The sequence below is a fragment of the Onychostoma macrolepis genome, chromosome 03 (genome assembly GCF_012432095.1).
Source record: "Onychostoma macrolepis isolate SWU-2019 chromosome 03, ASM1243209v1, whole genome shotgun sequence".
NCBI classification, from domain to species: Eukaryota; Metazoa; Chordata; class Actinopteri; order Cypriniformes; family Cyprinidae; genus Onychostoma; species Onychostoma macrolepis.
In genome coordinates, this window is record NC_081157.1 from 4,216,075 (window position 1) to 4,360,253 (window position 144,179).

At 38.6% G+C, this 144,179-nt stretch overlaps 4 protein-coding genes, 6 long non-coding RNA genes and 1 pseudogene across 17 annotated transcripts; 1 reads left to right on the forward strand and 10 right to left on the reverse strand.

The window, feature by feature from the left end:
* Window positions 1-3,190: 3,190 nt before the first annotated feature.
* LOC131536408 (uncharacterized) lies at window positions 3,191-4,685 on the reverse strand. Its single transcript, XR_009269947.1, has 3 exons — window positions 4,538-4,685; window positions 3,523-4,448; window positions 3,191-3,226 (listed from the first exon to the last, which is right to left on the reverse strand). It is a non-coding gene; the product is annotated as an uncharacterized LOC131536408 (long non-coding RNA).
* Window positions 4,686-14,043: 9,358 nt separating this feature from the next.
* On the reverse strand, window positions 14,044-15,114 carry LOC131536410 (uncharacterized). Its single transcript, XR_009269949.1, has 3 exons — window positions 14,923-15,114; window positions 14,222-14,287; window positions 14,044-14,122 (listed from the first exon to the last, which is right to left on the reverse strand). It is a non-coding gene; the product is annotated as an uncharacterized LOC131536410 (long non-coding RNA).
* A 2,528-nt stretch (window positions 15,115-17,642) lies between these two features.
* LOC131536409 (uncharacterized) lies at window positions 17,643-18,892 on the forward strand. The gene is made up of 3 exons (XR_009269948.1): window positions 17,643-17,990; window positions 18,086-18,205; window positions 18,418-18,892. It is a non-coding gene; the product is annotated as an uncharacterized LOC131536409 (long non-coding RNA).
* Window positions 18,893-31,554: 12,662 nt separating this feature from the next.
* On the reverse strand, window positions 31,555-52,468 carry LOC131536403 (uncharacterized). Its single transcript, XM_058769289.1, is given in 26 exon segments — window positions 31,555-32,401; window positions 32,558-32,642; window positions 32,765-32,898; window positions 33,208-33,316; window positions 33,897-34,020; window positions 35,061-35,224; window positions 35,300-35,467; window positions 35,558-35,694; window positions 35,789-35,882; window positions 38,047-38,130; window positions 38,488-38,524; window positions 38,675-38,853; window positions 38,968-39,101; window positions 39,104-39,161; window positions 39,297-39,497; window positions 39,658-39,889; window positions 39,976-40,084; window positions 42,251-42,310; window positions 42,400-42,432; window positions 45,585-45,652; window positions 47,982-48,036; window positions 48,190-48,392; window positions 49,655-49,712; window positions 49,799-50,007; window positions 50,196-51,844; window positions 52,431-52,468. Coding segments are annotated over 25 exon segments (4,431 nt in total). The 5' UTR covers window positions 51,836-51,844; window positions 52,431-52,468; the 3' UTR covers window positions 31,555-32,345.
* Window positions 52,469-54,410: 1,942 nt separating this feature from the next.
* Window positions 54,411-57,915, reverse strand: LOC131537774 (uncharacterized). 2 transcript variants are annotated; one of them, XR_009270384.1, is made up of 4 exons: window positions 56,475-57,915; window positions 55,907-56,390; window positions 55,753-55,808; window positions 54,411-54,888 (listed from the first exon to the last, which is right to left on the reverse strand). It is a non-coding gene; the product is annotated as an uncharacterized LOC131537774 (long non-coding RNA). The 2 variants fall into 2 exon arrangements; XR_009270383.1 differs by having other exon boundaries at window positions 55,907-57,915.
* Window positions 57,916-60,250: 2,335 nt separating this feature from the next.
* Window positions 60,251-65,182, reverse strand: LOC131537453 (uncharacterized). The gene is made up of 2 exons (XM_058770891.1): window positions 60,662-65,182; window positions 60,251-60,390 (listed from the first exon to the last, which is right to left on the reverse strand). The coding sequence occupies exons 1-2, from the start codon at window positions 64,053-64,055 to the stop codon at window positions 60,377-60,379; spliced, it is 3,408 nt and encodes a 1,135-aa protein (XP_058626874.1). The 5' UTR covers window positions 64,056-65,182; the 3' UTR covers window positions 60,251-60,376.
* Window positions 65,183-77,546: 12,364 nt separating this feature from the next.
* LOC131535889 (uncharacterized) lies at window positions 77,547-91,752 on the reverse strand. Of its 5 annotated transcripts, XM_058768415.1 has the most exons (9): window positions 89,968-90,001; window positions 86,469-86,522; window positions 86,132-86,204; window positions 85,768-85,822; window positions 84,221-84,344; window positions 81,630-83,334; window positions 78,938-79,074; window positions 78,721-78,835; window positions 77,547-78,544 (listed from the first exon to the last, which is right to left on the reverse strand). In XM_058768415.1, the coding sequence occupies exons 6-9, from the start codon at window positions 81,928-81,930 to the stop codon at window positions 78,405-78,407; spliced, it is 693 nt and encodes a 230-aa protein (XP_058624398.1). In that variant the 5' UTR covers window positions 81,931-83,334; window positions 84,221-84,344; window positions 85,768-85,822; window positions 86,132-86,204; window positions 86,469-86,522; window positions 89,968-90,001; the 3' UTR covers window positions 77,547-78,404. The 5 variants fall into 5 exon arrangements, 4 of the variants coding, with proteins under 4 accessions (XP_058624398.1, XP_058624397.1, XP_058624396.1 ...); XM_058768414.1 differs by lacking the exon at window positions 89,968-90,001 and having other exon boundaries at window positions 86,132-86,269; window positions 86,469-88,047; XM_058768413.1 differs by lacking the exon at window positions 89,968-90,001 and having other exon boundaries at window positions 86,132-86,290; window positions 86,469-88,047.
* A 2,076-nt stretch (window positions 91,753-93,828) lies between these two features.
* On the reverse strand, window positions 93,829-96,624 carry LOC131537365 (uncharacterized). Its single transcript, XR_009270262.1, has 3 exons — window positions 96,515-96,624; window positions 96,207-96,371; window positions 93,829-95,236 (listed from the first exon to the last, which is right to left on the reverse strand). It is a non-coding gene; the product is annotated as an uncharacterized LOC131537365 (long non-coding RNA).
* Window positions 96,625-96,960: 336 nt separating this feature from the next.
* LOC131537366 (uncharacterized) lies at window positions 96,961-100,432 on the reverse strand. Of its 2 annotated transcripts, XR_009270265.1 has the most exons (4): window positions 97,932-100,432; window positions 97,616-97,820; window positions 97,084-97,121; window positions 96,961-97,002 (listed from the first exon to the last, which is right to left on the reverse strand). It is a non-coding gene; the product is annotated as an uncharacterized LOC131537366 (long non-coding RNA). The 2 variants fall into 2 exon arrangements; XR_009270264.1 differs by having other exon boundaries at window positions 97,616-100,432.
* Window positions 100,433-108,192: 7,760 nt separating this feature from the next.
* Window positions 108,193-110,464, reverse strand: LOC131538007 (mas-related G-protein coupled receptor member A5-like). 2 transcript variants are annotated; one of them, XM_058771791.1, is made up of 3 exons: window positions 110,336-110,403; window positions 110,109-110,230; window positions 108,193-109,236 (listed from the first exon to the last, which is right to left on the reverse strand). In XM_058771791.1, the coding sequence occupies exon 3, from the start codon at window positions 109,207-109,209 to the stop codon at window positions 108,262-108,264; it is 948 nt and encodes a 315-aa protein (XP_058627774.1). In that variant the 5' UTR covers window positions 109,210-109,236; window positions 110,109-110,230; window positions 110,336-110,403; the 3' UTR covers window positions 108,193-108,261. The 2 variants fall into 2 exon arrangements, with proteins under 2 accessions (XP_058627774.1, XP_058627775.1); XM_058771792.1 differs by having other exon boundaries at window positions 110,109-110,464.
* A 15,032-nt stretch (window positions 110,465-125,496) lies between these two features.
* Window positions 125,497-132,048, reverse strand: LOC131534005 (uncharacterized; annotated as a pseudogene).
* Window positions 132,049-144,179: the final 12,131 nt, after the last annotated feature.

Consider the following 144,179-nt stretch of genomic DNA (forward strand, 5'->3'; position numbering starts at 1 on the left):
TGTTCTGAAGTGAAATAAACGGATTACCCTGCTCAGGGAGTAGAGAGCAATGAACACTGTGTAGGGTTTGATACATAAATATAATTTAATTTAGCTCAAAGGGAATCATTTATGATTTTATAGGGAATTTGAACAGAATCACTGTTTTGCGGCTGATCACTGAGTCGGCAGCGATTCACTGAACGAGCCGTATAACATCAACTCCAAATCAACTCCATTAAAATCCAAAATATAGTGAAAACACTATTAATAAGCACAGTAACAAGATCGGCAGATTAAGACATTAACTTGTAAGCACAAAACACAAGATACTTCTCTTTTAAATATAAATACGACTTTATTTATATAAACCTAAGACATAAACTAATCTAACACTTGAACACAAGCATTCACACATTCACACGTTGCAGAAAGAGAGAAAGGAGGAATTTAGAGAATGAGAAAGTGAAATCCCAAGTTTATAGCAATATGTGCTATTACATAGACCTGAACAACCATCAATCACTTAATTAACCCTCGCATTGAGTTTCTCAATGAGGTTAACATTTATATTAAATGCACCAGTTCAGTTAGAACCTGATTCTGGAGGTACTTGCTTGCGTTGCCTTTGGTTACAGGGATTCCCTTCTGTCGTCGTCGTTGCAGGAAAGGGGTTTTCCCGAGTTGGTGATTGGCTGGAAGTTCAGTAGTCTTTGAAGTGATGTCTTGGGAAGCCAATGGTTGGGTGTTGGCTGAGGGTGGTCTTGGAGTCCGTTGCTGGTTGAAGTTTGAAGCGGGTGCAGTCGGAGCTGGACTTTGCGGCAAACTTAACTTTTGAACACGAAACTCAACGGAAAGAAAAGAAACTACAGTGAAAGAATAAATTGAGTAACGAGACTAGGTGGGTTTTCTTCTCATCGTGGTGTTAAGTAGCAACTAGCCTGTAGGCCAGAGCACGCTCAAAGAGCGCTAAAACAGCGTCAAAACGCGGTGGCGAGAAGAAGAGGAGAAGGGAAGAAGGGACGAAAGAGAGAGGAAGATTTGATGCTGTCCTGAGGTTTTAAACTCGGCTTTTTGGACACATCCCATCTGGTGTCTTGACCAATTAGATAGGCTATTATCTTAGCTAGGGTTGTTCCTTCCATCATAAATCAGCATGTTATCAGTCACATGGTCTGAATTTTACACACTCTTGCAAAGTATAATTTTGGATGTGATTTCTATAACCAGAATATGATACATTTGACAAAGAATCAATTGGAAGAAATGTTTCAAGCTAGAATTGTCAAGCTCATACATACCAAACACGAATAAACCTTAAAGTCATTCAATAGTTATTAGAAAGACATACATAATATGTGCTTAAAACATGATAATCTAATGTGTGGTTACATACATAATATAGTGTTATGCCTAGAAATGTCCTTCTAGGATGGTTTTATGTGCATATGAAAAGAAAGTCTCTGTGTAGTTCTGTGGAGACCAAAAGACATGTTCTTTGGACAGAGGAATTTCAGTCTGGTTCTTTGTCTTCTATGTGTGGGGGAAAAGTCAATCTAAAGAAGCTTGTGATTTCTCTTGTGGAACACATGTGATGGCCATCTCTTTGACCATTAATCTTGATTATTTGTCCCAAATTTGACGATCTCCTTCCTGCGTTGGACTTATCAATAAGTGTTCTTTTGTCTTAATGTTGCGAGCTGTTCTGTGAAAGAGGCTTGTTGGTAAGGCTTGCTCCAGACTCATGGCGCTTAGGAATGTGATTTATGATGTCCTGTTTTCTTGGGCCTCTCCGGAATTTCGGCTCCTCATGTTTCGATGTTCTGGTCGATTCTTAGTTTTGTCTGACTCGTTCTGATCCTACAACTGTGTAGGGAGCATGTCAGTCGGAACACAGTTCATGCACGGGGCTCTCTTCTAACGAGCTGGTTATCTGAACCGAGTGTGTTAACTAAGAGAGACATGCAAAATATGCAGAGCGGGGGGCGCGAGGACTGGAACTGGGAACCGCGCTGGGCTACATCATGTGTCATTCACCGGTGATAAAACTTTACAGCACAGTTAGTAAAAGTACTACAATACCAGGAAGGAAGATCGGGTTGTTGATGTTTGCCTGCTATTCTGGCTCTGTCTGCACAGCGTCCGTGAACGCGCTGATGACGTATCTGTCTGTGCGAACAGGGTGCGCAGAGGTATGCAAATACATACGTTGACAGGCAGGTAGGAAAGATAATTAAAACTTAGACTTTCAACCAGAATAACAAAAACAATTCTGAAGACAATCACCTATGGCACCTTTAATCCATACTGTGAAACTCTTAAATGCTTTTTATGTGTAGTGTCGCCATTCTACCACTAGATTATCTGCGAAAGTATGCTCAGAGTTATGCTTATATTTACACACATTTCGTCGTATAAATACAAGTTGGTAGATCCCACACTTTGTGTGAAACTGTTCTTAAGCACACATCTGTGCGTACGCACCGTTGATAAATGAGGGCCCTGGAGATCTTTGCAGAAGAGTGGTCCAAAATCCCAGTGGAAATGTGCAAAATAACACCAATTCTAAAATCTGTTTGACAACTGTGATGAAAAATAAAGACTTTTACACTGTTCTTTGAGAAAGAGTGTGAATAGCTGTGAACATGGAATGTTTTGTCAATGTAAATAAATAAATTAAAAAAAAGTAATTTTGTTAGATATTATTTTTGTCACATTTGTGTGTCATTTCCAGCCAGATGAGACCTATTTGTCGGATAAAAATTCACCACAATTAAAAATTTGGCCTGTACATTAACAACTAACCTTTATATAACGGTGCATATTGTGTTATTTTAATTATAAATTATATAAATAAATGCTTGTCGTACTGATATACAAGCAGGGGAATTGCTAAGAAAAAAGTACATATAGGACAGTTGGTGAAATAAAACCACCTGTCAGTAAATTCAAGTATGGTCTGAGTGGCCGTATAAGATAAAAACAAGATTTTTTTTTTTTTGTAGATTATATAACAGCAAGTTTGAGAAAAGACAAAACAGAAAAGGTGAGAAGCAATATTTGAGAACAGCGCATATTACAGCAATTACCAGTGAATCACAACAAACATCACTCAGTGTCACATTATTTCTGATTCTTATGAAATTGACAAATTGTATATTTTGACTCACATGTCAGTATGGTGGCCCACAATCCCCCATTGCTATGGTGGGTTTCAGCATCTGGATGCAGTGGCGTGCACAGACCTCTGGAGGAGCAGGGGCAAAATGGGGGTTTGTTGAATGAACAAATATAAAAATAAAACACTATATAGATTGATTCCTATTAAAGCAACTGTATTAAAATTTTTCAGTCAAGAGTAGTGAGTGATTTTTCTCTTTGTGTTTGGTGTTTTATTAACATTAAAGGGATGATTCACCCCAAAATTAAAATAGACTAGTGTTTGATTTTTATACCTTCATTTACTCACTCAAAAGTTGTTTTAAACCTGAACGAGTTTCTTCTGCTGAAAATAAATGCTATTTTGAACATTCCATATCTCACCCTTCTCTGTCCACCTGATCGTCATGATCAAATCATTCCCCATAGATTATATGCACCAGAGCTGTCTCGGGGTAATGAAAAAGCTGCTGCTCTTGTGGACAAGAGGGAGAACAGATTTCCGGATGTTATCAGGAGATGTGACCCATGTAAGTGGCAGGCTGGAGACACTAAAGAAGTCCATTCCAGATTGCTTTGCCAGGAAGCCAGGGAGCTTGCAGGAAATAGATCGCTGGAAAGCAACAGAGTTCAGACAGTTTGCTATCTACACAGGGAAGATTGTTCTAAAGGGAATTCTCCAAGAGCAGCTCTATGAACACTTCTTGAGCTTCAGCACAGCTCTTTGCATTTTGGTGAATCCTGATCTCACAAAGTCACAAGGACCCTATGCAAACCAGCTGCTGAAGTATTTTAGAGAGAGGACGGGAGCTGTATGGAGAGACATTTTTGGTATACAATGTCCATTCCTTGCTGCACCTTGCAGAAGATGCCCAAAACTTTGGCAGCCTTGACAGCTGCAGTGCTTTCAAGTTCGAGAGCTATCTTCATCAAATGAAAAAAATGGTACGATCTGGAAAAAATGTTTTGGCACAAGTTGCAAATCGTCTTGAGGAAACATCCAAGTCCAAGATAGAAATCAAGGAAAACTTGATGTCATTCAAGTGCCCAAACAATGCCTTTGTGTTAGGCCCTGAACAATTTTACGAGGTGGCGTCAGAACAAGCAGATGACACAGTGTTGTGGAGGGTGTACACAAATCTACAGCCATATCTGACGACACCGTGTGATTCACGCCTCTATGGAACATACGTGGCTAACATCAGGCATTCTCAAATGCTTTGCTTAGAAAGAAAGTCCCTTCAGAGGAGGGCATTCATCGTGGAGGAAAACTACGGGATCAAAATTGTGGTGTCCATTCTTCATACTTTCTAGGATGTGACAAAAAATAAAATCACCAAAGATAAAAAATAAAATAATAAAATGACAAGATAATGACAATTTGGGTGAAATTACATACTTGAAGTATTCCTTTGCTCCCTGAGCCTCTACATCCTTCAGCTTCACCCCTGAGTCTCCGCCTCCTGAAGCTTTGTCCCCTGTGTGTCTAACTGCTTCGGCTTTACCCCTGAGTTTCTGAGTCCTGAAGCTTTGCCCCTGAGTCTCTGCCTCCTACAGCTTCCTTCTGTCATCCTTCTTCATGCTCTCCAGTGCCATTCGCTTTTGAAAACCTAGATGTTTCCAGTACAACAAGAACCAACATTGGAAAACATAAATTAAGTATAAGGTTAGAGAAAGTAACCAATGATTGTCTATTAATAGGTGATTGGGGTATGTTTCATTTGTGTGTTGCAAGCTGAACTTACAGATTTATCTAAACTTCACTTACAGGTTTATCTTCGCTATGTAGTCCTCAATTTCATTGAGCAAAATGAGGTTGAAGTGGCACCATCTTCGTGGCTCGAAAGGATTGATGGGGTAGGATTTAGTCCATATATGTTTTTATAAAACATAAATGATACACATTAATCAAGGTCAACTATATACATAGAAAACATTAAGCAAGCATCCTTGTCTTTGTCTGAAAGGTACTGTTCTGCTATTGGCCCAATTCAAATGTTGGGACCAAGGTCATAAAATGTGCCATTCCAGACAAACATCTCTGGACAAAATATGTCGTCAGAGTATATTCTGACACAGGTAAAGTATAATACCAGGATCTCAACTACTAGCAACCATTCCTAAAATATCAATTATTTATATAAGATTTATTAAACAAAATTTGTGATAATTTTGAGAACAGACAGTTACAAATTAGCAAGGTATCGGGCCCAAAAAGCAGTTGAAACTTCCCATGTTGAAGACTCAGATGGAAATAGTTCACGAAAAATTATACCACCAAGAAGATTTAGAGGTATAAAATCTGTGCTGACACTGTAAATAAGATAAAGTTGTTGAGAGACAATTACAGTTGTAACTTTTGTTTCTTGCAGAAGAAGAACTTTGGCCCACCAAACCTAGAAAGACACCACAGACAAACCGATACATGCAAAACAAATGAATTTGGAATGATCAAGAAAAGCCAAAATGCATATATATATGTATATGTTGTCTATATCTATATCTTCTTTAAATGCTATTTTTTTTTTACAGTTCTTGAGGACAGTGAATCATCCCAAGGTGAAATCATTATTATGTCACTGTATTCTTTATTTAATGCAAGGTTAAACAGTGGGAATAAATTATTCAGAACAGTACCCTCTAGCATATTTTTCTAACTGACAAAATACTGTTTATTGCCCTGTTGCGTTTGGCCCTGAAGATGAGATTTCCAGTTTGAGAGCAAAGAAAATAAACAAACGGCCAAGATCAACAGCAATTGCATCTAAGTGTAAGTAGAAAGTTAACAAAAGTAATCAACTGTTGATGATAATCTGAAATGGAATCGTCTTTCTATGTTGTGCAAAAATGATTCATGAAGTCCAAAACATTAAAGGTGTAGTTCACCTAAAAATGAAAATTGGTGTCATCACCCTCACCCTCAAGTTGTTCCAAACCTGTATAAATATATTTGTTCTGCTGAACACAAAGGGTTACAGACATTCTTCGAAATATCTTCCTTCGTGTTCAGCAGAACAAATATATTTAAACAGGGTTGGAACAACTCAAGAGTGAGTATGATCATTTTTGGGTGAACTACTCCTTTAAGAAATGTCAAAAAGTCTATGCTAATATTTTGTTTTATTTTGTTTTCAGCTGGGGAGCCTAATGAAGGTAAAGACACTATGATTCACTTTCATTTGTTTGCTATAGTCCGAAATTGTACTTATATATATATATATATATATATATATATATTTTTTTTTTTTGTCCGTGTTAAATGAGGAGTAACCAGTAAAAAAAAGATCTAATGTGATTTTGCCTGCAGCACCTTGCTGCGAGTACACTAAAATCTCAATGGAATTAAGTGAATTTTAAGGTTAAAGTCAGTCTATTTGTGTTATAATGTTGATTACTACAAAATTAAAAATTTTCATTAAAAACATGCAAAACTCTAATAACTATTGTTACATAAAAATATTCTTGTTTTTAAAGATATTGTGTCATTATTTAAACAACATGCTAATAATAATGTTTTTATGGTTGTACAGCTTAACACTATACAGCTCGAGTGTGACTGTTGGACTAACAATAGGTCATTAATTCTTTAATTTAATGATTTTTTTTCTTGTAATGTGATTACAGTTCCATCTCTTTCAACAACACAACAGCAGCCACATCAGTCAGTTTCTGCCAACTGACAGAATCAAGGTACACTACAACACACACACACACGTTTGTTTTTGTGAAAAGTGGGGTCTCTCCATAGGCGTAATGGTTTTTATAGTGTACTTACTGTATGTGCTATTGTCCTACACCAACCCTACCCCTTACAGGAGACTGTGCATTTCAACTTACCCCAAAAAAACCTCACTCTGTGTGATTTATAAGCGTTTTGAAAAGTGGGGACATGGGTCAATGTCCTGAGATGTCACCTTCACCTTGTAATACCTGTCATACCTTTGTCATTATACACATCTATGTCCTGACTTTTCACAAAAACGCACACACACATGCACACACACACACACACACACACACACACAGACACGTGAGAAGAAACAGGTTTTCAAACGGTTTGATGCCACGGATGATGTTATATATGATGATCTCCCTGCAAAAGACTTTCTTCCAATAAAGGCAGTTATATATTTTAAGACTCTTTTATACTGTGTGTGAAAAATATTATATTATAAAAACAATTTGAAAATTATTTAAAATTAAAAATGGTTATGGTTCCATTTTATTTTAAGGTCTAATGCTCACTATTAACTATTATTAATTTTGCCACAATAAACTCCTAATGTGTTAATTAATTAAATTAAATTATAATAATTTAATAATCAATTAAATTGTTACTCATAAATTGGTTTGGATGTTTTCTGTATTTTCTAGTTCGGGGAACAGACACAGTCTCTATAGTGTGATATCGAGGTGAAAGAGTCTCTATGTGCTGAGAATTAACTGACTTCTGTGACGTGAGGCGGCTAGCAGGCGGCTATATGTGAAGTTTTAGCTCAATATACCCCACAGATAAATTTTTATAGCTTGTTAAAATTGCCACTTTTAGGGTATGAGCCAAAACATGCTGAATGTGAGTATGTTGCTTTAAATGTGAGTGAGCTGTTGCTCCCGGAGAAGAGGGCGGAGCTCCGCATTAGCAGTGTTAGCCTTTGCAAATAAACATTCCACTATTAATACAAGCCTGTTATCTTTACAGAAAACGTCTCCAGGTTATGCATGTAACCATGGTTCCTTGAGGGAACGAAACGCTGCGTCACAACGCTTTGGGAACGCCCCTGCGTGACCGGCTCTGAATCTGCTGTGTAATCTGTCCAATGGAAGGGCGCGACGTCATAGGCGGGTGACGTCAGAGACCAGGAAGCATAAAAACACGTGCGGCAAAGCCGGCGTCAGCCTCAAGTCATGAAGAACTGCGCTGGCAGGGATGCCGGAAGTATGGCAACGTGACGCAGCGTCTCGTTCCCTCAAGGAACCATGGTTACATGCATAACCTGGAGACGTTCCTCTTCGGGAACTCGAGCTGCGTCACAACGCTTTGGGAACGAGATGCCTACGCCGCCAGACTTACAAGTCCCTGCCCTGTGTGTATGTCTCAACATAAACGACTAGGACGAGAGGACTGAAGAACCTGGGGTCGTACCGATGTCTAGGCCATAAAACCGGACAAAGGTAGAAGGGGTGGACCAACCCGCAGCGTTGCAGATGTCTGATATAGGGACACCTGCAGAGAAGGCCTTGGAGGCCGCCATACCTCTAGTGGAGTGTGCCTTAACCCCCAAAGGCGAGGGGAGGCCAGAAGACTCGTAACAGGCCGTGATTGTCTCGACAATCCACCGGCTGATAGTCTGCTTGGTAGCTGGGAGACCTCTCCTGGGCGGACCAATGCACACAAGCAGTTGGTCCGACCTTCTCCACAGGGCAGCTCTGTGGACGTATGTATCAAGTGCTCGCACGGGACACATACAATTAAGCTTGCCTGGTCTGGGTCCCGAAGGGAGGAGGATGGAAGGCCTGCAGTACTATTGGCTGTGGTGCAGTAGTGGGGACCTTAGGGGTGTAGCCCGCTCGAGGGTACAGAAATGCTTTCGCCAGTCCGGGCGCAAAGTCGAGATAAGAAGGGGCCACTGATAGGGCCTGAAGGTCACCCACTCTCTTTAGAGAAGTGATCGCTAACAAGAACGTAGTCTTGAGGGTAAGATGACGATCTGAAATTTCCTCAATGGGCTCGAAAGGTGGTCTACACAGAGCCTCTAGCACCACCGGCAGGTCCCAAGTGGGGACACGAGAACGCACTGGCGGCCTCATCCTCAGTGCACCGCGGAGGAAGCGTGTCACCAGGGGGTGTTTGCCCACTGTGTTTCCATCGAACGGTGAGTGGTAAGCCGATAATGCCGCCACATGCACCTTCAATGTGGAGTGGGATACCCCTGCAGAGAGTCTAGCCTGCAGATACTCGAGAACTGTACCAACTGGGCAGTTAACAGGGTCTTGCTGGCGAACTCTGCACCATGAAGTGAAGAATTTCCACTTCAGGGCGTACACTTTCCTCGTAGAGGGAGCTCTGGATTGGAGAATGGTCTCTACTACCTCAGCTGGGAGACCAGAAGCTATGAGCTGTGCCCCCTCAGGGGCCACACCCACAGTTTCCACAACTCCGGGCGGGGGTGCAGAATGGCGCCCCCTGCTTGTGAGAGGAGATCCCTCCTGATGGGAATCTCCCATGGAGAGCCGTCTAGGAGGGAAATCAGGTCCGAGAACCATACTCGGCCCGGCCAGAACGGGGCTACTAACAGCAGGCAAACACCGTCTCGGCGCACTCTCGTCAGAACTCCCGGGAGCAGAGCGATCGGGGGAAAGGCGTACAGACGAAGCCTCGGCCATGCCTGTACCATAGCATCCAGTCCCAGGGGAGCTGGAGGAGCTAGAGAGAACCAGAGGGGACATTGCACATTCACTCGAGTCGCGAAGAGGTCCACTTCTGCCTGATAAAATATTCTCCATATCTGCTTCACTACCTCGGGGTGAAGCATCCATTCCCCGGGCCTCGGCCCCTGTCTGGACAGTACGTCTGCTCCCACATTCAGATACCCAGGAATATACAGTGCTCTCAGTGAGAGGAACTTGTCCTGGGACCACAAGAGGATCTGGTGTGCCAGTTTGTACAATGGGCGCGAACGCAGACCCCCCTGGTGGTTGATGTAAGAGACCACCGCTGTGTTGTCGGTGCGCACCAACACATGGTGACCTCTCAGGTCTGAGAGGAAATATTTCAGTGCTCGATAGACTGCCAGCATCTCCAGACAATTGATGTGCCATAGGAGATGGCGGCCACTCCACAGACCGCGGGCTGAGCGGCCACTCATGACTGCTCCCCAACCGGTGAGAGACGCATCCGTCGCTAATGGCAACTGGCGACACGGAGCTCCCAGCACCGGGCCCTGATTTAAGAACCAAGGTTTCCTCCACATGTCTAGGGCTCGCACACATCGTCGAGACACCCTGATCGTGCGAAGTGGGTTTCCCCTCGGGGAAAATCCCTTGGTTTTGAGCCACCACTGTAGGGGTCTCATGTATAGCAGGCCAAATGGTAACACCTTGGACGCAGCTGCCATCAGACCCAGCAGTCTCTGAAACTGCTTGACAGTGAGTGACTGGCCTTCTCTCACTCTCTTGACTGACGCGAGGATCGACTCGATCCGAGCAGGAGACATTCGTGCCTGCATCGTGGTCGAATCCCACACCACGCCTAAATAAGTGGTCCTCTGTACCGGAGAAAGCACACTTTTCTTGGCGTTTAGTCTCAACCCCAACTGTTTCATGTGAGCGAGGACGACATCTCGATGTCTCGCCGCTTCCGTCTCCGACTGAACTAGAATCAGCCAGTCGTCGATATAATTTTGTATGCGGATGCCCTGAAGCCGCAATGGAGCTAGTGCTGCATCCACTACCTTTGTAAACGTGCGGGGTGAGAGTGCTAGACCGAAGGGAAGAACCCGATATTGGTATGCTTTGCCCCCAAAAGCGAACCTTAGGAACTTCCTGTGACAGGGAAGGATGGATACGTGGAAGTATGCGTCTTTTAGATCTATTGTGACAAACCAGTCCTCGGACCTGATTTGTGACACGACTTGCCTCAGCGTGAGCATCTTGAACTTCAGCTGACTGGCTGAGCGGTTCAGTTGACGCAGATCTATGATCGGACGCAACCCTCCATCCTTCTTGGGAACTATGAAATACCGGCTGTAAAACCCGGATTCCCTCTCGTGAGGAGGAACCACCTCGATGGCCTCCTTTTTTAATAGGGTTTTCACTTCTTGTTCCATAACCAGAGCCTGCTCGGGGCCCACCAACGTGGGAGTCACGCCGCTGAAGCGCGGCGGTGAAAAAGCGAACTGAATTCGATACCCCTTTTCTATAGTCTGCAGGACCCATTGAGATACATTTGGCAGTCGTTTCCATGCTGCTAAATAATCTACTAAGGGAACCAGCCTCTCGAGGCTGGCCTCTGGTGTTAGAGGCGGCAGCTCGGACTCCTGTGACGGCGCACCGCCAGGCGGGGCCCGAACTATCCGTTTTATAGACCCCCTCAGGGGTGACGCGCGTCTCAATCCCTTTGTGTCGGATTGAGCGCAGCGTCGAGGGCACTGGGGAGAGATGGGCACCATGTAATGTCTCTCTTCCCCAGAGGGGTCTGCCCTCCGAAGTCCTGCACCCCCATGTGTCAGGACTTTTTCTTCTGGGACCTCCTGGCCGAAAGTACGGACCTCAGATCCGGCTTCGACTTCGAGGCCCCAGATGAGTAGCGCTGTTTCTGGCCCCGCCGCGGGGGGGCACGAGAGGCAACGTTCTCTTTTTGAGCCTCTCTGTATGAGGAGCCGGTACTCGTTGAGGGCTGCTCCCGCCCAGTAGTCCCCTGAGCCCGAGAGCGACGAGGGAGGAACCGCTGGAACGCCGCCGCTTGCTTCCTCGCCTCCTGAAACCTGTCGACGACCGAGTTGACAGCGTCGCCGAATAGGCCAGAAGGCGAGAGCGGGGCGTCCAGTAGGCAGACCCTGTCCTTGTCCTTCATATCCGACAGGGTCAGCCACAGATGTCTCTCCGCTGCCACCATCGCAGCCATTGAGCGCCCAATGGCACGGGCGGTCTCCTTAGTGGCGCGGAGAGACAAATCAGCGGTCCTCCTGAGCTCCGCGATATCATCGGAGCTCACCTGCTCGCGCTCATCGAGCTCTCTCAGCAGATCAGCTTGGTACGCCTGTAACACAGACATTGTGTGCAGACACGCACCAGCTTGACCCGCTGCCGAGTACACCCTGCCCACGAGCGTAGATGTTGTACGCAAAGGCTTTGTGGGCAGGGCCGGAGCCTTCAAGGACGATGCCACATCTGGAGACAGATAGCTCGCGAGCGTCTGTTCTACCTTTGGCATCGCCCTATAGCCGCGCTCATTCAAACCCGCGACATTCCCATAATAGTCAGACGCGGGAATGAAGAGGCGGGCCGAGTACGGTCTTCCCCAAAATCTACACACCTCAGTATGCAGATCGGGAAAAAAAGGCAGGCTCCGATGCGGAGGTGGCGGCCGAGCGCGCAAGAAACGTTCATCAAGTCTGCTCTTGCGCGGCTCGGTCTGCTGCTCGGCTGGCCAATCGATCTTAAGTTTATCAACAGCGCGAGTCAACACCTCCAGCAGCTCCTCATACTGTAGGGATTGGGGCGGCTCATCGACGCTCTCCATCTCTCCCTCCTCGGAGGAAGACCGGTCGAGCGTCGAGCCCGCTCCGCGGGAGGAAGCCGCCCTCTTTTCTCTGCGACCTCTCCCGGAGCGGGCGCTCGATCTGGAGGCGGTGGACGGAGATAGGGACTCGCCCGTCTCCATTTCCACGTCCAGATCGAGCTGTGAGCCCCACGAGTCAAATAACAGAAAAAAACTGAACGCCCACATAATGACAGAAAACTGGGGAAAACGGGACATGAGTCAGGAAAAAAATATATATAAATAAACAAAAACAAAAAAACATTTGCTGGTCAAAAGCTTCGTATTTGAACTTGATTTTGGTGAAATGTTTATATTAATATCTAATGACACATGCAACGATGCAAATAAACAGTCTATCTGTAGGCCTAAACATCTATATGGTAACACTAAAATACATTTGTTAAAGTATTTATCTTTGTTAATGTTAGTTAATGAAAATACAGTCGTTCATTGGTAGTTCATGTTAGTTCACAGTGCATTAACAAATGTTAGCAAACAACTTTTGATTTTAATACATTAGTAAATGTTAAAATTAACATTAAGATAAATGCTGCAGAAGTATTGTTCATTCTTAGTTCATGTTAACTACACTATTTAACTAATGTTAACTACTGAACCTTATTGTGAAGTGTTACCATTTATATAAATGTATCCGTATACAATAAAGCCACAATACCAATTACCAATAGGAGGTTTCCGGTGTTACACCAAATTCTGTGACCATCGTATTCTGTGACCCTACTAGGCGCTGTTGTCACTGTTTGGCTTGAACTGTATCACACAGGAGGATTGGGCACGCAAACAGCGTACAGGTTTAAAGGGCCCGTGCACATTGTATGAGTGCGTCAACACAGTCAATTCATTCTGGTGATGTGAAACCTCCTCTATTGTATAGTCCATCCAGGAAAGATTTTTGGTCTAATATGAACAGTTCAGCTGTTACATGAAATAATTTGTATTTATTCATTAATTTTCTAATACCTTTAAATGGACCAGACTCATTTAGCAGTGCCATGGCGATCTCTCCTCTGTACTGTTCCACTGCGGAGGTATTATTGGGAAACTGTAGAGACTCTCCGGCCAGTATTTTCTCTGCATACTAAGATGACATTAGGAAAATAATTTTTAAGTGCATGTATACATAGAATATAAACCAACAAAATGTTTGATGAGAGAAAAAAAAAAAAATATTGTGTTTCATACATTAAACAAGGTTATGCACAAATTGTGTGAAATCTGCATATAAACTTTTTCAAACACAAATCATGATTCACCAAAACTTTCATATTAAAGCTTATTCTAAAAAGCCAAAAATAACTTTAAACAACAGGAAATCACACACACACACACACACACACACGTGAATGAGACCAATTGATCTGAAATACAGATCTAATACAGATATAATAAAATACAGAATGAAAGCAAACTTACTTTCAGGACAAATATGCCACATGAGGTGGCATCTTTTTGGAGGCTGTGTGTCGCTGTGCTGGCTGTCCACCTGGACACCTGGCAGCTTGGTTTTCTTATGAAGGCCCTGACACATCCAAGAAAATTATATATATATATATATATATATATAAAATTACATTTACCCACATATTTTTTTATTTCATTTTATTTTTTAAAGAGACACTTTACATTTATTAATTCAGTGTTGGCAGAATCATTTCCCAGGGGGTCCAGTACGAGGCTCCTTTTCTCAGAAGGAAAGATTACCTGTAGAATTGTAACCTTAGATTCACTTGCACTGCCATTAATAATATTGTAGTTATCCACAAAGCTTAGCAATACACAGATCAAGGTATTTGGTCTTACTGCCAATATCCAGTGCCCGGGCTCATGGACAGCTCCCAAAATAACACCGTATTTTGTTGGATCACACTAAAAAACAAGAGCAATAAACGTTTAAGAAATCACTTAATACTATACATAAAATTACTACCAACTTATAAAAGCCTGACAACTGAAATTACATAATCAAAAATAATTCTGCAAATAACTGCATTGTTTATTCTCATTTTATTTTTATTTAGTTTAATAAGCATTTCAATAGAAACATTCCACACAGTCACCTTGTATTTTTTCAATAAACAGATAAGTAATTGTACAAACAAATTTGTGGGAGAATTTTTATTTATCTGTTACGTGTTGCTCCTCTCTGCTCCTTCACTGGGCCGTAACAAAAATTAACTAAAATATAGGTGTCATCCCTGTCCCAAAACAGAAGAAAAATGTATTTCTTCAAAACAAAAATAGGCGCCCATCTCATACAAAACAATCGCGTACTTATGCATGCAATCAACACATTACCTTTTAATATCGATACAATAATAATAATAATAATGAGGAAAAAAGGAATTCTACTACAAGCATTGTCTCTCTTTACAGTTTACCTTTTAATACTGATAGAATAATAATAATAGTAACAACAGAAAAGAGAAAAGCCAACAACAAAGTGTTGTGTGTATCTCGACTAGCTTTGAAACAACAATTGAAAAGGAACGGGACACTAACACCTCTGCGTCCTCTCAACACACACAGCTGTGCTCTCTCAGTCTTGTACGGTTGCGACTTTTAAATGAGCCAGTCACTCCACTTCTCCAGTCAATTATGAGCAGGAACCTGGAGTAACGGAGAGAGAGAGCAATTGGACAGAGAGAAGAGAGACAATGCACAAAAGCCACAATTTAACACCATAATTTTTAAAATAGAAATTAAAGTACAAATGTAAAAACTAAAAGTATTAGAAAATGAATAAATAAAATAAATGCCAGTTAATATTGTAAAAGCTGTAGTGTTCATATTAAAACTTTCAAATATTTTTAGTGTATTTACTTATTTTTAAAATACACAGTACATTTGGAGAACATCAAAGTCTTTCTGTGGGAAAGAATTTCCCTTAGGCTATATATATACATATGTATGTATGTTTGTTGATGTAAAGAAATCTGTTTTGAACGGTTCATTCGGCGCACGCGACCAGACTGTGTTGACGCGCTCATACAATGTGCACGGGCCCTTTAAACCTGTACGCTGTTTGCGTGCCCAATCCTCCTGTGTGATACAGTTCAAGCCAAACAGTGACAACAGCGCCTACTAGGGTCACAGAATTTGGTGTAACACCGACTGACAGCAAAAATGTATTTTGCCTATGTCACAAGTTGAGATCAATCCAGCCCTGTATTTGATACTGATTTTGTTGCCAAATTGGTTTGGAACAGCTGTTGAATGAACAATTAAACTGAACATGCCTGTCTGTCTGCTCGACTGACAGTTTTATTGATCAGCATCAATTTTTTAATAGCTTGGATGTAGTAAACTACTTTTGCCATGTTGCTGTATCTTAGCTTGCTACATTTCCCAGGGCTGTAGCTTTAGTGTAGTTAAGCTTCATTTAAAGAAGAGTAACTGTTAGCTTAGCTCACTACATTTTCCAAGCTTGCCCAACACTGCCCATTCACAATCATTCTGTTAGCACTTGAAGGGGCACCACCAGTGAAAACACACAGAGACAATGATAGCTTTAGCAATTAGCCTTACAGAGTGCTAAGAAGCTCTTTCAGAAAGGCAATCTGGAAAACAAACGTGTGATACTTACTTTGTCTGGAGCTGACCTTCATGCACGAAGCGTTTGTATTAATTCCTAAACATTTAGGGGATGTTACCAATTTTTTCTGGGATATTTCCTTTGAAAATGAAATTTAACCAAAGTGTCCTCAGCTCAGATTAGGGAAGATTATGGCAACTCCTATATGTTCATTAGTGCATCCCAAAACACAACTCTAAAGCCTCTTTGTTTCTGACATTGTATATATCTCCAGAAATGGCGGACCGCAGCTTCTCACTCAGGGCTGTGTTTATGCTAATAGGGCAGAAAGCGTCACAAATGGGCGGGACTTTTCCCCCTCGTTGACATGAACAGAGGGAGAATCTGAAACAGCTCGTTATGGGTTTTATAAAAAAAAATTAGTTGATGGATTTTTAACAACAATCTTTTAACTGTGTTCAAACAGCTTATAAAAGTGATTTTTGCATAATAGGTCCCCTTTAAGATTTTGTTTTTAAATCTCTTAATAATTTAGCACCTAATTATCTTTCTGACTTGATCTGTATGCTCTGCTAAGAGCACTTAGGTCTGCTGACCATTTGCTTCTAGTTGTCCCTCGGGTAAAGTTGAAGATAGGGGTGTGCGATATGCCGATGTTTGATCGTGGACGATAAAAATGTCTCCACGATCTGCTTTTGAAAAAATATCGCAGTATCGTGCTACAGCGCACATTCTATCAGCTGCAGTTCTTATTCCTCCGTCTCAATATACTGTACATTATTCGGATCTGCTTTAAAGCCTTGCCAGTTAAATGTTTTATTCACGCGTCCCACATAGCAAGCACACTCGGGCCGATTCTGGCTGAAATACGGCACTGTCGGCTCAGTCACGACGTCGGTGAGAAGATAATGGGCCAGAGCCGCGCCGACTCTACTAAACACTTCTGGCTGACAGACGGCTTTTTCTCTCTGGGCCGATCTCGGCTGAAAGCTGTTGTACGTGCGGCAGGTCCACACTCGGTGTAGTTGTGTGTATGTACCTTCGGCCCGAGCTGGTTTTGTCTCCGGCGGCCGCTGCTAGAATGAAAGCCGCCTGAGAGAGAGATTTGGCGGTTAATCCTGAGGAGATTTCGGCGGGCACAGTTCTGAAGAGGAATACTTCAACTGCAAAAAGTTAAGTTAAGTTATTTAATGATCAATCTAGTGTTGTTTGATATTTAAATGCCACGAAGAGTATAGTTTTTAGATGGTTTCTGTTAGGTTTGCGAAGATAATAGCGTCAGAAAAACCGTTCGGTCCGGATATATTGAGTGTTGATGAGTAACGTTAGGCCTAACTGTCAGGCGCGGTCTCTTTAGGAAAACAATATGTAATTTTTTAATATGAAAAACCGATGAGCTGTATCCAGTGCACGATAATGTTAGGTAATTCAATTTTAATGAGTTAAATTCTATTTTGTTTGCTAGAATTCATTCGATTCGTCTTTTTCAACGAGTGATTGCTATTGAATCAAAGGAGTCGGACTGCGCTGGAGGCGCCATAAACATCTATACGAGTGACTCTCTGATTCGATTCACTTAACCATTCAAATGAGTCATTTGTTTGTGACTCAAACTGAGCACGCTGTTGTAGCGTTACACCTGCTAAGATAATTCAATATGTGCAATCTGAATTTAATAATAATATTTATTTTGTGGTAACACTGCCGTGTGGGCAGCTCTGACAGAGAAAAACACTATAGATACGTAAGAGGGAGCCGTAAAATGTAAGTGCATCATCTTTTCTTGAATGGAGGCCTAATCTGTCTGCTGCACTTCAGCAGGTTCAGTTTTTAGAGTGAATGAAAACTTTTGAAGCATAGATATGCCGTGTGATGTGATTAAAATCATACTTATTTTACTGTGGTGGGGATTATTATGAGCAAACAAACTTAAAAGTTTAATCTGAACACTATATATATATATAATCTGACATTTATTTATTTTATTTTTTTACAGAAATTCTGAGCTGCTGCATGAACATTCATCAAACATATAAGGTGCGAATTCTGGGTCTGGTCCTAATGATTGTAAAAAGCTGTAATGCTTGAGATTAAATAATTACCTTACAATATATATTTGTACATATTTCAAGGCTGCAATTTGGGAAAAAACTTTCAAGCTAATGCTGCTGAAATGGAGGTCAAGGGGACTATGAAGAGGTGGCTTCAGCTGGCAGATCAAAAGGGTGGACTTCAGGAGGCAGACACACTCTGTGAGTTTAAAAGACCCGTCTCTTTAACAGTTCATACACATGACACACTATCACATTTCTATAATTCAAATCTCTTAAAGGATTTGTATGCTGCACCAATAAGGGTAAGCAGCAACACTTCCTACAATATCTAATGTACATGTTAATTTGTAAGAAGAATGACATCATTGCTTATATTAGTTGCTTATATACTGTCTCACCCTTATCCCTAGGTTACAGTAATCAGCTGATCCAGTCGGTATCCAGACCAGACAGTGGACCTGCACCCAGGAGCGACCACAACACATCCCTGACTGTCAGCGGAGACCATGTCAGCTAGATGACAGATCCCTGTGAAGACCTCACTGATGGCCTCAGCACAGATCCTCAGCAAAGACTACGAGAACCAGACAAGCCCTCTGCGCAGACCCTTTTTACCAGCTTCACCTGCTAGCGTGATATTACTTCATGCAGAAGAAGTTGGATGAAATATTCTGAATGATATCAATCCACAATCTGACTTGTGATGCAGCCTGGAATAATCACACCACATTCATTAATTTGGCCAGACGAGACTGTTTCCTGACTGAGCCGGGTCTTGTTTGGGTTCCTTGTCACTGTTGCCTTTTGTCTTGCTTGGTTGAAGACACCTAATATTCAGCAATATTATTGACTTGACTGCACTGACACCATTTGATAAGAACTGAACTGAATTGAATTATGACACACAATGTTTTATATACGAAGAGTTTATTTGCAAAAACGGATAACTCCGTTTTTAAATATTTTAAAAAATCATGTTTTTTGTTATCATGTTTTTGTTTTATTGTCTTAGTTAGCTAGTATTTATTAGTTATTCTTTACCTAATCAAAATAACCTGAATGCAGTTTGATTGAGATTAATTGGAATGCACAATGAAAAAATTGTTAAAAACGAAGTTATCTGTTTCTGCAAATGAACTCTTCATTTATTTATTTATATATATATATATATATATATATATATATGCAGTAAATATAATTTACTTGTTACTTTGTGGTTTAAAAAGTGTGAATGTTTATACTGTAGTGCATTTGTTCATGTATATTTAAAGTATTTGGTAATTTTATAATTAAAGCCTTTTTAATGTTTTTAAATGGTTGTATTTGTGTTTTACTGCTGAATTACATTTAGCAGTTTCTGGGCCACATTCGGCCCGGGGACCAAGCCGAGTCTCAGCCAGATCTGGCTTAAAGTGTCTGGGCCAGACCTGGGCCACATAAAATAATAGAAGTCACTCTACAGTATGCGGGCCAGATCTGGGCCACGTCAATAAATAAGAGTCATTTTACAGGATGTGGGCCACATCTGGGCCGGAGGAAATTGTTTGAGTCGGTTTTCAGTGTGTGTGCCAGTTTTGGGCCGGGGACCCAGCCAGAACTGGGCCAGAAGTGAAGCAAGGTTGTGGCCCAGAGGTGGGCCAGACAAATTTTGCTATCTGGGGTTGGTCTGACGTGCGCTTTTTCTGAGCCCGTACACCCGAAGCGCGCGTGCTAAAGCCTGTCAAAAAGCGCCTGATTACTGAACTAAGTTATCTTGTGCACTAATACTGTCAAAACACACAAGGTTTGTGTATAGACTCCGTTGCTTATGTCTAAAATGAGTAAGTAAACAGCTGAGAGAAAACGGATGCGTGCCTCTGTATATTAGATGCGTGCATGTCTTAAAGGGGCAGTACTGAACATGCTGCCGACTATCATTAAAGGGATAGTTCACCTTAAAATTTAATTTCTGTCATTATTTACTAACTCGCATGTTGTCCCAAACCTGTTTTAATTTTTTTCTTGTGCTGAACACAAAAGAAGATATTTTGAAGAATGTTAATTATTCCTTCAATGTTAATAAAACACCAAAACACAAAGAGAAAAATCACTCACTACTCTTGACTGAAAAACGTTAATACAGTTGATTTAATAGGAATCAATCTATATAGTGTTTCATTTTTATATTTGTTGATTCAATTTCTCGAATGCTCCTGCTAAATACACCTATTGTACCTGAAAATAAAACACTGTTTTATTTGTATAGTATGTGTATTTGTAATGTGTATCTTTGTTCTAATTTTTTAATAACAAAGATAAAATAATGACAAAGATTTTTATCTTCGCCCACTTTGCCCTAAATATCCGCCATTCTTTTTTTATATTTTTGTTATCTTGAAAGGTTTTGTCTTTATAATAGGGAAATTAGTTTGGCTGTAATGCTCAGACAACTTGCAAAATAGTAAAACCAACATGACAAAGAATCGTGATAAAATCATGAATCGTGATTTTTCTTAAAAATATTGTGATATTATATTTTTGCCATATCGCCCACCCCTAATAATAACCAATTCTCCAAATGTTCCTCAAATTCAAGAACTTATTGGAGTACGGTGAAAGAACTAGAAAATAAACATCTGTTATTGGGACCTGTTTCACATAAGAATGAAAATATTGTTGTTACAGACAAAGCAAAAGTAGCAGATCTTTTAAATAAGCATTTTGTCAGAGCAAGTAATTTATTTAAGAATCATGTTCCTAGACAATATATTAATAAAACGAGACACATAAGAAACATTCAAACTATTTTACCTTTTAGCTTTTCTCTACAACCGGTTAATAAGTCACAGGTCTGGCATGAATTACATAAAAATAAATTACGTATTTTGATCATAACTCAAAAAAGCCTGCTGGTCTAGATACCTTAGATCCTTTCTTTTTTAAAGTAGGTGCACCAATTATATCCGAACCCTTCACATATATTTTTTTATTTATCTATAACTACAGCTGAAATACCTAAAATATGGAAAGTAGCCATTATATCTCCTGTCTATAAGAGTGGTGATAAAACTGATCCAAATTCATACCGTCCAATTTCAGTTTTGCCTTGTGTTGCAAAAGTGATGGAAAAATGTATTAATAAGCAATTGGTAGGGTTCCTTAATACAAATAACATCTTATCTCAAGTCCAATCTGGTTTTCGTTCTTCATTTAGTTTTACTACAGCAGCTGTAAAAGTTATGAATGATATTGTAACAGGGTTCAATATGATGAAGGACGAGGAAGGCAGGGGTGGCGAGTAAGACAGTTTATTTAGTCCAAAATAATTCAAAGAAACAAAACAAAAGTCTGTCGGGCTCTCTGCCTCGACAGTCAATCCGTCACACAACACGCAGGGCTCCGTCTCTCAAAGGCATTCAGACCCTCTCTCTCTCTCTCCCAGGTCTGTGAGCCGCTTTTCAGCCATCTCTCCCCCAATCACTGTAATCAAACACAGGTGTTAGTCATCATTCACTTGACCTCCTTAACACCGCTCGTCTCCACACCCGCTCTCCCGTTGCAGCCTTTCGCCTTCCCACGCCCCCCTCGCCACAGATATCTACAGTAGATACATTAGAAACACAACAATTTTGTGCAGCTATTTTTATTGAACTTGCTAAGCTTTTGATACAGTTGATCATTCTATTTTGTTATCCAGATTCAGTTCTCTCCTTGTGAAGCTCTCACAAGTGTTTGAATCGGCTTTGCTTGACTGTATTCTCAAGCTTGCGGTCATCCCTGTTGCTTGTGCACCTTTTCCTACCCAAATTCTTCCTTCCAGTCAACTTTGCATTTAATATGCTTTGATACAGCACTCTGTAAACAGCCACACCTTTCAGTAATGACCTTCTGTGACTTACCCTCTTGTGGAGGGCGTCAATGTTCGTCTTCTGGATCATTGCCAAGTCAGCAGTCTTCCCCATTATTGTGGTTTCAAAGAACAAGAGATACCCAGAATTTATACTGTAGGGATGGTCATTTATTCAAACTCAAATGTAAATATTGTAATATTTTGAAATACTGATTTTTGACTTTCATGAGCTGTAAGCTCTAATCATCAAAATTAAAAGAAATAAACATTTGAAATATATCAGTCTGTGTGTAATGAATGAATATAATATACAAGTTTCACTTTTTGAATGGAATTAGTGAAAAAAATAAACTTTTTTTTTTGTTATCAACATTGTTTTTTTTCATACATAACATCCAAAAAATAAACAAATAAATAAAAAAATACAAAATAATAATAATAAAACAACAACAACAACAACAGACACATACTCAATATCTCAAAGTCCAGTCAAAGGGAGGGAGAGAGGGAAGGACAAGACAAACATAAAAGTCACTCCTTTATATAGTCACGTATATCAAAGAGAAAGCACTGCCAAGCATCAATGGTAGAAGGCTTGGCCCCATTGATTCGTGCTGTTGTACATTCACAACTCACTATTTGCAGGAGGCTACGGATCCAATATGTTTTTCCACACATGTGCGGTGTAAACCAGTTTAATAAATCAACTTTTTGATGATATTCTAATTATATGACCAGCACCTGTATATACAACTAGATCATCTAATTATATTTCATTGGCTATTCATAGGAAGAAAACTACTTATGGTTGTTCTGCTTTTGAATTTGCTGCCCCAAATGATTGGAATGTGCTACAAAAGTTAATGAAATTACAGACAATTATTCCAGTATGTGCATTTAAAAATTTACTAGTAAGTGCTCTGACCTCAACCTGCAAGTGTTTTAAATGAGATTTTTTTCTTTTATGCATTTTATGTATTGTAATACATGTTTGTGTGTTGTTTAGGAGATATTAATTCTCCTGCCAGGCTGTTATTGAATATAATAACTTGTTCTTAATTAACTTGCCGGGTTAAATAAAGGTTAAATAAATTAATTAAATAAAAGATCTGCTCACAATGCATCAAAAATTGATTTGTGCGCGTTTTCCCAGCTTTAACAAATCACACACGTTTGTGTTAAGTGTATTGGCCATTCAGAGGTGTTTAGATTAGTCACCAGTGAGGAAAAATCCATGAAAAGCTACGGTTGTGTTCAGTTCATGCGCTCACTAAATGCATTCTGCACTCTCTCGAATACTGTCATCATAAATCAGATACGCAGCTTAGACAGCAAGATTCAGTGAGCTCGTGCTAGATTGAAATCATCCGTTTCGGTGATGGGGAATGTTTGGTGCTCGTTTTCTGTATGTTTTAATCCCAAAATACATAACCATTTTGTTTTTCATGCTACTAAAATAACCAGTGTGAAGACTGTCATGAATATTACGTGTTGTTTCCCCCACACAAAAAAGTAACTGACATTAATTGTCATTATCACATCAACTTAAAAAGACATAAAAAGACTTAAATGCCTTAAATGGTACAAGAAAAGACTTTGTTATCATTTCAAGAGGTCTAAAACTTGACAAGAATCATGATATGGCTTAATGTGACGATTAAACTTCATAAGGGTATGATTTCATTAAATAAACAAAGTCAAAATGCGTCGCGGGTGTTTTGGTATGAAAGTATCTCTGATGGAAACTGCCTGCCTTCAGAAAAGCTTTGATGGCATTTTCATTTCATCTTGCCAGTCATTTTATGGTACCAGTCATTAATATGTTACCATAGACATTGCCCTACCCCGCTCATACAGTATTCATTTTATTTGTGCAGGTCTTTGTCGTGGAGATTCTAACTTAATCAAAGTAATAAAATAATTGTGAAGACTGAGAATGAAAAACCAAACATTTACACTTAGTCATTTTGCAGACGCTTTTATCCAAAGCGACTCACAATTGGGGAATACTTAAAGCGATTCATCTTGAAGAGGCAATCAGACAGAGGAAGTGCTTGTAACACCAAGTCTCAGGCATTGTTTAAATAAGTACAAGCTAGCAAGGGCTTGAAGTCAAGTAGCGTCGAAAGTGATGAGTTTTCAGCTGTTGCTTGAAGATTGACAGGGATCCAGCGCTCCGGATAGGGGTGGGAAGATCATTTCAGCAGCCAGGAATGGTGAACGAGAATGATCTGGAGAGTGATTTTGAGCCTCTTTGTGATGGTACCACGAGGCGTTGCTCACTAGCAGATCTCAGACTTCTGGAGGGGATGTAGATTCTTAATAGAGAGTGCAAGTAAGCGGGTGCTGAGCCTGTGGTTGTTCTATAAGCAAGCATCAGTGTCTTGAACTTGATGCGAGCTGCGACTGGTAGCCAATGCAATGAGATAAAGAGGGGTTTGTCTTTGTCTTGCTTTAATTCTCTGCAGAGAATGATCAATCCATTCACAGAGGAAAAAGAGCTGGACTCTCCCAGGACCTGTTGTTTATACCATCCAAGAAGATACATTGTTGAAAACAGATAAGACCTTAGCCAATCATACTCTGTGCACATCACCCCATAACACATGCACAGCACATGTACATCATCATTATATGTTTAGTTATTAGTTAATGATTAACACACACACACACACCATATATATATATATATATAAAATGAGATTAGTACAAATAATGCAAAAAAAAAAATTAAAATTCCCATAACATCTTAAAAAGCCTCACATTTTATTTTAAAAATCCTGTAAATGATTTCTTTATAAAAATGTTGTAATTTATATTCTGTATGTTGGCTATTTATATGAGGCAATGCAATCAGAGCAGAGAGCGCCTTTCTGAAGATTCCGTTTCACTCACTCAATATGCACAGCACCGCTTGCTCAAACCAAAATGCCCTTTGGTAATTTGCTAGTTCGAGAATCTGTGGAATAGGCTAATCAATAGTTTGTCTAAGCTAATGTTTCTAAAAGCAAATTCTAAAATCTTGTAAAGATTGACAGACATTTTAATAGACCGCATTTCCCCGCAGTTTTGGTCTATAGGTGCATCTCAATAAATTAGAATGTTGTGGAAAAGTTAATTTATTTCAGTAATTCAACTCAAATTGTGAAACTCGTGTATTAAATAAATTCAATGCACACAGACTGAAGTAGTTTAAGTCTTTGGATCTTTTAATTGTGATGATTTTGACTCACATTTAACAAAAATCCACCAATTCACTATCTCAACAAATTAGAATACTTCATAAGTTAATTTTTAATTAATTTTAGTGAATTGTTGGCCTTCTGGAAAGTATGTTCATTTACTGTATATGTACTCAATACTTGGTAGGGGCTCCTTTTGCTTTAATTACTGCCTCAATTCTGCGTGGCATGGAGGTGATCAGTTTGTGGCAATGCTGAGGTGGTATGGAAGCCCAGGTTTCTTTACCAGTGGCCTTCAGCTCATCTGCATTTTTTGGTCTCTTGTTTCTCATTTTCCTCTTGACAATACTCCATAGATTCTCTATGGGGTTCAGGTCTGGTGAGTTTGCTGGCCAGTCAAGCACACCAACAACATGGTCATTTAACCAACTTTTGGCGCTTTTGGCAGTGTGGGCAGGTGCTAAATCCTGCTGGAAAATGAAAAAAGCATCTTTAAAAAGCTGGTCAGCAGAAGGAAGCATGAAGTGCTCCAAAATTTCTTGGTAAACGGGTGCAGTGACTTTGGTTTTCAAAAAACACAATGGACCAACACCAGCAGATGACATTGCTCCCAAAATCATCACAGACTGTGGAAACTTAACACTGGACTCCAAGCAACTTGGGCTATGAGCTTCTCCACCCTTCCTCCAGACTCTAGGACCTTGGTTTCCAAATGAAATACAAAACTTGCTCTCATCTGAAAAGAGGACTTTGGACCACTGGGCAACAGTCCAGTTCTTCTTCTTCTTAGCCCAGGTAAGACACCTCTGACGTTGTCTGTGGTTTAGGAGTGGCTTAACAACAGGAATACAACAACTGTAGCCAAATTCCTCGACACGTCTGTGTGTGGTGGCTCTTGATGCCTTGACCCCAGCCTCAGTCCATTCCTTGTGAAGTTCACCCAAATTCTTGAATCGATTTTGCTTGACAATCCTCATAAGGCTGCGGTTCTCTCGGTTGGTTGTGCATCTTTTTCTTCCACACTTTTTCCTTCCACTCAACTTTCTGTTAACATGCTTGGATACAGCACTCTGTGAACAGCCAGATTCTTTGGCAATGAATGTTTGTGGCTTACCCTCCTTGTGAAGGGTGTCAATGATTGTCTTCTGGACAACTGTCAGATCAGCAGTCTTCCCCATGATTGTGTAGCCTAGTGAACCAAACTGAGAGAGCATTTTGAAGGCTCAGGAAACCTTTGCAGGTGTTTTGAGTTGATTAGCTGATTGGCATGTCACCATGTTCTAATTTGTTGAGATTAGTGGGTTTTTGTTAAATGTGAGCCAAAATCATCACAATTAAAAGAACCAAAGACTTAAACTACTTCAGTCTGTGTGCATTGAATTCATTTAATACACAAGTTTCACAATTTGAGTTGAATTACTGAAATAAATTAACTTTTCCACGACATTCTAATTTATTGAGATGCACCTGTATTTTAATTTTAGAAAGTGTGTTTTTTATATTAACGCCACTAAATAATTCTTTGTTAAGTGCATTTAATCTTGTGTGTGCTTTCATGGGCCTGATAAGCAAGGTGTATTTTGTGAAATTCTATGTGCATTTCATCTTGTGTGTGTTTTCAGTGTTCTGTTGCACAATAACTGAAGCGGTTTTCATGAAAAAGTATACGAGGACTCATCTGGTTCCCGAGGTCTTGTCCCGATGGCCGTCTAGGAGACAGGGTGGTTGACCTAATTAATGCAGCCTAACAATCCTTTAACGGATATTAATATTAGAAGCGTATTAGTGTGTTATGTGTACGCCAGGCTAAAAAGATGGGTCTTTAATCTAGATTTAAACTGACAGAGTGTGTCTGCCTCCCGAACAGTGTTAGGTAGATTATTCCAGAGTTTGGGCACTAAATAGGAAAAGGATCTGCCGTCCGCAGTTGATTTTGATATTCTAGGTATTATTAAATTGCCATAGTTTTGAGAACTATAATGCGATAAGAGCTTGCTCAAGTACTGAGGTGCTAAACCATTCAGGGCTTTATATATTGTTATAAATTGAAGCAACACCTCCTCCTTTACCTTTTGGATGCGGCTCATGTTTATTATAGTAATATTGTGGGGTAGACTCGTTTAAAATAATGTATTCATCTGGTTTTAGCCAGGTTTCTGTCAAACAGAGCACATCTAGGTTATGATCAGTGATGATATAATTTACAAAAAGCACTTTCGTAGAAAGCGACCTGATATTCAATTAGCCAAATTGGTTTGGACATTTTTGGATGTTTTGGAGGGATGTCGCGAAGGAGGGAAAGACTGACCCATCCGTTCTCCAGACGGCGGTGGCCCAATCCAAAGCCTTTCCGGTAAGCAAGGAGCATGCAAATGAAATCTTACTTGAGTCTGTGGGGTACAAGGCAGGTTGTTGATTGACGAAGAGAGAACACTGCAACAGGAATCCTTTGCACGTGGTTGGGTCCCCGTTAAACTTATCCAGGAACGCCAGTCGAAGGCTCATCGTAGGTGGTAAATTGGTTGCGATGCTCACAGGTGCATTGATTTGCGCAGCAGCTGGTTCCGTTGGTATCAGACTCAGGCACCATCTGCCTGATGACCAAGAAATCTAAGGAGATGAACCAGAGGAAAAAATATACATACTGAAGAGCAATGGACACAAAATTGATCCCTGGGGTACCCCAAATTTGACTGAGCCAATTTTGGACTTGTAACCCCCCATGGAGACAAACTGCCTGCAGTCTGAGAAGTAAGACTTGAACCAATTCAATGCAGCTCCAGTAATGCCAAACAGATTCCTTCTGAGAAAGTAGAAGAGAATGATCAACTGTGTCAAAGGCCGCACTGAGATCAAGAAGAATCGATTAATTTATAGTAAATTTACTAAAGAAAATGTAGTAAAAAAATGATATAGTAAATACTATAGTGTTTTTGAACCATACTATAGTAAAGATACTACAGTAAATTGTACTAACTTATGAATGGTAATTTGCTGTGTTAATTCTACTATAGTAATATAGACAAATTACTTTAGCCATTACTGTAGTAAATTCTCTAACACTCCAGTATAGGATACTACAACACATAATAACACAACGCATACAAATTCCTTAAAATGAACAACACCAAACAACATCTTAAGAAGTAATTATTTTTTTATTATTATTATTATTGTTCTTGGCTGTATTGTTTAACTTTTGCCCGATATAGCTGTCAAGCAGAAATGGGAGTCTGGCCTTGGCACCCCCTGAAAAAACACACATAAACACACACACAAGTTAATTTATTAATGTAAATGCACTTTTTTGTGTCTTAATTACAATTGTGATTGACTCATACTTGTTATCTCCTAAGTCTTTTTTGGGATGGATGGCTTAACTGAGTGTCTTTTGATGACTGAACCCCATTCACTGAATGTGTTCAAGCCCATGTCTCTGATGCAGACAAGCATCAGGAGTTGACTTGACTGGAGGAGGGCCTAGCACAGGCAGTCCTGACTGCAGAAGACTCTCCAGCCTCTGCACATTACCTGGCAGCTCTATCTGAAAGAAAGGCAAAGATTACTGACAAATACACAAGTCCAGTCCAGTCTGAACTTGGGTTACTTAACACAAATACAGATTTGGACAAATTTGTCGGTACTCTTACAGTTAATATAAAATGCTTGATTCCTCCTGAAGAGTGATGATGACACAAATGTCTCATGTATATACCGTATGCCTCCAACGGGATAATAACCCAAAATATGCAGCTAAAAGTACACAAGAATCCAAGAAACATGCAGTCTGGAGAAGGCAACCCTTTTGTGTTGGAAGTTGCTATGAGGTGCAAAGATTTTTATATACCTATTTTTTAAAGTATACCTTTAATCTTGAACTATATCCATGCTAGTGAAGTGCTGCTGCATTTTTTTCATAATTGGGCTTGTGTGTTTCCTTCAAAAACAGAATAATAGGATAAAAGATGTAAATACTACTGATTTGAGTGATGCACCCTGGAAAGAAAAAAAGCACCACATTTCCATTTAAAAGCTATACATTTTTTTCTGCCTTCAGTGCAAAAGCTGACAAAATACTTTTGAACTTTTTATTAAATATCACATTACATCATATAATTAAAGTGGGGGAAAAAATAATAATTGACTTATACTAACTCTTATAGCTAAACATCTTCCTTTTCTATCAGTCTTAAATTCTTTAATTTGTTTTTCTTTTCCCTGCTCAGGTCTTGACATGTTTTCCCTGTCATTGTATTTGGCCATCATTTCGACCAAAACCTGTTTATCATCAGCATGCAGAGAATAGCGCTCTGAAACGTCACATACGTCACGTAGCGCAAGACAGCGTGTGCACTGATAATTGTTGTAGTTAAAATAATTGTTAAAAAGCAAAATAAATAAACGCTAAATAAATAAATAAAAGTTACATTATTGTTTGCCTTACAAAATGTCAGATGACGATACAAATGATATCTATCTGTACCGGTTTTGAAAAGTACAGTGCTAGAGAGCACCATTTACTTTACACCAGAACACACTGTATTTTCATATTATCCTATAGTAACTCATTGATTATCTCTGTAGTTAATACTACATTATGATATAATATACATTAATTAAGTGTATAAATAGGCCTACTACAGTATACTTCAGTATTACTACAGTTTACTATAGTAAAAACTTAATTTTACTACAGTTACGAACTCATTAGTTAATACTAGAGTATGCTGTAGTATAAATTAACAAACTGTAGTAAATATTATAATACACTACAGTTTACTACAGTATGCTGTAGTATAAGTTAACAAAGTAATAAATACTAAAATATACTACAGCATACTATAATTTACTACAGTACTTGCATATGTGGGCAAACAGGGAACATTAATATCCTGTACATTATATACTGCAGTTGTAAGTGTAGACGTCAGGGTTTACACAGCCATCGTTTAAGAATATTGTATACAAAGTGATCAGCTAACTAATTAATTGACTACATATGACATGCAGATGTATGTATATACCCATACACACGCATTCATATAACATACATCCAAACACCTATATATATATAGCACTCATCAGTGTCGCCCTGGGAACGAAGGAGGAACACCTGCGCACCCTCGTCACAGGCAGACCGGCCACAGGAGGGTGGTTTTTATTTAAAGATTGTGCAGGTGCTCAGCGTGGTGCTCCGTGCTGTGCTGGCAATCACTCCTTGTTTTTCTGTTGAAGTCCTCTTGTCGTGTGATCCTTCACCCTGTCACAATATATATATATATATATATATATATATATAGTTTTCTGGTGCTAAATTCCATACACCTTCTACCTTATTTTATTTATTCTCAGGTTAGGTAAAGAAAGTCTGTCCTATCTCATAAGCATCTAAGTTCATACTTATGTGATGGGATTAAAATAAGGAAGTGGTGTTGGTATATGTATTTTGATATGTGTGTAGGTATGCTTTTATTTTTATTGATTAGTGTTGACGTATTATGTTGCTCGTGCTGACGGACCCTTTGTGACAGACTAATTTGGATCCCAGTGTGATAGGCTGGAATATGAATGGGTGGAGAGTGTTGCCCTTTAAGAGCACGCCGTGGAGACTGAGACAGCGGGTTCTACGTGATGACGATCCAGCACGCGTTGGTTACAGTGTTACGGTGCATAGACGTGGCGTGTGAGAAGGTGTAAGAAGAACGCGTGGGTGAGAGAACGCAGAAAAAAACAACTCAAAGGGTGTATGGAAGGCGATACAGAGGAAACACCTCTACAACCGTGTTAGAAGTGTGAGTGGATCAGGTTGCCGCGAACAGACGGCGACGCAGAAGAATCACGTTTATACTGCTTGAATTCGTCTAGACTGGGTAGTGGAACTGCTACCCGGTCCTATTGTGAGTACGACTCCATCAACTGGGTTACTGAAGAGAGATTGGTGGATAACGACTTGTGCCTATTCCATATCAATTGACCTTTAACTAGTAGAGTCTGTGATAACTCATTGCCAGTGGACTAGCCAATAATTTTCTTTGTGTTTGGGCTGTGAACAAGGTTTTGAGTGTTTATTGTGCTGTGACTGATTATTGGGTGCACTTGTGTGATGGGTTAAATTGGACTAGGATACTGGCAGTTGCTTCTATCTGTTTTCCAGTGCACTACTGCCAAAAGCTGTGGAGGTTCCTGTGACTGTGGGACCGAATCAAGACTGTTTGCATCTGACCAGAGCAATATGATGATCTGACGTTTTTAAGACTGAATACCTTGCTGCATTTGTCTTTCCCATTCTTACTATTTTTATAGTTGAATCCTTTTATGGTAATAAAAAGATGTTGTAATTCGATATGCCTCTTGAGTGTCAATGGTCTTGATGTCCAGCCCTCAGTTGGAATAGTTCTTAAGTGAATTAGGTTAAGTCTGAGTCCTGGGTCTCAGTTGAAAAGCCAGGTGGCGTAGTCGGCTGTTAATTTGTAATTGTGTGGTTGGCTTTATATCTGCCACTTCAAGAAAAATAATTTTATTTGCGCTTTGTGACATCTGTCCTTTTGACACTTACAAAACAGGTCTCAGAAGACTTCTCCGTGGTCTGTTCTGCTCAAGTCTATAAATCAGAGTCTTCAGGAAGGCGAGCTTCTTAGTTATTATTAAGCATAGTTTTATTGTATATAGGTTAAATGCGTTACAAACAAAATACTAATATAATAAAACAGAAATAAAAACATAGGTATATAATTTGCAAGCTCGGTTGTCTAGAGGCATCTCTGGCAAGGCCGCCGGCACCGGAGAAGCTGTCACGCAGAACCAGCATCTGATTCTCTTCATCGTACTTCAGTCCTTTATAGACAGCAGGTGGATTCCTATTGACTCATCATGATGGTCTGCAGATTCCCTCAGAAGATTCCTATATAAAGTCCTCTGTTTTCTCATTTTTCTCCTCCGAGACTTTCTTCTTAGATGCCTCCTTCGCTGCGTCCGCAACACATCAATCAACGCTTACATTCCTTTCCTTAAAACTCTTGCTAATACAGGTTTCACTCCTAGCTATATTCCTATTGATGATACAAGCTACAGAATAACATTTTCTTAATAAAACGAATACAGTAATATGTGTGGTGTCTGTTTCTTAATAAACCACTTTCTCAATAAAACAAATACAATAAACTTTCTACTTTCTCAATAAAATGAATACAATAATATGTTTGGTGTCTTTCTTAATAAACTACTTTCTCAATAAAACGAATTCAATAATGTTCAATGAAAAGGTATTACAGAAAAAAGGCAAAATTGCTTATTTTCCTCAACTACATATATATAGTTTTGCTTGACCTCAGGAAGAGAGTTGTTCTGACAGTCTCTCCAGCTCTTGAATCTCTCTGGAGACATCTACAGAAAACACATTACACAATACATCATACTTTAGATAAACTTATGAACTTGATTTAAATAAACCAGCAATTCAAAATAATTAGTCATTACTTCATGTAAGATAATTTACTAAAATTATTTTAACTCATAAAAATGATGAAATCAGTGTCTTACTCAACCAGCTGATTTTTCCGGCATGTGAAAACGAGACTTCCACTGAAGGTTTTAGCTCAGATTCGAGGGTTTTCATGATATGCAGCTGTGTGTGTAACATAGTCTGTTAAAAGACTTCCTGATCGCAAAATATTATTTAAATATTATATAAAACTTTTCAGTCAGTATTTATGACATTCATTATTGATGAGTGTGTGAACAAATTACCTTCAAGGTTTTTAACATATCAGTCACTTTCACTTTCGCTTCATTGAACATTTGATTTTTTAACTGCTCAATTGTCTCTGTTATGATTTTCTCCATCCTCTGCATGACTCCTTCTCCTCTCTGCTGTGCAGCTTCTGTAATAACCAACATTTAAAATTCATTCATCATATTTCTATAGAGAAGCGTCATGACACTAAAATGAAACACCTACACCAAACATGTACTGTAATACAGTGCCCTCCACTAATATTAGCCCTTGGTAAAAATGTCTTTATTGTTTAAACTTTTGCTCAAAATATTAACAAAAAAACTTAGCTCTCATTGAAAACATTTGCAAACACAGCACAGTTTTATTATATACTTCGAATCTTAAAACTAGCAGATGGACAATACCAAAAATAACTGAATAGTGTGTGTTTATGTATATTTTATTGGTGTCTTACTTGTGTAGCCAGGTGTCATTTTCTTTTGAATGGTTGTTTGAATTGATGAGTAGATTTCCTTCTTTTTCTCAACTATGTATCTGCTGAGTAATGCCTTCACTTTGTATTCCTATTCAGACGTGTTGATCAGATAAACAAAGAACATGTAAGAATGTTTGAACAATGTTGCAAATGTACATTCAACATGCAGGTAATAGGTTTAGGGGTTTAGACTTTTTTGGACTCTGTTGTGACCTTTTTAAAAAAAAATGTAAAAATGATGTAGGTTTGTCATTTACAGGCAATTGTTGTTACGTGTTGTAAACTGTCATCTGGTTCTGCTTAAGCTTTTTCTTCACAGAAGTGATAAAACATTTTAAATTATTAATTCACATCCAATTTACATGGCTATCCTTGGATGTATAGCAGCATAAATTGGATGCAAAATATTAAGTGTCAGGGTCCTGATCACCCTGTCAGGGTTTATTCTGATAGTAATGCAGTATCTTTTTACTACAGAAGCCTTTCTTAGTGCATCTCTCCTATTTTAAACAATTCTTGCATGCTGTGTCCTATTTTATCACACAACATTTTCTAGGATTGGTCTTAAATGTTTTGTTTTATAATTAAGCTTTGGTCACTTGAATGTTTAGTATCATTGTGCATTGAAAACACAAGGAAGACACAGACACACTGACAGCTGAACTCACCCGTGTTTTGATGAAGTTCTCAATGTGTTTTTGCCATAATGATCTTGGGGAGTCACTCTGGATGACGCTGAACTTATCAAGATGTTCTTGCAGTGATTTCCCTGTCTTGACATTTTCATCAACACTGGAACCAAGAAAATATGGCAAAAGTAAAATTTGCCTGAAAGCAATTCATATGTCTAAATCTAGTCATCCAGGTCTTTTTAAAAGGCTTTCTGCATTAGTCTCATTCAGCCCATTATCTCAACCAGATTCTGTTATATATGCAACAGAATAGAATTTTGTCAAAATCTAGTTCACAATTTTATTCTTCATTACATTACTATATTTGTAAATATGTACACTCCTTGAAAAAAAAAAGGGGGCCAAGCCAAAAATGGAAATGAAGAATTAAGCCAATGCACTCTTGAAACCATATGTGCCACCACTTGCTTGTTACCTTTTGCTGCAGTAAACTGTTTGGGAAGACATTGGAAGCAGAGATGTAGTCAAATATACTGTAAAGATGCTTTATATAAAATTCAAACAAAGACATGTCTGTGTGTATAACATTTTCCAAAAATATCTTCTAGGACCTTTTTTCTCTGAATATTAGTCATTTAGAAACTGATGCCACACCAGATGCAGCCTACTAAAGACCTGATAACAAGCTCATAAACGTATACAGTACAGATAGAGCAGGAGAAATCTGCAAAGTAAATGTATCTGTATCTGCTCTAAAAGAAGCACAACTGAAAAGAATGATGAGCTCCTGCCAAGTAGCTTGAAAACAAGTCCATCAGGCTCATATTCAGATTTGAATTTTAGAGAGTATTTGGTGTCATATTAAACTTCAACTAACTGGGAGATATTTTTCAATTACTCATGAACTTTTTGATTCCATCAACATTGAGTAGAACAACACTGACTCTTCTTTGTCTAAAAAGATGTCTGCAAGTTTACTCACAAGGCTTAAACATGTAAAGACAAAGGCTATCCCATACTAATACTAGTTACTTTAGTTGCTAAAAGCTAAATAAAAAACTTTATATTTTGCCATTTTGGGCTTGTCTCAGTAAATAATTCTACTGTATGACTGAACTAGATATCAGCATTGGTAAATCGCTTTGATAACATTTCTGAACTGAGGGGAGCCTGCATATGGGATTAAAGTGTAAAACTTACGGAAATATTAATTCAAACTCCTCATCGAGGTTGTCATACATGTGCTTGCTCAAACATGTGTTTAAATCTAAAGGTGCGTCCCAGTCTTTTGGCCAGTAATATCCTTTTCTCTTACACATCGCTTGATAAATTTTATGAAAACCTCTGTTATCTTTTGGTCGAACCTGAAATCAAAAAAACAAACTGCTGTCAGGAAAATATTGAATATGCAACTTTCACAACAACTGAAAAACACTTACAGATTTGATCATGTCTTGTGTGGTCTTAACACATGAGCTCACTGATTCTTCTACTCCAGCTGAGAGACAATCTTCCAGAACCTTATAACACGAGTCAAACTGACACCCCAACTCTTTCAGTGCCTTATGTAGGTTTATCTCCAGATCCCTGTGGACTTTGGCTTTTGTCTTATTAAAACACAAAAATATAATAGCAGTGAATTAGAGAAAGAAAGAAAGAACGTTTGCATTTAAAACATCAGCAATTCTCACTCATACCATTTTTTCATCTGCATCCAGTTGGACACTTTGGATCAGAGACAAAACCCCTTTTGCTTCATTGACATAATCTCTGGTCAGTTTTCTGTTGATGTTCTTATTAAGATTCTTCAGAACATCCCTCAGTTTTGGAATCTCTACAGACCATTTTCAAATATATTCAATTATTTCATTATTAAACCAATTTCCAAGTAATGACAAAACAAAGGTTTATTTTTCCTCAGACAATACCGGTTTCTGTAGCTTCCAGAACAGGATTTTCTGGATCCAGGAACGCTTCAGAACTTACAGTAAAAACATCAGTGATGAATCTCTCTTTTGAATCCTAAATAACAATATTAATCAATCAGTCTGATTAATTCATTCATTTCTCAAAATTATAAACACATGTCTAGAAAATAAAACTAATCAAATTTGTACAAACCTTAAACTTCTATGACACCAAACACACATTCAAAAACATTATATTGAGATCCATCAAAATTTGAATGACACAAAACCACAAAATTTTTTGTAGTTATTTGATCTTGTTTTCCAGTAAAAATAAACTGTATACGTTTACATTCCCCTTTACACACACACACACACACACACACACACATACATATATATATATATATATATATATATATATACATACATACATACAGGTGCTGGTCATATAATTAGAATAGAATCAAAAAGTTGATTTATTTCACTAATTCCATTCAAAAAGTGAAACTTGTATATTATATTCATTCATTACACACAGACTGATATATTTCAAATGTTTATTTCTTTTAATTTTGATGATTAGAGCTTACAGCTCATGAAAGTAAAAAATCAGTATCTCAAAATATTAGAATATTTACATTTGAGTTTGAATAAATGACCATCCCTGCAGTATAAATTCTGGGTATCTCTTGTTCTTTGAAACCACAATAATGGAGAAGACTGCTGACTTGGCAATGATCCAGAAGACGAACATCGACATCCTCCACAAAGAGGGTAAGTCACAGAAGGTCATTACTGAAAGGTGTGGCTGTTTACAGAGTGCTGTATCAAAGCATATTAAATGCAAAGTTGACTGGAAGGAAGAATTTGGGTAGGAAAAGGTGCACAAGCAACAGGGATGACTGCATGCTTGAGAATACTGTCAAGCAAAGCTGATTCAAACACTTGTGAGAGCTTCACAAGGAGAGAACTGAAGCTGGAGTCAGTGCATCAAGAGTCACCACGCTCAGACGTCTTCAGGAAAAGGGCTACCAAGCCACTTCTGAACCAGAGACAACGTCAGAAGCATCTTACCTGGGCTGTGGAGAAAAAGAACTGACTGTTGCTCAGTGGTCCAAAGTCCTCTTTTCAGATGAAAGTAAATTTTGCATTTAATTTGGAAATCAAGGTCCCAGAGTCTGGAGGAAGAGTGGAGAGGCACAGAATCCATGTCAGTGATGATTTGGGCTGCCATGTCATCTGCTGGTGTTGGTCCACTGTGTTTTCTGAAGTCCACAGTCAACGCAGCCGTATACCAGGAAATTTTAGAGCACTTCATGCTTCCTGCTGCTGACCAACTTTATGGAGATGCAGATTTCATTTTCCAGCAGGACTTGGCACCTGCACACAGTGCCAAAGCAACCAGTATCTGGTTTAAGGACCATGGTATCCCTGTTCTTAATTGGCCAGCAAACTCGTCTGACCTGAACCCCATAGAAAATCTATGGGGTATTGTGAAGAGGAAGATGAGAGACACCAGACCCAACAATGCAGATGAGCTGAAGGCCACTATCAGAGCAACCTGGGCTCTCATAACACCTGAGCAGTGCCACAGACTGATCGACTCCATGCCACGCCGCATTGCTGCAGTAATTCAGGCAAAAGGAGCCCCAACTAAGTATTGAGTGCTGTACATGCTCATACTTTTCAGTTGGCCAAGATTTCTAAAAATCCTTTCTTTGTATTGGTCTTAAGTAATATTCTAATTTTCTGAGATACTGAATTTGGGATTTTCCTTAGTTGTCAGTTATAATCATCAAAATTAAAAGAAATAAACATTTGAAATATATCGGTCTGTGTGTAATGAATGAATATAATATACAAGTTTCACTTTTTGAATGGAATTAGTGAAATAAATCTACTTTTTGATGATATTCTAATTATATGACCAGCACCTGTATATATATAGTACACTGTAAAAAAAAAAAAAAGTTGAGCAAACTTAAAAGTTCAAGGCAACCAGCTTCAGCAGATTTTTTAATTTTCTCAACTTGTTTTAAGTTTATACAACAAAAAGTTGAGGAAACTCAAATCTGCTGAAGCTGGTTGCCTTACACTTTTAAGTGTACATGTATTTTGAAGATGCTTTTACTGGAAAACAAGGTGATGTTTAGCGTTAACATATTCTGGGGTTTAAGTCTTTGACTGCTCTGACCCGTCTCTCACTAGTCCCGTTGATTTTCTTAGATATCAAAAATTCAATTGTATATAATAAAAATTTATAAAAATAATAATACCCTGTTTCCAGCATTTTTTAATTTTCTTTTCACTGCTTCCTTTGCACGGTTGTTTCTATGAAGTATGCATTTTGTTTTCAGATCCTGAAAAACAATCAACACAAGAGATATTGTTGAAGTTAGTCAAATGAAGGTGATATTTGATTCAGGATAAAACAATTAAAAAGAACATCACTTTCATGCGAGTCATCACATTACTAGTGATACAAAACATGAAACATATAATGCATTTTTCAGCCTTTTCTTTTGTGAATTAAAAAAAAAAAGATCAAGTTTTAGTAAAAAATAGAATGTTCTTGATTAAAATGCATTTCTCAAGGGCAGCCAAATGTTACGTCATAAGACAACAGTCAGAAGAAAGTCAAACTTTCAGACATTGAAGTCTTAATGACGTTGAATAGCACAGCATTCAACTGAATAATGCAGAAAAATATAGCAAACCTTTGGTCCAGTCATTTGTTCATCAAGTTGTTCATTTCTAAAGAAAAACACAATGAAAATGACAGAGCAAAACAAGTCATTGTTATGAAATTATATTTGTCCATTAATTCAATTATTTATTTTTAACCATGTTTACGTTAATGTTGCAAAAGATGTAATTTAATGACAAAAAAAGTATTTTTCTAACTCAAGATATTCCTTTGGATTAATTTGATCAGTCTTGGTACAGATGAAGTTTATGTGTTTGCACTCTCCTCCTCCTCCCAAGTCTTGAATGCAGTGCTCTAATATCTCCCAGGGGTCTTTGTCTGAGACTGCTCGGTTGATGTCACTTACAATCCACACAGATGAACAGTGTTTTAGTTTCTAAGTGAGAGCAAATACAAAAGCAGAGTAAAGTATAAGATGATATACCTGTGGTTTTGTAATATATTTGATGCTTAACACACATTTACGAGTACTTAATAGAGAAGTGTTTACAGATCTCCAGAGGCCATCTCTGATCTTGTTGCAGTCTCCAGTACCAGGAATATCAACAAAGACAATGTTCTCCAGGAGTTCACGACAGTTAGGAGTCTTGATTGTTACAGTCTTCACAAGCGGCCAGTACCACCACCAGGATTTAACTCATTGTTTTTTATGTATTGAGCAACTTCACGGGTAATATCAGACAACTTTTGGGGAAAAAAGGATTTTTAAAAATCTGATTTTAAAAAGCTGACTTTCAGCAACATTCAGAATACATCTGCAATTTACAATTAGATCATTCTTATCTAATTTAACTATAACAAAAACACCATGTAACTTACATTCTGTTTTGAGATTGTCATCTTCCCAGTGGACAAAACATTGTTAATTTCAATATATTTGTCCTCTTTCTTGAGCTCTTTTAAAGTTTTCTTCCCTGCATCAGCTCCATACAGTGCAATGATCTGTTCTTCAATACTTTCTGTTATAAGGTTGTCCCTATCCTTGTTTTTTTCTGATGAAACAATCTCATTTTCCCATTCCTGCAAAATAACACAGCATACCATATAGCACATAACATGCAGATTCTGCAAGGGGTATGTAAACTTATGAGCAGAACAGTACATCCTTTAAGTATGTTTTGTTAAATCTTATTTAATCTTATTAAAATGAAAATCATGGTATATATATTTTTGAGCAAACCTCTTTAGAAATGAATTCAATCTCTGCTGTGTAGTTGGAGTCGCTCAGATTTGCTTCCACCTGTGTAATCACAGATGTGCATGCAGACGTACAACTGGAAGGCAGTAAATATTTTTCTCCTAGGATTGCATTTATTAGAGAGCTCTTTCCTACTCCTGTTCTTCCAAACATCCCTATGGTTGCCTTCTTTATGCTGTCTTTATCAGTTTTATTTAGCTTTGAAACAGCGTCTCTGTGTATAAAGAAATGAATGGATGTCATTGACACTGTTTTCAAAATGAAATGCAAGTGAAATGTAAAATCATTTTAAACGCTTACACAATGTCGGTTTTTAATGCATTTACTGTGTGGTCTGTGTTCTTTATGGCCTGAATTTGGACCATAACTCCTTCAATGATCTGCTTTGCTTTGTTTCTTATCTCCAAATCTGTGTTCCGTGAAAAGAAAAAAAGAAAATATAACAGGAATTATTAACGTCTATCCCTGCTACTTACACTGTCAGAAAAAAAATAGGCAAAATTTGTACCTTTAAGGGTACAATCACTTGTCACTCGGGCAATATCCTTAAAAAGATATCTTTGTATCTTTTTTGCCCCTAAGAGTTGGTATATTAGAGTTGCAATATGTACCTTAAAGTACTACTTTGAACCTTTTGGGGGGTAAATAAGGAACAGAAGATGTTCTTCTAAGGGTACTGCCCCAGTGACAAGGTAAAGGTACACATTTTGCTAATTTTTTTGTACCATCTTACTAGCATCTGCAGTCAACACATGCATCCTACTTTAAACATAACTATAAACATAAGTGTACATGCATGTTACAGAAAAAAAAGGGGATCAGGAAAATATCCACTGATGGTGGTCAGCTGTTTTCCACGGATCACACTTCTGTGTGATGCATATTGTAACTACTATGAATATGAATTTGAAAAAGCAAAAGTGTGTTATATATTGACAGCACTAATATATATATATATATATATATATATATTAGTGCTGTCAATCGATTAAAATTCGCAATTAGTCATGGACTGTGATTTAATCATGATTAATCACAAATTTGAAATACTAGGATTTACCTGTAAATGTGTTGAAATAAAGAAATGCATGACAAACTAGTTTAAGGAAACAGAAGCTTTCACACTTCCGCAGGTATGAGACATAATCCTTATTATTCTTTTATCATTATTCTTTGGTTTTTATTCAGCCATTATCAGCCTTTATACCGGCAATAAAACGCTATAGCGATGTAAAAGGTTATAAATAGCATATTTTTAACAACAGTAAACGACCAAATTCCACATGTGATCGCAAAAGGAAGTTATTACAAACACTCGATGGTGGTTTGAAATGAGTTCTGAGTAAAAGTGTACTATTCATCTCATAAATTGTCTTATGTAGCATGATGCTAATGCAGCTGCAGAACAGGTCCAATTCTTCTTCATAATGCATTTTGTCATAATACTTCACGTAAGGTCGCAAGAAAATGTTTTGTTGTGTTTATTTAGAAATACTTTTGATAATAGTTGGGTAAATGTATACTGGGATTGAAGCGATGTGGCTTGGTAAACGTTTTATTGCCAGTATAAAGGCTGATAATGGCTGAATAAAAACAAAAGAATAATGATAAAAGAATAATAAGGATTATGTCTCATACCTGGCGGAAGTGTGAAAGCTTCTGTTTCCTTAAACTAGTTTCATGCATTTCTTTTTCAACACATTTACAGGTAAATCCTAGTATTTTAAATTTGCGATTGATCAGTCCATGACTGTGAATAACACGATTCAATTTTTTTAATCGATTGACAGCACTAATATATATATCACATACAAGAAAATCACATACAAATATCCTATCGTAATCGTGTGTTTATTATCTTATATAATCTATAGTGGCTGTTTATTTCTGCTGTGTAAAAGCCTTAACATGTGCTCTGCTGAAACTCACGTTGTTTGTGATGTTACCGCCTCTCTGTTCTTAAGTTGCCAGGTATACATCTCAAGTATAATACACATCTATTTTAATTTTTATTTGTCTATATACACTTTGGGCGGCCGCGGTACATTATAAAAGTAGCCCCAAAAACCGCAACCCACAGCTCTGTAATTTTTCCCGCGACTGTATTTTCAAAATAGCCCACTTGTGCCGTTACCCTGGCAACACTGGTGCTGTACCCTCATCACACAATGATAGATAACCTTCCGCCCTGCGATGACGAGAAGAAGTTGGGGTCAAACCTTATCAAATGATTAATCTTAACGCATTAACATTTTTTGATTAAATCGCATGCTGACACCCCTAATATATATATATATATATATATATATATATATAAAACAGTGACATTTACCCTGGAGCAACATAGGGTTATGTGCCTAAATGGTACAATGGTGAAAAACTAAACTAAAGAACTATGAACTTAAAACATAATTTAGATTTTTTATTTTATTTTTTTTATTTTAAAGGTGTGGAAAAATGCTTGTTATAAAAGGCACTTGTTAATCTTGAATGAACTTAATGCCATTTCCCATAGTTTGAACAATGTATTTTTACTCTATGTATTTTTGTACAATCAGTGTCAGAATTGACTTGCCTGTAGTCATCAGTGACTGTGCAGTGATATCTGGAGACTCATCACGTTTTCTTTTAATACCTGTTAGAGAATTCATAATAATCAACAATTTCCTGAATGACAAACTTTACTGAGAGCTAGCAAACATTTATAATAATGAGATTTCATACCATGACTAATTACTGTAGTTTGGGTGGGAAAGCCTAAAAGGAAAAAAAAACATTTCACATTAAAGACTTTTATAATTTTTTAATCATTCTTTAGTCTTCTTTAATTATTTTTAATAATTTCTCCAGTAGATGATGTCCAGACACTAGATGCAGCATTATGAAGATTATACAAATGATGTTCAAGACTGCAAATATGCAGAAATTCAGATTGAAGAACCACTTTATATGGGTTCCGTTTTAGTTTGCAGGACAGTCTGATAACAATTAAGTTTAGAGGAGGGTTTTTTAGAGTTTAGAGGCAAACATATACCGCACACACTCCTAAATATGCAGCTTACACATTTTCATTAAGGACTGTACATGCTAGTATATCAGTGGCTTCTAAAAGCAACAAAACTATTACTTGAATGTCTAAACATTTCTTCTGTTTAGACCTGAGATGAGAGACTCTGAAACGTCTGTTATTTGACTTTAGCTAGAAGAATTGCGCCAACAAAGGACATACAAACTTTAAGCACCTCAGAAAACAATATGGGACTTACAGACATCGAAAAAAAACTTTTAAAGTTTGATTAAAATCCCCCATGTTATAAACTGTCTATTAATTTTTTTAAATTTAATATAGCTAAATTGATATAAGACTTGTAAAACTTTAAGATATTTTCATTGATGCTATATGTTCACTGTGACGAGAGGGGCGGGGCCGAGGGCCGTGGGAACGGAGCGAGTGGAGTTAATGATGATGAGCGACACCTGCGCCACTCACTGGTCTCGAGTCCCACGGAGGAGCTCCGGAAGGAGAAAAGGAGGAGTGACGACAGTGCAAGACGAGAGAGGACCAGGCCTGGACTTTACTTTTGTGTTTATTTATTTTATTAAACTTGTTTAAATTTTCGCCGGTTCCCGCCTCCTTCTCCCTGAATCTACAAACTGTGTTACATTGGTGCCGAACCCCGGGAAGGAGGAGGTGGGAACCGGCGAACATTTACACAAGTTTAATAAAATAAATCCCCTCACGGACGACTGCCGCACACAAAACACAAAATAAAGTCCAGGCCTGGTCCTCTCTCCTCTTGCACTGTCGTCACTCCTCCTTTTATCCTTCCGGAGCTCCTCCGTGGGACTCGAGACCGGTGAGTGGCGCTCATCATCATTAACTCCACCGGCCTCGCTCCGTTCCCACGGCCCTCGGCCCCGCCCCACTCATCACATTCACGCTGTATTGCTAGAGGAGGTTAGGCGTCCAACAGCCAAGCTTGGTTTTTTGCAATGATCTCTCCACCTTTTGCTTCTTGCCATAGTCGCCTTGGCCCTTCTCACAGACAAATATACAGTGGGGCAAAAAAGTATTTAGTCAGCCACCAATTGTGCAAGTTCTCCCACTTAAAAAGATGAGAGAGGCCTGTAATTTTCATCATAGGTATACCTCAACTATACCTCAACTATGAGAGACAAAATCAGAAAACAAAATCCAGAAAATCACATTGTAGGATTTTTAAAGAATTAATTGATAAATTCCTCGGTAAAATAAGTATTTGGTCACCTACAAACAAACAAGATTTCTGGCTCTCACAGACCTGTAACTTCTTCTTTAAGAGGTTCCTCTGTCCTCCACTCGTTACCTGTATTAATGGCATCTGTTTGAACTCGTTATCAGTATAAAAGACACCTGTCCACAACCTCAAACAGTCCAACTCCAAACTCCACCATGGCCAAGACCAAAGAGCTGTCAAAGGACACCAGAAACAAAATTGTAGACCTGCACCAGGCTGGGAAGACTGAATCTGCAATAGGTAAGCAGCTTGGTGTGAAGAAATCAACTGTGGGAGCAATTATTAGAAAATGGAGGACATACAAGACCACTGATAATCTCCCTCGATCTGGGGCTCCACGCAAGATCTCACCCCGTGGGGTCAAAATGATCACAAGAACTGTGAGCAAAAATCCCAGAACCACACGAGGTGACCTAGTGAATGACCTGCAGAGAGCTGGGACCAAAGTAACAAAGACTACCATCAGTAACACACCGCGCCGCCAGGGACTCAAATCCTGCAGTGCCAGACGTGTCCCCCTGTTTAAGCCAGTACATGTCCGGGCCCGTCTGAAGTTTGCTAGAGAGCATTGGGATGATCCAGAAGAGGATCGCAAGTTGAGTTTTTACTTTTTGGTAAAAACTCAACTTGTCTTGTTTGGAGGAGAAAGAATGCTGAGTTGCATCCAAAGAACACCATACCTACTGTGAAGCATGGGGGTGGAAACATCATGCTTTGGGGCTGTTTTTCTGCAAAGGGACCAGGACGACTGATCCGTGTAAACAAAAGAATGAATGGGGCCATGTATCGTGAGATTTTGAGTGAAAACCTCCTTCCATCAGCAAGGGCATTGAAGATGAAACGTGGCTGGGTCTTTCAGCATGACAATGATCCCAAACACACCGCCTGGCAACGAAGGAGTGGCTTCAGAAGAAGCATTTCAAGGTCCTGGAGTGGCCTAGCCAGTCTCCAGATCTCAACCCCATCGAAAATCTTGAAAGTCTGTGTTGCCCAGCGACAGCCCCAAAACATTACTGCTCTAGAGGAGATCTGCATGGAGGAATGGGCCAAAATACCACCAACAGTGTGTGAAAACCTTGTGAAGACTTACAGAAAACGTTTGACCTCTGTCATTGCCAACAAAGGGTATATAACAAAGTATTGAGATGAAATTTTGTTATTGACCAAATACTTATTTTCCACCATAGTTTGCAAATAAATTCTTTAAAAATCCTACAATGTGATTTTCTGGATTTTTTTTTTCTCATTTTGTCTCTCATAGTTGAGGTATACCTATGATGAAAATTACAGGCCTCTCTCATCTTTTTAAGTGGGAGAACTTGCACAATTGGTGGCTGACTAAATACTTTTTTGCCCCACTGTATTAGGGCATAATTTTATCAAATGTTGCTTTAAATGGAACCACTCAGTGAGAAGCTTGTAAAATTTAAAATAAAAGACATTAGTGCTGCAATATGTTTCTATAAAGCTGCTTTGAAACAATGCGCATTATAAAAAGAACTATATAAATGAATCTGACCTGACTTGATTCCCAATAACATTCAGACTAGAAGATCTGTTCTCTGGTACTCAAATCTGTACTCAATTCTTTGTTCTAGTCAGAGCTCAAAAGACATTAATATAAAATTTTACCACCAGTGGACATTCCTGACCGCAGTGGAGAGTTTTGTCTTTCAAGAGATCCAAAAGATGTGGAGGGTCTAAACAAAACAACAACAACAAACTTGAAAATAAGTTATATATTATTAAATCTATAGTATGTATTTACTGATGTTCTCAAAAGTTTCAATAGATCTACTGTCCCAAATAAAGAAACCTGGTTCACACATAATTGTGCTGTATATAAAATTTATTAGGGTTCAAGCACCGAAGGTGCCGGAACCCGATTTTTTTCATAGTGATTTTCGTAGTGATTCCAAAACCGTAAGTCGTAGAAACACCAAATTTGGCAGCAAGGTCCCAAGTCTCGCCCGCTACTCAGGTACATACACCCCCCCCAAACAGACCATATGTGGTGCTATAATAAGTAATTTTAAGTTTTTGCTCATATCTACTTTAACCTACTATGTAGTTGCCTGTATTCACTGTTGTTTATTTCATGTGGTTTATGTGGCCGCTGAGCCAGACTATGACTAAGCATGGATTTCACATACTGTCCACTACTGTACTACTGCTGTCCTGCAGATTTGATGATGGTGATGTGTCTGTTAGATGTGCGTGTGTGTGGTGTGGCCGCCGTACTAATGCTGTTCTTATCGTTATGTTCTTAACACTGCTTATGATGACATACAGCAGGGGTGCCCAAGCTCGGTCCTGGAGGGTCGGTGTCCTGCAGAGTTTAGCTCCAACCCCGATTAGACACACCTAACCCAGCTAATCAAGCTCTTACAAGGCATGCTTGAAACTTCCTGGCAGGTGTGTTGAGGCAAGTTGGAACTAAACTCTGCAGGACACCAGGCCTCCAGGACCGAGTTTGGCACCCCTGACATACAGGCTCATGCTCTGATTAAACGGTGGAGCATTCAAGCAGGTGTGTTGGCCTATCTTGATAACAGATGCATTTTAGGCTAGGCCCAACTGATTTTCTCTGGGCTCACCCACATTGTGATTCCTGGCTACGCTAGTGGTATCCTCTACACGACGCATTTCCCAGCGGCACCTTGATATCAATTTGTTGTCAAATATTAGTTTCCTTTCAGTTGGTCACGTTTGACATCACGTCGGAATGTACCGACGAATTGGGATCTCGCCTGACTGTGCGTTCACACCAGACGCGACTTGTGCGAATAAATCGCGCTATTCGCGCGTAGTTAGACGGTTGAACATTTTGAGTTTACTTGCTTCATTCACGCGTGAAATTCACTTCACAACAGATGCGAATTCGCGTCAAGGAGGGGCTTCTGCCAGGCGGCTCCAGTCTCATTACACAACACTGGTCCAATCACAAATAACTATTTTTTACTATACAATTGTGAGTGTATTTGCAATAGGATATAATTAGAATGAATGTACAAATGTTTGCCGTAAGTAGCCTATTCTAATCTTAACATAGAAATAATATTTTTATGTAACAAATAGGCTATAAATTATTGTGCACAAAGTAACACACCAAACAAGATACTTTTTATTCCTGTTTCTATAAAAGCACGAAGATGTATCGTACAGCTCCGGGTGTCCACATACAGCGACGATGATTTTGTCCTCCATTGTTGTTTCGGATTTCTGCCTCCCTCGCTACGCCGTAATCACGTCACTACTAGAGCAAGCTCCTGATTGGTTAACGCGGTGCGAATTTTCGCCAAAGTTCAGATTTTTCAATGCGAATCACGCGTTAAGCACGTCAAACGCCCGAAACGCTCAATTCGCGCCGCAAGATGTCTATTCGCGTCTTTGCATTGACTTAACATGTAAATCACTCGCGCTTAAAGCTTCATTCGCGTCTGGTGTGAACACACCTTGAGAGCTCCATCATCTTGATATGCATCTCACACTCCGCAATACTTCAATAAAAAGACACTTAAATAGGCCTACTCGTATTACGTTTGAAAAGAGACATGGCCAGTGTAACATAACTGTACCCTCTACACGAGGCATTTCCCAGCGGGCACCTTGATATCAAAGTGACGTCAAATATTAGTCATAACAACATTTTAAATTCAGTTTGGACAGTAATATCTTCCAGTGGTAATTGGGTGAAAATAAGAAGTTAATCCCACACTGAAATTGGTTTAATGTATATGTAGGCCAATGTGTTTGACGTTCAATTTATATCAAATCAACATCATTTCAAGTTTTTGACATCAGTTGGATTTGCATATTTGACCTGTTTTTTGTTGTTGTCAATTTTGATGTCAATTTGATATCTTTTCAATATCAATTTCCCAATGGGCTGTGCTTGGACCCCGATGATCGCTGCTTGTGGCTATATGTTTACTTTAAAATTGTATGCAATGAATGTGATGTACATAATGAATTGTGATTATTATTACTACTATTATTAATACTATAACATGAAGACTAATTACTTACGGTTCAGTCTGCTGTCTGAGTACTTCTTCCCTCTCTTTAGCCTGCTCATAAGTGGCTATAACAAGACATGCAAATATTTTATATTATTTAAGTATTTTTGGTTGAAAAATAAGTCAGATTTATAAATTTACCTCATGGACCTCATGCCACTGAAAAAACAACAACAATATACTGTACATGACATATAAAGAGTCATTTAAATCTTTACCATGTTCTTCATGAAATATGATGTTCAGCATCTCCCATGGATTTTCTCCTCTAGCAGGTTCAAGTCTGTTCTTTACAGCGTCTGTGCACGTCTTAGGTGCCTTGAATGGAGGCCAGTAACATTGTGTCTTGTGTTCATTCAGCCAGTTTGTTGGTATCACAGTCAGCTCACTTGATTCTTGCAGGATAATGACTGCATACAAACTGTGTGTAACACAGAGTATTTCTTGAAACAGTGAGCATTTTATTATTAAAACAGAATATTAAAATTAAAATAATTATGAAGCAAACACTGATATTTTACTTTCGGCAAATGAGCCATAGCATAAATAATACTTGGCCATTGCTAATAGCTTTGGGTTATATATCTGCATGTTCGTACACCATGTTGTATTGTAGTTTTGTTCTTGTGCATTTGTAGTCCTGTTTCTGTGGCCCCACCCTAATTGCTTACACCTGTCAGGAACTATGTTCAAGTTCCCTCCATCGACCACCAGAGGTCTCACTCTGTCCCACTTGCCTAGACTGACTGCAGCTGCACCTGCTCTACCTAGTCTAATAGTCTCTAATGCCTCTGACAGTCTACCTATTTAAGCAAGGTTTCCACAGCCATTCATTGCAAAGTCTTAAGAAATTAATAAACATTTTAGACCAGAACTTGTCTCCCACATACTTCTCACACTGGGAACGTGTACCCAAAATTTTGATGCCTTGCATTACTCAGATTTCTGAAAGCACTTTACAATAAGGTTCCATTTGTGTAACTGAACTAATAATACAATACTTCTACAGCATTTATTTATCTTAGTTATTTTTAACATTTACTATTACATTTTAAAATCAAAAGTAGTATCTGTTAAAATTAGTTGATTTGAAGTAACAAGTACAAATGATGAACAATTGCGCTTGTATTAACTAACATTACAATGATATATTGTTCTTTAACGAATGAAACCCTACTGTTGTCACACTTCTAAGGCGAGGAGACACAGGAGTTAACTCAAAGTAAACAGTCTTTAATGATCCACCAAAGGGAATACAAACTGAAACAGGGAATGAAGTAAGACACCACACAGAACGAGGGATTACCGAGACCCACCTGAGACAAATGAAACCAAATATGGGCACAATGGAAAACGAGGGAGAAACTAGGACACGGAGAGCAAAACAACAAAAACACAGGACCATAACCCTGACAACTGCAAAGTGTTACCATAATTCTTTCAAAATACTTGACTGCTGCTATCAGAGACATTTGGAAAATGTATTACTAAGTACTACTTAGACACAGAAATCTATTTGGAATCTAAACACCGTGTACATATCTTTACTTATACATATGAATGTTGACCTTTCTTTCTATAAGGTATTTGTCCAGTAGATTAAATCTACTATTTTTTGGTCTCCAACAAAACACTGTATTTGCATTATCACACTGTGCCTTGTGATTTATGATACATGCTTACCCATCTTTCTGTGCTCTTACAAGTTCCTCTTGTTTCTTCACAGCCTCCTGATAGGTGTCTGCAGTAAAATATTGCAATATTTAGTTATATCATGAAACATGTAAGAGTTCTATGTATTTTTTTTTTTTAAATAGACAGTGTTACCATATTCTGCATGTAAGAGAGTGTTTAACATGTCCCATGGTTTTCCTGCTGTTGAAGGCTCGGTTCTGTCTTTCACAGCTTGCATGTACTTCTCTGCTGATCTGAACGGGGGCCAGTGACATTGTGTTTTGTCTGCGTTCAGCCAGTTTGATGCTGCCAGCATCACCTCATCTGAATCTTGCAAGGTTACAACAGCATACATGCTTGACCTAGTGGAAAATGTAAACAGTTCACACAAATTTCCATGTTTAAATACATTTCCACAATCAGTGGAGATTGAACATTGGACATGCTGATGACTAAATGCACAAATCAGTGCTGATATTAATTAATATAACACTAGTGAAACCTCACAGACTGCTCTACATACTGTACATTGATTAATCACATGAATTACATTTTGAATGCGGCTCTTTTAGGCCATTGTTCTTCTGCTCCATCCATCTGTCTATCCCAGTCTTCCATCTCAGACTCACTGTCCAGGATGGTTTCTTGTAAAGGTTCACCATTTCCTCTGGGTAATATCACAATGTCATATTCTTCATCAGTGCTGTTTCTCACTATAGCATGTACCTGATGTAGGTCCTCCGGAAGGACGCAGACTATCACACTTTGTTTGAAAACATAAAATGCATGCTTTTCTAAATTCTTAAATAGCTCCGAGGCAAAGCATTTTAGTGCTAAAGATATGAGGACTGGGGTCAAAGGGCAGCCCTGACAAGGGCTTCTAACAAGGCTTTTCACAGAAAGGAAGTCCTGAGACAAAGCTGGAAAAAGTTGGGAAGTTGAATGCCTTTCTAACTCTTTCTCAATACAGCACAGCACGGTCTGAGTGCTGAGGGCTTTGGAACTGATCAGGACAGGATTTGACTCTCTTGGTATCCGCCCCTCCGACTGAGACTCCAGGAAGTCTTCTAGGCGTCTTGCTAGAATAGTTGCGATGATGAGGTAGTCAACATTAAAGAAGTGTTGACTGTTGTCATGTGGACTTCTCACAGATTCATTAAACTGTTTCTCAGAGCAGTTTAAATTGCCACTGTAGATCCCATCATATAGCACCTTTATGTATGGAATTATATCTTGAATGTTGTCTTTGTAGAAGGAAACTGGAATGCCATCTGGTCTCGGTGTGTCTGACACCTGAAGAGAATGTACAGCTGAGACGATGTCAACCTCGCTGAGTACATGAGAGCTTTCCTGAACCAACGACAAATCGATCCCAAAATGACTTTTATCCCTGAGCAGCTGGGAGAGTGATTGTATCTGGAGATGTTCCTGTAAAGTGTCTGTGGAGACGTTGTTGATCTTCAAGGACAAAGGCTGATGGTCAGGTCTCTCTGAATCGCTGATGTCACAACTTCTGACACGCCACAAGCATTCTTCTGGAATGAAGAAGTAATCCAGTCTTGATGAAGTTCCTCCTCTGCAGAACGTGTAATCCTGCTTTACAGGGTTTTTTCTTCTCCAGATGTCGACAAGCTGAAGAGATTTCATCAAATTTTCCACACAGGGCAGCAGTTTGCTCTGAGTTCGGTTATTTGTCACTCTGTTGGTATAACATTTTTTGTCGATGAAGGGATTGAGAACAGTGTTGAAATCTCCACCGATCACCAGCAACCCTGTGGCCATTAACTGCAGGTACCTTGAAAGTTTATCTAGGGTTTTTGTGTCAGTTTGGTGGTTATAAATGCTAACAAGTGTGTACAACTGACTTTGCAGTTTACATTTCAACACAATATATCCTGCATAAGTATCTTTGTCTTCACTGATGTATTCAAAGTCTAATGTTTTCCTGACAAGTATAGCTGTCCCTCTTCGGGATGATGTGAACTTTGTGAAGAAAATATGCCACTCATCTTCACTGCATTCTAAAATATGATCATCTTCTTCCCCAATGTGTGTCTCTTGTAAGAAAACAACATTAGCATTATGTATTTCTCTAAATTTTTGATTTCTTTGTTCTTTAAGTCCATTAACATTCCAAGTGATGAAATGTATTGTCCCTGTAGCCATTGACAGATCATCTGACAGATTCATATTAGTTCCCTGTCAAAACAGAGAGCAAGGGAGGGTAGGACTGTTTTGAAAAAAACAACAACAACAAAACAAAACAAAACAAACAAAAAAAAAAACCTATACTGAGACTTTCACAATACACTGAATGTAATGAGAATATTGTGAATAATTCTCCTCCTTCTGTTGCCAGTATAAAAATAGCTTAAAATAATATACTTATATAGTATAGAGTAATATACTACTATTGTATTCTACTTATAGCAGACACAAACTTCAACTTTATCCAAAATTTCTAGATATGAAAAACATGTAGATGTCAAAAACGTGGTTTTGGATACACAATTAACAATAATAGACATAAACACTCCTATTTATTTACTTATTATTATTTTTTAAATAGAGTATTTAGATCTTAAATTCTTAAAACACAGCACTGTTAACTGTATTGACCTGGAAAATAATTTCAGAACAAAGACCAAAAATATGGAACAAAGGACCTGGAACTACGTCTAAAAACATAAAATATAAATATTATTTATAATTAGTTTTAAACTACCTTTTTAAAATTCTAAACACAAAACCTGTAAGCACAATTAATAATTTAAGAAAGAGTTACCTTAGAATAAAGTCTGTGGGAAAAGACTTGGCTGTTGATTCAGCTGCCGAGCTAAGAAGAGCTCTGTGAAAGTAGGAAGCCACACCAGTGTTTGACTGCAGGGGTGTGGCAACAGGTAGGTGGAGCAGGGAGCTGTTTCATAAAAGATGCTAAGAAAAGCAGGGATTAAAGTCCAAAAACCGACTTGAAATAACCAGTGATGTTACGTTCAACACGGACGTTCCGAAGCTTGTATCAAAAAACAACACATTTCATACTGAAGCGCTGTATCGGAGCTTGATTCGTTTTACCAAAAGCACGTGATCTATGACGTCTGAAGCTTCGTTCACCTGAAAACCATGTGACTGCTTCAGTATCTGGTTCAAGCAAAGCGAACCTCAGTGCTGTTTCCTTTACATTATAAGCATTGTTAGCATTGTTTTCTTTTTATCATAATTTATATATTAAATTAAGGTCAAATGAACTTTGCCCATGAAATAACAGTCTAATGACTGAGGCAGGGTTAACATAGACAGATCACAGATTTAATTCATGAGTTTATGTTTGATATATTTGAATTATTTTAGTGGCAGTACACCGACACAAATGAATGACTTTGACAATGGCCATTATTTTTATACAATAAATTAAAACAAAGAATCAGTTGTAGAACCAGATGTGAAGCAGCAGCTGTAATGGAACACGGCACTTTGGAAGGTGTTATTCATTTTTATGACCACAAGCATGAACCGTTTTAAAAAGCTTTGAGTAATGAACCTTTTTCCGATACAGTTGGGTTGAAAGCTTCACTGGTTCAGAATGCTTCACTTCGCCATCACTAGAAATAACCTAACAAATCAATCGGGACTAAAGCGGTTTCATAAATGACAATTCAAGTTCACGCAATCTCACTAATTCGATCCAGGTTCAGGGAGTCAGGATAATTTGATGTGCACGCTTATTCTTAATCAGCCCTTAATGTTGATCATGGATCAATCGATCTACCATGGCAAACTGCGAATATTTGTGCTGTTTAATGCATTTGAGACATTGTGTTTTCCTCAGTGACAAGAATTCTGAATAAAATATGCATTCTGCTAAAATATTTGTTGTTGGACATTAAATGTGACACATAGAATTTTAATCCTACTTATAAGTGTATTTCTATGATAGCAGTAACTAAAACAAATGTAAGCTGCCCAGGTGAAAAAGAAATATATTTAAATTGTGCTTTTTCAGACACACTTAATATATTTATACTATACTATACTAAGTGCATATTAAATGTATTATTTTGAAACAACTTTACGTATATTAAGTGTATTTCAAGATATGTTTAAGTTCAATTTTAATCTATTTGTAATATATTTAATATATTGAAACTGTGTTAAATTGGAACCACTAAGTATATTTAGTGCAATTTAAGTGTATTTATTAAAATACATTTAAAATGTACTTTTAATACTTCATGAACTACAGGTAGAATATATTTGAAGCATCGTTTTAATGTGCTTCAAGTACATTTCAATTGTATTTCAGCTCATTAGAAATGCATTAGCATTACACTACTAGTATATTATATTAATTAGTATTATATTTTTCAGTATATACACACACGTACACTTTGATATCTAGAAAACTTTAATGTATTACATATTGTATACATTTCAAATATTCATAAGTACATTATTCAAATTCATACATTCATAAGTACATTAAAAAAGTACAGCAGCATATATACTTTGGTGAAAAACAAAAAACATACTATTAAATGTATTAAAAATGTACTTGAAATGTTTATAGTATATTTGTATTACTACAAACATACTCAAGTACATTTTAAAACATACAAAAAACATTATAATAATAAAAAAAAAAAGACAAATGCTATGGAAAAGCTATCTTATCCATTTGTAGAACATTTCAGTTATACCTGTATTACTGAAAAGTAAAGAATTTTACATCAATAAATAAATAAAAATTACAATGCAATTTTCTGAAGAAAAAAAACAAAAATTTACAGAAAAACTAAGTGCAGAAGTGAATAGATGTGTGTGCAAAGACTGAAGATGATAAAGTTCAAGCAACAGAATAGGGAGGGATGGAGGGGGTTTTGGAGGTGGACGAGGAGATGGTGTAGGAATGGTGAGAGGCAAAGGTGTGGGATGATGGCAGGATGTGGTGAAGGGATGGTGATGGGAGGATGACGATGATGCCCTGGCGGCTTAGATGGAGTTTGGCACATGGCACAGACCCAGAGCATCCCAGTGCTGACAACACACGGCGGAGTCGAGGGAGGGAGGAGCCAAGATGTAGATGGTGTGTGCCGACATCTGGGAGCCGATTGATGGAGACAGAGCTGGTGGACCCGAAGGTGCAGACGGAGGGCCCGATGGAGCTGAGCGTCGTCGCAGGTTCCGGAGACCTGGGCACAGCCTAGTCGTCCTGGCATACAATATTTTGCACAAGTGCCTTGCAGCTTTAGAAAAAAAACAAAACAGAAACAAAATTAGATAACGGATTTTTACACGAATGACTGAAAGGAAGCACAAATTAGTCACCTGGAATGGACACATTGCTAACATTTTTCTTCCAAGATTGACTGAATCATCCTCCATTAGGCCTGATTCAAAAATCTCTATAACAGAGGTGATACGATATTACCGTATTGTCCCGAATATAAGACGATGTTTTTTTCTTGGAAATACATATTCGTCTTATATTCGGGGTCTAGACTTTGACATGTCAGTAATACACCCACAACAATAGGTGGCGCCAAAAACGCATATAACGAGTGTGCCATGAAATATGTAATATAATGTGTGTTGTAAAGATCGCGGGCGAAAACAAAACAAAAAGAAAAGCTTACAGCGGCACGAGTCGTGACTGTCATGTTAACCTGATGGAACCAAACTTCCTCTGTAAGTGATTTTAAAACACAAGACAGTAGGCTTCCCAGATTTGAAGACTACAATAAGATTTCACTTCTACTGTTAATAAAATTTTGGTTGGCTACTATGAGATGGATAACCTAAATGTTATATAAATCAGATGGGCTACCTGTTATTTTTATGGTATATCAAAAAGTGTATATTTTTCAATGTCATTGTTGGTACATTTTACCAGTATTTACCATACTTTCAAAACAAAAATTCAAATAGGAAAAATATGCAATTTGAAAATAATTTAAGAAAAAAATTTGTTTTACAAAGAGAAAAACAAACAAGAAAACAAGATTTGGTTTTCAAAAAGCCTTTTTCCAAAAGGTACATCTGGAAAAAGGGGGGTCGTCTTATAATCAGGGTCGTCTTATATTCGGGACAATACGGTAAAACATAATTACTATTCCTTTGCTTGTCTCTGCACTCAGATTTCAGTTTGTCTTCTATAGCAGCTGATCTGAAAAACAACAAATGTTAATATTTCTCACATGCACAAAAAAAGGCAAATAATGATTGATGATTTGTTTTCTATTTAAGAATGACAGAACAATGTACCTGGTCGGAAATATAGTCAAAAACCTTCCCAGCCTCAGCAGTTTCAGATGTACTGTATGCTTTTATAAGCACACCTTCTTACAATTTAATCTTTGTTCTTATCTGTAATGAGAAATATATATTAGAAAATAAAGTCGATAAGGTTGTCAAGCTTGAACAAATATAAACACCAATCAACCAACACTACCACAGTTTGCTGATCAGCTCAAGACAAAGTAACTGTATGTTCATAATCATGGTTTTTCAAAGATCATTAACCTCATTTCAATGAAGCCAGATTGTTCAGGAAATCAGAAATAAATACACTTCATGTTGCAAATAAAAACTGTTAATGTTGTACATGTTATAATGAATAATTTTATTTAATTTGCAATGCATTTGTCAAAAACACGACTGGTACAGACAAATAACGTTAATTAAATACAAATCTTACCTGAAGTCACAGTGAGGTTCCAAAGCCAGACGCCATACACGCTTGCAGAAGCTGGTAAAAATAAGAACATACCGCTATATTTTCTAATTAATTTTATAGTTCCCCCAAAACAATTTGAATTATGTCATCACTCACCCTTAAGATGCTCCAAACCATCTAAGACTTTCGTTCATCTTCAAAGAAAAGCGGAGATATTTTAATGAAATCTGAGAGATTTATGTTCCTCCGATGAAAAGATTCAAAGATGTTCACGTTTCAAAAAGTTTATCGCAAAAAAACATCGCCAAAGTAATTCATATGAATTGCGTGGTTTCCTCCAAGCACCCTAAAGAGACACGATCGCTCTATATAATACTGTTTAAATTTAGACTTATATTCACATTCAAGGGACATTTGCACACACATCATATCTGATTTACTAAGCTCTCTGCTGCGAGCTCATTATCATACGAACCAATCAGAGCCGTTCAGTGGCTCTGGAACCAATCAGGTTTAGTCTGTTTTGTTTGAATTTAAACACAAATAAAAGTGTTTTTTTTTGTTTGTTTTTTCCAGATATGATGTTGAAATCCTTGTGGGAATTTCAGAAATATATATTAGAAAATAAAGGCATCAAGCTTGAACAAATTCATAAACACCTAGCTTATAACAATTAATGTATCATACTGAACAACAGCCTAATTAACCAAAGTAGCATAACCCATATTAAACAACATATTTTAAATATTGCAATGGTTAATAACATTTGACAAAGGTTTGTACATTGTAAATGTTAAAAATGTTTTTCAAAATATTGTACTTTTCCAAATATTAAAATTGTAAATACATAAATATTTAAAATATAACCATGTGTAGGCCCTACTGCAATATAAAGTACATTAAAAACCTACTAAAAGTATAATCATTTTGCTATGCTCTTACACAAAGTACACATAAAATATACTTTAAGTAAGGGTAACATATGTTTTCTATAAATACACTAAAATGTCACTAAAAGTATGCTTGTGTTTAGTATATTCCTAGAAAGTGTAACTAAGAATATATTTATTACAAAAGTAATAAAATTAATAATCATGAAATGTAAAGCTGTCGTAAAACCCGAGAGAAAGGCTGCATGGCTTGAAACTGCTGATCAACTGAATGCACAAGCAGCAAATATGTTAAAATGTTTTCATATATCTTAAGAAAAAAAGAAGAAAAAAAAGGTCATTACATTTTGGGCACAATACATTAAATAGTCTGCAGTTGGTTGTAACCTATTTTTTATTTATTAAGTTGTATTTTATGCTCACTTTTATTTTTGGACTAATAATAAAGTCAACTAATTGTATATGAGAGAGTCAGTGGTAATATCGATGTGTTCCTATTGGTCAGTGTTAGAGGAGCTCAGCTTAGCCGGACAGTTCGCCTGCTCCTGACCAGGGCTGCGTTTCCCATCGTAAGCCTAATCAGGGATCAGAAGACTACAGAGAACGGTTTGGACTGCTGAATGGACTATCGGTGCCCCCCTGCCCACCCTTCAAGAACTGTATACTGTACATCCAGAGTGAGGAAAAGGGCTCAGAAAATCCCTCACATCCAAGTCATCCCCTTTTTGACCTTTTGCCATCTGGCCGGCGCTACAGAGCCCCAAATACCAGGACAGCCAGGCACAAGAACAGTTTCTTTATGTTTTATTTATGTTAATATTTATGTTTCAAATATTTTTTTCTTTTTCAATTTTTTGTATTATTTATATTTACATATGTGTATTTTTTATTCTCATCTTATTTTTATTGTCTGTTTGTCTTTGTGTCTGTGTACTGGAAGCTTGTGACACTAAAACAAATTCCTTGTATGTGCAAGCAATAAAAGCAATAAAAGCTCTTTCTGATTCTGACTCTGATTCTGAAGTTGATGGTAGCTACATTGGTTTCAATGGGTCTACGATGTACTTAAGCTTACGATGCTTTTGGGAAACGCAGCCCAGGTTAGTTTCTCAGCATAAATTGTCACAGTGACTGAAATTGAGCTATGGTAATTTTGCTTTTGGAAACAAAATCAAGTAACAATAAATCAGAATTACTGAAATAAGCCTGGCTTATTTGGTAAACTAGTTTTATGAAACAGCCCCCGGGTGGAACATTTTGATTTGAAGCTGTGTTTTGTTGCGTTACACATGCACATATTTGCATTTTACCATTTAAGGCTCTGTGTTTGCTTGTAGTCATGCAAAGCAGCACAAATCGCATTCCTCTGTTTGCCAGTGGTCACTATTGCATAAAATCAATGAGGAAAAATATTTATGTACGGTATGTATAACCATTTTAATGCAGTTTCTTGAGAAGTGATTTCTTAAGAAAGAATGATTGTGTGGCCTTTTCTCATTGGGAACCACCGGTAATAAGGTGATGATAAGAGTTGAATTACATTTCCATTTGGACATTTAATAGACGCTCCCTGGGTCCTGTAATGCAGGTCGGAGGTTAAACAAGATCAAGGCATATGGAGCTATGTGCTAGTTTTCTAACCAAAGTAACTCCCCAGTAGTCAGAGGACCCTCATGCAATCCTTTGCGAAGACTGCGATACAACTGAGTTGAAGTGTATGCATGTGTCATTGTAATGCATTGTATTATACTGAATTATACTTTAAATGGCATTTATCTATTGGAAATTGCAGAACTTGACATATGGACCAAGTGCTTGTTAGATCACAAAACCGAGTTTGACCTCATCAAAAGGTGCAGCACTATTTCCTTTCATCTGTTGTGCTTTTACTTTTGTTTCTGCTGAAGTGAAAGTATTTTAGATGGGGAAAAAGCAGGGATCCTCAAATCTGGCCCACGAGATCCACTTTCCTGCAGAGTTTAGCTCTAACCCTAATCAAACACACCTGAGCATGCTAATCAGAGTCTTCAGGATCATTAGAAAATCACAGGTAGTGAGTTTGATCAGGGTTGGAGCTAAACTCTGCAGCAGATTGGCCCTACAGAGAAAGATTTGAGGAACCCTGCAGTAAAGTATATTATAGTTATGTAAAGATTTCTTTTGAGGATAGATATTTCACAAAAACTTCATTAGCGTAGTTAGACTTGCATGGCTCTATGTTTGCCCTTGAATACAGGTACCTAGAATAGGCTTAGAATACATCCGTGTAAGTCACACCAAACTGCTTTCGGTTTTCTATCAGATCATAAAGTACAAGAGGGCTTCCTGATTTACATTACACATCCTCTTAATGTGCATAACCACAAGAGTTTGTTTATGTTTTGCATAAACAGGCAGTATTGTGAAGACACTTCCTTCTCACCATCCTGTACATGTGATTTATCTGTTGGTTAAGTTATTAAACTTTAATTTTGCCTTGTTGAACATGTCATGAAATACCTTTCTTTTACACATCAGAAATAAGAATGTTTTGAAATTGTTTTGCTTCATGAATGGCTGATCCCTCTTCCATATAGCACCTGTGGATTCAATGATACAATTTGCTGCATATACAGATGGTACTCATCCAGAATAATACTTCTACCGCTGCCGTTGCTGCAGCAGCAACATTGGAAATGTGTATTTGCTGCTTTTTACAGCTAAGCGGTGCTTTAACCACAGACTTTGAAAAGTTAAAAGTGAAAAAATGAACCCGTTGGAGCACATTGCGTCACGTATTGCATTGCACTCTGCCGGAGGGCTCGTTGATGGCTGCGGTAGTGGATAAATTGGTTGCAGTTGGTCTATAATCTAAGATAGACTAGTTAAAATAATTCATATTCACAGAAGCAAATTTAGTACTTTAATGCATTTGTTATTCAGAATGAACTCAAGCAGCATATACTGTACTAGTAATTGACAGTGAGTCTGTGCTTACTGTAACGGGAGGAAGAATCACACGACACGGAGGGTCAATAAAGGCCCCGAAGGGTGCGTTTATTGGTGAGTGAAAGCGTGCCGTAGTGCTCGTGCGTGAGATTATCATGCTCCAGGATCCACTAGTGCTTCCGTGCTCTGCGTAGGTGCGGGTCTGGTGTCCGTGCAGTCTTCGTGCTGTGGGCTGGCCGGTCAGACGCTGCTGTCTAGGGCAGAGGGAGAGGGAAGTTAGTGATGCGCCAACTGGAGTCATATCTCACCCCTCTCCCGTTCTGGCGTCCTTTTATCCGCGTCTTAATGGGCTCCAGGTGTGGCCGGCCAGCCCGTGTTAGCGACGTGCAGGTGATCCTCCTCCGTTTCCAGGGCGACGCTGATGAGGTCCCGGGACACGCGTCACACTCCCCCCCCTAAGCGTCGTCCTGTCCCTGCGGGCGAGAGGGGAAAGAGCGGGAGGGAGGGGAGAAATACCTGACAGACCTGCGAAAGCTGACCAGATCCGGGAAAGTCCGTCGGCGTTGGCGTTGGCCGTCCCCGCCCGATGTTGTACGGTGAAGTGGAAGTCCTGGAGCGCCAGGAACCAGCGGGTGACCCTCGCATTCGTCTCCTTGGCCCATGCCATCCATTGGAGAGGGGCGTGATCGGTGAAGAGCGTAAACTTCCGGCCGAGTAGGTAATACCTGAGCTCCAGGACTGCCCACTTGACGGCCAATGCTTCCTTTTCCACGGCGGCGTACCGTTGCTCCGTGGGGGTCAGCTTTCGGCTGATGTAAATCACCGGGTGTTCCTCACCGTCCTGTACCTGGGATAGGACGGCTCCCAACCCGGTGTCGGAGGCGTCTGTTTGCAGCAGGAAGGGGCAGTTAAAGTCCGGGGCTCGGAGCACCGGCGCCGCGGTGAGAGCCTCCTTCACCTTCTTAAACGCCTCCTCTTCGGTGTGTCCCCAGGCGACCTTCTCTGGCTGCCCCTTCCTGGTCAGGTCTGTCAGGGGTGCGGCTAAGAAGGAGAAGTTAGGGATGAAACACCGATAGTATCCCGCCAATCCCAAAAAGGCACGTACCTGGGTCTTGGAGGTGGGCCGTGGGGCCGAGAGAATCGCTACCTTCTTCTCTTGAGGTTTGATAAGTCCCCGGCCCACCTGGTAGCCCAGGTACTTGGCTTCATCGAGGGCGAGGTGGCATTTCCGGGGATTGGCGGTTAGTCCCGCCCTGCGCAGCTCCATGAGCACCCTCCGCAGCCGCTCTAGGTGGTCCTCCCAGGTCTCCGAATGGACTATGACGTCATCCAGGTAGGCCGCGGCGTAGGGTTGATGGGGCCTCAGCAAGATGTCCATTAGCCTTTGGAAGGTGGCTGGGGCCCCATGCAGGCCGAAGGGGAGGACCCGATACTGCCAGTGCCCACTGGGGGTGGAGAAGGCGGTCTTCGGTTTGGCGTCATCCGACAGGGGCACTTGCCAGTAACCTTTGGTGAGATCCAGGGTGGAGATATATCGGGCCCTCCCCAGCCGATCCAGGAGTTCGTCCACCCGCGGCATGGGATACCCATCAAATTCGGAGACCTCGTTTAGGCGGCGGAAGTCATTACAAAAGCGGAGGGTGCCATCCTGTTTCGGGACCATAACGATGGGGCTGGACCAGGGGCTGCGCGAGGGCTCGATTACTCCTAACTTCAGCATCTCCTGCACTTCCTCTTCAATGGCGTGTCGCCGAGCCTCTGGCACTCGATAGGGCCGCTGCCGGACGATGGTGCCGGGTGGTGTGCGGATGTCATGCTGAAGGACATGGGTCCGCCCGGGGAGTGGAGAGAACACGTCGGAGAATTGACCGACCAGGTGTTGCAGCTCCGTCTTCTGGGCAGCCGACAGGTGGGGGTTAACGTCTACAACCACGGGAGTGGTGGTGGCTAGGGCGGCCAGTTGGGTCCTCGTCCCGACCCACCGTTTCAGGAGATTCACGTGATATAGTTGCTCCTCTTTTCGTTTCCCGGGTTGGCGTACGCGATAGGTGACGGGTCCCACCTTTTCCGTCACCGTGAATGGCCCCTGCCACTTGGCTAGAAATTTGCAGGCCGCGGTCGGGACCAGGACCAGGACGAGGTCTCCGGGCTGAAACTCCCGCGGTTTGGCTGCCCGGTCATAGTGCCGTTGTTGGGCCTGCTGAGCCTTGGTGAGGTGCTCCCGGACCATCGGCATGACCCTGTCGATCCGTTCCCTCATCTCACGGATGTGCTCGATCATGGACCGATGGGCGGCCGGTTGTTGCTCCCAGGCTTCCTTGGCGACATCGAGTTGACGTCCGAACAGGAGTTCGAATGGGGTGAAACCGGTCGACGCTTGGGGCACCTCTCTAATTCCAAAAAGGACGTACGGGAGCATTCGGTCCCAATCCCGTTTATCCTCCGCGGCCACCCGACGGAGCATCCGCTTCAAGGTTTGGTTGAATCTTTCAACCAGCCCATCGGTCTGCGGGTGGTAGACTGAGGTGCGGAGCTGTTTAACCTGCAGGAGCCGACAGAGGTCGGCCATGGTCCGGGACATAAACGGGGTGCCTTGGTCGGTCAATATCTCCGCGGGGATGCCAACTCGACTACACAACAGGAAGAGTTCCTGGGCGATCGCCTTCGATGTTGCTTTCCGGAGGGGAATGGCTTCGGGGTAGCGAGTGGCATAATCCACGATGACCAGGATGTGTTCATGGCCCCGGGCGGACTTCGGCAACGGCCCCACGAGATCCATGCCAATTCGCTCGAAGGGTACCTCTATGATGGGCAGGGGAATCAGCGGGCTGGGGGGAGGAGTGCTGGGCGAGGTCGGCTGGCACGTGGGGCAGGCGCGGCAGAAGCGCCTCACCTCCGCATCTAGTCCGGGCCAGTGGAACCGATCCCGAATTCGTTGGATGGTGTTGTGGGCCCCTAGGTGACTGGCCATGGGATGGGAGTGGGCGAGCTCTATCACTGTCTCCGTCTTGGTCCGCGGCACTACCAGCAATTGTTTCTCCTCCCCCCTTCGCGGTGCGACACAGTAGAGCAGGCCGTTTTCCACAATGAAGTGGGGGACCGGGTGGGGCGGTGGTTGCACTTCCTTTCCTTCGGTCACCCTCACTTGCGCCCAGCAATGCTTCAGCCGCTCGTCCCCGAGCTGTTCCTTCGCAAAGGTCCCACCTCCCTTAACCTGTTGAAAGATGTCATAAAAGAGGTTAGTGGTTTGAGAGGGGGACTCACCATCTCGGGGGCTGTCCGAGGCCAGCAGGGCGGCGCTCCGGCGGGGACGACGGCTGAATCTCCGAGTGCGGCGGCTCCCGGCCGGGCTGGCAGGTTGGGTGGCGTCGGCGAGCAGGCGGTCGAATCCTGGCCAATTCCGTCCTAGGAGGACCGGGACGGGAAGGTCCTTCACTAAGCCCACTTCGACGGGCCAGGAGCCAGAGGCAGCGGTGATGTTGACACGTCGTGCGGGGACCTGGCGCGTATCGCCATGCACGCAGGTGATGGGGAGCACGGCCTTGGATCCTGACCGCGGGGATACCACCGTCGACTGTATAAGACTGACCGCACTGCCCGAGTCCAGCAGAGCCCGGAAGGTCCGGCCGTTGACCTCGACGTGGATCTTCGGGGCCGCCAGTGGGGGCTCATGGTGGACGAAGCAACCTGCCAGCCATGCCTGATGTGGTGCGGTGGGCGGCTCCGTGGGCATCGGCTCGTCCTGGGGCTCGGGAGCCGCCGGCCTGCCTACTGGCCGATAGGTACCCTCCGGCGCGCGTCGCTCCTGGTGCACCCTCCGGGGAATCGGTGGCGCTCGCTCCCCAGCCTCCCGACGCTGGGCCGCCTCCGCCAACTCGATGGCATCAACCAGATCTCCTATGGTGAGCGGGTTCCGCATTGTGCCGCCGCGATGGGTGAGAGGCCCACTCGGGATAGGATTTCCTTTTTCAATTCTTCGTAGGAGTTTCGCACTTCCGACGGCATCGAAAAATAGGCGTGTTGGGGCTCGCCGGTAAGCAGCGGTGCCAGCGCGCGCGCCCACTCGTCCTGGGGCCAGCCCTCCTGACTCGCCGTTGTCTCAAACATCATGAGAAAGCTCTCGACGTCATCGTGGGCCGTCATCTTCGGGAGAAGCGCTGGTGCTCGGACACGGGGGTCGGGCAGCGGAACCCGCTGGGCGGAGGCGGTCCGGAGGGCGGCGATTTCCCGCTCCACCTCTCCTTGTCGGGCCACCATGTGCTCGACGATCTGCTGCTGTCGAATGCTGACCTCGGTTAGATGTTTTAACAGCTCATCCATGGCTGGGGAGGAGTCGCCGCCTGAGTGAAAACAGAAAAAAAAGACGAGACGTTAGAACGGGGGAAACAAACGGTGCCGGTCGGTGATTCTTCCCGTGCTATGCCCGCATTCTCCACCAGTGTAACGGGAGGAAGAATCACACGACACGGAGGGTCAATAAAGGCCCCGAAGGGTGCGTTTATTGGTGAGTGAAAGCGTGCCGTAGTGCTCATGCGTGAGATTATCGTGCTCCAGGATCCACTAGTGCTTCCGTGCTCTGCGTAGGTGCGGGTCTGGTGTCCGTGCAGTCTTCGTGCTGTGGGCTGGCCGGTCAGACGCTGCTGTCTAGGGCAGAGGGAGAGGGAAGTTAGTGATGCGCCAACTGGAGTCATATCTCACCCCTCTCCCGTTCTGGCGTCCTTTTATCCGCGTCTTAATGGGCTCCAGGTGTGGCCGGCCAGCCCGTGTTAGCGACGTGCAGGTGATCCTCCTCCGTTTCCAGGGCGACGCTGATGAGGTCCCGGGACACGCGTCACATTACGTTTTACTCTGTTACACAATATAATGTATTTTAAATTTACAAATTTAACAGGTGTGCAGTATTATTTATATTATTGAATAATATGTTACAATACCATAAAATAAAGAAAAGGTGGTTTACTTTGTATTGAGCATTAGAAGTGGAAGCATTCAATGTGGATATGCTAATGTCGGTGTCACATTACTTAATATTTGTGACAAATACAATTTGAAATTTACATTTAATAATTCCTAAAATAAACGTTACAATTTCAACATGTGACGGACGAACTTTGTTATCTGTCCTTATTTAACAGGACAGAGAACGTCTCGGTTACATATGTAACCCTCGTTCCCTGAAGGAGGGAACGGAGACGTCATGTCGGATGACCGGCAGCTCAGCGGTGGTACAGCGACTGTGGCGACGGGACGTGACGTCTCCGTTCCCTTCTTCAGGGAACGAGGGTTACATATGTAACCGAGTCGTTCCCTTTCAGTCAGTCACTCTGAGTCTCGTCGGATGACCGAAGAAATTGGGATCCCTACCAAAGCACCACAGGAGCTGCCCCTGTGTAGGCCTCCTGATCCTTCCTATACGGCAGACAATAGGACCGGCTCTACATAGAGAAGGTTAACTACTGTTGTTCCTTGAGCAACCCAGACAGTAGGAATTGGATAACACTGGGAAGCGTGCCCTTCCTCTTGGAAGAGGCACACTGCAGAGTCACCTCCTCCCAGAGGGGCTTAAGTGGCATTTAGACATGTGAAGTAACCCCGTAGGGCCCTATTGCACATGGAAGTCTCTGAGATGGCTTAGGCTGCATCATTTAGAGACGGCAGAACGTGGTCTGCCAGAGGAAACACGGCTCTAATAAGCATACCGTGGAATACACATATGGGATCCCGGCAGGGTGATCTGTATTTGCATTCATATGTCTGTGAGCATGTATGTGTGTGTGTGTGTGTGTGTGTTTGTGTGTGCCATTGTATCTAGGGTTGGGGAAGGAAGCATACAATTGAAATAGCATCATAATAGATTGATAACAGATATAAGTAGAGTAAAAAAAAACAAAAAACATAAATAAATATAGAAATAGAAATAAATAAATAAAGACTAATAATAATAATAAGAGACAACAAATGTTATTAGCAACAATAATAACTATAATAATGTTAATCATAATGATAGTAATAATAATAAAAATATTGACTGCGTTTACATGCGCACGAATATTGCAATTATTTCCAATAATCAGAGTAAGGACTTAATCGCATTTTGATGTTTACATGTCAAGAGCAAAGCTCTTACTCCCGTTTACATGCAATTTCCATTATTCTTATTATTCGCTAAGAATTGTGGTAAATTTTTTACTGCCATTATTCACATACCCCACTGGACAGCACAAATGATGGACTCAGAAAGAGCAGTGTTACTGGTTGCTGTTTTAATTTATTTACGTCTAATGCATAATGATTTTGTATGGCTGTATTCCATGCTTTTTCGGCGCCATAGAAATATGATGGAATTTGTTTGCCTACGCTGCCGTCGCATTCTGCTCGCCCTTTCTGGATGAGGGTAAGGAACAGAGACTGCTGGCAGCTTGTTGTGTTTTCCTCAGAATGCGATGCTTTCTTCCCCTCCATCGTTTCTAATCTCGGTATTATTACAGGTGTGTGTCACGTTATTCATATATGTCACAAGCGCATGCACACTTTGGTCAGAGCGGCAATACTGTGATTAAGGTGTTTACATGCCTGTATATTCCGATTAAAATTGGCTTACACCACCTGTGTTAATACGATTATGCTTGCTGCGATTATGAGCTTAATCGCATTATTTAGATCGAAGTATTGCGTTTACATGAGGTAAAGCATAATTGCAATATCGCCAAAATCTCATTGTAATCGCATTAAGAGGGTACATGTAAACGCACTTAATGATTTCATCAAAACTGGGGAGGGGTGGAGTACAACTGTCACAGATCGGCCAGGCCCTGCTCCCCACCAATCACAACGATCCACATCACCAGAGTTCTAATCACGCTCACCTGCACCTCATCACCTCAGTCATCAACTCCAGCATATAAGCTCTCACATCAGTCACTCTCATCGTCCGATCTCATAAATATGACATGGACTCTACTCCCTAAGATCAGCGTGCTGAGTATATACACTTTACCAAGCAATACTTACCCTTTGTGCCTTACCTCCTGTCTCTGCTCCATGTGTCCTCCTCTCCTCCTAGATCATCTGTCTCCGTGATCAGTGTGTCTCAGAAGATTCCCTCGTCTCGTCTTCCCCGCTACTCTGTAGAAGAGAGAATCATCACCATCTGTCTCATCCCTCATCTGAGCTCACCATTGAAGTCTTGTACTCCCCTCCTGTCGTCAGTCCATTGCTACACATCTCATCCTGTTCAATAAACACTAACGTACTGTCACTTACCTCTGTGTCCGGCCATATATGTTACAACAACGAAGAGGGCAAGTATAAATAATAATATTAATAATATTAGTATTGGATTATAAATTAATAAATGTTTAATAATCGGGGGGGAGGGTGCCTCTGATCCCACCGTGGCTACGACATATCAGACCTTAATTCCCCAGCCCATGTCACACCCCAACGGGGGTGCCAGGGAAGGATGCTGCTAGGCAACAGGGCCCAGGGCATGCGTGAGTCTATGGCTGCAGAATCATATCATAGGCTACTATAAAATCATACATACTAGGCTATCATAGTTGGGTTTTTCCCAAACTATAATCCCTGACTACAATGTTTAAAATCGTGTAAAACATTTTGAATATGAAAGGCAATTCATTGTATTTAAATTTCTTAAAGCGCGATGATGTTTTCATGCTCTATATAAAACAATAATAATAATATGAGTGTACACTGTAACATGATGAATGCTACGAGTCTAAGTATGTTTAGTACATGTTTATTGTTAATAGCCTACTCTGTTCAGAAATAGATTTTAATAGCATGCTAAACAATAATAATAATAATAATAATTTCTCAAATATAAAATGTATTTTCTTTATTATATATATATATATATATATATATATATATATATATATATATATATATATACACACACACACACATATATATATATATATATATATATATATATATATATACACACACACAAATGCTCCTGATATTAACATGCTCACAAATGTTTTTTTGTTTTTGGGTTGTTTGTATTTTATTGAATCTGCACCACAGATGAATCCTGATGACTTTCTTCAAACTGTTTTCCTCTGAGAGCACTGTACCAACATCAGATGTTAAACTACACTGATATTCTATGGTGAAACAAACTCCTTGACTACTGATTATGTTATGAATGACACACTACCAGTCCAAACTTTTTGAACAGTAAGATTTTTAATGTTTTTGTAAAGAATTCTCTTCTGCTCACCAAGCCTTTATGTCCAAAATACATAGTTGTATTTGTTAATGCAGTAATATTGTGAAATATTTTTACTATTTAAAATAACTGCTTTCTATTTGAATATATTTTAAAATGTAATTTATTCCTGTGATCAAAGCTACATTTTCAGCATTATTACTACTCCAAGTATAACAATATACACTATACCATTCAAAAGCTTGGAGTCAGTATATATAGAAATTAAAGCTTTTATTTAGCACACAAGTGATGATAAAGACATTTATCATGTTACAAATGATGCTGTTCTTCTGAACTTTCTATTCATCAAAAAAACCTGCAAAACCTCAGCTCTTTTCAAAATAGTTATAACTGTTTTTTTTTAAGGATCATGTGACTGGAGTAATGATGCTAAAAAGTCAGCTTTGATTGTTCCTAATAAACTGTTTAACTGCACTTGCAAGTGAATCTCAAGTTATTTTGTGATAGCTAAATATATTCTTAATAACCTACTAACAAAAAAAAAAAAAAAAAATATATATATATATATATATATATATATATATATATATATATACACAGGTGCTGGTCATATAATTAGAATATCATCAAAAAGTTGATTTATTTCACTAATTCCATTCAAAAAGTGAAACTTGTATATTATATTCATTCATTACACACAGACTGATATATTTCAAATGTTTATTTCTTTTAATTTTGATGATTATAACTGACAACTAAGGAAAATCCCAAATTCAGCATCTCAGAAAATTAGAATATTACTTAAGACCAATACAAAGAAAGGATTTTTAGAAATCTTGGCCAACTGAAAAGTATGAGCATGTACAGCACTCAATACTTAGTTGGGGCTCCTTTGCCTGAATTACTGCAGCAATGCGGCGTGGCATGGAGTCGATCAGTCTGTGGCACTGCTCAGGTGTTATGAGAGCCCAGGTTGCTCTGATAGTGGCCTTCAGCTCATCTGCATTGTTGGGTCTGGTGTCTCTCATCTTCCTCTTCACAATACAATTATACAATAAGGTCAGGCGAGTTTGCTGGCCAATTAAGAACAGGGATACCATGGTCCTTAAACCAGATACTGGTTGCTTTGGCACTGTGTGCAGGTGCCAAGTCCTGTTGGAAAATGAAATCTGCATCTCCATAAAGTTGGTCAGCAGCAGGAAGCATGAAGTGCTCTAAAACTTCCTGGTATACGGCTGCGTTGACCTTGAACCTCAGAAAACACAGTGGACCAACACCAGCAGATGACATGGCAGCCCAAATCACTGACTGTGGAAACTTTACACTGGACCTCAAGCAACGTGGATTGTGTGCCTCTCCTCTCTTCCTCCAGACTCTGGGACCCTGATTTGCAAAGGAAATGCAAAACTTTCATCAGAGAACATAACTTTGGACCACTCAGCAGCAGTCCAGTCCTTTTTGTCTCTAGCCCAGGCGAGACGCTTCTGACACTCTGTTGTTCAAGAGTGGCTTGACACAAGGAATATTGCATACTTCTGTGCGTAGTGGTTCTTGAAGCACTGACTCCAGCTGCAGTCCACTCTTTGTGAATCTCCCCCACATTTTTGAATGGCTTTTGTTTCACAATCCTCTCCAGCATTGCTTGTACACTTTTTTCTACCACATCTTTTCCTTCGCTTCGCCTCTCTATTAATGTGCTTGGACACAGAGCTCTGTGAACGTGTCTTGCCCTCCTTGTGCAACGTGTCAATGGTTGTCTTTTGGACAACTGTCAAGTCAGCAGTCTTCCCCATGATTGTGTAGCCTACAGAACTAGACTGAGAGACCATTTAAAGGCCTTTGCAGGTGTTTTGAGTTAATTAGCTGATTAGAGTGTGGCACCAGGTGTCTTCAATATTGAACCTTTTCACAATATTCTAATTTTCTGAGATACTGAATTTGGGATTTTCCTTAGTTGTCAGTTATAATCATCAAAATTAAAAGAAATAAACATTTGAAATATATCAGTCTGTGTGTAATGAATGCATATAATATACAAGTTTCACTTTTTGAATGGAATTAGTGAAATAAATCAACTTTTTGATGATATTCTAATTATATGACCTGCACCTGTATGTGTATATACATATATATATATATATACATAAGGAGGCGAAAGGAAAATCTGAAAAAAAAAAAAGTTTTTTATTAATTAATAAATAAATACACACATATACAGGGTAAGTGTGCCGTGTGGGTGGGCCGGGTCCCTGACCTGGGCTGCACTACACGTCTCACTTTTTTAATGCATCACAAACTAGCTGAGACATATACACATCAAAAACATAATTAAGTAAATAAATAAATCGATATATAAGTGTGGCATGTAGGTAGTCGCTGGGGATGGTTGATGTTTGGGGAGATGGGGGTGCCATCTTTCCCTGGCACCCCCGTTGGGGCGTGACATGGGCTGGGGAGTTAAGTTCTGATATGTTGTAGCCACGGTGGGATCCCCCCCCCAATTATTAAACATTTATTAATTTATAATTCAATACTAATATTATTCATATTATTATTTTTACTTGCCCTCTTCATTGTCCTCCACCCTTTCCCAGTTTTGATGAAATCATTACTATCATTATTTATTATTATTATTATTGTTGCTAATAACATTTGTTGTCTCTTATTATTATTATTATTATTATTAGTCTATTTATTTAAAAAAAATACAGTACTTATATTTGTTATCAATCTTTTAAGATACTATTTCAGTTTTATGCTTCCTCCTCCAACCCTAGACACAATGACACACACACAAACACACGTTTGTTTTTGTGAAAAGTGGGGACATCCCATAGGCGTAATGGTTTTTATACTGTACAAACTGTATGTGCTATTGTCCTACACCAATCCTACACCTAAACCTACCCCTTACAGAAAACTTTTGCTATTTCAGATTTGCAATACACTCCATTCTGTGTGATTTATAAGAGTTTTGAAAAGTGGGGACATGGGGCAATGTCCTGAAAAGTCACCTTCTCCTTGTAATACCAAATTATACAAATCTATGTCCTGATTTGTCACAAAAACGCGCGCGCACACACACACACACACACACATGCATGCTCACAGACATATGAATGCAAATACAGGAGTTAATGAGAACAGACTTGTAATGTTGGCTATCAGTATATATATGTTTGTTTGTCCAAGTGATTCTATATTTTGGCACATGTAAATATTGTCACCTTCTTTACTTAGTTTTTTTTTTTATTATTATTATGTTATATGTTTGGTCCATGGGGTTCTGTATTTGGTACATGTAAACATTGTCACATTCTTTACTTGCATAATAAAAAAAAAAGAAAGAAAAAATAAATAGGGAAGGTGTGTGTGTGGGCATATATTGTTTGTGTAATATCAGCACGACTTGCTCAACCTCAAGCCAGGACATTTCAAAAGAAAGTACAGCTCTTTCCTCTCAGGAGGGGCCTGGGCAGGAGATGGAGAAGAAAACTTTTATCAAACTATTTCATTAGTGGTGCCAGCCAAATGCAAAACATCACTAATGAAATCCACCATAGCTCTTCTGGTTTCAGGACCTGAGCTAGGCCACTGCTAGTACCTATTACAAGTGGATGCCCTACAATTTATGATGAAAAAAATGTACAATGTTTAAATATTATATATCACTGTAGAGCTGTGAACGCCTCCTTTGCAATTAGCCTAAGTTGAGTATTGCTGTTTCTTGTTCAGAAATAAAGAGGTCAAAATGAGCAGCTCATTTCAGGCCTTGATCCAAGCCACTGCTGATGCTGTGTAAAAGTGGTTGTTAAAAATGCTCTGCATGCAGGCAATCAAATATATAAACTGTATATGAAGAGTTCATTTGCATAAATGGATAACTCCTTTTTTCCCCTAGCAAAAGCAGATAACTCCACGTTTCATGTTTCACAGTTAAACAAAAACACTTGTTTAATCTTTAATCTCCTTAGCTGACAATGTAGATGCCTGACAAACTTTGTTATTGTGATTACATTCAATACAGGGAGCTTTTGCAAAATGTGTTTATGGTTCAGAACGTGGTATATGTGGAGAAAAACGCACGACAGTTCAGTTCAGTTCATTTTTTTTTTTAAATGTGCCGTTTATCGTTTTTTTGCAAATTAACTCTTCATATGAAAACAATCCTGTCTCCTCAATGCACGTGACTTGGATTGAATATCTGCAAAGATAAAATTTTAATAAACTAAAACATGTAACGGGAGTCAGAGGTCAGTCTGAAAACACAATTAAAAACTTAATACATTTATCAAGCTAGTAATATACCAGATTAAAACTGTCGTGTGTGTGTGTGGTTGTCTGGACAGATATTGATTGTGTAATATATTGTAATACTTCCTAAATCTCAAGCCAAGACATTTCAAAAGAAAGTACAGTTCTTTCTTCTCAAGAAGGGTGTATGCAGGAGATGAAGAAGAAAACTTTTATCAAAATGTTTTATTAGTGCTGCCAGCCAAAGGCAAATCATCACTATTGTAATCTGCTGTTCTTATTCTTCTTATTATTATTATTATTAAGGGCCAAGCACCAAAGGTGTGATGCCACCTATTGTCTCTGTTAGTTTTTATCTCCCTACTTTAAAATACTGTTCCAACTGAATCATTACTATCCTCAAACATCAATGATGTACCTGTAAATCATTACTAGAGAGTTATCATAATCTTAACTTTAATTCTGTTTTAAATAATTAACAATTCCTTTTGAAGGATTTGGTAATACTTAAGTCATTATTAGTGGATAACCATAAGCTTCACTTTAGAATAAATTACACATATTGCATTATTCACATTAAGAACCTGTATATAGTAGTTCTTCCTCTGGGAAGTATGAAAAAAATAGTTTTTGTTGTTTGTTAATTATATAATAAATAGAAAGAAAACAAACAGATAGAATATAAAAAGAATAGAGAAAGCTAGTGTTAGAGGCCTTAAAAAAAAAGAGAGAACCAGCAGTTAGAAAACAAACAGTGTCTCTTAAAGGGTCAAGTGTTTTTTTTTTTTCTTTTTAAATAATTTTATTTTTAAATGAAAAAGAAAACAAATAGATGAAGTAGAATTAGAATAGAGAGTGCTGGAGTTAGAGAGTCAAATAAAGATTAAAGATATGTGTTTTTAGCCGATTCTTGAAGATGGCTAAGGACTCAGCTGCTCGGATTGAGTTGTCAGTTTGATTGATATCATAAAGTGTTACCCAAAATAGTTTAAGTAAGTTTGATTTCATTTAAGTACCTAATTTCATTATAACTTGACTTGAGATCATCCACACATTTGACATAATTATGTCCCTCCGATGAAAAGATTCATCAAAGATGTTCACGTTTCAAAAAGTTAATCGCAAAAAATCATCGCCAAAGTAATCCATATGAATTGCGTGGTTTCCTCCAAGCGCCCTAAAGAGACACGATCGCTCTAAATAATACTGTTTAAATTTAGACTTACAGTATATTCACATTCAAGGGACATTTGCACGCACATCATATTTGATTTACGAAGCTCTCTGCTGCGAGCTCATTATCATACGAACCAATCAGAGCCGTTCAATGGCTCTGAAACCAATCAGGTTTAGACTGTGTTGTTTGAATTTAAACACAAATAAACATTTTTTTGTTTGTTTTTGTTTTCAGATATTATGTTGAAATCCTTGTGGGAATTTCAGAAATATGTATTAGAAAATAAAGGCATCAAGCTTGAACAAGAACAACAGCCTAATCAACCAAAGTAGCATAACCCATATTAAACAACATATTTTAAATATTGCAATGGTTAATAATATTTGACAAAGGTTTGTACATTGTAAATGTTAAAAATGTTTTTCAAAATATCATACTTTTCCAAATATTAAAATTATAAATACATAAATATTTAAAATATAACCATGTGTAGGCCTACTGCAATATAAAGTACATTAAAAACCTACTAAAATGTAATCATTTTGTTATGTTCTTACACAAAGTACACATAAAATATACAGGTATATAAGGGTAACATAAGTAGCCTGTTTTCTGTAAATACACTAAAACATCACTAAAAGTATGCTTGTGTTTAGTATATTCCTTAAAACTGTAACTAAGAATATATTTATTACCAACGTATTTTTAGTATACTTTTATGAATACATTAAAAATATGCTTGTGTTTAGCATATTTCTTATAAGTATAACTAAGCATTTATTTAATACAAAAGTACTTCTAGTATACTTTTTAGAAATATATTAAAATGCAATTCAATATATTTTTAATGCACTTCAAATAAGCATGTTGGGAATACAAATGTATTATAAACATACTACTTGAATTTCAAGTATATTTTTAATACATTTAATACTACGTCTTTTTCACCTGGAATGGGTTTGCAGATTTTGTAATTAATGCTCTTTAACACTCTGGTGTTGTTCAGTCATTTTAGACAGAATTTTTTTTTTTTTTTAGAAATGTAAAAAAAATATTTTATCGGAATGGTACGAAACTTGATGGCGCTTTCACACCTGCCTCATTTAGTTCGGTTGAATCGTACTAGAGTTCGTTTTCCCTCTTGGTGCGGTTCGTTTGGGCAGGTGAGAATGCAGCGGGTGCGCACCAAAAGCAGACCAAACAAGCGTACCGAGACCCAGCTGAAGAGGTGGTCTCGGTCCGCTTCCAAACGAACTCTGGTACGGTTCATTTAAGGTGTGAATATGAACCGGCCTTGATCCGATCCAATTGCAGAAAGCATGCTCAGAAAACACACAGCTCGTGCATATAGTGCTGTTGTTTGCATTTCAATCGCTTAAATCACTCGTTTTCAAACCGCAATGCTTAAAAACGTGTGCCAATTATGAGTTTTCGTGACCATAGCGCCCACAGCAACGTGACATGAGCGCACTAAATAGGCTAAAGCTTGCCGCAAAGCCCCAGCAAAAGTTACAATGAATGTGTCTTGGGAAAATAGTAAGGAGATATTTGAATTATTTATTAATAAACTAGTGTTTTCTGAGTCAGTGTCACAAAGATAAAGTAAAAAATCCTGACTCGCCATCTCCTCATTGGACGCGCCTTTAGAAAGAAATGCATCTTTATGGATTATAATGAAAGAGTTTTTGGTTTGGATATGATTTATTTCGTTTTGTAGTAATTCAAAGCTTTCTATAGATATATTCATCATGTCTGTAAGTTACTGTTCATTTTTGACGGGAAGCGCATCCTATTAGTTTTCTTTATTTTAGAAAGGCATGTTTTCTTGATATTGTGAGTGCACACAAATAAAAATATACCCTTTACAGTTCCGAACGATGTATTATTACCTTTATGAGCAACAATTACGCCGTATTTGTATGATGTCCTGAAGCGCGCTTCAGCTTCCACTCTCCACACAAACGATTGGATATGCGCCTAGCGCACATTTATCTAGGTTAAATGTTTAAACTAACATTTTGATATGCTTTGAGTATTTCATATCTATACATTTTATTTTTGGCAAGTCGTAATTACAACATTGTATGACATTGTCTCATATATGATGCTCATAAGTTTCTTCATATTGTGTTTTTATTTCATGACCGCAAATCGGTAAAAGAATAAAAATTGCACTACGAAAGATCTCCATGATTAGCCTGTTTTTGCACTTCCTGATTTTCCCTGCTTGACAATTTCTGTCCAATGAAAGGATGACCTTAGCACACGTGTGGTTGTGTTTACAATTTCTAGTTCACTTGCAAAAAGGGCAGTGTGAAAGCGAACCGCACCAAAAAAAAAAGAAAAAAACTTCTATTTGGTCCGGACCAAAGCAAGTGAACTATCGGACTATCCTGGTGTGAATACATATGTGACCACAAAAAAAAAAAAAATGTGGACTTGATTCAAAAAAGCTAAATGGTCATAAAAAAATATAGTCACACTTGTGACCACCAATGACCACATTGGGAATTGTAGAATTAGTCTCTAATTTATCTGATATGCGATTTCCCGACCAACCCTCTAACAGGACCGTGAAGAAAAGATCAGATGAAATAGAAATTGATTTTGATGATTTTTTTAGTTCAAGGGATACAACGAAACTGGAGTAGGGAGGTCAAGAAACAGGTGAAGAAGGAACGTCGCAGGCGGGCTCAAGAGAGAGCGAGAGGACCGGAAGATCGTCTTCAAGATGAAGGCAATTCTGAGGTTGATGAGAAAACAAGAATCAACGAATAAGAGAATAATGAAATTGATAAGAGAGATGATTGAATTGTGTGATTTTTCAGCTGAATTACAAAAGCTAACAAATGATTTAGAGACAGTGAAACTCCAGACTCCTGTTATAAAAATATGAGTGTCGAAAACTGTGCAAAAGTATATCCTATGTTGAAATCGCAGACAATGATAACTTTCTAGGTCTAACTGCTATATGGTTGCTTTGCTTATTTTGTAACATAACGTTTAAAAACAAGAGGATGTGCTTTGCATTTCAATGCAAGGTGGAACTTCTAGCTAACCGTGGTATAAGATGCTCTTAACACCTGCTAGAGGTGTTATATTGTGGTTTAGACACGTGCTCATGTATCGCTTATGTTTTAAGAAGGTGTCACAATTTTTTCCTATAGTTTAAAATAGATCCAGACACGCTTGCTATCTAGAGATGTTGTAATTTTTCCTTTTGAACTTTTGACATTGACTTGTGCAGACTCTGAAATAAAGGTCATGCTTCCTGCCTGAGATGGAGGAGGCAGTCACAAGCAGTAACAGAGGTGGAATAGTTATGGGAGGTTTTTAATGAGATTAATGCAAATGATATGCAAGAATTATATAAATCCTTGTCAGACTATTTGTCAGGGCCGAAATTTCGTGGTGAAGACTACTCGCTGTTATTTTTGTTATTTGCTTATGAGTTATTTGTTTTTTAATAAAACGGAACCAATGCTTTGGTGATTCGTTAACTTCTTAAACAAGTCTCTGAGTGATTAATTAATAATAACTTGTTATCTGAACCTGAATACAACCTAATCGAGCCTCAAGTGGTACGGACTTGACTGAGCCAGGACGGTCACCGGCTGGAAACCATCCAGAACTTCTAACAACATCCATCCAGATAAGAGTTAATTATGCATTCGCTATTTACAAGGTACTTATGGATGAAGAAGATGTGAATTATGAATTTTTGGACCTTTAAACCGGTATAGAAACACAACAGAATGAATGGGAAATATGCAAAAATCTGACAATACAGAGAATTTTATTGTGTGTACAATCTACAAATCACCCATGATGCACAAAAAAAGTCCACAGCAATGAAGGGGTGAAACTCTGAAATATCAAGAGTGCAAAACAGACACACTAACCGTGGCTGTAACAATATGGCAAAATTGAGCCTGAAGACTCAAACAAGAGGTTGAAATCAGATTGATTAATCTCTGATAAAGCATTCCTGTTCGTTTTTTTTTTTACTTTGATGATGTGTGTAATGAAATCTTTCTCTGTGTTCAGATTTTTACTGTAGTAAAATTAATACAAAAACTGACATTTCAAAGCAACATTAAAAAACAAAAAACAAAATCTAAACCTTTACAAAACATTGTCTTTGAGAATGTCTAAATATGTATCTAAATTCATTTTATTCTCTTCATAAAATTACATGCTCTGTCAACAACAACAATATATTGAAGCCACAACCATTATTTTGGGCTGTAACTCTGACACACAAGACATCCAATTGTGAATCTAGTAACATTCACTGAAGCATTTATTTATCATTAGAATTTGCACACTGTTCACATCATGATTGCAGCAAAAGAATTTTGCCATTGAGTTCATAGTATTGATCGTGAGAGAACTCACTGGATTTAACTGCAAATGTACATAACATTTCCTGCTGGTGGAAAAGTACTCTACTCGCCCACTTTCATTAAATTTGAATGTCTAATACATTTTTAGAACTCTATATAATCCTGAAAAGGATCCCACTGCAAAACAACTTTAAAAAAAATAATAACAATAACCATATGTGTTTGTGCCACATGCTTAATGTTTGGAGAGCATTGGAAACTCTTTTCCAAACTTGAGCACTGAACAGTGAATCATGGTGAAGTGTCTTCAGATACATGGTTGTGGAACCAGAGCATAGAAATGTTCATCCCTGGTATTGTCCTTGGCAATATGGCACAGAAAGCCATCTCGCGTGTTGAAAAGCTTCCCCACAAGGCCATCACTTTTTCCACTATAGGGTGACAAAGAACACATCAGAACACAATTACAGACGTACATAACATAGCCTTACATTTTAATACATTATTTCTGAGATGGATGTAATTCTTTTTCAGTTAAAGGCTGCAAACTCCAACTTTTCACAAAGGATACTTTTTTGCAAGAATTATGATTTGTACTGACACTAACCTACACACATAGTATTTGACTCCTGAAACCTCACTGATTTGTCATATGAGACCATGTTCTGCTGTTCCCCCTCCACCCATTTCCAACCACTTCCTCCACAAGGATCAACCAGAACCTGCAGATAATTTAAAGTGATTTCTCACTGCTGTATGTTAACTGCCCTGCATGTATTTGTTAACTGTAGTGTTTAAAATACAGAAATAATGTGCTGCTCTACCTCATAGTTGTTGGCCTGATGCTTGCTCCAGTTGTATTCATAATTACAGCGTTGATCCTTTACAAACCCACTGTGCCACCCACTGTCAGGTCCAATGGCTTTGCACACCACAAGTTGGGTTTTAGAACGAACAGCATCTGTAAACCACAAGGATTTATGGGTTAATAAAGCTCAGTTATTTTGAAGGAGGTTTTTTTAGCTTGAAGATGCAATTATGTTGTCCTAGATGAGCACATCACAGAGGATCTGCTTTTCAGTCCATTGCATTGTAATTCCATTACATCATTTTATAATTCCATTACATGGGATCAGGTAGAGATGGAAGTGTAAGATGAAGCTCAGTTTTAAAAAAGTATAAAGATGCTCAAAAAAAAACCCGAAAACAAAACAAAAAACATAGCACATTAAAATTAATAATCAGTATTAGGGATGGGTGATATGGGCTTAAAAATATATCACAATATTTCTGGTATTTATTGCGATAACGATATAATATATGATAATTCAGGGAATCCTTCGAGAAAAGTATTTTCTTTCCTATTTTTACCAAAAATAGAGTGTTGTGAGCATTACTGAGTACACACGTACTCTTTTATTCATACTGGAAGCCGGAGGGCGCCCTTACGCTAAAACTCTGCATATGCATGGCCGAAGTAATACCAATGACTAATATGGACAAAGGTATCCAGTAATCATTGAATAAAACGCACGACAGAGATAGATACATTTTAACTGATGAAACCTGAAGACAATAAACATACGATTGCACAAAATATATGGTTTATCTGTGTTCTTCAAGTGGCATAGCCTTTATCACTGTATATAATACCATCATTCTGTAATATGAAATCACGTCTGGTCACAAAAAGAAGTTATTTCAAACACTCAACTATGTTATTAAGTTAATTTGGAGAAAAATGTCAATAAATGATATCTTTGTTGAAAAAGGGGGAAAAGGAAGTGGTGTATGGTAACCCATACTTGGAATTTGTGCTCTGCATTTAACCAATCCAAGTGCACACACCTGGAGCAGTGGGCAGCCAATGCTGCGGCGCCCGGGGAGCAGCTGGGGGTTCGGTGCCTTGCTCAAGGGTCTCACCTCAGTTGTGGTATTGAGGGTGGAGAGAGTGCTGGTTATTCACTCCCCTCATCTACAATCCCTGCCAGACCTGAGACTTGAAGCCATGACCTTCGGGTTACAAGTCCAACTCTCTATCCATTAGGCCGCAACTGCCCTATTGGACAATAAGTTTGTAAACAGGCTCATACAATTTTGCATGAGTATCGCAAACATGCAACTGTAGTAATGTTACATTTATTCAGACTGATTTTTTTGTACACTGTACAACCCTAACCAAATCAGCTCCTTGTTTAGTGATAAACTCCTCTTCAATTTCATGTCCTCCTTCTGTGATGTTGCTCCGCACTGTCGCATACAGAAATGTGTCAACAACTACACTTTATTGCGGGAAGACTAATTCTTACTGTGGGGAGAATTTTTACCGGTATGTAGAACCTGGTCGAAAAGAACACACACATATAATCTCAACTCAGCACATTCCACGGAGTTTCCCCCTCCACGCCGAGCCGTAAACTTAACAAATGACCAACACAACGCCACAATTCTCTGACTAGCGTCCGGCCATACTCTCCTTATCACCTCGGGAGACTCGTAAACCACGATAAGTTTGAGGATTAAATGTCTGCGCTACATCTGCACGGATTCAAGAACAAAGAACTGCTTATTTGGAGAGGTTCCAGAGTCAGAGCACTCATGGACTCATATCAGTCCGATAAAAACAGACACCCAACTTTGCATAGTGCTGGAAAAACTTGGCTGGAAAACTTGGGCTTTGCTTCCCCTGATCGCGCTGTGAAGCACTCGCAGACTTAACATCAAGCTGATCATTTCGTCAACTTCTCACTGAAGAAACTGTTAGAACCTGAAGCTACGCAAACAAACTCTGAGCAGAACTTCTAGTGAGCGCGTCACTTTCAACGTCACAAAGAAACCAGCGAAGGGGTTCCCCAGTGACGCCACACAAGGACCGCACCAGCAGCCAATCAAATCTCGGGATTCCCTCAAGCAACCATTCAGGGAACGAGCAGCCTTCAACTCAACTTAAAGCAAGTAAACAAACAAACAATCTGCATGTCTTGCTGAGCTGATTTGAATGAATCTTTAAGAGTAAAGTCAAAGCCTCTGTTTGTGACTTCCTCAGGTCTTAGAACCTTAAACTTTCTTAAAATTGCAGTCCTCTTGCCAGAACGTGTGTATGTGTGTGTATGTGTTTTGTTAGTATTGTATCAGAATAGCAAATAAACTCTCGTTGCATTTATAAAGTGTGGGCTGGTGCTGTGTTTTTCAAGCCAAAGATCATTTTACATGTTGCTCAAAATTCCAAACGAATTCTGTATTATCGTGGCCACGAAATAAACAGAATTGCTAAGATATACTGGTTTAATGCTCGTGGACGAGTAGTTAAGAAAGTATAAATTATACATTTTGATTAATATCAATTAATCAGATCAATAGCGAATCTCTATGATTCGATTTCCTAAAGCTAAAATTCAAAATAAAAGCTTAAATAAAAGATAAATATTACAGGTATATCGCAAATGATAAGATATCGCCCATCCCTAATCAGTATAATCTAATGCAAGTATATGTGAAGTAAAAGAGTTTGCATACTGCTGGGCACTTCTCTGGTCTGAACCCACTGGAGGTCCTGACTCCTGCAGCCCTCGTATGGGTCTCCTTTCCACGGCCCCACACAGCTGCAGCTCCTGTCACGATTGGAGGAGGAGCATTTGGCGTTCACTCCACAGGGTTTAACTAAGCATGTGTCAAGACACATGTTATGGCACTCGCAGATTACTTGTGTGGTGTCCTTAATGGGTTTACATTCTCCATCTTTACAATTCGTGTCCGAGCAGAAACAGCTGTATAGAAGCAGATTAAGGATTGTAAGGAATGTCTTCACAGTAGCCATGACGGCTTAACCTGTTAAAAAAAAATGTATTAAGAGTAATTAGAAGCATTGAATATGTAGCCTAGTGTCTTAAACTTAGTGGCTTGTTTCACAGTCTGTTTATAAAGCCATCCACTGTTTGTTCTTTGCTGTTAAAGCTGCACTACCGAGGATTTCTTATTTTATTGAGCTATTAGCCTACATAAAAAAATAAAATAAAAAAAAAAACTGTTCTTAATTCTTTTTTTATCTACTATGATACTAATTTCCCCACCCACGAATTACTGGTCAAGCTTCAAATATTAAAATTTAAGTTCATATGGAATTTCTTGTAATATCCCGTTGAAGAGTGTGAAACACTGTTTCGGCTCAATTATAACATAACAGGTATACTACATTCATTGTATTTGTTGTGTTTGGAAGCCTCCTATAAGCAGTTATCAATTTTGAACATCTGGTACAGAGATATATACACTGTAAAAAAAAAAAAAATCCATAAAAAAACGGATAATGTACTGGCAGAAAATTACCAGGACATTTTCTGTTAAATTTACGGACATTTCCTTCAACATTAATTTGATTTACATGTAGATTTACATTTTCTTCTGTACCATAAACGGACAATCCGTTTTGCAGAAATTTCTAAAAAATTATAGCATAGGCCTATCTTTAGTAGCAAATCCAGCACAATCCAGCACAATATATACAAATTGAACATGGTTTATTTTTACCTCATGTAAACATTCTTAAAAGTGCGTTCAGTAGCTTTTATTTGCCTTAAACAGGTGAAGACAAAAATATTATTACATCAATTAATTTAACAATGTGTTTTAGTTTTAAACAGCACCAGGCAGAAAAAAGAAAACATGAGCAGCTACTTGTACAATATTGGTGTTGCACCAAATTGTGGTCACAAACTTCACTGCGAAACAGTCAAGATTCAAAACATTTTCAGATACATGGGAAAAAATTTATACAAAGACAGGGCTGTCATTAATAACAATTGCTACAGACTTCTAGTCAATAGTCAAGTGAAATGTTATTTAAAAGGACAGTTCACATCAAAAATGTGAACTCTGTCATCTACAATTGACATGGTACTGAAAAAAAAATAAAAAATAAAAAACTAGTTTCATTTGAAAATAAAGAACAAAGATTCATGCACTCATGCCTGACATTTCAATGTGAAACTAAGAGAACTATACAGGGCTCCAAGTGTTTGTGTGCTTTTAGTATCCCTTGCCATGTGCCAGCTTGGGGAAACTACTTCTTTTTTCCTTTTGCTGCATGTTCAGTCCAAGTTCCATGTTGAGATTTGAAAAAATTGTACATGGATTCTCAAAGTTGTTCATACATGAGTCTTGGAAACGTAGGTTCCCTTCATCTGAACCGTCGACCCTCGTTCAGGATTTCTTCACAGGAAGACTGGAAATGACAAGAAATTAAATTAATGAAAGTGAAGTATAGAGTAACGTGCAGAACAGGTTGAGATTGAATTATCAAGTTCCAGTTCAAACATTGTTTATAAAATGCTAAACTTGCATTATCCGTCATGTGATCTTGTCAACAATGTTTTATGATATACTTAAAGGGTTACTCCACCCCAAAATGAAAATTCTGTCATTAATCACTTTTCCCTATGTCGTTCCAAACCCGTAAAAGCTTTGTTCGTCTTCAGAACACAATTTAAGATATTTTGGTCCAGAAAAGTATGAAAAGCATAGTCAAAATAGTGCATCTGCCATCAGTGGTTCAATCTGAACTTTACGAAGTGATGAGAATATTTGTTGTACACAAAGAAAATAAAAATAACGAATTATTCAACAATTCGTCGCATCTGCGTCACAATAGCGCCATTTTGGAGAATATCCGCTGAACGCAAACTGCATACGCTGTTCTGTGTCAGCCGCACCACACGGATACGCTGTTTTTGTTAAATAACGACTTGAATAAAGTTATTTTTCTTTTCTTTGCGTACAAAAAGTATTCTCATCACTTCATAAAGTTCAGATTGAACCACTGATGGCAGATGGACTGTTTTAACGATGTCCTTATACTACGTTTCTGTGCCTTGACCGTGTAAGGACCCTTGCTGTCTATGGAGGGTCAGAAAGCTCTCAGACTTCATCAAAAATATCGTAATTTGTGTTGCAAAGATGAACGAAGGTCTTATGGGTTTGGAACGACATGAGGGTGAGTAATTAATGACAGAATTTTCATTTTTGAGTGAACTAACCCCTTTGATTATTTTCAACTAAACAGCAACACAACAAAATGCTTTATACACAGTTTCATTACATATGTTCCTTACATTTGTATGAATTCCAACGTAGGTGCCATCTCCTCTGGATGTTTTATGTTTAAAATAAAATGAAGAGAATGTGTAGCTCAGCCACAATGGGGGAGGAAATGATAAGTTCTTGAATGACAGCAATCTGGAATCACCAATAACAATAAAAAAATAAGAAATTATAAACAACACATTGTAAATTTAGACAGCCACTCCAAACATTGATTAAATCTTTCCTACACAAACAACTTCAATAACAAAGTCAACTGAATAAACGACTCAATTACTAATTTTTGTCAGTATTGAACATCCCTAAAGGTAAATAAAAATGGAAGCATATGGGTAGCAAAATTCAATTTGAAATATGCAAAATGGCAATGCATTGCAATACATAAAATGGCAATGTAGTTCTGTATTTTTATTTACATTTTGCCACACGTGTCCAAATTTGAGTGTAAAATGAAAATTCAGTTATATAATTTACATTTGCCATTTTCTACACTAGTTTTAATATGCAAATTAAAAACATATTTTAACACTTTATAAGTTAATTATTCACAATATTAAGTTAATTAAAAGAAAAATTATTACCCAAATTGATTAGATGTGTTTAATGTGTCCAAGCAAAAACTGTAGCAAAATGATCATTTAAATGCTGTTTTTCCTAAATGCATTTAGACTTAGGGGTAGGACACTTGGGATTGCATTTCCATCATAATACCGCATGATAATTGAAGCAAAATGCAGTGAGAATTTGAGGATGCATTCTGAGCCAAAGGTGCAGCAAAAGGGTAGCAAAATGCTGATTTAAATGTCTTTTATTTTTCTTAAATGCATTGACACTTACATATAAGACATTTCAATAACATTTTCATTTAATACACCGCAATGAATAAGTCAATGTGGAAAGCGTTTGGTTGACGGTGAATATTGACCTATTGTGCATCCTGTTGCTGAGCCCCACCTAACGATTGACAGGTCAGGGGCGTGTTGCATTTTCAAATGCATTTCAAATCCACACTGACTTTAAATTCATAGCGAGGTATTAAATGAAAATGCAACTGAAATGTCTTATATGTAAGCGTCAATGCATTTAAGAAAAATAAAATACATTTAAATCAGCATTTTGCTACCCTTTTGCTGCACCTTTGGCTCAGAATGCATCCTCAAATTCTCACTGCATTTTTCTACAATTATCATGCGGTATTATGATGGAAATGCAATCCCAAGTGTCCTTAAGTCTAAATGCATTTAGGAAAAACAGCAATTAAATGATAATTTTACTACAGTCTAGGCTTGGACATATTAAACACATCTAATCAATTTATGTAATACATTTTCATTTTGCAACTTATAAAGCGTTAAAATATGATTTTATTTTGCATATTAAAACTAGTGTAGGAAATGGCACATATGCACATATGTATGGGAAAATGTCAATTTAAATACAGAAATGCATTGCCATTTTACATATTGCATTGCCATTTTGCATTTCAAACTGAATTTTGCTCCCCATATGCTTCCATAAATAAAAACTGTAGTGTTAATAAATAAAACAGAATACAAACCCTTGATAAGAATGCAGGGGGTACTTGGGATGCACAATACAGCAGCAATTACGACCTGGCATTAGAAAAGAAAACAGAAGAAACAATGAATGTCATGAACTGCTGTCCCTTTAAAACATGACTCACATCTGACACATCCCAACTTTACATCAGTCAAGACATTTTAACTTATTTAAAACTGTCACTAGCCAAAAATTGTCATTTTGACATAGTTTTGTGTGCTTTTGTCCGTGTAAGAACTCGATGCGCTCCTGACACGTGTCTGAAACGTGTGCGTTCACCGACAGCGTGCCAGTAACGTTACCGAACAAACTTCTCGTGTGTGTGTGTGTAACAAACAAGACAATAAAATGTCTAAACCTACCTCGTTTGGCAGAAAAGTTGCGTTATCCTTGAAGAATTCCGCGATGTCAGATCTTCACCTAGTTGTATAATCTCTTTTAAAGAATAAAAAAAAAGTCGTAATGGTATCTTCTTTTCTTGACAATTGCTCTGCCAGCTTCTGTTGGAGGCACACAGCGCTCTAAACACAGTTGTACGACACTTCAGATTTAACGTTATCACAGCTGCTTAACATCACCTCAGTAACGTTAACATGCCGGATGCTTTACGGCACGCGCAGTAACAAATACACCGCATCAATAACAATTAAAAGTTAATAACTTATTTATAAAACTGAAAGTGAGCACAATGTAACTTACCTCCACGTCGAGTGAGATGTGACGGTGTGCTGAAAATGTCAAATGCGACGGCTCCTACATTCATTTGGCAAACAAGGACGACAGCAACTAAGTTAAAGTTACAGTTTGTTACATTTAACAAAATATAATTTAACACGGAAGTGTAAGAACGGTTCCTCAAACCCGAAATCCGACTTTAAAATGAAATTTTTACCGAAACTATCTCTGTGAATAATGGCGTCTGCTCAAGCACTGTTTTCGTGCCGATAATCGACTGAGCTTCTTGTTCCCACAATGCAAAGCGTAATTTAAAAAATACGGAAAAACACCTGTAAAAACCAAATACGGAAAATTCCTTCAAATTATTACGGTATATTTTACTGTATTTTTACGGATTTTTTTTTAGAGTGTATGGTATGGATACAGAAAACCGCAATAACAATATCTGTTGGGATTCAATATGGTCCAATCTTAAACTTGATTCAAAAAATCCTAATCATCAATTAATTTACTACAAAATGGATCATAGGATGTATCTCACTCCTTGGAAATGTTTTGTAATGAAGCTTTCCTCATCTTCTATTTGTAATTTCTGAAGAAACTCTATATGCACATACAAACATATGTTTTGGGATTGCCCTGAAGTTAATAATTTTTGGAAACAGGTATGACTCTGAAGGACATACTAGAAGTCGACATATCATGCTGTCCTAAGCTTTTGCTTTTAAATGCACTCCGACTGATATTTCGGATGAAAAAATTCAAAAAGGTATACAGTAGGTAGTCAACCAGAATGCCTATTACCGCCGCGCTAGCCGCCGTGGTAATGCCGCAGCGGCAAATACAAATTACTCAGATGTGAAAGTCGTTCGCGAAATCACCACCAGGTGGTGCAAAGGGACGGTTGACACGCTGGGGTTTTTTTGTCCTTCACCCACCCGCTCCCGCTATTCACTCTTTGTTCACCCGCTGTCCGCTTAATTAGAATAATTTCTTCCTGACCCGACCGTTCTCACTAAATTTAGATCTCGTTTCCAGAATCTCACATTTAAATTTCCGCTACTGAAAGAGAGATATAGGCTAACGAATAAAAGTGTAGCCTGCACAAAATTGTATTTGTTATTTTATTCGTCTTGTCATTCGTTTAATATTTACAACACAATAGGAAAAAGTGTCGCAGAAAGAGAAAAAAGTTTGTACAAAAAAAGTTGTACATCTTACTAAAAATAGCCTTTTATTAATCTTGTCAAAATACTAAATTCGTTTGACATTTTTCGTTAACACGGTAGGAAAAGTGTCGCAGAGAAAAATAAATAAATAGGACATCTGTCATTTAAGATGATAGGTTAAGCAAAATATAAACAAAACTGAGTTGATCAAGGACAGATCCACACTTTGCTCCACACTTACTCCCCAGATCTCCTCACTGGACGCGCCTTTAGAGAGAAATGCATCTTCATGGATTACATAGGCTAATGAAAGACTTTATAATTTTCGATTTGAATTATTTCGTTGTAAAGTAGTATTTTATAGCATTCTATAAATATATTTATTATGTCAGTGAGGCAAGTATTTGCTGAGTTTCGGTTCAATTTTTGTGAAGTGTTCCTGCTCAAGATCAAGAGCTTGTTTGTTTTCTTTATTTTAAAAGCAACACATTTTTTAATATTGTGAGTGCACACAAATAAAACTATTTATGCTTTTAATGATGTATACTCTTACCTTTATGAGGAAAAATTACAGCGCATTTTAATTTTCCGTTCTTAAGAAAAACAAAACACAAGTGATCTCGCTAGCGCCTCCATGTCCTTCAAAGCGCACTTCAGCTTCCACCTTTAGCACAAACGATTTTATATTTATCACACATTTATCTGACATTTTTAAATGTATATTGTGAAATGCATGACGTTTTTTTATGTCCCATATCTTGTTTATTTGAGAAGGCTAAACTGACCAAACATATGCTCAACTCACTGTCTGGCGCTGGCCGCATGGTATTTAAAAAGATAATAAATACAACTTGAAATTAACAAACATAAAATGTTCCAATCATGTTTCTAAATTAACTTAAGAAACGAAACAAAATATAATCACTTTGCCATTAAAAACCAAAACTGAACTTTTTTTAATGGCTGCAACAGCAGCTGTGTAAAGGTGAAGAGAGAGAGAAAGTTAGGCTATTTTGTTTAATTGCTTTGGCTAAATCCTGGCCAGGTTTTATTTATTCGTTTCTTGTTTAATAATGGTAATTAAATAATACAATGTGCTCACATTTTCACTAAAATTAAGGAAGGAATTAATAAAAATAAAAAAATTCTACGATTTCCTAATTCGGGCATGTCATGTGCAGGAGTTGTCTAATGTAGCTAGTTCCTGTTAAATAAGGACAGATAACAAAGTAGGTTCGTGACATGTAGAAACTGTAACGTTTATTGTACAAATTAAATGTAGATTTTAAACATTTGTATTTGTGAGAAATATTAAGTAATGTGACACTGACATTTACTATGCTGCTTGAGTTCGTTCTGAATAACAAAGTACTAAATTTGCTTCTGTGAATATGATAGATTATAGACCAACTGCAACCAATTTCGGCAGAGTGCTATGCAAAACGCGAGGGAATGTGCTCCAACGCGTTCAAATTCTTACTTTTCAAAGTCTGTGGTTAAAGCGCCACTTAGCGGTAAAAGGCAGCAAATACACTTTTTAAATGGTACCGCCGCGGGAACGGGAAGTCCAAATTGCATGCCCAGAAAGCCACTTCTCAAACAGTGCACAGATAATTAATTGAGTTTTCTTACACTTAAACTGACAAATTCACAAAAGATTATGTAAAAATATCTGTATTGGTGAGTATCCTCATAAATGTAGTTGGTTATGTAAACAGTTGAGAAATAAAATTAATGTATATACTGAACTGACAGTATATTGAAAAAGTGCATTTGGTCTTAAAGTGACAGCAGTCTGCTGTCTGTGTTTTTAATGTTACTCAAAGAACAAAGGACAAAAATCACTTATTTGTAGCTTTAATAAGGATTAATTTATATTTAATTTCTACAGTGAAGACTATGCTGTGCTAATTAACATTTGATTAATGTAAACTAAGGTTAGACCTCCTGAAAAAAACTTTAAAAGCACTGTTCATTATTTAATTCATATTGGTTCTGATGTAGTTATTTCTAATTGTGCTTATAATTTGATTATTTGTTCTTATTGTGGTGTCAAAATTCGATTGAAAAATGTGTAATTTCACTGGTATCTTAAATTTGTTGTCATAGCTTTATTTAGTTGCATGGGTTTAAACACAATGAAAAACAACAACTATTTTAATTTATTTTGTTAATACTTTTTTGTGGTGGAGCCAGTGAAGATTCTGGCAGCGCAAGTAAAACATTTTACCAAAATTCTTAGCATTGAACCCTGCAAATACTTTAATGTCTATAAAATGAATAGTAATCAATCATCTTAGAAAAAAGAAAAATTATGTTGAGATACAAGAGAAAAATAAGACAAGACTCACCAGAAAAAACAATCATACAGGTACTACACTAAACAAAGACCAGAGCCAACACTGGGTTATTTATACTGAAGCTAGAGAATCACATGACAATAAAAAGAGGAAGACAAGGTTTAACAAAAAAAAAAAAAAAAAAAACAGGGCAAAGCTTCCTAATACAGTTTAAAGAAACATGAAACAGATACAATGACCTCTAGTGGTCATCTAGGGGTATTCCAGAAAGCAGGTTATGTGACACACTCTTTAAGAGTAAATAGGCAGATAAACTCAGCATTCGGTTCCAAAAACAGAGGTAACTTTCAGGGTATATAGTAGCCATAAGCAACTTATTCTCTGAACATAACCTGCTGTAGAGTAGGTACTGGCTACATCTGAAAGTAGGTACTTCATTTCAACAAGCAGTGCTTAATTGGGTTATTGTTGCATCGTCTCTAAAATGTATAATTTGCACGTCTTTTTAAGCCAATCTGTACTCGCACGCTCCAGAAGCGTTTTAAATACGTCATGCAGACAGGGGACTTCATGATGTCCACAAACATTCTCCTTTCTGGAAACAATTACTACAGAGTAGCACACCTGGTAGCACACCACATTTGGTCTTTTCTTCTACACTGTTTTATAAAAAGTATAGCAATTTCTCAATGATTGCTCGTTGTTAATACTTTCCCTGTTCTGCATTTATAGTGTATATCAATGATCATTTGGAGATTTATTGTTTCCTATACAGCAGATGGACGAATGGACAGTCCTGGCTACTGTGCCCAATATTGCTCCTACACTGCCATGGAGAATGATTCAAAAGAAATCATCTCAGTTGTCACCATTGATAAGAGGCAGACCGCACGTAATTCACTTTTGTCACCACGGGGGACAAGCTTCTTAGCGAACGTAAGATTGCAGAAATTTGATGCTCACTCACACATTGCCTCTGTTATGAGTAAGTTGGCAGTACTTATCCTAACACATACCAGAATTTTATTTTTTTGACATGCAGTATGTGTGTGAATTGTCAGCTGTTCTTTTCTACATTCTAAGATCAAACAACTGGTCGCTATAAAGACAGGGATTGTGTACACGTGGGACATTATGGCATGGGGCAAAAGAAATTAGCCAAGATGATTGCTGTGGTTATTTGTCATTAAATCTTTTGGTCTTGTTGTTTTATGCTAAAATGTACTGAAACACATGTTATGTGCATGCATGCATTTTTTCAATATTACGTTATGTTGTAGTTGAACTGTGTGACTACATTTAAAGATTTGTATTTTAGAAACTATTGCCAGAGAGGCAAGACAAACAATGGCTGGAGAGCGGTTTCAAAGCTCAAAAGGAACTTGAAGCTATAAGAAGAGGTGGCTCAGAGATGTCCACCGATATCTACCTTTCAGGTAAGTACAGGAAGCACCTTCATGTCATGACTATTTCAAAACAGATCATAGATTTACATTACGTAGATATGTACACCAAAATATGATGTATTATTATAATATTATAATTGACATTACAGCTTTCGCCGAGTGTTTCAGAAAAAAAACAGGACGATGGACATTAAATGCTTTGAAGGTGAAGAAAGACTACAGTTCCATACCAGAGTTCATAAAGAAACCCAGATGAATTGAGCGGTTCAGTCTGCATCTTCTGAAGAGACTCGATCGATTTATATGATGAACAGATTTAATTCAGGCTTTTATTCACAGATAAACATGAATCAGCGCACAGTAGTCACAGCAAACAGAAGCTCAAGCACACTTGTGTCAGAAACAATGAGGATCATTCTTGTGTTTCGCAGCACGTTTGAGATCCGGAAGAACCAATGAGCTTCTGTTTATGTTTGCTGATCAGTGTAAATATGAGAATAAAAGACTAAATTAAATCTGTTCATCATATAAAATAAATCATAGTTCATCATAATAAATAAAACAAAGTTCATTTTTGGGTGAACTATCCCTAGTGAAAAAAAGTATATTTTATTGTATTTGTAATATATTCCCTGTTTTAATAGTTCATTGCAAATATACTAACAAAAAATTTACTATTTTTAAATATATAAAAAGTATATTAGCAGCATGCTTTTGACTATTTTCACAATACAACTTTTAACACACTTTAAAATAATTGTAATTTAGTATATTTTCTATAAAAAAAATGTTTTTTTTATAAAAAAATATACTTGAATTGAAAGTTCTGTTTATTTTTTATAAGTATATTTATTTGCACTTTACTTAAATATATTTTTTGAATATTTTTTAACTGTGTGCTGAAAATAATCATTGTAACAATGCATAGTACAAAGTATATTATTAAATAACCTGAGTACATTTTGGAGTAATTTTTAAGTTTACTTCTTCATGCTTGGAATTCACTTCATTACTTAGACATACATTGCTTTCAGAAAGTAATAAAACAAATAAATAAAGTAAATAAATAAAGCAAATGCATTATATAGTGTACAGTCACGTAAACACTGTCTACATTGCAAGGCCAAAAACTGAAGTTTACTCACTCTGCATTAATATTATATCACTGCATTATTATAACATATCATTATAAATTTTATGGAGAAATAAAGCTGAAAAACAACAATCGGCATTGATATCTGTATAAAGCTGCAGAAGCCGTTCCCCAGGAGTTTTAGTCTCTTTCAATATTGTTTGGAAGTGGAATGACATACAGTTTGTCTTTAGACCTAATAATTAATTACACATTTACATTTGAGTGATTGTGGATGGACAGCAAATACATTATGAGACACTATGTAAATGTTCAGTATATATTTAGCTGAGCAAGTCTAAAAAGAAAAAAAAATGTCCTACACGCACGCTCTTTAGCTAAAACTCAGAATCTGTTTGTGGTGAATGCAGAAGATGCTCATCCTCACACTTGATAGCCAGCAGGGTCATAATTTCACAGAATGGTTCATCACGTAACTGTAACAGATTTGTTTCTCTTTTTAAGAATTGTGTTATTACAGGAATGATAAAGAACACTGCTAACTGGGGAAGTCGTGGCCTAATGGTTAGAGAGTCGAACTCGTAATCCAAAGGTTGCGAGTTCGAGTCTCGGGCCAGCAGGGATTGTAGGTGGGGGGAGTGAATGTCCAGCGCTCTCTCCACCTCAATACCACGACTGAGGTGCCCTTGAGCAAGGCACCGAACCCCTAACTGCTCCCCGGGCGCCGCAGCATAAATGGCTGCCCACTGCTCCGTGTGTGTGTGTGTGTGTGTGTGTGTGTGTGTGCACGTTGGATGGGTTAAATGCAGAGCACAAATTCCGAGTATGGGTCACCGTACTTGGCCGTATGTCACTTCACTTTCACTTTTCACTTTCTGCATAAAACAACTGAAATTGTGAAATAAATGCTTTCTCTAGTTCATGTTGGCCACAATTGTTGGCACCCAATTATTGCAACATCCTTTTCCCAAGATAACAGCTCTGAGTTTTCTCCTATGATGTCTGAAGATTTGGAGAACACCTGAGAAGAGATCAGAGACCATTCCTTCATCCAGAATCTCTCCAGATCCTTCAGATTCACAGCTCCATGACGGTGCTTCTTCTCTTCAGTTTACCTCACTCATTTTCTACAGGGTTCAGGTCAGAGTATTGGGACGACCATGGTAGAAGCTTCATTTTGTGCTCAGTGACATTTTTGTGTTGATTTTGAGGTTTGTGTTTGGATTATTGTCCTGATGGAGGATCCAACCACAGCTCATTATAAGATTTCTAACAGAGGCAGTTAGGTTTAGATTTTTTTTTTTTTTTTTATGAGTTGGCATTTATAATCCTAAAGTCATGGCTGGACAATTTCATGTTCCTAGTCACCCTGGTGTACTAAAAAATGTAAATATGAGTAAAATATCTCTGAAGTACAGTATATTCATAAGAATTTCTAGGGGTGCCAATAATTGTGGCCAACATGCATTGGAGAAAAAAACATTTATTTCATCATGAGAGTTTCTCCCCACTTTCAGTTGTTTTACTTCAATTGTTTTTGTGAATTTTTTGAATGAAAAATCAACAACACAAACAATTCAGATTTATTTTCACAGCTGCCTTTGCTCAAATATACCAAGGGTGCCAATATTACTGGAGGGCACTGTGCATTTTCTGAAGAAAATATGAGTGGTGCTTGCTCTGGGAAAACTCAGCACTAGTAACTCTAATCATTTTAGCATCATGTTAACAACATGCTAACAACATGTTAATATGTTGAAGTTCATCATTGATTTTTCATCAGGTTTGCACCCTGAAATAATGTTGTTTCAACGATGAAAAATCAATCAAAAATAGATCAAGATGGTCATAAAATCAACATTTCTTCAACGTAAATTAAATCACTTATTTAACATTGAATCAACATAGAAACATTATCAAATCAATCCTGCTTTGTACTCCTTTCAATCAGAGAACATGGAGGACTGCAATTAATATGGTTTTAAAATAAAAAAAGTCACTCAAAATAAACAACATCAGTCAGTTTACATGCAAAAATATTTATTTTTCCCCCACACACTATTTTGAACAGGAAATTAACATTATATTCATGTAAAACGTGATTCTTTAAAAAAAAAAAACACTTGGTGGTGACTTCAAAACAGGCCCGGATTCACAGACAGGGCTTAGCTTAAGCCAGAACTAGGCCTTAAATTAGGATACTTAAACAGCTTTATGCAATAAATGCAATAAATTAATAAACATTACTGGTGTGCATCTTGAGACAGGCAATGCCAATGACATTAAGATCTGTCAGAGCAAGTTATTTTCAGTTAAGACGGCTCAAACATGCATTTTAGTCTGGGACTAGCCTTGTGAAACTGGGAGACAGAGCTTAAAATACAATTTACATACAGAATATGGTCAAATGAATGACAAAGTGACTTAATTACATGGAACAGTTCATTCTGAATTTATAAAGCAAATGCCAGGAGAAGAGCCTGTAAAACTGACACATATAGGCCTAACAAATGCAAACTGCATCTGCAAAATGGAAGTAAATGCAAATGAAAACTCACCATCAAAGGCAGAAACACTAAAGTACTACAGACTGAAACATTACCAGTTTGCTGTTTAGGACTTGAAGCTTTTCACGGATTGAAGCTACTTTTCTGATTCAAAAAAGATGTCTTTACTCCTCATTAAACGGATAGTCTGATGAACTCAGGGCTTTCCACCACAAGGCAATGCCCACAAGCCCTTCAGGACCACAACGGAGCCATTTTTGCACCGTCACAGCAGGCCTCCTCTTTCTCAACTTTCCCTTGTTGTTGTTAGGCATCTTAAGTATAAAAACAAACAGGATGTTAAACCTGCACAATGTTGTAAATCATGTGATTAGTAGTAGTAGTGTATAACTGAAAGATGGTGGGTCCTAAGTATTTGGAAAGGTGACTTAATGTACTACAAAATTAAGTGCAAATTGAAATTTGATAAAAGGTTTACTAAAGCTAAAACATGGTGAATTCAAATTTAAGACTATTTAATTTTAATATAGAAATTAAGCACCTATAGACATACGTATTATTTTGAAACCCTTAATATAAAGCATTTTTCATGTTTGGAACAGATTCCTCACAGCAGCTCACTCTCTGCCCTCTATTTTTAAGATGTGCTTGTAATAACAAGTATATTGATATAAATGGCATTGCCTCATTCTATATTGTTTATAAATTATATATCATACAAACTCAAAGAGTATATAGTCAATATATAAATGTTCCAAATCTGTATGAGTTTCTTTCTTCTGTTGAACATAAAATAAGATATTCTGAAGAATGTTGGTAACCAGTTGACGGTAGCCATTAACTTCCATAGGATTTTTCCTGTACAATGGAAGTCAATGGTTTCCGTCAGCTGTTGGGTTACCAACATTCTTCAACATATCATCTTTTGTACAAAAAAAAAAAAAAAAAACTGATACAGATTTGGAACAACAGTTTTGAGTGAACCGAAGGCCTGTTCACACCAAGGACGATAACACTAAAGATAACGATAAAGATGAGTGTGCTTAGAATAAACAGATGAACAGTTATCTTTAAAGTTATCGCTCTTGGTCTGAACAGGCCTTAACCCTTAATAATCATATTAGGCCATTTTGCAATTCCTGTTTTTTTTCTGTCTCCAAATTTAAGACCTCTTGAAAACATAACTAAGGCTTTTCTCATTCCATTTAAGATATTTAAGACTTTTAATGGATTTAAATTTGATCAAACTGAATTTAAGTCTAAAGGACCCATGTGGAGACTTACCATGCACATCTTGGAGCCTGGTGTCTCTAAATGAGTTTTTTGTTGTTGTTGTTCATGCTGATCTTTCGGTCTCCTACTGCCCAGTTCATCTGAGAAGGTTAGAGTACAGCCCAGCATCCTAATATATGCCTCAACTGATGCTCCTCCAACAGCAAAACAGCCAACCTATAAGTGTCAGGAACATATATTTGCACAAAACATGGATAGGTTACAAATAAATGTCATGGGAATGTAGTTTCCATGTTGAATGAAAAACATGCTTTTGTCAATAAATAAATAAAACAAAAATAAATCTTAATGTAAATTACCATCACACATCTGTCATCTTCACTTTGAGGAATCCGCTCTGGTAGCTGCGCCTCATGATGAAACCCCAGACCTCCAGACACTGGTTCAGCCAGTATTACAGTCACTTCAGAATAAACAATGGGAAAGCAGTTTGAGAGAAAAAACACAGTATATCAAGAACTTCTACGACACACAGCTTTAATTTTTGATAACCGTTAGTGTAGTTTCTCAGCTCCAGTCCTCGGGACCCCCTCCCAGCATGTTACAGCTGAACCAGGTGCTTTAATTAGTGAGACATCTAAAACATTCTGGGACGGGGCCTGAGGACTGGAGATGAGACTCTTTTACTATTTACTGCTGCAGCTTAAATAAATACCTTAAAAAGCATCTTATTTGAAAAAAATAAAAGATTGTATTAACATTAAGATGCTTTAAAACATATTTTGTACATTTAATAATGACTTGCCTTTTATTATTAACCTTGATCCAGGAGATTCCATCCTCTGACCTAGATTTAAAAAGGTAAAAGTAAAAGTTTAGAGTATGCAACACCTGTCACAGGTAACAATCAACAGAAATTCATTCTTACCTGATGTGAGCAAACCAAGGAGATGTCCCTCTGATGGGCTACAAAAAGGGAAAAATGAAGAATGAAAAACATAGCTTAAAATATAGGTTAACCAAATATTGGTTGTAATTAGTTTTGTGTCTTCTTTACTGTTCTACTGGAGAGAAAAAAGCCACCCACACCTTGGATGACCTGAGGGTGAGTAAATTAACAGCAAATCTTCATTTCGGGGAGAACTATCCCTTTAAGGTGTGTCACAGGAGTACAGTAAAACAAAAGTAATATATAAAATTGTTCACATAACATAAAAATTACATAAAATCAATCAATGCAAGGTTTTCCCTCCCACGAAATCCAAAAAAGGTCGATGACTCGAATAAGTTTGTAGAAATATGTTTTACGGTTGTTGTTGTTTTTTTCAGGAAGAAAAGTCAAAATCGCGCTCAGTCTGCATGTGCTGTCACACACAGTGTTCAAACACACACATTACACTCTCACTGTTGTGTAGGGTTTGGTGGAAGAACAAAGTGAAATATATTTAATAAATCCTTACCTCGGCCGTTCGTTGGTCTGGACGTTGCGTGTTCATGTGACTCGCAGTTCACTCGGACTTGTCCAGAAAAACACATCAGTTATAACGGAAGATGAATAGTGAAATATACGCGAAATTAAGTCACTACTTTTTTTCTCTGACCTGAATCTGTTGTGTTCGTAGCTAAGTGAAGGATCAACATCTGTCGTCATATAAAGGGAACTCTCTGTAAAGAAAGTAAGTTAAGTTACAACGATTTTTTTATATATATAATTATTTCTATGCGTTATGTTTTATGTCAAGTTTTTTTTTTCTTTTTAAATCTTTTATTACTTACCTCTAAAAACAGTTTGCTGTTATCCTTTAGGCCTGGTCTCCGTCCGTTGCGCATTTGAAATCTGTTCTCCCGCGCTTTGATTTGATTGGCGGTTGGCAGCCAGCGTTAGCTGCATTACTGCCACCTAATGGACTGGATTGTGCCGCATGAAAAAACCCTCTGAATTCTCTCTATTCTCTTTAGATTCATTAAATGTATGTAAATTCCACATGATTTAAATCTAATAATTATAATGAATATATAAATTATAAATAATATAAAGATAATTATAATTTAAATGTTTAATTATAATTTAAAATGACCACAAGAATCATCATCAGTCTCTGGCTGAATGTACTCCTCTAGCTAGCCAAAAACAGGTAATGAACATTAATTACTAATGTAAAAACATTACTACTACTGCTGCTGCTAATAATAATAATAATAATATCCAGCTGGTTTATCTGAGTTCTATCTAATGGTCACAGTTCTTTGTTAATCCACACACCCAGCAGACAGTTTTATTTATTTAACGGTGCTGCTAGTGGTGACGAGTTTACAAAATGTACAGAATTTATTGTTTGATGAGCATGTGCTCACTACAATTGAGGAAAATGTACCATATTTAAGTGCTGAATGAGGGATTGACAGTCTAAAGTTTCACCAGTGAAATGCTGACCAAAAATCAACATTGATTCAATATTTGTCTTTTCAACACTGAAAAGCATTGAATTATCAACATTGATCCAATATTATTTAGCATTGAATTTTCAACCTCAACCAAAATGATGATTCTGATGGAATTTCAACATTGAATCAATGTCACCCTGCTATCTGGGTTCGGGCAGGTACTCTTCAGATTTTGGTAGCCCGAAAATTAATTTAACTAGCCCAAATAAAAAAAAAAAACAATTTTTTATTTATTTATTTATTTATTTTTTTAAATGTAGAAAACCCGATAGGAGTTTAAATGTCAAATAAAAAATATTTTCAATACACAAATATAAACAAATATGAAGGAAGGAATCTTATTTCACTATTTACAGGGTCTGCACAGAATTTTTAAAAATAAATTTAAGGCAATTTATGATCCATTTTAAGAGCTGCACAAGTAAACTGAACACAGAATGAGCGGGGTTGGACAATGTCTATGGTAACATACAGTATTGAGCCATAAAATTACATTATTTACAGTTCAGATACAGGTTTTCATGTTAATTTAAGGTATTATGGTCAGGTATTATGTATATGTAATTGTTTACATTTTTAGAAGGCACATTAACTTCTTTCTCATTTACAACTGTTTGCTGCGTAAAAAGATGATATTTGCATTGATCTGACCATAAACAGCAAGAAAGGCTTATTGGAAATGCAAATTCATTCTCTGCCACGAGGTGGCGCTTTAGGAGCGCTGAAATATTGCTGTTTCCCCGGAAACGCTGTACACTACGCTCTTCGCTCATAAACGCTGCTTTATCAGGAATTATAGGTAAAATGAAATTAAAATGCCAACGACACGTTTCTGAGGACAGTCGGTTCCCTTCAGATACATTCACATAAATGCATCCGCGCCGCGGTTTGACTTGAAACGTGCCGCGCTCATATTTATTCAATGACATCATTGCCTTTTGAAGTTTAATCCAGCCGTATCGCGACTCTTGTCTTTCCGTCCCCAACTGTAAGACCTTTAGAAATGATAATTAAGACATTTCTTATACCATTTAACGTATTTAAAACTTTAAGTGTGATACAACTCACTTTAAGAGTTTTTAAGGACCCGCGGGAGATCTGTATTTAAGGTAGCCCGTCGGGCAGGCGGTGATACATTTTGGTAGCCCGACTGGAAAACACAATAGCCCCGCGACTTCGGGCTAGCGATTTTGCGAGCCCTGATGTATGAAGAAGTCACACTGCCAGTCGTTGAAACACACTACTGTGAAATGAACTAATTTCTTGTTGTGTTTGTTAACTTTGCAGAGTGTGACAAAATAAAAACTAATATGTGCCAACAGACAACATCGCCTCTTCTGTGTGTGCAACAAATGCATTTTATACTACGGGGCCGTTGAATGCTTGAATCTGATTGGCTGACGAACGTTCTGAGGTGTGCAATTATTTTCAGGGAAACGCACGGCAAACATAGTTCCAGGCAGCTCTTGACCGCATTACATGACAATATCACTTCGCCAAATGATTTCTGTTATTTCTAAGGTCTTACAACAGCAAAATAACCAAAACCCACGACGACACTGGCCAAACAAATACATATAGTAAACAGTATGATAAAAACGACAGATCATGTCCATGTTTTTGCCACAAAATTACGCTTTATTATGTACGGAAAGCACACACTCTATCTCTCCCGCTCTCTCTCCCTCACAGACCTCACACACATAACAGTTACAGTTTGCACACACACTAACATACATCGTGCTAATGTTGTTAGCGCTACTCTGACGATTTTATCAGTAAACAACTTAAAAGCTACATGAATTCTCACAAGCGAGGGAACAACAACGGCGCTGTTCGTGAACAAAAGGAACTAATGGCGCTTTTCCACTGCATGGTACGGCACGGCTCAGTTCGACTCGGTTTGCGTTTCCACTGCAGTTTAGTACCGCTTTAGAGTGGGCGGGATTATTCACGTGTCGTTATAGTTGCGCCGCCTCTACTGCCGTGACATCATCGTAAACGCGCCAAAAACAAACACACAACAATGGAGCATATCGACGGAATGGTGTTCTTCATTCTCGGCATGTGGATGTTTTTAACAGCAAGACGAAAGAGTTTGTTTCAAAAGAGGCTGATGGCAGCCAAAGAAAACACAGCTAAAAAACACAAGAGAGTTTGGGAACTCCTACAACAACACGCAGACGACGACAACACTTGGTTTGCTCGACGGCGCACAAGGGTAAGCATCTAAAAGCACATCGCTAGCTAACTTTTATCTCTGTCGCAAATCATATAATGAACTTAACTGCCAGTATAACATTAAAATGCATATTCTGTATATTACAGATCTTCCACATTTCGCAAAAAAGTCTCCGCAACAGACCATCTGTTTGGACATTTAACCGTGCTTCAGAGTGGTGGGATGTGATTGTTCCCGGTTTTACAAGCACTCAGTGGCTGGAGAACTTTAGAATGTCCGAAGAAACATTCATCCACTTATGCAACAAACTGCGTCCAGCGATGGAGAGATGGGACACACACTTCCGTGTGTATGTACCTCTAAAGAAAAGAACAGCCATCGCACTGTGGAAGCTAGCAACCGGCGCTGAGTACAGAAGTGTTGGACATCTTTTTGGTGTAAGCATAACAACTGTGTGTCGGTGTGTTCAGGAGTTCTGTGCAGCAGCAGAAACCCTGTTGGTACCAGAGCAAATTCGTTATCCAGATCAGGAAAAGTTTAAAGAAATGGCTGCCTACATTGAGAACAGGTGGGGGCTCCCACACTGTATTGGTGCTGTTGATGGATCACACATCCCCATCATAGCACCAGAGGAATATCACTGTGACTATTTCAACCATAAAGGCTGGCACTCCATCATCCTTCAAGGTGTTGTGGATGGAAAGGGACTTTTCTGGAATGTTTTCACAGGACTACCTGGAAGCCTGCATGATGCTCGGGTTTTGAGACTGTCAACACTGTGGGAGTTGGCAAGCCGTGGAAACCACATACCAGCTAACACCAGAAACATAGGTGGGGTGACTGCTGGTTACTACATCCTAGGAGACTCTGCCTATCCCTTGCAGAACTGGCTGTTAAAACCATTCATTGACACTGGACACCTGACAGCAGAACAGCAGGTCTAATTTACAACATGAAAATCTGCAGAGCACGCGTAGTGGTTGAAAATGCCTTTGGTAGATTAAAAGGAAGATGGCGATGCCTTATGAAAAGAAATGACTGTGCTGTCAACCTTGTGAAGTCCATGGTGCTGACATGTTGTGCTCTACATAACCTTTGTGAGAGTCATGGAGAGGCCTATGAGAATGCTTGGGATTTACCTCCAGCAGCAGAGACTGTGGTGGCAGTGCCAAAGGCTGTAGAGGAGGAGGGCAGGGATGTTCGTGCAGGTCTGATGCGTTACTTGAATAGTTAACTATTCATGTAGCATGTTCTGTAAAGTGAATTATCAATAAACTTTTGAACAATATTTCTAAATTTACAATGTATCCCTTGTTTTGTTTTTTTGTCTTGATTTGTATCATTATGGCATTAATCATTTGTCTTTATCAAGAGATACATTACCTGCACCTACAATATTAAAGATTTATTATAGTCTGGAGGTACACTTGTTCGATCAGATTGTTTTATTGAAACAAAACAAATAAAAAGTTACAAAGGAAAAAATATAAACAGAAAACACTCAAAATATACAAAGTGCAAAAAGTATATATATAAGGCATAAAGGAAGTTTAAGTTACAAAAAAAAAGAGCAAACTTTAAACAATGTGCAATTGTACCTTGTGCAAGAACTGTACACAACTGGCAGATATACATAAAATAAGTGAGTGTAAACAGCAAACTTTAAACAATGTGTAAATTAAACATTTAAACTAATGTATGTGGTGCACAATGGATATACAAAAGACAAATGTCACTGAACATCATGAACAATAGCACTACAGCTAATAACTGTTAGCTACTAGGATTTTGTGCTTAATTACACCATGATTTTACAGTGAAATTGAAAAATAAAATAGGACTCGACGGTCAATAAAATCAGTAAAGTTAAGATTTCAAGCGTTATATTTAGTTTACATAACACAACGTACCATCCTCGATCGTGTTCTCCAACAATGGCGTGGCCGAGTCCAGGGCACCCTCCCTCCCAATGCTCGTTGGTCTACCTCCGTAGATTGCGTCCATTTGGTCGAACCACTTCCACGATCGTCTGTTTGAACCACTCCGGCTGTTGTGGTCCTTTATGCTTCTGTAGTCGCTCTTCAGTTTTTTTAACTTGTCCCTACACTGTTTGTAGGTCCGGTGGTAGCCGTGTGCGGCCAAGAGCTTAGCGACCTCCTGGAAAACTTTTTCATTCCGCGTCGCCCCATCAAGCTCTTGCTGGATCCTCTCCTCGGCTATCAACGAAAGGAACGTCTGTACTTCCTCAGCAGACCACGAAACAGCCATTTTTTGGTTGATACAAAAAGGTGCGTTTGTTCAAACAAAAGTTGCGTCCGATCCTTTGCTGGCTGTGCTGATTTAAATCTAGCGGGTCTGTTGTGTCTCGTGTCGCAAGTTCAGTGACGCAGTAATGACGATTTTCTCCGGCCAATCAGTGATCAGCAGAGTTTACACGTCACGTTTTGGTAACGGTACGGTTCACTTGGAACCTCGGCCAAGGTGGTACTAAAAAAGTACCAGGTACCAGGTACTGTACCCAGTGGAAAACCCCCCAAAAGTGAGCCGAACTGAACCGTACCGTGCCGTACCATGCAGTGGAAAAGCGCCATAAGTTTCACTATAACTACAGACATTGCTGCCGAACACTATTGAGAGACGCACAAAGGTAATCTCTCTCTCTCTCTCTCTCTCTCTCATAACTTAGTTATTAACTGTATTAACTGCATTAATCTGTTATCAACGGCTCAAGCCTCCGTTACTAGGTTTGAAATGACGTTTTGGAATTAGCAACGGAGGCGTTGGATGAGATGCGGAAGAAATAATCCTACTCACAATAGCGATTTAAGTAGAAATACCGGACGAATGCCTTGAAATATATCATCTGATCGATGTCTTGAGGTGTGGCAACCGTATAAGCGGAATAATTGACTTCGGTCCGTTGAATAATTAGAAAAATAATGCAACGGTATATAACTCCGCTTCACGTCGTGACCGCATCACCACCTCAGGTGTGCAACGGCCCGTCATCAATTATTCCTTACTTAATCAAAACGTATAATTTATACTTTATTAACGACTCGTCCAGCGAGCATTAAACCAGTATATCTTAGCAATTCTGTGTATTTCGTGGGCACGATAATAATACAGAATTGGTTGGGTAAATTTTGAGCAACAAGTAACACGATCTTTGGCAAATAGTTTCAAACTTGAAAAACACAGCACCAGCCCATTCTTTATAAATGAAACAAGAGTTTATTTGCTATTCTGATGCACATACACACACATACACACGTTCTGGCGAGAGGATTGCGATTTGAAGACAGTTTAAGGTTCTAATGCTCTTTTCCAAGAGTCTTGTAAATTCAGCCTGAGGACGTCACAAATAGAGAACTTTGCTATCTTTACCTTTTAAAGATTAATTCAAACCAGCTCAGCAAGACATGGAGAAGTTCTGCTCAGAGTTCGTTTGTGTAGCTTCAGGTTCTAACAGTTTCTTCAGTGAGAAGTTGACGGAGTGTTTTAGTTCTTTTAGATGATCAGCTTGATGTTAAGTCTGCGAGTGCTTCGCAGCGCGATCAGGGGAAGCAAAGCCAAAGTTTTCAAGCAGCGAGCAAAGCTGGGGTCTGTTTTATCGGACTGATGTCAGTCCATCCCATTCACTGTTTGATCCAATCACATTGTCCTGCCCCGCACGGCCTCTTTCCGTGCATATATTATCTGCTAATAAATATGTCACATGGAGGAAATATCCTAGCAGATTTGTATAAAGTGTTATAATCATGCCTCATGATGCTAAAAGTCAACATTCATCCTCACCACATTATTTCTGTCAAAACAAGCGTTGATTCAACATCAAACACACCGTATTTGGCATACCGAATACATATACTAATTTTATCTACCTAAACGGGTTTAAGGCATAGATTGAGATTTCCTAAATTCTGAATAATCACAACAAGCATATGATACTGAACACTAGTGATCTGTTTACAGGGAAAAGTTATACGTCACAGGTTAAGAAAATACCATCGGTTCCAATACACAGCAAGCTTATAAATGACATAAAATACAACCTTAATATCCATTACACCCCAAGTATCTGCACTATCTGGGGTTCCTCTGGCTACGTGGGAGGTGCGTTTCGTCAGCTGAGGACAGAGAGAGAGAGAGAGAGAGGGGCCTGACACAGGATCCCCGATCACGGTTTTTCATCGCACACGAAATTGAGGTATTATTGTTGATTTGTGCTCAGGAGAGTGAAGGAGCCCATTTTCAGTTTCTCTGGCCACCACGAACACGAGCTACGATCCAGGCCTGCAACGCGGTGGGTGTTAATGACTGGTTTGTGTGTGTGTGTGTGGGCCCACAAGTGTTTAACATTGGTTCATATTGTGTTATTCAGTGTGCTTAAAACACTGTGAATATTCAAAGGGATATTCCCATACCCAAAGTCAGTAATTTTATTAATTTCGTTCCAATTGAGTTAATTTGTTCAATTCAATCTGAGTGTTTTTGATACTGCGATTGATTCAGTAACTCTGTCATCTTGATATTTATTATTTCAAAAGAAGTTTGTTTTGACAAACTTCAACATTGCTGTAGGCATTTAGTTTATTGATCCTGGTGCGCTATCCTAAAATTATAACACACAGGGGGCTCTAGATATACTTAAGCTTTTTTAAATTACTGGGAAACTATACTCTTGTTCCATGTAGATACAGGGTAAGTGTGACATATGCGGGTTGTAAATGAAAGTGGTGATTGTTACCCTCTTGTTCCACGAAGACACAGGGTAGGTACAATAAATATACACACAATCTGATATCCTTGACTCTGAAACCTTTATTTCAAAAACAACTTATACTATTTATTCATTGGCTCCTTCCTCGTCGTATTTCAAAACAGATTAACAGCGATTGCTACAGAAGATGCAAAGGCTACGAGTTTCTTTTCTTTCTTTTTTCCCCCACTTTACACAAGCAAAGATTTTAGAAAAAAATTGTATGCAAGTTCATGGGTTCCTGGAAGTTGAAGGATCAAACAGCATATACAGCCATACAGCAATAACGACAGTAATTAATTAATTCATGTCTACTGAAGCGAAATGGTAAAAATCTGACCAACTGTCACCAGCGCTTGCATAAGAGGCGTAACGTCATGTAAAGCGTGTTCTCACACCGTCGTGTCCCAACTACACGCGGTTTCTATTTCCGCAACGTCTAAAGTATGGGGAATATAGAATACTTTCAACATTTTACAGATTTATGAATTTTTCAATATAACTATACAAAGATATATATTTCACTCTGTCACACATGTGCTGTCTTCTGTTCGTAAACAAGGCGCAGCGCATTATACTCTCAATAATGGCGGAGGAAGGTGACGTGGAAGAGAAAAGTTGTTGAATAATGTCGTTATTTTGTTTTCATTGCACAAAAGACGTACAGTATTCTTGTAGCTTCATAACATTATGGTTGAACCCCTGATGTCACATGGATTATTTTACCGATGTCTTTACTGTGTTTCTGGGCCTGGGAACATTTCAGTTGCATTACTGTCTATGGAGGGTCAGAAAGCTCTTGGATTTCATCAAAAAATGTGTTCCGAAGGTCTTGGAACAGGTTTGGAGCAACGAGTAATTAATGACAGAATTTCCATTTTTTGGTGAACTATGCCTTTAACTCTTTCTTTTAGACGAGGAAGACGCAGAAATGAGCGATCTCATATGTAAGCAAATGAAAAATAATGTTATCATCAACAATAAACAGCATATAAATGAAAACCGTCTAATGTTACAGAGTGAAATGTGGATCCAGAAAGTGTTAAAGGCCTGTGCAAGCTTTGGGATACTGATGGAAGACATCTACTGCATCTTTGCTTTGATCATCATACTAAATATCACCCAGATTTTCTCCGCTTTTTGCTCAAAATGTTGCTTTTTTTATTAAACCTACCAACATTCAAGTGTTTATGAAAAAAAGAATGCTTGAAGCTTGAATAAAACAGATTTTTGTTTGTTTGTTGAAAAAGTAGAGGATCTGTTCTTTATTTTGATGTATTGCATGTTCAGATATTCATACAAAATATTCTGGGAGCCATGAAATTTTAGTGAAAATCCTCAAAAATGCCGGCGGTGGCTGGCAACTTTTTTCAAAAACGCTGGCGGGGAAAGAGTTAAGTGTCTCAGAGAAGATGTCTTGTGTATATTTTAACTGTGGTTATTTGAGTTATGTTTTTAGCTGTTTTATTGTTGTAACACTGTTGTATTATTATGTGCTTTATAATTAAACTTGAACTTAAAAATCCTATTTCACACACAGTTCACAATCAGCAGTTATTAGTCAAATAAGTCGAGGCAGAAACAGACACCGGAGAACAGTAAGCTCTTTAATATACAAAAACAATACAGTCATCTATACGACACACTTCTACACAAACACACAACAGTATTACAGCTACCTGCTTATCAAACTCTTCAGACTGCCGTGTCATTTTCTAGTGCTGCTTAATATTTATACTTTTATAAAGTTCACTTAGTACACCTCTAATATACTCTACTTTAATCATGCACTTAACATCAGAAGAGCTGATATTAGAGACCTGAGACGGGTGTTTTTAGGATAGTTTACCCCCAAAAATGTTTTGATCATTGACATAAATGACATTTTCATTTTGAGTGAACTATCCCTTTAATATTGCAATTATTTCTCTAAAATGAGCACGGGATATGAACATGCATACAGAAAATCAGCTAACAAACAAATATAATAGCATTAAACTAGAAATTAATTGAGTAACACTTTATAATAACTTTCATTAATAAATCATTAACAAACATTATGTAATGCTTAACTTCTAGTTCATATGATCATGCACATCTTGAAAATCTTCAAATGATTTTAACAGATGTTATACAATGATTAAAAGCTTTTGTTAAAGCACAACACTTCAGCTGCTGTTGACAATTAAATACATTAACAAATAAACTTGTAATCATTGTGTAATTTCTGTTAAAATCATTTGTAGGTTTTTAAAAGCATTGAAAGTTTAATGACATTTGTAAACATTAACTAATTATCCATGAATCATTATATAATGTTTAATTATTTATATATGAAGCTTTTAATCATTGTAAACCACCTGTCAAAATCTTTTGAAGATTAAAAAAGAAAAAGAAAAAAAATGCATGATCATATGAATTGAAAGTTTAATGACATTCGTAAGCATTTCAAATTACATTAAATAATGATCTGTTAATCATTTGGTAATGTTTAATAAGTTCATTAGTTAACATTAACAAACACATTATCTCATATTTCTAGATATGTGAATATATATTAAGCAATGATTAGTTAAACTTTATATAATGTTTGTTAATTATTTATTAATTAAAGTTATTATAAAGTGTTAGCATTAATTGTGCTTGCAATGTAAAAATTGACACTGACTTCAATTAAATATAGTGCAGTGTTTTTCAGCTCTATATTTATCAGCAGGTTAAACTGAGCTGCAGGTGTTCAGTGAATGAGATGCAGGCTCTTGAGCTGAAATACAGCACACTACAGTACAGCAGCTGTTCTGTGGATTCACTACAGAGTGTTCGTCCTGGTTGTGATTCGATCTCTGACGTCTACAACAGCAGCGAACAGACTTCATCATATTACGAATATCAGGCCTCATGAACAGGTACAGCACACAGTCAGCAAGTGGATTCACACACACGAGCAAATGTGTATAGGAGTGAAATTTCATAACAACAACACTGTAATAGCGATCAAAATATACAATAAATAACATAATCACAAAAGGCAGAATGAGAAATGTGTAAGTCAACAGCACCAGGAACAAACTGCCCAAAATTAATTTTCGCTTCAGAGCAGTCAGAGATATTGAGCGAGAAAGACCTCGACGAGTGCCAGCAAAACAGAGAATGATGATGGGGTAGGGAATTAAACACACTATACACACGGGTATAATACTCAAATAAAAATAAGAGAGCAATACAAAGATCAGAGGCACAAACCAGACGATCACAGAAATAAAACAGGAGAGTTTGAGTGACTGGTGAGATCTGTACCAGATAGGATGAGAAACCAGAAGATATCGTTCAAAAGCAACACATGCCATAAAATACAGACCCGTAATCAAAGAATAGAGATATGCTCTACTCAGATTATATGGCAATGAGTTTGCTGCTGCTATTAATATACAAATGACCTGTATGAGATCTGAAAGTATCAAATTACTAACAAAAACTGAAGCAGCAGGCCGAGATTTGATGATGAAACACAAACCAATCAGAGTTAAGATCATGACTGGGATCTCAACGACTGAAAGGATCCAGATAAATACACGTTCTGCATAATAATATTTACTTATAAACTCCATCAATAAATCATCATCTGATGCAGTTGAGTCATTGATGCTGATGTTATGTTGTGCCATTGTTTCACAAATTCCTGAGAGGAAGCACTAAATAACAAACCAATTATTAGTTTTAATATGCAAGAAATGCTTCAATTTCTCATTATAAAATTATATTATTTGTAAAACAGATGGTCTGACATGTTTCTTCTGTCTAAATGTTGCCATTCAAATGTGGCGTGTGTGATGTTACAGGGATAGTTCACCCAGAAATGAACATTGTGTCATCATTTACTCGTCTTCTGAACACAGATGAAGATATTTTAATGAATACTGAGAGATTTCTGTTCCTCCAACAGCCAGTTTGATGCTTCAAAAAAACTTCATTAAACTAATTCATATGAATGGAGAGGTTTAGTCCGAATTATCTGAAGAGATTTGATCACTTTATATGATGAACAGATTTAATTTAGTCTTTTATTCACATATTTACACTGATCAGCAAACATAAACAGAAGCTCATTGGTTCTTCCGGATCTCAAATGTGCTGCGAAACACAAGAATGAAGCTCATTGATTCTGACACAAGTGTGCTTGAGCTTCTGTTTGCCGTGACTACTGTGCGCTGATTCATGTTTATCTGTGAATAAAAGCCTAAATTAAATCTGTTCAGCGTATAAATCGATCGAGTCTCTTCAGAAGATGCAGACTGAACCGCTCAATTCATCTGGGTTTCTTTATGAACTCTGTGTTGACTGTCAGCGGAGGGACAGAAATCTCTCAGATTTTATTAAATATATCTTCAGTTGTGTTCAGGGTTAACTTTAAAAATAAACACTGAAATCTCTGCCCATAAAATCTTTTATTTAAACAATATCATAAGAATGTTGTTCTGAATATTCAGTATCAGCACAACTGCTGGTGTGACACTGCTTTAATAAAATAGTTCAATAAACAAGCAATAAATACTGAACAACTTACATTTATGACAGAACTTGTCTAGTTGGTTTGTATGTTTTTCCACGGAGAAGTCAAAGGAGAACGTTCAGCGTTATATTTTCCATCAACTCCACACCGTAAAAACACATCCAAACACTGTTGATCTGATGGAGAACATCGTTCAGATACAAACAAAAGTGAATAAACTTTTAGTCCATTTAGTAGCAAGTTTAACTGTAACATTTCTAACTTGAATAGTGAGATCTTACTGTGATGTGAGGATCAAGACGACTGGGGAAGCTGCAGTGAATGGTGTTTATTGAGCAACAGTTGTAACATACGCTGAAATAAGACGAGAGCGGTGAGTAGAACACAATAACATCAATGACTAATCAAATAAACTGACTCTTCCTGCAGGAATCCACAGAAGCAGATGAAGAGTGTACGTGATCCAACTCAGACTAGACAAGAGTTCAGCTCCAACACTAATTAAACAATCAAAGTTTCACTCAGTCAATGTCATATAAATGATTGGTAATGACTGTTAAACTGTAATTAAGGCTGAAAAAAAAAAAAATGTGAAAAAGGGTCATTTGAGTGAAAAAATGTTTTGGCACAACTACCCGAGTACAATAAAATGCTTTCTAGTTTATTGTTCACAGTGTTTTTCACTTCCTCGGTCAAATAAGAAACCTGCAAACACTAAGAGAAATCACAAATGCTCAGACTTTCCTAATTCTTTTGCTGCTTTGTGAACATAATGAATGCTTAATGCACATGCATCGACAACTTTAAAATGTAAAACCATTACATTTGTGATATAAAACCATTAAATGACATTGTAGGACCTCATTGAACGGACACACAAATAAACTATTGAATCAACTCATTCGAAGAAGAATCTAAAGAGTCTGCCCTCAGCCATCTGCGGTCGTAAACTTAATTAATGATCAACATAGCGCCCAAGTGTCTCAGCCGGTTTACTGTCCTGCTCTGCTATCTTCTCACGAGATCCATAAAAACAATGATAGATTTGAGGAGAGAGAACTTCTCCCCGTCTGGAATGACTTAAGCTACAAAGGATGAATCACAGGGACGATCTCCAGGCACATAAACTAATAATCTGATAAACACAGACGATTGATTTACAGTTCCATGTCTGAGCGGTAACGATCAGCAGATCTCCACCTGTGACACCCTGTAACCTCAGGACCTTTTCTCTTCCTCCCTCTGCACTCCAGAAAACACCCGCTCTTTCTCTTTTGCAGACAAAGGAACACAGAAGTTGCATTTTACAATCATTAAAAATTCATTTAAAGTATAAAGGGCTTAATACTCCCAAATAAATGTTTTATGTTTGATGTGTTTATTGGAAACTATGCTATTTGTAATCTATGCATTATAACCCCGTGTAGTAGATAAGGTTATTGAATATACTCTGTGTATGCAACAGACTCGATGTTTGGTGTCGAATGGATGGTCACGATAATTGCAGAACATTGGTGTGAATGAAAAAGTGGTATTCGGTATCATACTCAGGTGATAACACTTTATAGAAGATATTAACAGAACTTGCAGAGATATTCACCACGTAGAATATTAAGTAGTATGTTAATTTATGCACGAAGAGGAACTGTACGGGGCGTGGACCTGCCCTGCAGGGACAATTTGATTGGAAGATCACGTCGAGGGATGGACCAAATCAGCCCGCTTAAAAACTGGTGACACACAGAATTTGGCGCTCGCTCTTTCGCTCTTTGGTCTTCGTTGACCGCGCTACAACTTGTGCTCACACGCTGTACCATCAAGCGAGCGAGACTCCAGAACTCAAACACTTTGTCAAACTTCATGACTCTGTCAGAAATCTTCAAAGCCTAAAGTCTTTGCACAAGGAAACTCTCAGAAGAACAATAAAGCCTCTGTTATACTTTGCGCGAGTCCGCTAGGGTCCGCTATGGTATGTGTGACATAAAAATCGTCATCGGAGGGTGTGCGCGGACAGTCCGCGCGGTCATCCACGTGCCTCCCATTTTTTGTGTCCGCGCACACCCTCCGATGACGATTTTTACGTCACACATACCATAGCGGACCCTAGCGGGCTCGCGCACGCGGAAAATATAACAGAGGCTTTATTATATTTATTGTAGGCTTGAAAAGTATGCGCGGTCAGTAGGCTACAAAAGCATTAACTGCGCATGCGCAGGCTGTGTGAAGACGCTCGTTGCTACCTGCACTTTTACAATCCGTCGATAAAACAATATAAAGACGTGCAGATGTGCAATAACTCTGGGCAATTGTTTGTTCACATGTTTGTTTACTGTTCAAGCCGATCTACTGTGCATGTATGGAACACGTCGCGGAGCGGACCACCAGCACACGCTTTTGTATAAATACAAGTTGTCCGCGTGCGCGTCCGGATTGCACGTGCGAAAAGTATAACACAGGCTTGAGAAAGCAACATCTGCGGTCAAGGCAACCAACCAATCACCGCGGGGGTTTTCCTGAAAGGACGTCATCCAATGACCAATCAGCAACCAATCATAGCACCTGGATTCCCTGAGACAAGCCATCAAGGAAACCCGCTGTCAGCTCAGCTGTCATCCAAAACGAAAACGAACAAAATCTCCTTTCTTGCTGGAAAACTGGTGATAAATCTTAAAGCAGTAAAGATAAGCTAAAAATCTCTGCTTTATGATTTTTCTCAGGTTGAGATTAAAGATTTAGTAGCAGGTACTAGAATTTTGGGAACTTCATGCAAAATCCGTAAATCTCATCTTCAGTATGTATGTATGTGTGTTTCATTGATTTAGTTCCATGTGTTTTAGTTTAGTTTAAAGGGGTCATATGATGCGATTTCAAATTTTCCTTTCTCTTTGGAGTGTTGCAAGCTGATTGTGCATAGATAAGATCCCTGAAGTTGCAAAGACTAAAGTCTCAAACCAAAGAGATATTCTTTATCAAAGTTAAGACTCTGCCACGCCCCCCTAAAAGGGCTCATTTAAACACGCCCCCACATGTCTATGTCACGATGTGGAAATATTTGCGTAAGGTGTGGTTTCAGTAACTGCAGTAGTGTTGATACAGCCATGTCAAGGAGACGCTCTGTGCTTCTATTTGAAAGCAAAAGCACTTTATTTGGCCTTCTGAAAGTAGATGCATTTAGGAATCATTAAGATTACTTACATGAACCTAGGAGAGGAGGTAATTCTGACTTTGCTATGACAATCTGGCGCTTCTGAATCAGCAACTGTATGTATGTTTTGTTATTAGTTTAAGTATTTGCTATTGACTTTGAGTTTTGCGCGTTGTGCGTGTGTGTCAGAGAGAGAGAGAGAGGGTTGGGACGTTTTTTAAATTTGAATAAAGTGAAAACTAAAAGACTTTCAAAACACATGAGCCAATATTTTATTCAAAATATAACGGAGAACATAACAAATGTTTAAACTGAGAAATGTGACACTTTTATCCACTAAATGAGCTCATTTCAAATTTGATGCCTGCTATAGGTCTCAAAGATGGCACGGGGGCAACAAAGGGAAAAAGCAAGACATTTTTAAAAGATTCAGCTGGGAGAACATCTAGCAACTAATTAAGTTAATTGACATCAGATCTGTAACATGATTAGCTATAAAAGGCATGTCTTACACTGTGTCCTGACTACATGCGACGCGACAAGATTCCAGCGCCAAGCAATTTGGGTGTCCACACCATACGCGATACGACAGAATCAATCAAACAGCTGTCTTAACCGCGACTTGTTTGCAAACACATAGGAGCTTCATCACTGTGTCTGTCCCACGACTCTGTTCCCCTCTCGGGCTTGAACTGATGGTAAAACTAAGTACATTATTAACTGTCTTTACATTTATTTTGAAAGCTGAAGCTCGCGATTATGGAAAGGGGTGTTACATTTCCGACGTGCGCTTGTGGTGTTCAGCTAATCACAATGCACTGTGCCAGTTGGCCAATCAGAGCAGACTGCGCTTGTCGGAAGGAGTGACTCTGTAGAAAACGAAGCGTTTGAGAGAGGCGGGGCATAGAGGACCTACAATAATGTACAGTATTTGAAAAATAATGTGTTTTTTGAACATTAAAGCATGCCAACATATTCTGTTACACCAAATACACAAAATAATGATCTTTAAAAAAGCATCATATGACTAGGGATGCAACGATTATAGATTTTGTTGGTATGATTATAGTCTGAGGAATAATCACGGTTTCACGATTATTACGATTAGTATGCATTTATTCATTTCACAACATAAAATCACATAAACACTCTTTAGATATTAAAGTGTTATTTATTGCTGCCTTTTGAAACAGAAATAACACAGTAACCAATAATACATCACAAAATAATAATACTAAAAAAAAAAGTCCATCTCTCCTATTGGAATTAAAAAAGGTGACCTCTGCTCTGTAAACACCCATGTCAGTATTTCCCTTTTGAAAATAACAAATGTATTTGGTGTTTTCATTTCATTCTTTCTACATTTCTTTTGGACCTGAGGTACAGAACTTGGAAAGATGGTGAAAAATAAATTGACTTATGAATAATACTATAACAGGGATGATAAATCACAATATTAATGAAGTATTATTAATATATGACTAATATTAACTTTATTTATCCCACAGAGGACACTGTTACTAATGAGGGGAATAAACTAAACTATTATTGTAATCAACTGTCATCCATACTTATTCATTTTAATAATCTTTATTCATCTGATTTTACATATGGCCTGAGAAAATCATGTCTATTATTTTGGTTTGTGAGATCGAGATCGAGCTGCCCACACAAACATTTAGGAGGACAGAAACGTGTTGTCAACGCTGCCCAGCGACTTTCATTAATAAAATAGCTTAGATACTGGATCGCTACATTATATTAATCAGCAAAGAGGACTAAAATGACTGTTTAAATAACTAAACTCAAATCTTCATTGCTTGAAGTGACGCGCAGATGCAGGTAGGCTAATTCACACACGCTCTCTCTCTCTCTCTCTCTCTCACCGTACTATTTCATCTCTGAAGTGGGCAGAATGTTCGAGCTAACGAACTTCGCGTCAGGTGGTCCTTGCCTTCACGTCGTGCATTAAAATCGTTTATTGCACAGCGAGAACAGGTTGGCTAGCCGTGCATTATCCCTTATGTATTCGCTCTTTAACAGCGATTTTTACGGCAATATTTAAATGACGCCCTGGTCATTCTTGATGTACTCGAAATGGTCCCACACTATCGACTTCAGTCATTTCTCTGGTGGAAATAAAGGATCGCTGTTTGGTTCCTCTGTCATAGTTAATCTAGTAGCCTCCGTGTCTCTGATAAGCACGGCATTTTAAGCTGGTGCACCGCTAGTGTAACTTTGTTTTCATTTTGCTCATGTTTCAACAGTTCCATTCCATACAACAGAAACACTCGGTGTAGCGGAGCCTTTACGATTAATTAACCGTGACGTTTTAAAGCGCGGTTAATCGTAAAACCGGTAAATCGCTGCATCCCTACATATGACCCCTTTAATGTATTAGAGTAGTTCAAATAAACTTTTTGTAAGGAATTTATCTCTTCATTTAAGCTTTTATTTTGAATTTTAGCTTTAGGAAATCGAATCATAGAGATTCGCTGGATCTGATTAATTGGTATTAATCAAAACGTATAATTTATACTTTCTTAACGACTCGAGCCAGCGAGCATTAAACCAGTATATTTTAGCAATCCTGTTTATCTCGTAGCCACGATAATAATACAGAATTGGTTGGGAAATTTTGAGCAACAGGTAACACGATCTTTGGCAAATAATTTAAGATTTGAAAATCATGGCACCAGACCATTCATTAAAAATGAATCGAGAGTTTATTTACTATTCTAGGATACAATACTAACAAAACACATACACACACATACACACGTTTTAGCAAGATGGAAGCAGTTTGAAGAAAGTTTAAGGCTATTCTCTTTCCTGAGAATAAAGACGACCTGAAGACGTCACAAACAGAAGACTTGACTATCGTTATCTTTTAAAGATTCATTCAAGTCAGCTCAGCAAATAGAGATTGTTTGTTTGGTTACTTGCTTTGAGTTGAGTTGAAGGCTGTTCTTCTTGAGGGAATCCCAGAGCTCCTTTTGTGGCTGCTGTGTCGTTGTCGCGTGACGTCACTCGGGGAATCCTCTCTATGATTGGATGGCTTCCTGGCAGCGCGCGAATGGCAAGGCTTTGAAGTTCTTACGCTGCAGGCTTTGCAAGTTTCTTTGGTCAGACGTGGACAGGGTGTCCTTTGAGATGTCCTTTGAGATGATCAGCTAGATGTTAAGTCTGTAGGTGGGTGAGGCGAGACCAAAGTTTCCAAGCAGCCAAGTTTTTCCAGCTCAATTTTTTTCTTCCGCAGCTTTTCCAAAGCTGGGTGTCTGTTTTATCAGACTGATGTGAGTCCATCCCATTCACTGTTTGGTCCAATCACATTGTCTCTGTAGGGCGGAGCCCCGCCCAGCACGGCTTCTCTTCGTGCATACATTATCTTAATGTTTCATCCATCATGTGAGGCACATTTCATAATAACTTCTTATAAAAGTATTTGTCGTTCATACGAGACTGAAAATCGACATATAAAGTTTCAACTTCTGGCATTTGAGATAAGCTTTAACCCAATACTACACACGGCTATCTATTCAAAAAGACAGTTATAAGGCAAAGATCAAACTAAAACACACCATGCATAACATAAAACACCAAGCATATATATAGATATATATAAGACATCAAACATGAGGTATTTGTCATATCGAATACCTATACTTTTACCTACTAAATGGGTCAAGTCATAGATTAAAATATCCTAAGTTCTAATAACCACAGCAAGATAAACAAAACATAAAATACCACATTCATATATATATTGTCTCTTGAGTATATTGCTTTAATAGCAGCAGTCTTTTCTTGATTGGCAAAGTCCATAAAAGTTTGGGTGCTCCTTTGTTGTAACAGAAAAGAGGCGCGCATTCTCTTGGAATGCGGTGAAGAAAAGGGAGTTGTTATGAGGTCATGAGGATGTCTGTGGTGTAGGATTGTTGAGGTCTGGTCAACGTATATCTGTCTTTTCTTGTTGATACCATCATTGAATTATGGTCAAAAGCAGTCAGGAGATTCAAGGAGGGTCTGTGCTGGAGCATGTCCAGATCCAACATGCTTTGTACTGTCTGTTTATTCGACTTTATTTATGGTAAACCGGTCAGGAACAACATTGAAGATTCTGTTCTTCAAAGGGTGGCCATCTCATGAGACCCATGAAGCTCCTCCCAGCTTCATGGGTCTCATGAGATGATAAGGAGAACAGGCAGGAAGCTAGTCAGATACTTGGGCGTTGTGTTGGTCATTTGTAAAATTTTACGACTCAGCGTGGAGGGAAAACTCCTTGGAATGTTCTGAGTTAAGATTATATGTGTGTGTTCTTTTCTACCAGGTTCTACATTTTGTTTAATTTTAAAGAGCAGTGTTTGTGTTTATGTGCTTGATAAGTTATTGCCTTGAGCTGTCGATCTTTGTTACCTTGCTCATAATAAAATTACCATTTTGTTTGAATTATCGTTGGCCACAGAGTAATAAAAGCAGTATTGATAAGCCACACTAAATTCGACTATGATGCTGGACGACTAGTTGATAAAGTGAAAGCTATAAATTTTGAAATAGTTCAAGAAGCTGAAAATTTGAGTTAATTTCTTACAACATCAAAAAGTAAACCAAAGGCGTTTCATTGCAGACAGTGATATTTGTGAAGCACCACATCAGTCCTTGAGTCAGCTTCAGCTCCAGCTCCAGCTTCAGTTTAGTCAGTATCTGGTTACTCATGTAGTCCTGCTCTTCAATGATGTTCTGCTAAACTTCACCTCATTCTCATTACTGGCTCTTGATGATGTGATAAATGTGAAGATGTACAGTACAGGAGTGACTTTATGAGAAATGGGCATTTCTGTTTATTAAAGATTTACAAATAATTACAAAATTTATAATCATAATGATCATTTATGTTGTTTTATGTTGTTTTTTTTACCTTTTAACTACCACATTCCTATTTAACCCTCTGAGGTCTGAGGTCATTTTGAGGCCCTTGAGATGTTTTGACATGCCCTGATATTTGTGCTTGTTTCAGCTACTTAAAAACATACTATTGACCAACATGTAATTTTTTTGTACTCAGCACAAACTGTGCTACAATAATATGTGACCAAGATGGATGTACATGTTTGCATTTTTTAGAAAAAAAAGATTATGCGTGGTTAGTAAGTTTTGGGGGAAAAAATGTAGCTGAAATAAGGCCATAAAACCCACACTAACTAGTTCTGAATAAGACTTTTGAGTAATCAGTCTTGTAGGCTAGAATATTTACTTCAAAATTATGTGAAAATCATTCTGCTTACTCATTCACAGAAAACAATATATTGATTTAAATTTTTCAATTGACATGTTTTGTGATCGAAAGACTATATGCGAGGGAGTGGAAATGGCCTTGAATATTAAGTGAGTCTCACCTGAGAGACAAAGGGCCCTCCCCTAACGGCCCCTAATGGCCCATCAGTGTGACTGTGACTTTGAGGCAGGTAAGAGAGAATGTGAGGAGATTAATAAAAAGGGTTTTTTAAATTATTTGTATTTTATTTACAACACAGTATAATCAAAACATACATAATGAAGGTCAAAGACACATTATTGTGCACACTGATCTAACCACAGAGATGTGAACAGACTTTGAGTCATTCCTGTAACAGATTCTGTCCAACAAGTGAAACAAGTAAATCATACCTGCTATTTGTGTGTGTTATTTAACTGTTTGCTGCTTTTTTCCATGGATTCAAGAAGAAAAAAACATAATCAGTAGAGAAGGAGCTTGTTTTAACATAGAATATCAGTGTAGTTGAACATCTGATGTTGGTACAGCGGTCTCAGAGGAAAACAGTTTGAAGAGACATCAGAATTCATCTGTGGTGCAGGTATCTGATTCAATAAAATACAAACAACCACAAAAAAAACAACATTTGTGAGCATGTTAACCCTCTGGGGTCTGAGGTCATTTTGGGGCCCTTGAGATGTTTTGACATGCCCTGATATTTGTGCTTATTTCAGCTACTTAAAACATACTATTGACCAACATGTAATTTTTTTGTATTCAGCACAAACTGTGCTACAATAATATGTGACCAAGATGGATGTACATGTTTGCATTTTTTTAGAAAAAAAAAAATTATGCGTGGTTTGTAAGTTTTGGGGGGAAAAATGTAGCTGAAATAAGGCCTTAAAACCCACACTAAATAGTCCTGAACAAGACTTTTGAGTAATCAGTCTTGTAGTCTAGAATATTTACTTCAAAATTGTGTGAAAATCATTCTGCTTACTCATTCACAGAAAACAATATATTGATTTAAATTTTTCAAGACATGTTTTGTCATCGAGGGTCTATATGCGAGGGAGTGGCAATGGCCATGAATATTAAGTGAGACTCACCTGAGAGACAAAGAGCCCTCCCATAATGGCCCCTAATGACCCATCAGTGTGACTGAGACTTTGAGGCAGGTAATAGAGAATGTGAGGAGATTGATAAAAAGGGTTTTTTAAATTATTTGTATTTTATTTACAACACAGTATAATCAAAACATACATAATGAAGGTCAAAGACACATTATTGTGCACACTGATCTAACCACAGAGATGTGAACAGACTTTGAGTCATTCCTGCAACAGATTCTGTTCAACAAGTGAAACAAGTAAATCATACCTGATATTTACGTGTGTTATTTAAGTGTTTCTACTTCTTTCCATGGATTCAAGAAGAAAAAAACATAATCAGTAGAAAAGGAGCTTGTTTTAACATAGAATATCAGTGTAGTTGAACATCTGATGTTGGTACAGCGCTCTCAGAGGAAAACAGTTTGAAGAGACATCAGGATTCATCTGTGGTGCACCATATCTGATTCAATAAAATACAAACAAGCAAAAAAAAAACATTTGTGAGCATGTTAATATCAGGAACATCTTTATATATATATATATATATATATAAAGATGTTCCTGATATTAGAGTTTTGCATCTGAACTCTTAATTTATATATATATATATATATATATATATATATATAAATTAAGAGTTCAGATGCAAAACCCCTAAATTCATCAGACCTCTTTTCTTTTAAATGAGCATTTTTATCAGGCTCTTATGATCAGGCTCAGTAGTTTCATTTTAAAGGTAATGATAAGGTAATTAGTTCGTGAATAAAATAACTTTTTTTCAAAAATCTCACTTTAGACAATCCATTGGTTTTTAACAAGTTAGATTTTATTTTGCGTCAGAACCAGCTAAATCCACTTGTGCTTTTTTTGCAAAAACCTCTAAATCCACCTCTTTGGGACAAGACAGTAAATAGGCCTAGCTGAAAAATCACTAAAGATGCAACTAGAAACCCTGTCTGAATACAGGCAAAAATCCCCAAAAAATATTTAAAAAAAAGAAAAGATTCACACAGTATAACCACAATGGCACAAAATGGCAGCATGTTTATTTTAACAACAAAAAACAGACATTTCACAAACAACCCAACATTAAAAATGCATTAAAATACATACATCTGGCATAACATCCATATGAGAGAGAAGAATGGCATCTTATTTGACTTTGTCGTTGGTGAAATAGAGCTGTTGTTTGATGTATAATAAATTAGATTCCTTCAAAGTAACCGCACTGCACGAAAAACTATTACGAATGCATGCTACATTTGAGACCGAGCCATTTCCACTGTATCTACTTTCTTTTGCCTTATAACGGGCAGAGTTTTGAGGTAAATAACGTTTTCTTCTGCTATTCAATTCAATTCCATTTCATTGTTTATGTTAAAAGTCTCAATCTGAATCTGAATCTAAAACAATCTCCACAGAAAAACCGGCTCCTCAGCGTGCCGCTATATTGAAACCGCTCGAAATCATATGATTCGATTCGCGCCTTCTGATTGGTTCTCGGAACATAGTGGCTTTTGCTGCCAAAGGGAAGTGGCGTTTAGAAGCTTTTGCCAACAAACCGATATTTCTGAATGGGTTGACGCTGGGATTTAGAGGATTTGAAGCGAAAATATTTGTTGAACGTGTACTATGTGCAGTAAGCATTCGCTCAATGTCATCATTTCATTTTTGACGGAGGTGGCGTTTAGCGGCTTTTGCATCTGAACTCTTCATATATATATATATATATATATAGGTTTTGTAGCCATAGACTCACACATGCTTTGTACTATCATAAAAAAAGAGAAAGAAATCTTATATCTGAGAAACTAATTATTATTGTTTAGCACTTTATTAAAATCTATTTCTGAACAGAGTAAGCTATTAATAATAAACATGTACTAAACATGCTTAGACTCATAGCATTCATCATGTTACAGTGTACACTCATATTACTTTTATTGTTTTATATAGAGCATGAAAACATCATCACGCAGTAAGAAATTTAAATACAGTGAATTGCCTATCATATTCAAAATGTTTTACACGATTTCAAACATTGTAGTCAGGAATTATAGGTTGGGAAAAACCCAACTATGATTTTGTAGTCATATAGTCTAGTATGTATGATTTTAAATATGTCCTTTATCTTTGCCACTGTTCCGATTTCACTGAAAACTGCTGCTGTTACTCCTATTCTTAAAAAACCAAACCTGGACCCAGCAGATTTCACCAACTATCGTCCAATCTCCAATTTACCATTTACTTCGAAAATTATGGAAAAAGTTGTTGCCAAACTGCTACAGTCTTTTCTAGTTCTTGGTGATCAGTTCGATGCATTTCAATCTGGTTTTCGCTCTCATCACAGCACTGAAACTGCTTTAGTTAAGGTTGTCAATGATTTGTTACTCTCTGGTGACTCAGGTAATCTCTCCATTCTCCTGCTGCTCAACCTCAGCTCAGCATTTGATACTGTCTGTCACAAGTTATTACTTTCCCGCCTTTCTCCCACTACTTTACTCAGTCAGGGTGTACCCCAGGGCTCTGTTCTCAGGCCATTACTATTTATTACTTACATCATGCCCGTTGGACATATTATCCGTCATCATGGTTTTCATTATCACTACTGCCTGCAGACCAGACTCCATTCACCAGACCACATCACTATCTACCTATGTTAATGAGCTAAAGGCCTGGCTCAGTTCTAATTTTCTCAGTTTGAATTTAAACAAAACAGAAATTTTAATTACTGGCCCCCTTCACTAACAAAAAATGTAGTAAATGCTCCCAGTTTCAACCTTGATGCTGCAATAGTTTTTCCATCTGCTACTGTCAGAAATTTAGGCATAACTCTTGATCCTGCATTGACTATGGATGCTTACATTAGTAAACTATCCAGAGCTGCATTTTTCTAGCTTCGTCGCTTAGCCCAACTTAGATCATATGTTTCTCCAAACGATGCTGAATCATTAGTGCATGCTTTTATTACATCACGCCTTGACTACTGTAATGCTCTTTTTGCCGGATTACCATTGCACTCTATCTCTCGCTTACAATATATTCAAAATTCTGCTGCAAGAATATTAAACCATACTAAGCGATCTGCTCATATTACCCCTATCTTATTTAAACTCCATTGGCTACCTGTATCATCCCGCATTACTTACAAAATTCTTCTGCTTACTTTTAAATGACTCAATGGCCTTGCTCCCCCTTATCTCTGATCTACTGTCTCCTTACGTTCCGCCTCAATCACTTTGATCGTTAGGATGTGAACTTCTTACTGTACCTAGATTTCGTCTATCCTCAGTGGGTGGCAGATCATTTTCCGTCATCACACCTAAACTATGGAACTCTATACCTCTGGCACTAAGGTCAATAACATCTCTCTCTGTATTTAAAGGTCCCATGACATGCTACTTTTTGGATGCTTTTATATAGGCCTAAGTGGTCCCTAATACTGTATCTGAAGTCTGTTTCCCGAAATTCAGCCTTGGTGCAGAATTTCAGCCACTATGAGCCAGTCCCACAATGAGCTTTCCTTAGGACGTGCCATTTCTGTGTCTGTAGCTTTAAGGACGAGAGAGGCGGGGCAAGGTGGAGGGTGGGGGTGTGGCCTTAACCAGCTTGCGCTACCATGCGCTAATGTTGACAGTGGATGTATCGCAATGGCTTGTAGACACGCAGTCATTCAAGCTTTTCAGTTTGACCCAGAATCTGATCCGGATGGAGAAGCACCGGATGAAGAAGTTGCAACTCAGCAGCTACAGCAGGACGTCTCCGAATGGTTCGTTTAAAATATTGTGTCTGGATACGGTACTTTAGTTGGTTTGTTTATGTATGCTGTTACAGTTATTATCATGTAGCTAATGCTAGCCATAGGCTCGGATGAAGGAACTAAAAAAAGACTTCTGTGTTCATTTGTACATCCAAACACTGAGCAACTGTCATGCTTTGCTCGTGTGCAAGCCATGATGTCTCTCGAGGGGAAAAAAAATATTGCCTCGCACGGTAGTAGCTCATTTTCTCATGGGCGGGCAAAGCAGAGAAAGGGGAGGTAACCTTTCCCCGTATGACGACATAAAGGGAAGATTCCAGATTGGGCCATCTGAGCTTTCATTTTTTCAAAGGCGAAGCAGGAGACCCAGGGCTCGGTTTACACCTATCGCCATTTCTAGCCACTGGAGGACCATAGGCAGGCTAGGGGAACTCATATTAATGTTAAAAAACCTCATAAAGTGAAATTTTCATGCCATGGGACCTTTAAATCACAACTCAAAACTTACTTGTTTACCCAATACTATCAGTCATATCATGTTCTTTAGACACTCTTGTCATCCTATACTACCAGCTGTAATTCTCTCTGAGTATTTTCGTTTTGTTTATTTTTTGTTGCATTTTCTATTCTTTATTTGTTACTTATTGACATTACCTTTTTTTTCTTTCTATTGTTACTTATACTATGTCTGTATCTCTATTTTCTGTACATAATTGTACCATGATAAGCAACTGCAATCATGTCTACATGTGACTGGGCAACTGTCTACTATCCACTTAACTGATTAATTGATTGTGAAAGGACTGTTACGGTTATGTGAATCGACTGTCTATTGTGTTTCTGCTTTTGTACAGCGTCCTTGAGCTTGGGAAAGGCGCTATATAAATTAAACATATTATTATTATTATATTATTAATATTATTATTTTATAGTAGCCTATGATATGATTCTGTAGCCATAGACTCACACATGCTTTGTACTATAAAAGGATGTACTTTGTACTATAAAAAAGGATATTTTATATCTGAGAAACTAATTATTATTGTTTAGCACGCTATTAAAATCTATTTGTGAACAGAGTATTAATAATAAACATGGTCTAAACATTCTTAGACACATAGCATTCATCATGTTATAGTTCGGGAACAACCCAACTAGTAAATCTGTTCAAGTTTATGTCATAATAAAATGTTAACTAATGCAAAAAAGAAACATTACTTACTCATCAGATTGATCTCTTCTCCTGGATGAAATCTTGTTCTTCTTTCGAGGGAAATCCTGCCTTTACTCAGCACGTCTTCTTCCAGAAACGAACAGTAGCCATGATGAACGACCTCCTCACTCTTTGTTTGTGTTGGGCGTTTGCACATGCGCACGTCCCACATGGATATTTACATATGAACGGCGCGAGCCACGAGGGCGGGATTGCATTAGAGATAATGAGTCAGACGGGAAAGACTGAACATCGTGTTGGTTTCGTACGGATTACTTCATCACAAAATGTTTGTTTTCGATAAGAAAAGATTGATTCATTTAAAGTAGATACTTCAAGCTTTCTATAGATATAACTCCCATGTCTGTGTGCTGAGTATTTGCTGAGTTACAGTTCATTTTAGTGACACATTTCTAAAAGCAGTTCGCGGAGACAGAGAAGACAGAGAGCGCATCCTGTTTGTTTTCTTTTTTTTCCAAAAGCACAAAGTTGTGTTGTTATTGTGAGTGTACACAAATAAAAGTAGACACTTAACAGTTTCAATTGATGTATAACACTTATTTGTGTGACCAAAATAAATTTTTTAGTGTCTTTTGCACTGATCTTAAAAAAAACAATCTGGTATCGCCGGCGATACAGCCGACTCCAGATAGTTAACACTGTCATTGCCGGTGCAAAACAAATAACAGCAATTTCCCCATGATTATAAAGTCTGTGCGCTACACTACCCCTCCCTTAGGAGACAACTGTCCCAGTGTCCGTAAAAGAACTCAGTAGCGTGCATTACTCTCCGATTGCAAAAGCTCTAGTCCTTCATCCGCACTTATATACGAGCAGCGTCACAGATGTAGTCTCGTAAGAATCTTGGTGGTCTCCGCTGTCGCTGAGGCCATCCCTCCGCCTCCATAGCAGGTGGACTAGCCGAGGAATAGGCTTCGTGTGGTGCTGTGCTTGCCTACGGTACCTCCTCCTCTAGGCCCTTGTCAGAGCGTTCCACGGCCCTGGGATGGTACGGGGCAAGTCGATCACGATGGAACACTACTGTTCGCCGTCGTTTTCCTCCCAGCTTGACCCGATAAACTACATCAGAAATCTTGGCAAGCACCTCACATGGGCCGTGCCAGTGACTGTAGAGCATTGGAGAGTAGCCCTTTTTCTTTTTAGGGGAGTAAACCCAAACTCTGTCCTCAGCAGCAAAGTCTCTGGTGTTACTGTGGACATCGTACGCCCTTTTCTGCTTGGCTGACGCAGCTCCCTGTCGGTCCTGGGCTGCCTCATGCACTACAAGGAGTCTGTTCCGCAGCTTTTGCAAATACTCCAACCCCAGTACCCCAGGAATCTCTGGTTCGGGTGGGGGGCCAAAAACCAATTCCACCAGTGTTCGTAGTTCCCGGCCGAACATAAGGGCAGCCAGTGTGCACCCTGTAGACTCTTGAACTGCCGTTCGGTAGGCCCAGAGTACCAGGGGTACGTGTCGGTCCCAGTCACGCTGGTGGTCACTGGTTAAGATGGCTAGCTGGGTGGTCAGGGTACGGTTGAAGCGTTCCACCAATCCATCACTCTGTAGATGGAGGGGAGTTGTGCGTGTCTTGCGTATCCCCAGGAGTCGACACACTTCTTGGAACACTTCAGACTCTAAATTGCGTTCCTGATCACTGTGAATCTCGTCCGGGGCTCAGAATCTGCAGAACATCTCCGTCTCTAGTTTCTCTGCCATGGTGGCCGCACTCTGGTCAGGTATGGTGTAAGCCTCCGGCCACTTAATGAAGTAGTCCATGGCAATTAGGACGTAATGGTTCCCAGCCTCTGAGACTGGGAAGGGGCCCAGGATGTCGACTCCCACACGCTCCATGGGAGCCCCAACCAGGTACTGTTGCAGTGGGGCATGAGGTCGCTGCGTAGGTCCCTTCTTGGCTGTGCATGCATCACAGCAGTGGACATAGAGCTCGACGTCCAGCTGGCATCCTGCCCAATAGAACTGGTTTCTCAATCTCCGCAGGGTCTTTGCTACTCCAAAATGGCTGGTCCCCACTGAACGGTGCACTAGACGTAGAACCTGACACCTCAAGGAGTGGGGCACGAGCAGTTGCAGTAAGGTGGCCTTGCTGTCGGGTGTCCGCCACTGACGGTAAAGCAGACCATCGTGGAGGGTAAGGGTGGCCCACTGGGAGTAGTAGGCTTTCACTTCCGGACCAAGCTCCATTATCTCCTGCCGCTCTAGCCGTCGACCTGCACCCAGCCACTCGTGTAGTTTCTTTAGGGCAGGATCTGCTTCCTGCTGCCGCCGCAACTCCTAAGGTCCCAGAGGGTCACAGGCCCCCTCCCCTCCATCCTACCTGCCGCACTATCCCTTCGTCTGCGGCCTTTTCCCGTTCTTCCTGCTTTCGACAATTTTGGCAGTGACCTCCTCACATGGGCGGTGGGACAGGGCATCTGCATTCCCGTGCTGTTGACCAGCCCGGTGCTGCACCTCAAAATCATAGTCTTGGAGAATCTCCAACTACCGAGCCACCTGACCCTCGGGGTTTCGAAAATTGAACAGCCAGGTGATGGATGCATGGTCTGTCCGCAGCTGGAACCTCTTTCCATACAGGTACGGCTGGAAGTGACGAAGTGCCAACACCACTGCTAGCAGCTCTCAGCGGGTAACAGAAGAAGAAGAAGCAGAAGAACAGCAGAAGAGAACAGCAGTTTGTAAGTGTTTTGTCTTTTCTCATTAGATTTCAGCGCAGTTATTGTTGCTAGGAAACTTTGTTTTGCATACTGTGTTTTACTGTGGTAAAGTGAAGTCGCGTTTGTTCTCGGCCGTATCACGGGAATTTCCCAGTTTCGTTTAGCTAAGTAGTAAGGCGTGGTCAAAGCCAGTAAAAGTACTTATATACCTGATCCGAAAGCACTTGTCAGAAGAAGCAGAAGAACAGCAGAAGAGAACAGCAGTTTGTAAGTGTTTTGTCTTTTCTCATTAGATTTCAGCGCAGTTGTTGTTACTAGGAAACTTTGTTTTGCATACTGTGTTTTACCGTGGTAAAGTGAAGTCGCGTTTGTTCTCGGCCGTATCGCGGGAATTTCCCAGTTTCGTTTAGCTAAGTAGTAAGGCATGGTCAGCTGACTTCTTTAACGAATAATTAGGCAAGTATAAAACTGGGTTGTATACCGCGGCAGCGGTCGCGGCAGCCCTCGTCTGAAGCCCTCCTCGTGTGAAGACCGACGAGTGTAAAGACGATCGACTCTACCTTGCGCAACTCCACCGAGCAAGAACACCGACAAAGCACTTGAGTATTGCTCTTTCCCCTTCCTTCACTTTTTGCACTACTTGTTCGCATTTACTTATTTTGTCAATTGTACACACTATGTGCTTTCAAATCTCCACCATTACTACTAACACTCGGAAGGCACGCACTGCACGGTGGAGGCAGGCTAATCCTACTAATCTACGGCCTGTTCCTCTGTCATCTACTACTTTGCTCTCTATTCCAATTGGTCTCTGGAACTGCCAGTCTGCTGTAAACAAAGCAGACTTTATTCCTTCTATTGCTACTCACTCCGATCTCAGCCTCATGGCCCTAACTGAGACTTGGATCAAACCTCAGGACACTGCCACTCCTGCAGCTCTCTCCACTAATTTCACTTTTTCCCACACCTCTCGCACAATTGGGAGGGGTGGAGGTACGGGTCTCCTTATTTCAAATGATTGGAAATTTGATCTTCTACCATCTCTTACAGGCAACAGTTCATTTGAATCTCATGCTATTACTATTACCCACCCTGTTAAAATCCACGTTGTAGTTGTGTATCGTCCCCCAGGTCAACTGGGAAACTTCTTGGAGGAGTTGGATGTATTGCTCTCAAACTTTCCTGAAGATGGTACTCCTCTGGTACTGCTTGGTGACTTCAACATCCACCTAGAACAACCCCAGGCTGCTGACTTCAACACTCTTCTCACTTCATTTGACCTCAAGCGAGTGTCTACTATGGCTACTCACAAATCAGGTAACCAACTGGACCTCATCTACACACGCTACTGCTCCACTGACAACACATTAGTTACTCCACTGCACATCTCAGACCACTTCCTCATCACTTCTAACCTCACACTAACTCCTGACATAGCACACACTCCCCCACAGGTCACCTTTCGCCGTAACCTACGCTCTCTCTCTCACTCTTGCTTCTCACTCTTTTTTTTCACTTCTTCCTTTTTTTTTGGGCTGCAGAGAGGAAGTGGCACAAATCTAAAAACTCTGCTGACCTTAGTGCGTATCAGTCACTCCTCTCTTCCTTCTCTGCAAATATCTCCATTGCTTCTTCAGTCATACCTGCGCTTACTCACATTATCAACACCTCCCTTCACTCTGGTACATTTCCCACAGCATTTAAGCAGGCTCGGGTAACCCCACTGCTTAAAAAGCCCTCTCTAAATCCAGCACTTTTAGAACACTACAGACCGGTATCCCTTCTTCCATTCATTGCAAAGACACTTGAGCGAGTTGTGTTCAACCAACTCTCTTTGTTTCTTGCACAGAACAATCTTCTGGACGACAACCAATCTGGCTTCAGAAGCGGCCACTCTACTGAGACTGCCCTATCCTCGGTTACAGAAGCCCTGAGACTGGCAAGAGCGGCTTCCAAATCCTCTGTACACATCTTACTGGACCTGTCTGCTGCTTTTGACACAGTTAACCATCAGATCCTCCTGTCCACTCTCAGAAAGATGGGCATCTCAGGAACTGCCCTCCTGTGGTTCGAGTCTTACCTCTCAGATAGGTCCTTCAGGGTGTCCTGGAGGGGTGAGGTTTCAAAGTCACAACTTCTGGCTACTGGGGTTCCTCAAGGCTCAGTGCTTGGACCACTTCTCTTCTCCATCTACATGTCGTCATTAGGATCGGTCATTCAGAAGCATGGCTTTTCTTATCACTGCTATGCTGATGACACTCAACTCTACCTCTCATTCCTACCAGATGATCCGACGGTAGCTGCTCGCATTGCAGCTTGTCTGAGTGACATCTCTAGCTGGATGAAAGACCATCACCTTCAGCTCAACCTTGCCAAGACAGAACTGCTCGTGGTTTCAGCCAACCCACCACTCCACCACAACTTCTCTATACAGCTGGGTTCGTCAACCATAACTCCTTCCAGGACAGCCAGGAACCTTGGAGCTGTGATAGATGATCAGTTGAGCTTCACAGACCATATTGCTACAACGGCCCGGTCCTGCAGATTTGCCTTATACAACATTAGGAAGATTAGACCCTTCCTGTCTGAGCAAGCTGCACAACTCCTTGTCCAAGCTCTTGTTCTGTCCAGACTGGACTATTGTAACGCGCTCTTGGCAGGCCTTCCCACAAATATTATCAAGCCTCTACAACTGATCCAGAATGCAGCAGTCAGAGTGGTCTTTAATGAACCGAAGAAAGCTCACGTTACCCCTCTCTTCATCAGGTTGCACTGGCTACCAATAGCCGCTCACATCAAATTCAAGGTACTGATGTTTGCCTACAAGACGACAACTAGCACTGCACCAATATATCTAAACTCACTAGTTCAAACTTATGCACCCTCCAGAAGCTTGCGTTCTGCAAGTGAACGACGCCTTGTGGTGCCATCACAAAGAGGTACCAAATCTCTCTCACGGACCTTTTCCTGGACTGTGCCCATCTGGTGGAATGACCTCCCGATCTCAATTCGTAAAGCTGAGTCTTTAGCCATTTTCAAAAATCATCTAAAGACACATCTTTTTCGCCAGCACCTGACCAACTAATACTAACACTAACACTTACCTACTATGTCTGTCTGTCTATTTAAAAAAAAAAAAAAAAAAACTAGCTACGTCTACTGTGCTGGACTAACTGAGACTTGTCATGGCACTTGTATACGGCTGCACTCTCGATGGTCTGATTGCTTCTATTGTTCTCATTTGTACGTCGCTTTGGATAAAAGCGTCTGCTAAATGATTAAATGTAAATGTAAATGTAACACAGTAGTTTCTCTCTGCTTTCTTCAGGGCCTGGCTGAAGTATGCAATGGCGTGTTCTCCATCGTCCCCTTCTTGGGACAACACTGCCCCCACACCAACATTGCTGGCATCGGTGTCGATGATGAATGGCCGGCCTGCATCAGGGTATGCCAGTACTGGAGCATTTATCAGTACCTCATGTGGTTGAAGGCGGCCTCACATGCCTCATCCCAGATGAAGGATCTGCCCTTTTCCGTTAGCTGGTGCAGTGGGCTGGCGATTGTGGAGAAGTTCTGGACAAAGTGCCGGTAGTACGATGCCAGGCCCAAGAAGCTCCGCAGTTCAGTGATGTTCTTTGGGACAGGCCATTTCTTCACTGTCACTACCTTGGCCGGGTCAGTTGCGACTCCTGCAGCACTCACCACATGCCCCAGGTAGACAGTCTCTCTCCGTAGGAAGTGGCACTTTTTGGGATTGAGTCGTAACCCAGCTTGGCGGATAGCAGCAAAGACCACCTGGAGATGCTGTAGCACCCCATCAAAGTCTGGTGCATGCACCAACAGGTCATCCAGATACACTACGCGGTAGGGCTGCACGATATTTTACATGCGATAGTCATGCGCATCTAGTCAGTAAAGCTGGTTCCGTGATTAGCGCTAAATCTCCATCACCTGTTTTCAAATGGAGCGGCATTTAATACACAGAGCCGTAGTTCACTGACAAACTACGCAATTCGCGCTCAGAATCGCAGATGAATCGCCTGTGATATTGAACGTGATATTGCGTAGCTTGTCAGTGAACTATGGCTCTGTGTATTAAATGCCGCTCCATTTGAAAACAGGTGATGGAGATTTAGCCTACTACGCGGCAATGGCGGGACACACCTGCCAGGACCTGCTCCATCAACCGGGAGACGGTGGCTGGAGTATTACAGAGGCCAAATGGCATTACTCAGAACTGCCATAGCCCCTGGCCAATGGTGAAGGCAGTCTTTGGTTTGGCCTCCGGAGCCAACTCCACCTGCCAGTACCAGATCAAGGGAGCTAAACCAACTAGACCCTGCGATATAGTCCAAGGTGTCGTCGATGCGTGGTAATGGGTAAAGTATTTTCTCGTGACCGCGTTTAAGCGGCGATAGTCCACGCAAAACCGCCAGGAGGAGTCCTTCTTTTTGACGAGCACAGCTGAGGCTGCCCACGGGCTGTTAGATGGCTCGATTACCCCAGTCTTTTCCATCTCCTGGATCTTTTGCTCTGCTGCAGTCTGTTTGGCCAGTGCTAACCGGTGTGGAAGCAAACGGATGGGAGGAGCTGTGCTGGTATCAGTGTCGTGCTGTACTAGCCTCGTTCGTCCACAGTCCTCATTGCGTGCGGCAAAGATGTCCTGGTTGCGGGCAAGCACTGCTCGCAACTGTTGACGCTGAGTGGGGGTAAGTCCTTCACTGCTCTGTTGCCACAACTCCTGAACGGCCTGTACAGTCTCTTTTGACGGGGAGGGTACTGGTACGGTGAACTGGGTCGGCGTGATGCTGACATTCCTGGGGTTAGTTTTCATTGTGAGTGCTGGACTATTTTGCTCAGTTGCTTGTCCCCTTGCTGGGACCAAGGGCACATCATCCGCCCTTTGCCCTTTCTTTAGGGGAATGACTTCCTGACCAATTTGCAGGTAAGCCCCAGCTACGTTTAAGCAGGTCTGCACTCAGCATCAAAAAGTCTAGTCCCATAATACAAGAATCTTCTATGTCCGCCAGCCAAAACTCATGGATGAAAACACTCGTGCCCACCGTCACCTGCAGGCGCCTTCCTCCTTTAAGGGCCACTCGCTCCCCAGTTACCGTTCTCATCTGCATCGTAGCGGCTGACCACCCAGTTGGTATTGACCCTTCCGTTTCAGGCAGGGTTCCTGGACGGACAATGGAAATAGTGGACCCCGTATCAATGAGGGCTCTGCTGGCATGCCCGTTTAGAACACAGTACACATACAAACCCTGGGTGTGATCTACTCGTGAACATTTCCCATGGAGGGGTGTAGACTGTGGTGGGAGCGGTCCCTTCTCCGGAAGCAGGGCTTGCAGCTGCAGCGCACTGTTGGTATCCTCGCCGCACATAGAACCGCACATCGGTGGCCAAAGCACCCAGACTCTCCCCTTCCTTCCTCCGTCTACCCGCCAACTGCTCCAGTCTTTGCTCTGCCATCTGCTGCGCCCCGAAACACTGTTCAAGTGCCCCTGTAAGAATGTCATAGTCTCTTTGCTCTGCCGGGGTGAGATCAAGCAGCACTTGTAATTCTGGTCCTTCCAGTGCAAGTGCCAGCTGAGCCGCTGAATCCTCCTTACTTCATCCAGACCGCCAGGTTGCCAGCTTTACTTGTGCAAAATAGGGCTCAGGTGACACAGATCCATCATATCTGGACAGCTTAACATGTACCTGCGCTGGGCCAGACTCAACCCTATTCACCTCCCTTACACCTGTATGGTCAACAACTCAAAACCAGCATGTGTACTTCCATCGGCTGAAGCATCATCATCATCCTGGCTCACATCCAGCCCTCACGGATCTCACGTTTTTTTCGAGACCACTCAGATCGCGCAGGATGCATTCCAACTCGGACATATCCCACTTCTGACACCAGTGTAATGTCTGAGGAATAACAGACAAAAGACGCTCCGTGTATGCTCGTTTTATTAGAACGCAGAACCACTGTTTTACAGACGCACCAGCCTAACTAACTCGCTCGTCTCTCCCTTCCGGGTCCTGAACTCCCTGCATTAACACTATCATTGCCGGTGCAAAACAAATAACAGCAATTTCCCCATGGTTATAAAGTCTGTGCGCTACAGTACCATTCACTCCCATTATAAAGCTTGTAAGAGCCAGGATATTATAACTCTGATTGTGGTAGGCTGAAAAAAAAAGTCATATACACTTAGGATGGCTTGAGGGTGAGTAAATTATGGGATAATTTTTTGGGGTGATCTATTCCTTTAACATTTCAAGCGTGAAAACGGTTTGGAATCCATTGTGAACGCATGATGAAAGCAGGCATTTGTAACTGTTGTTCCAGGTTGTGTGTGACAGTGTTAAACCAGTGGCTCTCAAACAGCAGCTGGAAAACATCAGCATTGCGACTGAGAAAGCTGAAGGACCTAATCCAGGAGATGGAGGAGAGGGAGGCTGAGAGAGAGCAAAAAGCAACAGAGAGGGAGGAGAGACGATGGCCTGCCCCTGTCCCAATCAAACACACTTGAAAAATTGAATCAAGTTATTTTAGGATTACTTCAAAATTACAGACAGGTGTGTTTGATCACAATTGAAACTCAGGACTTGACTTAGGTGTCCCTGAGCTGTTTACATTCTATACACATTTAGTAGTGAGATAATAATAAAAAAAAAAAAGAAGCTATGTTTCTCTTTGAAGTCTTACAACAATCATGACAGACAATGATCAATTAAATTAACTTATATCAACCTCTCAAGGAAATATCAGAAAATGTGTGAAATGTCTATAATTTACTTTGAATCAAACAACAATTTATTTGTATTTTATTATTTATTCAAATTTTATGCTGACTATAAAAATATGTATAAATACATTATACACTAAAAAATAAAAAAGCGGTTTGTAGTATGGATGCTTGTTGTTTACAGAAATGTAAATGTGAATGTTATTTTTTGTCTCCCACATGTGAAACCACAGTGTAAAAATGTAAAATGTAGAAATGTAAAATGTAAAGTGTAAAATGGCAAATGTTCTCATGCATGTAAATTTGAAGAAAAATAAATAAATCAGGAAGCAAAATAATAAACAACTCTTCCTTATCTCAACAATACTTATAATTTTGATGAACAGATGAACATGATGCAAATGATACAAATTTGGATATCCATATTAAACTGCAAGCTGGTTAAGCTGTGTAAGAACTGGAGACCTGTGCTCAAATGAAGATGTTAATGTAATAATCCATGCTATGAAATGGACAATAAGCAGACTGAAGTTGCTGAAACAAGTCATTCACTGCAAGATGAGCATGTACCTGTCGAACAACTATATTTTCTGATCATTTAGAAAAAAAAAAGGGTAAATTAGAGATGGGTTGAGAGTTTTCTAAGCGATTATAATCCATGCCAGGTTTCTTCATTTAGGGGTTATGGCTAAAAGAGAAGGTAAACAACACTTAACCAGATATGTGGGAATAGGATCTAACTGACAAGCTGTAGCCTTGATTTTTTTAACACACTTATTTCATCAACTGTAGGTAAATCAAAACTAGAAAAGTGATAATCTTTCCACCTGAAAAGAAAAACATGCACTACAAGCCACATTGTTATAAGTCATTACATTTTGATGTAAAAAATGCATTAAAAATTGTCAAAGTAATCACATAAAAACAGTAGAATCATTTTAATGGATGATAATTTAATGCTATTCTTTACTTTGTTTACTTTTTAATAACCATAGTCGTAAAACCAGCATGAGAACGGTAAATGTTCTCACATGTAAGTCTAGTGTTGAGTTAAGTCTGAGGATGTGGGTGTCTGTGTGGCCAAAATTAATCAGAAAAAAAAAATTGCGCAATATTTCTCAATCATAGAAGAATGCAGACGTTTAAAGATGCTCTTCTTTACTTCTTCATCTTTTTCTTTACTCCCACGTGTGAATCCACAGTGGTAAAACCAGCATGAGAATGGTAAATGTTCTCACACATGTAAGTCTAGTGTTGAGTTAAGTCTGAGGATGTGGGTATGTGTGTGGCCAAAATTACCCAGAAAAAAAAATTGCGAAAGATTTCTCAATCATAGAAGAATGCAGACACATTTAAAGATGCTCTTCTTCATCTTTTTCTTTACTCCCACGTGTGAATCCACAGTGGTAAAACCAGCATGAGAATGGCAAATGATCTCGCACATAATAAAATAATGATAATAATAATACTAAACAACTCTTTCTTATCTCAACAAACTATACAAATTATATATAAAATACTTTATATCAATACAGTAAGCTATCTGTGTATCAAAATGATCTAATTTGTTTATCATTTGTATGAATGAATCGGTTTGGTCAGCCTACTAGTTGGCAAAAAAAAAAATATATATATTTATGATATACTTAGAGTAAAATTAACTTATTTAATGAACTAAACTGGAATATTTAATTTTACTCAAATATCAATGGATGTTCACTGTACTTTAAAAAATTTATTTTTTTTCAAGTCAAGTCATCTTTATTTATATAGCGCTTTTAATAATACAGATTGTGTCAAAGCACTTAACAGTATCATATCACAGTATTGGAGGATAGAGTGTCAGTAATGTATAATGATAAGATTAAACACTCAATTTTCAGTTAAAGGCATTTCATTATTGAATTCAGTGATTTCATTGTCTAGCTCAGTTTAGTTTAAATAGTATCTGTGCAATCAAATCGACGATAATCGCTAAAGTGTCCCCAACTGAGCAAGCCAGAGGCGACAGCGGCAAGGAACCAAAACTCCCTCTGTGACAGAATGGAGAAAAAAACCTTGGGAGAAACCAGACTCAGTCGGGGGTCAGTTCTCCTCTGACCAGATGAAACCCGCAGTTCAATTCCAACCGCAGCCAGGTTGTGTAAAGGGCTTATATGATTCCTGTGGTCTTGTCCCGATGGAGCATTTTAATTTATAATTTAATGTATTTGTTATATTTGTGTTTTATTCATTATTTGAAGTTTTTCATTTATATGATTTATTCATTTGCTATAATTGTAATGTATAGTTTAATGCATTTATTGTTTTTCGGTGTATTTTTATAATATATATTTGTTTGTTTATTATAATTTAAATTTATGTCTCAGGGGCTCTCCGCTGACGATCAGGGCCGCAGACATCATCTCCCAGCACTGATCCACCATCTGATCGGATACGGACTGAGAAACAGAATAAGAAAGAAACAGACAAATATTAGCGTAGATGCCATTCTTCTAACGATGTAACGAGTACATCGTGTGTTATGGGGAGTGTTCCCGGTTCCGGTTGATCTAATTAATACAGCCTAACAATCCTTTAACGGATTTGAACAATAGAAGCGTATTAGTGTGTTATGTGTAAGCCAGGATAAAGAGATGTACTGTTGGGGAAGTTTTCGTCCACTATGGGGTGCTGTTGAGTCTTAATTTGGCCACAACTTTCTCTGTGTTTCAGCAAATGGAAGGATTTTTGGTGACAAATCTTATTTTGACACATATTTTGGGAAAATGCTTTGAAAATTTTCAAAAACTCAACAATACACTGTGGGCAAATTCACTACCCTTTCGTTATGTTCGGGATGAAAACATCAACTAAATTAAACTGCTGTAAAAATGTATCAGATAAATATTTTTTTTCAATTTTCTTTGCATAAATCTATTAATCAACCTTAGTCCTGATTAAAACTACTAAATGTTTTTAAAAAATCCAGGATTTTTACTCTTTAATTGCCAAGTTCATAAATGATGTCACTGATTTGGGGGAAAAAAACACACAAAATTACTTATTTTCAATATAAAAAGTGATTGTGGACTAGATTTTTTTACCTTTTATCACAGTCTTGGGCATGTCAAAGATTAGTAACAACATTGGCTTTGATGCATTGTTAGTTTTTGTGCAGCATTAGATTTTAAATTTTTCTCCCTCATTTACTGTTTGTGGCTGTTTTTGCCCCATTGACTTCCATTATAACAACATTTTTTGATTGCAAAGACATGACACCATATAATCATGTATTCTTGATTGTTGGTGGTTTTCTCTGTTGGGAAGAGGTACAATTTGTAATTTTTACTGTTGATCACCAGGTAGCACCATTAAGCCTTTAGAATCCTGGATTTAAAAAAAAATATTTAGTAGTTTTGATCAGGACTGAGGTTGATTAACAGATTTATGCAAAAAATTTGATACAATTTTACAGCAGTTTAACTCTGTGGGGTTGACGGTATCGCCAGCGAGACCAACTCTTTTTTTTTAAGATCAGTGCAAAAGACACTAAAAATACTCTGTTGATTTTGGTCACACAAATAAGTGTCATACATCAATCGAAACTGTTAAGTGTCTACTTTTTTTTGTGTACACTCACAATAACAACACAACTTTGTGCTTTTGGAAAAATAAGAAAACAAACAGGGTGCGCTCTCTGTCTTCTCCGTCTCCACAAACTGTTTTTAGAAACGCGTCACTAAAATGAACTGTAACTCAGTAAATACTCAACACAGAGACATGGGAGTTATATCTATAGAAAGCTTGAAGTGTCTACTTTGAAATGAAGCAATCTATCGAACCTATCGAAAACAAACATTCTGTGATGAAGTAATTCGTATGAAACCAACACGATGTTCAGTCTGTCCCATCTGACTCATTATCTCTAATGTGATCCCGCCCCCGCGCGGCCCCCGTTCATATGTAATAGCCGTGTGGTACGTGCGCATGTGCAAACGCCCAACACAAACAAAGAAGAGATCCTCATCGCGGCTACTGTTACTGTTCGCGCTGAGTAAAGGAAGGATTTCCCTCAGAAAGAAGAACACGATTTCATCCAGTAGAGGAGATCAATCTGATGAGTAGGTAATGTTTCTTTTTTGCATTAGTTAACGTTTTATTGTGACATAAACTTGAACAGATTTACTAACAGTTAGTTGTCCCAAATGACAACATGATGAATGCTACGCGTCTAAGAATGTTTAGACCATGTTTATTATTAATACTCTGTTCAGCTTGCTTGAGTCTGTGGCTACAGAAACATATCATAGGCTACTATAAAATCATACATACTAGGCTATATGACTCATAGTTGGGTTTTTCCCAAACTATAATTCCTGACTACAATATTTGAAATCGTGTAAAACATTTTGAATATGATGGGCAATTCATTGTGTTTACATTTCTTATGGCGCGATGATGTTTTCATGCTCTATATAAAACAATAAAAGTAAATGAGTGTACACTGTAACATGATGAATGCTACGAGTCTAAGTATGTTTAGTACGTTTATTATTAATAGCCTACTCTGTTTAGAAATAGATTTGAATAAAGTGCTAAACAATAATAATTAGTTTCTCAGATATAAGATTTATTTCTCTTTTTTTATGATAGTACAAAGCATGTGTGAGTCTATGGCTACAAAACGTGTATATATATATATATATGTATATATATACAGATGTTCCTGATATTAACATGCTCACAAAGGTTTTATTTTTTTTTGGTTGTTTGTATTTTATTGAATCAGATACCAGCACCAGATGTATCCTGATGTCTCTTCAAAATGTTTTCCTCTGAGAGCGCTGCACCAACATCAGATGTTCAACTACACTGATATTCTATGTTAAAACAAGCTCCTTTTCTACTGATTATGTTTTTTTCTTCTTGAATCCATGGAAAGAAGTAGAAACACTTAAATAAACACGTAAATATCAGGTATGATTTACTTGTTTCACTTGTTGAACAGAATCTGTTGCAGGAATGACTCAAAGTCTGTTCACATCTCTGTGGTTAGATCAGTGTGCACAATAATGTGTCTTTGACCTTCATTATGTATGTTTTGATTATACTGTGTTGTAAATAAAATACAAATAATTAAAAAAAAACTTTTTTTCAATCTCCTCACATTCTCTCTTACCTGCCTCAAAGTCACAGTCACACTGATGGGTCATTAGGGGCCATTAGGGGAGGGCCCTTTGTCTCTCAGGTGAGACTCACTTAATATTCAAGACCATTGCCACTCCCTCGCATATAGACCCTCGATCACAAAACATGTCTTGAAAATTTTAAATCAATATATTGTTTTCTGTGAATGAGTAAGCAGAATGATTTTCACATAATTTTACGCGAGTGTTACAAACACTGGTGATTATCTGAAAAGGTCTTTTTAAAGCATTATCCCTCACTTTCAACTCAGGAAGTCCCTAAGTGACATATAATGAACATCAAGGTTCAGTCATGTGACAATGTGTGCATTTTTGTTGCCATGGCAACATTTCCAAAATGGTGTCCTGTCTGGTTAGTATATGTTGCAGTATCACCAATTTTTAAAATGCTTGTTTTTGTTACTAAAGGTATGTTTTAACCCATGCAACATTATAATGTTTTAATAACATATCCTAGATTACTCTTAACCTGATTTAAATACATTTCTTGAACAAATTGATATAAAACAAGTTACAAAGATATTGTGGTGTCACATGTCACATCGGGCTCTTAACCTTATAAAAGTAGTTGGAATTTTGATGTGACGTATTTGTCACATTAAGAAAAATGGTAAAAATGGTAATGAACTGCTCAATTAATTTAGCTGATTCAATTATTTTAGTGTTATATATTTCCTGCTGCTCATTTCAAAGCATATTTTAACAAATCTACGTGCATGTTTAACATGTTTACCTCCAGTGTGAGGTAGCTATTTATTTTTATTCAGTTTGCACATTTTCGAGATGTGAAAAAAAAAACAATCAAAAAATAAAAAAAATTATTTCTGGTTAAACCATATACCTGAAAAGGTTGAATTTTGATATGTTACAGAAGAGTTGTTGTAACATTTAATGGTCACAGTTATGTGGTTTTGAAATATGTTGTGGCAAAGCAAATAAAATGCAAAAACTGTATTACTTCTGAAAAAGGTTTTTGTTTTATCTTACCAGAAAACGAATCATTTTGATATATGTTGTGGAAAAGCAAATAAACAGAAAAAAACCTGTCATTTACCAAAAAAAAAGATAAAATTATTTTTTTTCAATTGAGAAATAAACGCCCAATGTGACATATGTGTAACATTACAGATCTTTCACAAGGAGGGGTTGTATTTTAAAAACAACTGCAGAAACATGTTATAAGTGGTCCATTTGGTCTGTTTTATATGCTCCATAATTTTCCTATAAGGAGAAATTGGTCTGGGTTCTAATGGGTTAAACTGACAGAGTGTGTCTGCCTCCCGAACAGTGTTAGGTAGATTGTTCCAGAGTTTGGGTGCTAAATAGGAATAGGATCTGCTGCCCGCAGTCGATTTTGATATTCTAGGTATTATCAAACGGTCAGAGTTTTGAGAACGCAGCGGACGTGAAGGACTATAATGTGATAAGAGCTCACTCAAGTACTGAGGAGCTAAACCATTCAGGGCTTTATAAGTAATTAACAAGATTTTAAAATCTATCCGATGTTTGATAGGGAGCCAGTGCAGTGTTGACAGAACCGGGCTAATATGGTCATATTTCCTGGTTCTAGTAAGGACTCTAGCTGCTGCATTTTGGACCAACTGTAGTTTGTTGATCAAGCGTGCAGAACAACCACCCAATAAAGCATTACAATAGTCTAACCTTGAGGTCATAAACGCATGAATTAACATTTCTGCATTTGACGTTGAGAGCATAGGTCGCAATTTAGATGTTTTTGAGATGGAAAACGCAGTTTTACAGATGCTAGAAACATGGCTTTCAAATGAAAGATTGCTATCAAACAGCACACCTAGGTTCCTGACTGATGAAGAAGAATTGACAGAGCAGCCGTCAAGTGTTAGATAGTCTTCTAGGTTATTACATGTGGGGTTTTTAGGTCTGATTTGGTGTGTTTCACCGGGCCGCGAGGAAATATAGATCTGAGTATCATCAGCATAACAGTGAAAGCTAACACCATGTCTCCTGATAATATCTCCCAAGGGTAACACATAAAGCGTGAAAAGTAATGGCCCTAGTGCTAGTACTTTTTCATTACCTTTGCTAAACAGAAACAAGTCCAGGCTCTGTTTCTTGCAAATTACATGAAATGATGCAAAAGAAACATAATTTATTTAAAGATCTTTGAAGATCACAATGGCAAACGTGTGTGTGTGTGTGTGTGTGTGTGTGTGTATGTGTATGAGAGAGAGAGAGACTTGACTTTTAGGTCTTCTTTAATAATTCAATAAAAACTTGAGAGACCTATATTTAAAAACATAATAATAATAAATATAGCTGCAAGCAGCGATTACTGGGGTTCAAGCTCATTAAGGCCTTTAAGGTGGTATGCTTTTAGAAAATAAGAAGTTTTACAGATAGTGTAGAAGGAGAGCAAGAAAATGACTCATTTTCGTCAATATTTAATACAGAAAGTGCAGATAAAGAGACCTAATTAGAAATACAGAGGGATACAAGACTGCAACATACAATAAGAAAGGAGAAATATTGCAGCTAAGGAGAGTACCTAAACAAAATCAGAATGACTGGCCAAAAGCTGAAATTATAGGGATCCAATATAAAAATCCCAGTTCTAAGAAAAGAGGAAGAGACCTGATAAAATAATGAGATAGGGAGATTGTGAATATTTTAACTATAGATAAGTGAGGATGACTAATCAAGTCACCTCCTGCTGCATGAATCGCTAAACAGGAGAGAATCGAAATCAGTTAAACAGATCGTATTCCAGGAAAGTTATGAATGTAATAGAAAAATAGTAAGGTTGCTGGGGCAGTGCAGAAACGATAGAAGGGAGTCTTTTACTCCTGCTGCTGGAATAATAACTTTGATGAACATAATGAACATCATAGTACAGATACAGATTTTATTATTAAAGAGGGAGAAAATGCAAATTTAAGCTGCGGGGACATAATTGCTAAGTACATAAATGCACAGAATATATTATATGAGCAGAAGCCATAAAAAAGTGATAAATTTTACAGGGACAGAAGATAAACATTCACAATGGAAGGAAATGCTAATTAATGCATCTAAAGACCAAGTTCCATTGTAAAGCATATGGTTAAATAGAGGATGACAGTTAGAAAGACCGGCTGAATATGATTTGAGCTCTAATATGTGACAATAGTGAAGGGAAAAAACAACAACAAATTAGTTAATCCTCCGAAAACACAAAATACTAAAATACTGTGTATATATATATATATATATATATACCTATTTTTTAATCCATGCAACAAATGCTTTAAAAACAGCTTTAAAAATTACTTTATTGCATTCCAGATGATTGATGAATGTTTATAAGCAGAAATTGACTTTAGCATGCAAAAGACTGATACATTCATTATTAATGGCATGGCTGATTCAGTCGACAGAATACGGGACACACGGGCCTATAATTTACTGCTGAAATGTTTGCGGGGCAAATCTCAGGTCGGTCTGAGCGCTCATGGTACGCACAGTGCGTACAGCCTACACCTGCAGGTGCCACTTCCAAACAATATCGAAAGATACTAAAAACTCCTGGGGAACGACTTCTGCAGCTTTATCAATGCCAATTGTTGTTTTTCAGCTTTATTTCTCCATAAAATTTATAATGATATGTTATAATAATACAGTGATATAATATTAATGCAGAGTGAGTGAACTTCAGTTTTTGGCCTTGCAATATAGACAGTGTTTACTTGCCTGTACACTTTATAATGCATTCACTATATATATATATATATATATATATTTTTTTTTTTTTTTTTTTTTTTGTTACTTTCTGAAAGCAATGTATGTCCATGTATGTTAATGAAGTGAATTCCAAGCATGAAGAAGTAAACAACCCATTTGTGCCCAAATTTTTCTGGGCATTGTGTATCAAAATCTTTTAATGAAAATAAATATATAAAAATACATAAATATGTACAGTGCCCTCCAATAATATTGGCACCCTTGGTAAAAATAAGCAAAGGCGGCTATGAAAATAAACCTGCATTGTTTATCCTTTTGATCTTTCATTAAAAAAATTCACAAAATTCAAACCTCTTACTGGAGTAAAACAACTGAAAGTGTGTGAGTGTGTGTGTGTGTGTGTGGGGGTCTCATTGTGAAATAAATGCTTTCTCTAGTTCATGTTGGCCACAATTGTTGGCACCCAATTATTGCAACGTCCTTTTCCCAAGATAACAGCTCTGAGTTTTCTCCTATGATGTCTGAAGATTTGGAGAACACCTGAGAAGAGATCAGAGACCATTCCTTCATCCAGAATCACTCCAGACCCTTTAGATTCACAGCTCCATGTTGGTGCTTCTTCTCTTCAGTTTACCTCACTCATTTTCTATAGGGTTCAGGTCAGAGTACTGGAACGACCATGGTAGAAGCTTCATTTTGTGCTCAGTGACATTTTTGTGTTGATTTTGAGGTTTGTGTTTGGATCATTGTCCTGATGGAGGATCCAACCATGGACCATTATAAGATTTCTAACAGAGGCAGTCAGGTTTTTATTTTTTTTTTATGAGTTGGCATTTATAATCCTAAAGTCATGGCTGGACAATTTCATGTTCCTAGTCACCCTGGTGTGCTAAAAAATGTAAATATGAATATAGTGTACTTCAGAGATATTTTACTCATAAGAATTTCTAGGGGTGCCAATAATTGTGGCCAACATGCATTGGAGAAAAAAAAAACATTTATTTCATCATGAGAGTTTCTCCCCACTTTCAATTGTTTTACTTCAATTGTTTTTGTGAATTTTGAATGAAAGATCGACAACATAAACAATGCAGATTTATTTTCACAGCTGCCTTTGCTCAAATTTACCAAGGGTGCCAATATTAGTGGAGGCACTGTACATTTTCTGAAGAAACTAGTAACTCTAATCATTTTAGCATCATGTTAACAACATGCTAACAACATTAATTGTGTTAGTATTATGCTAACAACCTGTTAACACAAGTAAATGTTAAAACAAAATTAGCATGATTAAAATTTTGCTAGCATGGTGTTAACATGTTTTAAACAAGCTGTTA

Coding starts and splice junctions, on each gene's coding strand:
- LOC131535889 (XM_058768416.1), bottom strand. CDS start 81,930: ATGGCTACTGTGAAGACATTCCTTACAATCCTTAATCTGCTTCTATAC. Junction 78,836..78,937: donor ATCAGGCCAACAACTATGAG/GTAGAGCAGCAC, acceptor AATTATCTGCAG/GTTCTGGTTGATCCTTGTGG. Junction 78,545..78,720: donor GTCAAATACTATGTGTGTAG/GTTAGTGTCAGT, acceptor GTCACCCTATAG/TGGAAAAAGTGATGGCCTTG.
- LOC131538007 (XM_058771792.1), bottom strand. CDS start 109,209: ATGGCACAACATAACATCAGCATCAATGACTCAACTGCATCAGATGAT.
- LOC131537453 (XM_058770891.1), bottom strand. CDS start 64,055: ATGCGGAACCCGCTCACCATAGGAGATCTGGTTGATGCCATCGAGTTG.